Raw genomic sequence first — 144,179 nt, 5'->3', positions numbered from 1 at the left:
TAGTCATGGAGAGTGTGGAGTCGAGGATGACCCCTAGGTTGCGTGCGTGGTCGGTGGGTGTTGGATCGGTTTCCAGTGCTGTCGGCCACCAGGAGTTGTCCCAGGCCAAAGAGGTGGATCCGAGGATGAGGACCTCCGTCTTGTCCGAGGTCAGCTTCAGTCGGCTGTTCCTCTTCCATTCAGAGACGGCCTTCATTCCTTTGTGAAGGTTGGTTTTGGCAGTGTGGGGGGTCCTTGATGAGGGAGAGGATCAGCTGGGTGTCATCGGCATAGGAGATGATGTTGAGGTTGTGCCGACGGGTAACGTGAGTGAGCGGTGCCATGTAGATGTTAAACAGAGTTGGGCTGAGGAATGAGCCCTGGGGTACGCTGCAGATGATCTCAGGGGCTTTAGAGCGGAAGGGTTAAGGCGGGCGCTCTGTGTTCTGCCGGAGAGGAAGGAGGTGGTCCAGTCCAGGGCCTTCTCTTGGATCCCAGAGATGTGGAGGCGTGTTCGTAGTGTGTGGTGGCAGATTGTGTCGAAGGCAGCTGACAGGTCCAGAAGGATGAGTGCCGTTGTTCCTCTGTTGTCCAGCAGGGACTTGATGTCATCAGTGGCGGCGATAAGGGCAGTCTCGGAGCTGTGGTTGCTACGGAACCCGGACTAGGAAGGGTCCAGGATGTTGTTCTCCTCAAGGTAGTGGGTCAGTTGTTCGTTGATGGTCTTCTCGATGACTTTTGACATGAACGGGAGAAGGGAGATGGGCCAGAAGTTCTTGAGGTCCTAGGGGTCCGCCTTGGGTTTCTTGAGTAAGACGTTGATCTCGGCATACTTCCAGCTCTCCAGGAAAGTTGCTGTCTCGAAGGAGGTGTTGAATAAGCATGGGCTTAAAATCCGTTCCGTGCCAGGAATTTGCGGATTTTCTGCAATTTCGCGGTCCGCGAATCCCGCGGAATTGCAGAAAAATCCACGAAATCGCGTGCGGGACGGATTTTCAAAAACGGAAGTACATGAAGCACTAACAGGGTTACAGCAGGTGCCCAAGTTGAAGCTAATTTCTTTTTAACCATTTACAAAATGGTTACAAAGAAATTAACTTCAACTTGGGCTCCTGCTGTAACCCTGTAAGTGCTTCCTGAGTGGCGCCTCCAGAGTTGTTGCCTACTTGCAACTATTCTCTGACCCTGCTCTGACCCTCGAAGCAGGGTAAGAGAATAGTTAAAAGTATGGCACAATGCTCCAGGCTGTCACAATATTTAAACCACAACAGGAAGCACTTACAGATAAGGAAGCAGGAGCCGGACTTTAAGCTCAAATTCAGTGACACATTAACCAGCCCCCGGTTGAGGCTGGGCAGGTGTGCTTTCTCCCCATAATCTACAGTTGTGAACCAGAGGGTGCTGTGATGAACCAGAGGGTGACAGTGGTGAACCAGAGGGTGGAAGTGGTGAACCAGAGGGTGCTGTGATGAACCAGAAGGGGCAGTTGAGAATCAGAGGGTGCTGTGATGAACCAGAGGGTGGCAGTGGTGAACCAGAGGGTGGCAGTGGTGAAACAGAGGGTGCTGTGATGAACCAGAGGGTGTCAGTGATCAACCAGAGGGTGCCAGTGATGAACCAGAGGGTAACAGTAATGAACCAGAGGGTGACAGAGGTGAACCAGAGGGTTGCAGTGATGAACCAGAGGGTGGCAGTGATGAACCGGAGGGTGACAGTGATGAACCAGAGGGTGGCAGTGATGAACCAGATGGTGGCAGGGGTGAACCAGAGGGTGGTAGTGGTGAACCAGAGGGTGCTGCGATGAACCAGAGGGTGGCAGTAGTGAACCAGAGGGTGGCAGTGGTGAACCAGAGGGTGGCAGTGATGAACCAGAGGGTGGCAGTGATGAACCAGAGGGTGGCAGTGGTGAACCAGAGGGTGGCAGTGGTGAACCAGAGAGTGGCAGTGATGAAGCAGAGGGTGGCAGTGATGAACCAGAGGGTGACAGTGGTGAACCAGAGGGTGACAGTGGTGAACCAGAAGGTGTTGTGATGAACCGGATGGTTGCAGGGGTGAAACAGAGGATGGCAGTGGTGAACCAGAGGGTGGCAGTGGTGAACCAGAGGGTGCTGTGGTGAACCAGAGGGTGGCAGTAGTGAACCAGAGGGTGGCAGTGGTGAACCAGAGGGTGGCAGTGATGAACCAGAGGGTGGCAGTGATTAACCAGAGGGTGGCAGGGGGGAACCAGAGGGTGGCAGTGAACAACCAAAGGGTGGCAGTGGTGAACCAGAGGGTGGCAGTGATGAACCAGAGGGTGGCAGTGGTGAACCAGAGGGTGGCAGTATTGAACCAGATGGTGGCAGTGGTGAACCAGAGGGTGGCAGTGATTAACTAGAGTGTGGCAGTGATGAACCAGAGGGTGCTGTGATGAACCAGAGGGTGCTGTGATGAACCAGAGGGTGACAGTGATGAACCAGAGGGTGGCAGTGGTGAACCAGAGGGTGCTGTGGTGAACCAGAGGGTGGCAGTGATGAATTAGAGGGTGACAGTGATGAACCAGCGGGTGACAGTGGTGAACCAGAAGGTGGCAGTGGTGAACCAGAGGGTGCTGTGATGAACCAGCGGGTGGCAGTGGTGAACCAGATGGTGACAGTGGTGAACCAGCGGGTGGCAGTGATGAACCAGAGGGTGGCAGTGATGAACCAGAGGGTGGCAGGGGTGAACTAGAGGGTGCTGTGATGAACCAGAGGGTGGCAGTGATGAACCAGAGGGTGGCAGTGATGAACCAGAGGGTGACAGTGATGATCCAGATGGTGGCAGTGGTGAACTAGAGGGTGGCAGTGATTAACTAGAGGGTGGCAGTGATGAACCAGAGGGTGGCAGTGATGAACCAGAGGGTAGCAGTGATGAACCAGAGGATGGCGCTGGTGTACCAGAGGGTGGCAGTGATGAACCAGAGGGTGGCAGTGATGAACCAGAGGGTGGCGCAGCTAAACTGCCTGGGAGCCCTGTGGGTGTGAGCCCCTGCGCTGCAGAGCTGCCCAGGGGTTGTGAGACCACGCTCTACTGAACTGCCCGGGGCCCAGTGGGTGTGAGTCCCGTGCTGCTGAACTGCCCCAGAGCCCTCTCAGTGTGAAAATCATTTGTGCTCAATTGCCTGGAGCCCTCCTGGTGTGAGCACACATATTGCTAAGTGACCCGCTGCACCCAGTACATATATACCCATACCGCACAGCACCATTATGCTCTTGCACCATGAAGTATGGTGCCTGGATGTTCCTGATCCGTGTAAGTGGTACCACCGTCTGGTGCAGTCAAAATGTAAAGTCATAACTTGCTACACAGCACCAATAAACACGTGTCCCCCCCTGGCACCGGTATGCGCATGTACCAGACGTGGAGCACCCGCATGCCACTGCACTCTACTGCCCTGCGCCAGCATATGCTGTACGGGGCAGTTTAGTATGAGATGGGACATTGTCCAGCAGCTGCATGCGCCTGAACCCACTGAGCAGGATCAGAATGGCTTTGTTCTAACACGCGCAGCAGATCTATCTTGAACATCTGAAGGATTTTGGGGTCCTGTGCCAAATGTATTTTTGCATCCATGAGTTTCCCGAGCGCCATCCCCGTGTAGCTCATGTGACCAGGAGGCTGCTTTCTCCTCATCTGCTGCTCTGCTCGGTCTCTGACCCTTTATAAACAAGATGCCTGTGAACTCGCATAGAAGCCCCGCCTGTTTAGCCCCGTCCACCACACACTAGCGGTATGAAACGTCTTCCCTCCCGTCCCCACTATAATGGCCAGCTCACTCAAGGGACCTCGGCGCCTTTTGACGCGCTGGCAACGTTACAGGCACACGTGGTCACATATTTGTGCAAATGGCACAAAAATCCGGAAGTTCACAGGAAAATTCACGAACTCACTGATTTTTTTTGCCATTTCGCACAAATTCGCAGACCGCGAATTCGCAAATTTCACCCATACTTAGTGTTGATGACTTTCCGGAGATGGGGTGCGATGACTGTGCTGTTTTTTTTTGAAGATGTTGTGTGGGCATGGGTATGACGGAGATCCGGAGTGGATGGTGTTCATGATCTTGAAGGTGTAGTCGTCATTGATGTTGGTCCAGCAGAGCAGGCGTATGGTGCGGATGGTAGTCGTGGGGGCGGAGGTGTCAGTGGTTGTCGGGCAGTCATGGGGTTGAAGCTGTAGTGGATGTCTTCGATCTTGCGGTGGAAGAAGGTGGCCAGAAAGTCGCACAGGTTTTGCGAGGGTGGGACGTCGTTGGTGTTCGAGCTGGGGTTGGAGAGTTCTTTCATGATGTTGAAGAGCTCGTTGCTGTTGTGCAAATTGTTGTCTAGGCAGTCTTTGAAAGAGGCATTTTTTGCGGATCTGATGAGGTGATGGTGTCTACGGGTGGCGTTCTTTTGGGTTCCGTGGCAGTCCGGTGTTCGTCCCTGAAGCCAGATCTTCTCTAGCTTTCGGCAGGTTTGTTTGGAGGCCCTGAGGTCTTCAGTGAACCAGCTGGTTTTCTTGTTGGGCTGACTGTTGGAGGGTTTCTTGATCGGGGCGAGGGTGTTGGCGCAGTCGTTGATCCACTGTCTGAGGTTGCGGGCGGCTGTGTCAGGGTCGGTGGGGTTGGCGGGTGGGCTATGGGCGATGGTGGTGGTTAGCTGGTCTGAGATGGTTTTGCTCCAGCAGCGGTGAGGCATCTGTTGGGTGCGGTGGTACGTGGTGAGTTTCTTGAAGGTGAAGTGGATGCAGCAATGGTTGGTCCTGTGGAGTTCGGTGGTGTGGTTGAAGGAGAGGTGGGGGCTTGCAGAGAAGATGGGGTCAAGCGTGAGACCGGCGGAGTGGGTGGGTATTGTGATGAGTTGTCTGAGCCCGAGGTTGGCTAGGTTGTCGATCAGGGTGGTGGAGTTGGTGGCGTTGTTGTTCTCGAGGTGGAAGTTCAGGTCCCCAAGGAGGATGTAGCCCGTGGATGCGAGGGCGTGTGTGCTGACAAAGTCGGCGATGGAGTTGCTGAACTGTGTCAGGGTCAAGGGGTCTGTAGATGAGGGTTCCTCTGAAGGTGGTGTTGGGGTCAGTGTGGATCTGGTAATACAGGTGTTTGGCGATGCTGAGGGCGTCGTCGGTGTTGGTCAAGACTCTGAGAGTGTTCCTGTGGACAATGGCGATTCCTCCTCCTGCTCCTTTAGTGCGGACCCTGCTCTATGGCTATGTCGGGTGCCGAGGCGAGGTTCAGCCAGGTCTCCGTCAGGAAGCCGACATCTGGGGAGGTTGAGACGAGTAGGTCCCAGAGTTCAATGGCGTGTTTGCGGGCGGAGCAGGTGTTGAGAAGGATGCATCTGAGGTGGTTGGGTTCTTTCCTAGTCGGCAGCAGGTTGGGTCGGATGCTTGTGAAGCTGCCGTTCCGGCAGATGAAAGCTCCATGGGTGTGCTTCGGGGCAGCCAGGAAGCAGGTGTGTGAACGTCCGGTGTTGAGTGCGTGGAAGGTTCGGGCATCGTAGCGGTGTCGGGCGTTGTGGCGTTCACGGGGTCCAGGGGTCCTGGCGCCAGGTGCGGTCCAGTCGTGGACGGGCGCAGGCGGGCTTGCCTTAGGCGCGCCTTCAGCGCGCCAGCGGCACACCTGCTGCGTGTGTCCACTGTGGGGCCTTCATATGAGGGTATGTGAGAGGGAGGAGCAGCTGGGAGGCGGTGGCGGGAACGGGCACCGTATGGGATTGCAGGTCGCGGGACGCAGCGGCGGGAAAAACAGGCAGGGGCCATGGGAGAACTGGGCACAGGAAGGAAAAACAAGTTTAGGCAAGAAAACAAGTACAGGCTTAGAGGAATAAAAACAAGTCTGGGAAAGAAAGCAAGTTAGGCACAGAGGAATAAAAACAAGTCTGAGCAATAAAGCAAGTACAGGCACAGAGGAATAAAAACAAGTCTGGGCACGAAAGCAAGAACAGGCACAGAGGAATAAAAACAAGTCTTGGCAAGAAAGCAAGTACAGGCACAGAGGAATAAAAACAAGTCTGGGCACGAAAGCAAGTTAGGCATAGGGGAATAAAAACAAGTCTGGGCAAGAAAGCAAGTTAGGCACAGAGGAATAAAAACAAGTCTGGGCACGAAAGCAAGTTAGGCATAGGGGAATAAAAACAAGTCTGGGCAAGAAAGCAAGTTAGGCACAGGGGAAAAATACAAGATTAGGCAAAATCAATGCAGGCAGAGCCGTGCAGCAGCGTGGGGAGCGACCTGCCTGCGAGCATGGTCAGAGGTAGGTACTTACCCCCTCAAATAATAAACCAATTTCCTACAATAACCCATTCACAGAAGTGAAGGAGGTCCCTTTAAATGCCCTCCCCTTTGTGAAAAAAAAGTTTCATGGTCGTGAGCACTATCAAATCTCAAACAAACGTTTGAATAAGAATAAAGTATATTTTTTAAACACATCGTTTCTTTTAGGGAAAATGGGCTTCATTTTGATTTTTAAAAACGTAAAAGAGATGACAAACATGGTGCTCTGCTAACCATTTCAGGGCACCATCCTTGAGATGTCTTCTGTTGTGACTTAATTGTTGCAGGTAGCCGAGAACTAAGGAGAGAATGCATGAGGTCTAATTCAAGATATAACAGCCTCCATTAATAGATGCCCGCAATTTGCAACCTAGATCATTAATATCCATGAGGCAGGTCAGATTACGACCCATTGCAATTATGAACCAAGATGCAAGAGGCCCCACCCCCAGGCCAACAGACCATTGGCTATTCAGCTACCAGGCAAGCCTGAGCCCTCCTCTCACATCTGCCCAGGCCCCTGAAGGCCTTGCTGGGTGAACCCCAAATCAGTCTCCTCCATCTTGTGAGTTGCAGCCCACATGTGCCCCAGATTGCTTTGAGCAGAGTCCAGGAAGTGGTAAGGAGACAGACTAGTGCTGTCTCTTCCCAAGACAAAAAGTTATTTAAAAAACGATTTTCACTTTCTGTGTTTACTGTCTATGCCTGTGGTTGTTACAGTTAAAAATTGTAGTTTTAGCCTGCCTGTAATTGCATATTTTATCACCTGTGTTGTGTTTTAAATGTGTGGTTTTCCCTGCCCATGATTGCCTTCATTTAGTGTGTTGAATTGTGGGATTTGCAGTCCAATTTCTGTAGTTTGTCCCTCTCATTCCTTGGTGACAAATCTGTTTTCCCTCCAAATTTCTCCTTTGCTCTGTGCTTAGGCCTGTGTGCTGAAACAGTGCAGCCCCAGCCACCATTTTGTGTTCACAAGCCAGTGAGGCCAGCCCCCCTGCCCCCCCTCCCCCAGCAACAGGGATTTTCTACATCAGAGGGTGCTTCTGTGAGCTGTTGAAACTGTATTTACTGGGGCCTGTGCACTTCGTTTTTTGGCCAGCAGGGGGAGTAAAGCTTTATTCAAACAGTATTGTTAGATTTCGAGTTAGTGAAGCCTTTACCTGCTGAAGTCCAAAGTTGTGGATTGAGCCTGTCTGTCTCCTAGGAGATTCTGAACAGGAGCAAGCAGCTGCCCAGGCCCCACCCCCAGGCCAACAGACCATTGGCTATTCAGCTACCAGGCAAGCCTGAGCCCTCCTCTCACATCTGCCCAGGCCCCTGAAGGCCTTGCTGGGTGAACCCCAAATCAGTCTCCTCCATCTTGTGAGTTGCAGCCCACATGTGCCCCAGATTGCTTTGAGCAGAGTCCAGGAAGTGGTAAGGAGACAGACTAGTGCTGTCTCTTCCCAAGACAAAAAGTTATTTAAAAAACGATTTTCACTTTCTGTGTTTACTGTCTATGCCTGTGGTTGTTACAGTTAAAAATTGTAGTTTTAGCCTGCCTGTAATTGCATATTTTATCACCTGTGTTGTGTTTTAAATGTGTGGTTTTCCCTGCCCATGATTACCTTCATTTAGTGTGTTGAATTGTGGGATTTGCAGTCCAATTTCTGTAGTTTGTCCCTCTCATTCCTTGGTGACAAATCTGTTTTCCCTCCAAATTTCTCCTTTGCTCTGTGCTTAGGCCTGTGTGCTGAAACAGTGCAGCCCCAGCCACCATTTTGTGTTCACAAGCCAGTGAGGCCAGCCCCCCTGCCCCCCCTCCCCCAGCAACAGGGATTTTCTACATCAGAGGGTGCTTCTGTGAGCTGTTGAAACTGTATTTACTGGGGCCTGTGCACTTCGTTTTTTGGCCAGCAGGGGGAGTAAAGCTTTATTCAAACAGTATTGTTAGATTTCGAGTTAGTGAAGCCTTTACCTGCTGAAGTCCAAAGTTGTGGATTGAGCCTGTCTGTCTCCTAGGAGATTCTGAACAGGAGCAAGCAGCTTCCAACTCCCTGACCAGCAAACCTTGTCTGAGGTTGCTGGGACCTTATATAGTGTGCTGATGGTTGGCACATATGTACACTGATTGGTGGTTGTATCTGGTGTTTCTATTGGGTTAGGGTAATGTCCTCATTGCCTGGGTATTTGAGGGTTCTGATTGGTTTCTCGGTCTGTGATTCAATCATTGCAGGGTTGGGACTAGGGCTAGGGTTCGGATTTCTATAGGAAGTAGGGACTAGGGCTTCCAAAGTTATTGGTTGTTGGGAGTAGGGTGGGACTAGGGCTACGGTTAGACCTTTAATGGAAAGTAGCGATTTAGTGCTTCTGGTGTGATTGGTTTTTGGACCAGTTGTGGGACTAAGAGTAGGGTTAGGCTTTCTATTGGAAGTAGGGACTAGGGCTACTTGTACCATTGGCTGTTAGGGCTAGTGTTGTGATTGGATAGTGTTAGGGCTAGGGTTCCCATTGGCTGAAGGGGTCACCTGATTATTAGGGCTACAAAAAGGGCCAGGCTTAGGGCGTCTCAGCCCGGGCGTCAAGGCTAAGGGTGGAGAGGACAAGGGTAGTTGCCTGTTTGGGCCTGTTCGAGACTGGTCGGGACTAGGGCCTGAAATGCTGCCCTTTTTCTCTTAAAAAAAAAAAATCCTTCACTCTTTTATCCCTCCACTATCCTTTTTCTATCAAAATTAACAGACTAACATGTTCACTTCTCAAATTCCATGTTCCATATTCAACTATACTAATATACTGCCCAAATAACTGAATAACATATCTACTACTCAAATTAATTCATATTCATACTATACTAATTTTCAACACTAATCCTTTATGGGTTCCGGAGTGGCGTGCTACTCGCCAAAAAAGCGCTTCAACACCCATCAGGGGTAACATGTGCTATATGAATGCAAATCTTTCTTCCCTTTTATCCATCCTCTATCCTTCTCACGCCAAGTAACACACTAATATCCACCACTGAATTTACCTCATATTTCACCATATTAATTCACCACTAATCCTTTATAGGCTCCCTGAATAGCATGCGTCAACAAGCGAGCGATAAATAAATACTAACCTTTGTCCTACTCTATCCTTCTGCTATCATTCCAAATCCAAATAACTGACTAACATATCCACCACTTAAAATGTACTTGCATGTTTCACTATACTAATTCAAAACTAATCCTCTGTGGGTCCCGGAGTAGCGTGCTACCCGCCGAAAAAGCGCTTCGACGCCTCGTCAGGGGTAGTAAGCGCTATATAAATGCAATTACAATACAATACAATACAATGGTTTGTTCATAAAATTCTTGCCACCAGCATTTCACGAGTTTCTAGTACATGGGGCCTTATAATCAACCTCACTGACTACACTGGCTTGTGGGATTTCAAATACCAAGGAACAGTACTAAATTACCTTGGCTTGTCAGAGACGTTCTACTGTTTACTTCACAACGCATTTGTTTTATGAATATTTCTCAGGAGAATCTAATTACTCACTTGTTCTCGAGAGCGTGCGTCGCTTCTGCCAATAGCGGTTCGCCTTTTGTTTCCCTCAAGGACTGAAAGCACAAACGTATTCATACGAGCCCCTCTCACGTACCCCCTGTATCTTCCATTCAATGGGGGAGAGTGTTCGCTCCGGGTAAATTGCTCGCACATTGTGTTTGCAAGAAAACAGGAGGTTTTCAAAGTGGAATCAATATCTCCGAGGGACAGCCAGTTGACGAGGGAACCGAAGGCATTGTACACTCATTTACAAGCCGATGGCCACCCGGGACCCATTTCAAGACGGCATTTAGACATGGTGTCTATCCGAGCAACATGCTCTCTTTCATGTTACTCACACTGCTTCGATGGAGCATCAAATGTGATGTCAAACATTTTAGAAATCTTTGACAGAGGGAACAAGACAGAATACGTATGACGAACGTTGTGTAAATATAATTGAGCACAATCCCTTTCTGTCACCACTGGTTTGAGTTACACTTGACACAACATAAATATCTCCTTACGAACTGTGATGTTTAAATTTGGTATGACAAGGTAGTTATTTTTTTTTTTGTATTGGTTGGATGTATTCCGTGTGACCTTTCCGAGGAGCTGTATCGTAGTACACTCGGCTCAACGTATGTGTGTTCGCACTAATATTTAATATGTAAAATCTTGATTTTAACAGATCAGTGTTACAATATGTTTAACAGTTTTTTTCCCCCAAAAAAGTACATTGGAAAATAAATATGAAGCATAATATCTGCAGATCAATTAAAAACGTCTGAGAGTTTAATCAATTATGGCAATGTATTAATGTATAATCCAGTGCTGCACATGGTGCGTCAATCCTCTGGCAGTTAAATCTTCTGGAAACTGTAGTATTTGCCTGAGATTATTGTACGTGGCTACGTTGATAACATGGCTCAGTGAGTTCATCACTTGTAGGGTGCTGATTGCTGGTGTGACTGCAGGTTATGGTTTAAATCCCAGTAGGTCCAAGTCAGAATTTTCTCAACTTCCACAGTTGACAAAATGCTTCATGAAAACTAAGTAATTGTAATATTAATAAAGGGAGAGGCTATGATATACAGTATTGTCCTTGTCTTTGTCCTGGGGTATTGTGGACTTTGAGAGGGGATCAGAAGTCACCTCAGGCCCCTGGGCCTTTTGCTTCGAAGAGGGTCCGCTTTTGGCATCTGCGCCCAGCACCGGATGCCAGGAGTGTGCACAGCACGTGGACCTTCAGTAGTACAGGCTGCAAACCAATAGTTACAGGTAAGTAACATTTTATTAAACTTTTCTTACCCTTAGAGTAAACAGATAGATGCAGCCTAGTTCGATGCCTGCTTTGCAGTGTGGAATGCAGTGTTGCAATTCCCTTTCAAACTCTCAGATTGCATTCTATCTCAAAATGCCTTCTCCCACTTCATTCTTAAAACCCTGCATGAAAATTGACATCGACTCAAAATTTTAAATTATTCTCCCTTCTTTATTTCTTTCAAATGAGCCTCCCCTTACTACCCATCTTCTACACGCCTCCTCACTCTATGAGCCTACCTCCCTTAGGGGCCCGATGTAGGTAAATCTAATTTACCACTTCTAAAATACCGAATCATACCGATTAGGTATTTAAGAAGTGGTAAATTAGAGGGGGGCAAATGTAGGTAATTCTGATTCGGTAAATACCGAATCTGTAAGATTCGGTATTTACCGTTTCTGTAAATACCGAATCGGTATCCCCATTGATTCCTATGGGCCTTGAAGCCCATAGGAATCAATGTGGAATACCGAATCGGTATTTACCGATTTGGTAATTACCTATTCTTGCAAGGGTGCAGGGGGTGTCACTTTGACACCCTCTAGCACCCCAATTACAGGCTTGTGTGCCATGTGGCACACATACATGCCCTAAGGGCATGTCTGTGTGTCACATGGCACAGGTGTGCATGCACAGATGTGCATGCACACCTGGATTCGGTATTTTACCACCCAATTGGATTAGGTGGTAAAATACCGACTCTTTAAGGCCTGTGGCACTCTTCAGAGTGCCACCTACATCTCTATTTACCGATTCTGTACATTTACCGATTTGGTATTTTACCGAATCGGTAAATGTACAGAATCGGTAAAATTACCGAATCTGTACTTATGTAGCCCCCTACATAAGAAAAATGTAATACCGGTCGGAAACGGCCGAATTCGGACGTTTCCGACCGGTACTAGTGCCTACATCGGGCCCTTAATCTCTTATATTGTCTGTCTGCAAGTTGCCCACTGCAGTCATAAAACCGAAAAATTTCTAATCTCCTCTAGCCTATTTATCCACCCAACAAATCTTTTTCATTAAATCATGTATCTCCCACTAAGGATCCTACCTAACTCCTTTAATTTTGTTTATGACAAAGAAATTAGAGTAAATGCATGCAGTGGATTCCTTGAGAACATAAGACTATTCCTAATAATCAGTGCTTAATTCAAGCCAGTGGTTGCCTGTGGAGGCCACTGACCCTTACTTTGGGTGCCGGCACATATTTATCCAAATCAGGGGAAAAACAAACAAATCTGGAAGAAGGAGGATGAGAAAGGTGGCAAAATTGTCATAAAAGCAAGGACGTGCAACAGTGGGATGGGGACAGAGAGCATCTGGCAGTGGATTAAAGAGGCATGAGGTTAATTTAAGACTACTAAACTTTGCTTAAGGTGTGACAAAATTGCTGTGGCCATGGCTTATGAGCAGAACTCCGGTCATTGGCACTCTTACTTGTACAAATTAAGCATTGCCAATGACCAGAAATAACCACTGGACTAACTCCTATTTTGGTTTTCAGAGTAACGTTCAACTTGCCATAAAGCACTTTAACACCCCATCAAGGTGGTTAGTGCTATATAAATGCAGTTACAATATAATTACAATACATTATGTAAACGCTTGACATTCGTATATATTTTCATATATTTGTTAGTAGTTCAATACTATCCTATGTGTAGGAGGTGTGTTGGAAATTCTTTTACTAATTGAGGGGGTTGAAACCCTACTTAAGCAGAAACCACCATCCTTATCGTGGTGAAGTCACAAGCAAACCACAAACCAACCTATTTTTAAAACTCTGGTAGTTTGCCACTGAAGCAGGACGGTTTAACATAGAGGCAATCTGTAAAGTATTTATGCAGCACTTCACACAGTCATAAAGTGAAACGCCAAACAAGAAAAATCCCATGCCAATGTAGAAGAATAGAGTAAAATGTAATCAGAAAAACTGGAGGTATGAAATGTTAAAGTTTTAAGAGAAAATAGCGCCAAAAAGGACAAAAGGCCAACTCTGGTTCTCTGGTCGACCCAGATTAAAGCAATAAGTTCAGGCCAACGATGATGGAGCGCAGGTTGGCTACAGGGACCCGTTAGGCCCGCATATACCATAAATCCCGGTTGCAGAGTGATGCTGTGTCCTGTATTGAGAATGCGATGTTCAGCAGCAGTTCATGGGAGCTGTGAGGCTACTATGCGAGATCCTGAGTCGTCATCAAGGATGCTGTTGACAAGGGACTTGCGATGCAAAGTTCTTTATAGAAGATGTGCAGCGCACCAACTAGTAACAAAGAAGCTGGGGGGCTTGTGATGCGGCGTCCTTCATTGTTGTCGAGGATGCTGTTGATGAGGGACTTGCAATGCGTAGGCCTATTTCAAGGATGGGATGCAGGTGGAGATGCAAAGTGCTGCGCCCGGAATGCATCATGCAACAGTCTCAAAGCAGAGTTTGGTGGGGCGATGTACCCTGCAGTGGCTCTAATTCAGAGCTTTAGGGAGGGTGCAGGCACCAAAGGGTTAGGGCAAGAAAATGTCAATAGTCTAAAAGCAAAATAAAGAAAAATACTGCAAGGATGCACTCAATTAAACAAATATTGAACCAATGTGATCAATTTCTCAAAGTTGAACTAAAAGGGCGGTGTGCAGCCGGTAGGGGGCTCTGTCAGCCTCCTTGTACTAAAGTAGACTAAGAAACCTGGATAATATCCAAGGACTCCAGATGCACTACACGAAAGTCACTTCATCCTAAGTGTACATAAAGTCATGGGTAAATTCCATGTACATTCACATCAGCAACAATCTTAAAGTTTATATACTTTCCATTTAACATGGGAACAAATCTTTTACAAAATGTTATCAGACATGAATAATGACTGAAAAAACTGCTTTAATTAGGTTGATAGCAGATATTCTTCAGATGAAATAAAACACGAAGATACTTCTTCTCAGAAATGCCAATCAGCAGAAACAAATTTCCCAATGCATTTTGGGCTATAGAAAGCCCTTCATCAGGGGAATCTAGAACATTAATAATCATTATGAGTGATGCTGTGAAGCTGACTCTGACATTAAACAAAAGTTAATGAAGAGCTCATACAAGTGTAAGGTCTTGAAAAGCTCAAGAAGGTCACAAAAGAATACTAGGTAAAAGGTGAATAAAGAGTTAAATCATAGCCGTAACAGAGAAAACCATGAATGTAAAAGTCACCCAACAAACAGTGCTGTGCTCAAACAAAGTGACGTGATTCCCTTAAAAATACGACAGAAGCAAAAAGAATCCTATACCAAGAAGTGCTACAATTAAAAACACAAAATTCATACCTGCAAGATCAATACCAAAAACTCAACACTAACTGGAGTGTCCAAACGACCCACAACTGAAAAAATCATAAACAAAAATTATGTCAAACAAATCCGTAAATACATGGTGTGCAAAAACCTGTGTCTACCATTAAAACAAATGTGCATACCTCTGGTAATAAGCTGAAAGCCGTCAGGGGTGCGGCACAACCGGGAACATTTTCCTCTCGTCAAACAATATGAGCGGCTCCATATGGAGCTGTATAAGAATCACAGGATCGAAGCCCTGTCAATAAACATGAGGTCATGAAACTCAGATAATGTTTAACACATTGACACCACTTGAAAATGAGAGCAATTCATAACACAAACCTTACCAGCACTAGCTGTTGTATCCTAATGAAAATGTAAAGTGGTAACTCCGTTGAGAAAACGGCCTCTAACCATACTGCCGGTCACACCGGGTGTTAGACCTGGCATCTTCGGCGTAGTTTCCCCTGACTTTTTGCCTCTACCTCCTGTATTTTTGACACTGTGCTGGATTCCGTTTTTGCTGGTTTAGATGCTTTGGACACTTTGCCACTGCTGATTGGTGTCAAAGTGCAAGTGCTACCTGAGTAAATTGTTATTGTGATTGATCAGCCATGATTGGCATATTTGTTTACCAGTAAGGCCCTAGTAAAGTGCACTGAGTGTGCCAAGGCTGGTGATTCAAATGCTACTAGTGGGCCTTCAGCACTGGTTGTGCCACCCACACAAGTAGCTATAAAATGGTGTCTCAGGCCTGCCACCGCAGTGCCTGTGGGTAGGTGCTAACTGCCATGCTGACCTGGCCATTGTCCACAGTGGCCAGACCTAACCCTTCCCTTTCTGTACACATTGGACACCCCTATGGAAGGCCCAAGGTACCCCCCTGGGCAGGGTGCAGTGTATTTCAAAGGTAGGGCATGTCCTGATGTAGGTCAATTTTGTTTTTCACTATTGAGAGGGCTATCTTGCCCATGGGCTATAATGGGTCATGCTGTGTATAATGTTTACCTGCATTTCTTCCCATAGGAGCAAGATAAAAAATTAAAGTCTGGTATCGCTGAACTCAGAATTTAATGACCTATCTTTTCGGAAGGATGTTTTTTAAATCGAGTGTTTGAGAACAACACTTTTAGAAAGTAAGTGTTCTCTTCTCTGTGCCTTGGCCTGTTTGTGAATTGACTGCCTGGTTTGTGAGTGACAGGGGATGGGAGCCCCCAGAAGGAAAGATGAGTCAGCCCCAGGCTGAATAGCTGCATCTTGAGTGGTGGGAGGGGATAGCACTTGGGCCTGAGGTAGGTGACATGCCCTAAAGGAGAAATGCTGTCAATTTTGTTTTTCACTATTGAGCGGGCTATCTTGCCCATGGGCTATAATGGGGAATGCTGTGGATAATGTTAACCTGCATTTCTTCCCATAGGACAAGATAGAAAATTAAAGTATGGTATCCCTGAACTCAGAATGTAATAACCTATCTTTTAGGAAGGATGTTTTTTTAAATCCTGTGTTTAAGAACAACACTTTTAGAAAGTGTATGTTCTCTTGTCTGACTTTTCTCTGTGCCCTGGCCTGTTTGTGAATTGACTGTCTGGTTTATGAGTGACAGGGGCTGGGAGCCCCCAGAAGGATGGATGAGTCAGCCCTAGGCTGAATAGCTGCATCTGCATCTTGAGTGGTGGGAGGGGATAGCACGTGGGCCTGAATAGGGCTGTGCCTGCCTTCCACAATCCTGGCTCCTCCTCCTGCTGAGCGGTTGACGACCCTGCCCCTCTCTCTGAAAGGAAAGAAGAAGTCAGGAAAACAAAGTGCTCCAGAACTGACCAGAACTGGTTCTGACTAAGCCAAGGTCTCTCTGCCTCCGGAGAACAAAGGAAAGACTGGTATAAAAAGGGCTACCCAGACTTCAGAAAATGAGATCATTCTGGAATCAAGAAGGAACCTCTGCCAAGGAGAAAGCTGGAAGACTGTAGAGGAAGGACTGTCCTGCTGTGTGTTTGTGGGCTGACCTGCAATTGCTTTGCTGCCAACAGGAGGGGAAGGACTTTGTTGCTGCTTTGTCCCCTTGATTGAAAAGATCTCCAAGGACCTGAAGAGAGCTGGCCTCCAGTTAAGAAGTCCCAGGAACAAAAGGACTTCACCCCAGCTTCCCCCTGAACTCTGCTGTATGTGTTCTGCCCTTCCTAGAGTGCTTGATCTAATTGAGGGGCCTCTGGAAGTTGTGCCTGCTGTTTGGAGACCTGGACAAGAAGAAACAAAGAAGATCTGCAATTTTCATACATTGCTCGCTTGCGGAGCGCATCCCTTACAGTGCCGCCGCTAAGACTGAGATCATCGCAGCGCCTGTTGGTGCTGCAAGAACCGATGCATCGTTCGCTTGCGGAACTGTATCGCCCCAATGCGGGAAGATTCCTGTTGCTGCGAGTATCGTCGCAGAGGCTATCGTCCCTGGGTAAGATCGTCACACTGCTTGATTGCGGACGGCATCACGTCGCTGCGAACATCGTCGCAAAAGCCATCGCAGCGAGGGGCCGCAAGAGGAGAAGATCGACGCTGAGCATCGTTGCCGTACCTGAGATCATTGCCGTCCCAAAGATCGTTGCATCATGCCTGTGTGAGACGCTTCCTACCAAACCTGCGCACCGGAATCCCTACAAGGTATCGCATCCCTCCCCATACAGACCGGATTCATCGCAACACGCCCGCTGCATCCAGCGGGGCTGTCGTATACCCTCCCCAGGGTCTCAGGAGTGGGGCTTTGCTTGTTTTTAAACGCTGCAGCTTCCATTTGAAACTTTTGGCGCATATATAGGTACTTTGGGGTAAACGTGACGCAACTGTGGATTATTTTGACGCTAACCCTAGAACTGTTTTAAAATCATATTCTTGAACTGTGTATGTTGGATTTTTATCGTTTTGGTCTTGTGTAGTTTAGATAAAGATACTTTATTTTTCTAAACTGGTGTGGAGTCAATTTGTAGTGTTTTCACTGATTTACAGTGAGTGTTGGTACAAATACTTTACACATTGCCTTTGATAAGCCTGTCTGGCAAGCTACCAAGGGGGTGAGCAGGGGTTATCTAAAGAGTGTATCCCCCTTACCCTGACTAGAAGCAAGGATCCCTATTTGGACAGTGGTACCTAACTCTGCCAATTAGAGACCCCCAGATCTATCACCTGGCTTTAAAACAAAACACAAGATAACGTGATGTACGTCAACGGAAAGTAAAAAAAAGGACTAGCCCAAAGGAAACAACTACGCAATGACCTGCACAACTATAGTGAACAAAAACAAAAGACTGACCCAAGGAAGAAACACATAAAAGCGTCCACGTCAAAGTGTGAATATACTAGAAACCCAAAATACTAATAACGTAATAAAGATGAGATTCTCAAGGAGTAAAAATATATAACTCCACGAAAGTAAACTACACAAAAGACTTACCCAAACTCATGAAGAGGAAACACTTCATGTTACCCACCTCTACATGTGATTGACGTAGAACCATCAGTAGAAAGAAAAAAAGAACTACAAAAAGAAGAAAGAACAAATGAAATATGAAAAAAGTTGTAAACAACAGTATAAACACCTGCCTATACAAAACTAACCTAAGTGCCTGCCTATACAAAACCTTTGAAAGATACAATTGGTAATGTAATATCACCAGAGAATCACACAACATCAACACAGTGAAAACATGGCTTCAGTACTTTCATGATTAAAAGTGAGATGAGAAAAACGTATACATGTGACCAATCAAAAAAATATATTAATAACAGTGATTCATTATTAGAAAAAATAGAGCATCAATGTCATTAAATACGTTGATACAAGCTAGTTACAGGAAACACGACAATTCAAATTTATCATTCAACCCTTTCGGGTAAAGTGTCTTCAAACGCCATATCCAATAGGTTTCGCGCGGCAACAGAAGTCTAGACAATTCTTTCTCTAGTGTTGGATTAACAGTTTCTATCACACTAAATCTAAGTTGCGCTATAGTGTGCTTGCTGTCAACCCAATGAGATGCCAAAGGTAATGTCAAGGCAAGATCTTAACACTTAAATTCACAGCCAATTGCAATAGTTCACATGTCATATACATAATAAAATGTTCTTGTGCTTTCTGTAATGTTGTAAAACTGAGAGGTCCCTACGCACCAGGATTACCAAGAACAAGAGTAGAATACGAACTAAAACCTTGACATCACCTTTGGCATCTCATTGGGTTGACAACAAGCACACTATAGTGCAACTTAGATTTAATGTGATAGAAACTGTTAATCTGACACCAGAGAAAGATGTGTCTAGACTTCTGTTTTTTCATATTTCATTTGTTCTTTCTTTTTTTTCATCCTTTTCTTCTTTCTACTAATGGCTTCTATGTTAATCAAATGTAGAGTTGGGTAACATGAAGTGTTTTCTCTTCATGATTTTGGGTAAAACGTGTGTGTAGTTTACTTTCCATTGAGTTATATATTTTTACTCCTTGAGATTCTCATCTTTATTACTTTATTAGTATTTTGGGTTTCTAGCATATACCCACTTTGGGGTGGACGCTATAATGTGTTTCTTCCTTGGTTCAGTCTTTTGTTTATTTTCACTATTGTTGTGCAAGTCATTGCATAGTTGTTTCCTTTGGGCTAGTCCTTTTTAACTTTCCGTTGACGTACATCACGTTATCTCGAGTCTTGATTTAAAAACTGCTTTGACCGGCAGTATGGTTAGAGGCTGTTTTCTCACCGGAGTTACCGCTTCACATTTTCATTAATATACAACTGTTAATGCCGATAAGGTTTGTGTTATGAATTGCTCTCATTTTCAAGCGGTGTCAATGTGTTAAAGATTATCAGAGTTTCATGACCTCATGTTTGTTGACAGGGCTTTGATCCTGTGATTATTAAACAGCTCTATGCGGTGTCGCTCATATTATATGATGAGAGGAACATTTTCCTGGTTGTGCAGTGCCCCTGGCGGCTTTCAGCTTAATACCAGAGGTATTTACAATTGTTTTAATGGTAGACACAGGTTTTTGCACACCATGTATTTACCGATTTTTTTGACATTATTTTTGTTTATTTATGGTTTCAATGGTGGGGACCGTTTGCTGCGTTTGGACATTCTAGTTAGTGTTGAGTTTTTGGTATTGATCGTGCAGGTATGAATCTTGTGTTATGTATCTGAGGCACTACCAGGGGGATGCACACTTTTTTTAATGGTCGACATGGGTCTTTGCACACCACTTGTTTGACAGAGTTTCTTTGTTTATTCCTACAGTTGTGGGGGTGGTTTGTTGTGTTTAGACACTCTTGTGAGTGTTGAGTGTTTGGCATTTATCTTGTAGGTATTAATTTTGTGTATTTAATTGTAGCACTTCTTGGTATATTATTTTTTTTGTTGCCGTCGTATTTTTGAGGGAGTCACGTCAATTTGTATGAGCACAGCACTGTTTGTTGGGTGACTTTTACATTCATGGCTTTCTCTGTTACTGCTATGATTTAACTCTTTATTCAACTTTTACCAAGTAATTTGTTGTGACCTTCTCGAGCTTTTCCAGACCTTACACTCCTTTGAGCTGTTCATTAACTTTTGTTAAATGTCAGAGTCGGCTTCACAGCATCACTCATAATGATTATTAATGTTATAGATTCCCTTGATGAAGGACGTTCTACAGCCCGAAATGCATTGGGAAATTTGTTTCTGCTGATTGGCATTTCTGAGAAGAAGTATCTTGTTGTTTTAGTTCATCCGAAGAATATCTGCTAATACCCTAATTAAAGCAGTTTTTTTCCGTCACTATTCATGTCTGATAACATTTTGTTAAAGATTTGTTCCCATGTTGAATGGAAAGTATATTTAGTTTAAGATTGTTGCTGATGTGAATTTACATGGAATTAACCCATAACTTTATGTACACTTAGGATGAAGTGACTTTCGTGTAGTGCATCTGGAGTCCTTGAATAGACTAAAAGCGGCATTTTCAGAGTTTTGACCTAACATTCCACTTTACAATTAAAAAGGGCTTTCAATTATAATTATTTGGGCACCATTCTGGGCCTGTCTATCTGCTCCCAATTATAAGTTATTATAATTACATGAAAATAATTCTACGGGAGATGTAGGCTTTCCAATGGTGAAAAATGAATTTAAGAGATTTTCACTACCAGGAAACATAATACTTAAAAGTACATGTAGAACTTTTTAAATACACTAGATTGTACCCTATGGGCTACTTGAGGTATACACTAGGAGTGACATCTACATAATAAAAGGAAGGCTTATGCCTGGCAATATGCTTATTTAAAAAAAAAAAATGTTTAGCCTGCACACTATGTAAAAAAACTTCAGAGATTCAACAATGTATTCCGTTGTGTGCTGCTTTGTGAAAGGACCTGCTCTTGTCCTTGTGTTGATATTTGTAGAAAGGTGCACAGAAACTGTGCACCCAAAACAATGCGCACAACTCTAATCCCTTACAGTTTAAACAATCATATATACATGTAATCAAACTTTTACATTGCACGATTATTTCTTTTGATCTTCCCTTGAGCATGAGTTAGTTATGGCATGGTTATGGCATTTGGTCTATTTTGTAAGCATTCCGGGTTGGCATTAAAATGTGTTTATACATTTAATTTCCCCAGTTTGCATTGTTGTTTACAACAAGCCTTCTACGAAGGTCGATCACTTAATATTGTGACTGAAAAGCAAGTTAAAAGTAATTTTGATCGGATTTCGAGTTGAAATAAAATGTCAGATTAAATTGTTTGATGAAATGTATATATGATTGTTTAAACCGTAAGGGTTTAGAGTTGTGCGCATCGTGTTTGGTGCACAGTTTCTGTGCACCTTTCTACAAGAGGCCTATTTTGCCAGGTTGGAATGGCAGTTTAAAACTGCACACATAGGATGCAAGGCAGGTCTGAGACATGTTTAAAAACGCTACTTAAGAGGGTGGCACAATCAGTAATGGGGGCCTACTAGTAGCATGTAATTTAGAGGCTGTGAGTAAATGTAGTTCCACTTTGCTAAGGATTTGCAGGTAAAGTATATATGCAATTGGGTGTAAGCCAATGTTACCATGTTTAAAGAAGAGAGCACATGCACTTTTGCACTGGTTAGCAGTGGTAAAGTGTGCAGAGCCCCAAGCCCTGCAAGAACACAGTCAGCAAAAACAGGAGGCTGGAAGGCAAAAGGTTTGGGGATGACCCAGCTGAAAGGGCCAAGTCTGGTAAGATGGGTTTTAGGGCTAGTAGCAGGGAATCAGGGTGGTTCAAAGCCACTAGGTGGAGGAGCATGGTATCCCAGTGAGAGTGCAGAATGCTAGACTGATATAATCATTAAAATGGTATGTTGAGATATTTTCTGAGGTTGTGATATTGAAAGGTGAGAAAGCAAAATGAGAGGCTGAAAGCATATTTTTAGTTAATTTATTTATAAGCAGTTTTCTATAGTGCAGACTATACCTAGAAGGGTGATACAGCACTTCACAAAAAAACTATTTGCAGGTGAGTCGGACCTATCAGCAGATTCACACTGGAGGACAAAGACATGGCAAGAGAACACAACCACAAAACAATGAAAATAAAATAGATATTCAACCATATGAGATAAAGTCATTGAAAATTGTTTTCTCATCCCAATTGATCTGATATTAGTAGGGATCCAGTTCCAGAACCTCCAAGCATTGCTTTAGTAGGATTGTTTTGATATATATATTTTTTTAAATAATGGGATTTCAAGAAGAAGCAGGTCTGCATTTACACTTGCTGCTCTTAATTTGAAACATAACATTTCTATTACAGATGTGGTGGGTAGACAGCATACAGACACAATAGGTCATCAATGTACTGGACTAGGACTGAGTGATTTGGCATCACCAAGGGTAAACGTAGTTTAAAACTCAGTGTTTACACCGCACAACCTTTACCACGCTGCCATTACCACGCTAGTCGTTACTACGACTTGCACTGGATGGCGCTGTTGGTTAAGGAATATTGTAATTTTATATTCCAACACCTTCCCTACTGTTATGTGGACTGGTGTTGGAATATAAAATTATAATATCGTTGTAACGACTTGCGTTGTAAAATCCACAATGTAAAGTACCGCGATCAAAATGATCGCGTTGCACTGACATACATCCTCACCAAGGAATTTAAATTCTTTTTGAGTATCTGATTAAAGATTTAGAGGCTCTCCATACACCCTAGTGTGACTCGGCACCATACCAAGACACAGCTTCCGAAATGGAAAGTGAAGAGAAACTGGCTATCAATATGCAATGGTATAGAAAAGAAAGCTTGACACAAATTCATGACAGAGAACCACTTGACCTCACATGGAATCTGAAACAAAATCACATTGCGATTTGGTACCACAAGACAACGAGAAACAACAATTGAATTAACACTTCTCAAATCCTGCACTATGCAGTACTTTTGGTTGGACTTCTGCAAACCTATGATGGGTGAGTTACATGTACTCCCCATCATCTCCTTCAGCATACATTGCTCAATCATTGAGTGACTTACAAGAGTAATCCCAGCAACAGTTTCAGAAGTCAAATTATTTTGTGGGATCCCCGGGTACTTGGCATTTTTCTTCACTGTAATGCTAACTGGCTGAACACCTTTGAGTTCAATGTCTTCCCCTGAAAAGTCCCACACCCAGGTAACACTGTGTCTCTCAAATCGCAGGGTAGATTATCCTTTGTTAGCATGGGGTACAGTTCAAATTCAGATCTCTGTCTAACAAGTTTAAAGGCAATATCTTCATCATAAGTCTGAAACACGATTCTGCTTGGGGTCCAGTAAATGAAACAATTTAGCTTTCCTAAAAGATCTCATCTAAGCAGATTTACAGGACTCCACACACCACAAATTGGTGATTCTTCTCAACGGGCCCTATTTTGATAGGTACTGTTTGTGAAACTGGGCGAGTCATTTGTTTATTTCCAACTCCTACAACTTGGATTCTTTTTACCAAGAAGGGGTCGGTTAAGAACCTCTGCTGTTCTCACAATAAAGCAGATAGCACCAGTGTCAATGAGGAATGAAGCGGGATTCCCATTCACCTCAACATCCACGTATTGGCCACTCTGGTCCGCCTCTAAGGCTTCACCAAGCATGCAATCCTCTTCCCCTCTCAGGCCCAGTCATTGTGCTCTGGGCTTTGACGCTTTGCTCCATACAATTCAGAAAAGGGGGTGGTGATGAACAGAGTGTCACATCTGAGTATACCCTTCCACGCACGTGAGCTAAATAACTGGGTATGAGTGTTCTGTTTAATTCAGATACTCTGTCCATCACCACCCCCTTTTCTGAATTGTTTTGTCCACCATAAGCGTGGAAGGGTATACTCAGATGTGTCCCTTGCTCATTGCACCATCAGGATTCAAGCAAGCCGGGCCGAAGACGGCTGTAATGCCAGAAACCGGTGTCCGGAAGCATGTTTCCTTCCCAGTATAAGAATTGGCTTGGTAGTTTGGTCTGCCCTGTTCCCCTGATGCACTGGGCCAGGGACAGACTAATTTGCATGTAGCCAGGTTCTGAGCTGGGATGGTGCAGTGAGCTAAAAAACGGTGATGGATCAAGCCCTGATCTGTTGACTGGGTATGAGTGTTCTGTTTAATTCAGATACTCTGTCCATCACCACCCCCTTTTCTGAATTGCTCCATACAAGGTACTTTTTCAGTGGACCCTGCATGGGTTCTGTAGCCAGCCTGCCCTCCATTGTGGCCAGACTGAATTTTAGATTTGTACCAGTGCCTCGCAACCTCAAGTAACCTTTTGACCGCTAGTGACTGCTAGTGACTACTAAGCACTTTTTTTGCATTTGCTCTTTAGAAATTCACATCACAACTTCTACTTATTGGATTTTTGTTGGGTTTGTCATGTTTACTCAGGTAAATATTTTCTATTTTTGTAAACTGGTGTGGAGAGTTTTTGTTGTGTTTTCACTGTTACTGTAATTTAAGTGTTGCACAAACACTTTACATATTGTCCCTTAAGTTAAGTTGTACTGCTCTGTGCCAAGCTAGCAGAGGGTGAGCACAGGCTAATTTAGGTTGCATATCTGACTTACCCTGACTAGGAGATTGGTTCTTACTTGGAAAGTGTGCATACCTTTGCCAACTGGAGACCCAATTTCTGACAGGAGGATTGTATGACGTTACAACTCATACATTCACAACGCATACCATTACAACAAAACTTTTACAACGCAGGATCCATTACAACGCATGCCATTATAACGCTTGCCATTACAACGTAAGTATGGGTTAAGTATTTTTTTTTAATTAATGGGAATGTAATAGTAGAGTAAATATTGGATAGTGTAGGGGTTAAAATTACTATTATAACTCCAGGTGGTGTAATAGTAGGGTAAGTGTTGGATAGTGTAGGGGTTAAAATTACTATTCTAACTCCAGGGGGTGTAATAGTAGGGTAAGTGTTGGATGGTGTAGGGGTTAAAATTAAATTAAATGCTTACCCATACTTACGTTATAATGGCATGCGTTGTAACAGCAGCTGCGTTATATTGGCATGTGTTGTAATGGCATGCGTTGTAATGGATACTGAGTTGTAAAAGTTTTGTTGTAATGGTAGTGCGTTGTGAAAGTTGCGTTGAAATGGCTATTTCCAGACAGGAGGCAAAATATAGCCCACTGCTAATCTACTGGACTCAGAGAGTTATTTAGATCTTAATGAAAAGATGACAGTTTGAGAGGTATGCTGTAAACCATTGCATGGATGTGCTTTTTCAGCAGGGTAGGGTCTGTATAGTTTTGAGGTCATCTGAGAAATAGCTGAGGAAAACTATGATTTCTTCTATCAGATTGCATATAAATGGACGTAGTTCATGATGGATAATTGTGTGAAGTTATGTTGGCATGGTAGGTCGAGGCCTTGAGCCAATATAGAACCTCAATCAGTTCTGTGTGCTAAAGGAGGAAAAGTATGGCTACTTTAGGTCATGCTAAAAGGAACTGGAGGCAGTGTGGACCGCAGTTGCCAATGTGAGTGCAGATTTTATCTGTACTCTAGATGAGAAAATTATTTATGGTGCAGCACAAGTTGAATGATTATGAGATTGGAAGGTTTAGGACAGAACTGATGCAGAGTGAAAATGCTTTGAAAACCAATTTGCTTGTAATGATTGATTCAGTCATGTGAAAACATAAACAATAATGAATTTAATTTGATTGGTTCCCAAGATTATTTATATTCCAAATAAATATGCAAACCAAATTGAATCTTTATCTACCATTGTAGATAACCATGAAGCTGGGACGAATACGAGATTCCCATTGGCATATCTGCTTCACAAAGGGCCAAATGTCAAAGCACCAATTTGCAAATCAAGATGTTAAATTTACGATGTCACCTATATAATATAATAAGTTCAATTGCAAATTGTCCATTTGCAGAGTTGTGAAATAACCATCCTTTAGCCACACTAGATGATAGTGGTGTTCTAGTTATATGCAAAATGTAATTTCTGATATCTCACACTTTTTTTTTCACCTGAGCACTCACCTCGCATAACAAAGTCTCATGTATTACTGGCCGGATACTGGTTTGAATATAAACCATCTCTCAGAAAGATTTTTTCTGTGCACACCAGTTTCCTGCTGGTACCTTGCAAGACTTTTTGGCGCAATGAGTTCCTACCTTCCTGCTTTCTGACTTGTTTTGCAAGTCCACATTATGTCTATAACATTTTCTAGCTAGCTTTCGTCTCAAATGTTTTTCTCATTTCCTTGATATCAATATCACTCCGAGCAAATGATCCAGCGATAACTGCCCGTCCAAGCCCATGCCCTCTTCATGGTCATCTGCGAAGCCGTTATATGCGCTTCGCCATGCTGGATAGTAGTCAACCAAACCATCTCAGGCAGACAATACAACACAAGAAGCCACAACAATACTGAACTTGAAATCAAGACTTGCAAAGGCTGCCGACCAGAAACACCCATTCTCAAACTGTAAGTCAGAACTTAAAAGACAATTGGAACAAATTATGCTTCCTCCTTCTTTTAAGCACTTCAGGAATAAACGCATAAGTCTTTAATGTCCACCTCACTTTTGATCAATAATTAACTTTCTCATCCTGATCCCAACTACATATGACTCCTGACTCCCTCCATTTTCCGCAATCCCCACAGTGCCAGATCACTGCTCTCACTCCTTTTATATTGTGTACAGTGCAGCCCTGGCCTCTAGGTAGTCCGGTGCTTCATAAATACTAACTACCTAAGAGTACATTTCTCCGTCTTAAAATTCAGAGCTCTTTCATTAAATATAAAGAGACCTGCTGAGCAGTGTAGATGCTTTCCTTTTAAATTAAAGAAATACTGATTCTCAAAGCATAGCAGCGCCTGCACATTTTTATTTTAAGCACATCAGCTTCTTGTTTGAAATTGCTCACAATATCTCCTAATAAACTGTGCTATTGTTGACAGAATGGAAAGGGGCGACCATTCGGTCCCCCCGAACGTATGGTGGAGTACCACGATCCCCCCGGGAAGCCATCTTGGGCGGGGGGCGTGTCTCGGCTGGTATGCCCGAAGCGGCGTAGCCGGGGCGCGCCTTTTTCCCGCCCTAGAGTGGGCTGGCCTAGACACCAACGCGGCCGGCCACGCCCTCGGAGGCAGGCGGGGGCGGGTTTACGCCCACCCTGAAGACGGATAAAAGGAGCAGAAGCCAAGAAAGCATCCTCTTGTTCCTGTGCTCTGAAGCTGCACCTCCCCGCTGCACGTGAGCTCGAGACGGAACGAAGAGCCAATTTTGAGCGTTGTAATCCCTCTTTTTGTCTTACAGATATCCCGTCTAAAATCCGGCCTGTGGCGGTAAGGTCATGATCGGTGAGCAGTAATTGGAAGATCCCTATGAGGGGGCGTCACCCATTACGGATGGGAGCGCGTGGGGGAGGTGGCCAATTGGCCCCTCAACGGGGAGGCGGTCCTGTCTAAGGAGAGGCCGCCGGAAGGAAAGGAAAGGTGGTCAAGGCCCCTTCCTGGATAGGAGGGGCTACGGCCCCTCCTGGAGAATTTCCCGGGGCCAGGACATCTGCGACGGCAGATGGGTAAGTTGTGTGGGGTGCGGGAGGGGGTTTACGCTACCTTTTAGACACCTCACACGAGTCCTCGAACGACCGTTAAATGGCGTCGAGTCTATTGGGGCCCCCGTCAAGTACAAAGGGAAATTGGTAGATGCACTTGAGGTACGCCTCGGTGCGGTCGCTCCTCTCACAAGTGAGGGGGGTATGTCTGGGTTAGGGATCTGACACCGGTTACGACCTTGCCGTTGACCCTTAACGTTAGGATGTACAATTTCAAGTCAAATGTTTTGTAGGATGTTAGTTCGGCTAGGAGAACCTCTGTATTAGAGATCTGTTAAGGTTAGCCAAACATCGTAATGTGGAAATGAAATTGTACATAATATGAAACTGTTATTTTAATGTTTTAATTTTGTTTCATATTTTAATAAATACGGCCGGGAAGGGTTTACTCCCTTCCCGCCTTCCAAAAATTCAAGAACTGTTTCCGGTTTCCCAATTCTTGGGGATTGTGTTGAGAGGGGGTGGCGGGTATCTCGGCCATATGCAGCTGCGCTGTAGCTTGTTACTTGATACAAGACTGGTACCCCTATGTTATATGAGCAGCAGTGCTCATTTCATGCAATGTAAAAGATTTCGAACACCCCCACACTCAGTGAGCGGTCCATCAATAATAAATGTGTATTATGGTCAACTGTGGGCCCTGCATTTTCATTACACCAGTCAGCGGTAGATTAAGTGCAGACAGCAGGGCAATAGTCAAGCCAAAGACATTTCAAAAAAATAAAATGTATCATTTCCAAAATGTAACCGGCTTGACACAGGCGTCTTTATCACATTGTACTTTGGTAAAAATTATATTTATATAGAACCGTGCCATAAGTTTTATTTAGCCCCAGTAAATAGAATATTGGGGCATATTATCAAGGGTGACGATAGTGAATTATCGCCGCTAAGCAGCGATAATTCTATCGCCCTATTAGCAAGCTGTCGCTAACAGCAGTTAGCGACAGCTTGTAAGCGATAGCGAGCGGTTTTGGGCCCGCTTTGCATGTCAGCGATATTTATCCCAAATGACATGCAAAGTGGGCGTTCCGAACCTGTTAGCGACTGAAAGCAGTAGCTAACATCGCTATCTCCTATTACCAACACAGGCGTAGCGTTGGAAATATTCGCGCTAAGCGCGAATATCTCCAATAACTAACGCCTGCTCAGACCAGTTCTTAGCCATGTTATCCAATCGGATGTGGATAACATGGCTAAGAGCATTTCGTCGCTAATGCGTGAATATCGCTGTATTCTCAGCGATATTCACGCATTTTGCCGCTATCACCGGAAAATTTATCGTTTTGGAGATAAACGTTGCCAATAGCACGTTTACTTAGCGATAAATTCCGGTGATGCTCAGTGATAAAAAAATCGTCGGTAAGCCTATGTAGCGATAAATATTGCTACTTGTTGGTAATATGCCGCTTAGTGTTATATTACGATATAAGTTTATTTGTATAGAATTTTCTATCGTCATCTCAGCGTCACAGTGTTTTATCAATCCGGGCAACCTTTTTGTGGGGTTATGGAATTTCCACCGGGCATTCGTTTTGTGGGGTTATGGGATTTCCACCTATCAGTTGTTTTTTTTGTTGTTGTTTTTTGAAGTTTTTTATCAAAGTCATTTGCAGTCTTTGAAAACAAATACAAAAGAAAGATATAATTTGTCACAACTATACATACGCATTCTTAATAGAGTAACATAAATATGTATAGAATTACTCAAAAAACTGTCCCTAGATCTTTTCAAACTTTTTTTGCCCCCCAACTCGTTTTGCATACAATTGTTCGCATTTCCTAACCCTTTTCATTTTGTCATGCCATTCCCGAACCACTGGAACTTGTGATGTCCGCCAGTTTTGCAGTAAAAGTGATCTAGCAACAGCCATTGCAATAGATACAAATTTTGCCAGATATTCCGAAAGTTTGCAATCAGGATCAAAACCAAACAGTAATAATTTAACGTTACAAACAATTGGAATTGCGTAATAAATTTGAAGAAAATCAACTATTGCATCCCAAAAAGGCTTAATTTTTGGACAGTATGCTATAATATGAGACCAGTTAGCTGGATCACATTGAAAACATCTAAAACAATTTGCAGACGTATTATCATACATTTTGACAATAATAGCAGGAGTGCGATACAAAAGCCATTTGCTAAAGAATAACATTCTACGCCAGTTGGCGCCACGTAACAAACCGAAATTAAACTTATTAATAGTTTTCCATGTATCGATAGATAACACTAGATTTTCGTGAATATGCCATTTACGTATTGCTTTTGAGCACAACTCCTCCTCCCGACTCTGTGTCAAGTAATTTTTCCAATCCCCTGTTTTTTTTATTAAAGCGTTTATAAAAAGATCTTCAAACAATGGTGATGAGATACTAATATGACTTAGATCTAGTAGAGTCAAAGTTTTAAAAATCTCAATATATGACCTAATTATCAAAAAGTTACTTGGAATCAGACGTTGCATGGCGTCAACAGTTAGCCGGGACCCATTGTCCACAAAATCAGCTAACGTTCTAAACCCGGCATGCTCCCAGTTCACTGTAATTGTCAATTTGATTTTGATGTTTAGAAAAGAAAAAAACCCAAATAGGGGAGTTGATAAATTAAAGAAAGGGAGGGAATATCTTTTATGCATGGCATTGTGTTGTTTAAAAAAACAGTTCAGGGTCTTATATCGTACGAATTTTGGTGATTTAGGTACAAGGAGGGGAGATGAGATCTGAGTTTCAGAACATTTTAACTGGAAAAAAAAATTTACAAATACATTTGCTCCTGACGATACATTTTTAATTCGATCTAAATAGTATGCAAAATATGCATGATAGTATTCTTTTAAATTTGGTAGTGAGAGGCCGCCATATTCAGTTCTTTCATATAAAGTGCGTATATCGATACGCAGAGGTTTTTTTTCCAGACAAATGCAGAAAACATAGATTCGACTCTAGAGTAAAAAGAACCAGGCAGAACAATTGGAATAGTGGAAATAAAAAATTAAAAAGGGGAAGTATTGACATTTTAATCAGTGCTTTTCTACCAAGAAGTGATATCGGTAGTGGATCCCACCATGCAAACATTGAACGAACCTTTTGAATTAACGGGACAAAATTAAGTGTGTATAAGTCCTGAATTGTAGGAGAAAAAAAAATTCCCAAATATCTTTTAGGTTTTGAGCTAAAACAACCATGAAAATCTGGATGTAGAACAGGGTCTGCACCCCCACATACCAAGATTTCTGTCTTTTTTTTATTAATTCGGTAGCCCCCTACAGCCTCGAATTCTTCAAAAATCTTAATAGTCTGTGTTTATGATCGAAGATCGGGCTTGATTAATAACATAATGTCATCCGCGTATAATTTGATCTTGGCCATTGAGATGACCGGGGGAACAATCTGTACGCAATTCCTAATAGCTACGACAAGTGGTTCGATAAAGTAAGCAAAAAGAACAGGGGACAGGGGACACCCTTACCTAGTTCCCCATAGAACTGAAATTGAGCCCGCTACCAGTTTATTAATAATTATATTAGCTGTAGCACCAGTGTACAAATTCTGTATTAAAATGATAATTTGTTGTGGAATCCCAAAATGTTTCAAAATAATAAAAAGTGTATCCCAAACCACCAAATCAAAAGCTTTTTCTGCATCTAATAATAAAACCAAAGCCTGTAATCCCCGTGACTCAAAAAAATCAAAAGCCTCTATTAAAAAATGGGTATTTGTAAATAACTGTCTGCCCATAATGAACCCAATTTGATCAGGATGGATTAAATCTGCTGAAATAGTATTAAAACGAAGTGACAATAATTTGGTGGCAATTTTATAATCCGAATTTAAGAGTGTAATCCGTCTGTATGAATTAGGGTCTTTAGAGTCTTTTTTTTTTAAAACTAACTATCGTTCCATCATGAAAAGATGCGGGAACTTACCTGCTTTCGAGCATAGAATTTAATAATAACAAAAACAAATCACCGAATGAACTAAAGAAAACTTTTAAAAAACTCTGCAGGAAAGCCATCGGGGCCACAGGCCTTACCCAATGGAAGGTCCTTTACAATCGAATCAACTTCTGCCCTAGAGAATGGACGTCGCATATTTAGTTGGTCATCTAAAGATAGGCATGGAAGTACATGTCTCCCCAAAAAATTAGACAACTTTTGATGGTCAATGGAATGCTGTGCACTATAAATATTATGGTAGTCGGAGAGAATTATTGAGCTTATTTCAGCCTGATTAGATGTCTCAATATGTGTGACTGTATTTTTCAAAGAATGTATCATATTTGAGGCAGCTTGTGCTTTGACCTGCCAGGCTAGAAATTTTCCCGTGAAGTTACTATCTTCTAAACTTTTTGAGATTGTTTACGAAAGACCTCTTCACTCTGTAAATAGTAATAGGCATTCAGTTCACACTTTGCTTCGTTAAGTTGATCCTGGACTTTGCAAGTTGGGTTAAGATGTTGTTGTTTTATTAAATCGTGAATTTTTTGTGAAAGAGAATTCCTGATATTTTTAATGGCTAGCCACTCAGCTGTGTGTTTACTTATAATTATACCCCGAATGAAAACCTTCAGATAATCCTAGATTATATGTAGAGGAGCTGATCCTAAATTTCGAGATATAAAATCGAAAATCTCTGATTTGAGTACCGCCAGCCAATTTATATCTTGTAAGTAAGCTTTATTGAAAATCCAACGTTTAGGTATTTTAGTATTATTGTTACCCAAAACAAAATTAATAGCCAGCATTGCATGATCTGAAAAACCATTATGAAAAATTTTCTGTGAGAAAAACTTCAGCTGTTTAGATGCCAAAAAAAAATCAATTCAGGAGGATGTTTTAAACCTACCCGACCAAAAGGTAAAATCTCTTTTCTGTGGATTTTTCACACGCCATGGATCACATAAATCGAATGCTGTCATATTATTTAGCATAGTCCGAAGGGTTTTAGCTTTAGACTGTCTTTTAGAAGATGAAGTGGAATCTAACTTCGGGTTCATAAGTATATTAAAATCGCCACCTATGACAATATCCCCTCCTAACAATAACAAGGACTGAAACATTGTATCATAAATCTGGGAGTTATCCTCTATAGGGGCTTAAAAGCCAACCAAGGTAATAGGTCTTTGTTAATTTTTGAAACAGCATGATACCCAACACCAGCGACCTAGGCCATCCTGATCCGTCTGAGTAATTTCAACGTCCAGATTTTTTATTCAAAAAGAGGGCCACACCTAGTTGTGAACTAATAGCGCATGAAAAGCCCCGAAACAAAGCCCATGTTTTAAACATCGGAAAATCCTCCTTTTTAGTAGTAGAAAGATGGGTTTCCTGTAACAGTATGACAGCCGGATTCTCAGTCCGAATCCATTATTCTATGGCACGCATTTTTTTCCTGTTATTAAGACCATTCACATTGAACAAAATTAATTTCAATCCCCCATTAGCAGACATAATGGAATTTTTTTACTTGTATTGATCAAACATTGCGACATCAAAAATAACACAGTGCCTGTGAGAAACCTTTTCATCAAACACCATCCGACTGCAAAAAACATTTTACCCCACCCACTAACCCCTCCCCAAACTTCACCCGTGGCCATCCTCCTACTACTCTCGCCCACGCCTGCCACTGGGTCTTAACCCCTACCATAGAGGTGCCTTGTAATGACACCCCATAACCTCCCAGACCTTCCCTCTCACACTCCTCCGCCCCCCACCATATCCATGTCCATTATATAACTGTCGTCTGGAAAAATAAGAGAAAAAAATAATAAAAGAGAAATAACACAAAAGAAACCAAACATCTAACCAGGAGACATTTTGCTAAGCAGATCATTAGCCTCGTCGACATCCGTCAACAGGTAGGCCTTGGAAGCCTTGGAAGCCTGAGTGCGGTGGAGTTCCACGCCTCCATCACGTAGCACTTGAGCGTCCTGCTCCCGTTCTCTCGTTCCTCCCACCATGAGTGCGATAGCGTCTGTCTGCAGGTTGCTGTAGCTGCACTGGCGGCTTCTCTGTGTTGCTGTTCTGCTGAACTTTTCTTCGAGGTATCCGAGATATTCACGCGACATCCTGCGATGCGGCGGCACCTATGGAGGTGACAGATTCGGTGGTTTCGACGAGTGATGCTGACGGGAATGTTTAACTCTGAAAACGGCGTTCCTCCCCATAACAATGGCAGCATGCTTTTCACGACCTAAGGAACTCGGGCTCCTTTTCTGATATCGCAGCGCTCCGCACCTCAGCGCATTTGGTCTGGACACTCATTACTCTCTCCTGACACCGATCTTTGAGATTAGCATCTTTCACTGGTAATAATAAAAGCTGTTTGTGGTAACCGCAGTGCAGAGTGGACTACATCTCCCATCTCCCCTTGCTGCTTGCTTTGCTTTATCCCTGCTCCCTGTGCTAAAGTGTGGAAAGAAAAGGAAGAAAAGGAAGTTTGTCGGTGAATGGGCTTATGTGCTATTCTTGCGGACTGGCCTCCTCTAGTGGCAACTTCCCTCCGTTACTTACTTCTTTGATTTCTACCCACTTTCTAACTCTTGATGGGCAAATTAAATGGCGTGCGTGCTAAGGCGAGAGCCCGACGCCTTCAGGCTAAAGAAGAGGCTACAGCAGCAAAATTAGTGGGTCAGCAGGAAGACAGGAGAGAGATTTCCTCTGTGAGTTCTGAGGGGGAGATTGAGGTGATGATAGAATCTCCAGCAGCGACTTTAGGGGATATCTTTCCATGTGTGACAATGCAGGCGGTCACTACTCGATAAGACTCTGTGCCTGCGACAGATGCTGGTACACAGCGGAAGGTGATGGCTACTAATAAGCCTTTAAAACTGTTTCCCCTGTTTGAGCCAAAAAGTAATTTGTCTGCGTCTGCCTTAAACCTCATCACTGACCCCAGTACAGCTTCAATATCGGTTCCTAATGCAGGGGTCACTCCAGCAATAGCAGCAGTCACCATTCAAAACAATGGAGTTGCTAATCAGGTGAATCCAGTTACTCATTATAAAGCGTCTGGGGGAGTGGAGCAAATGGACATATCGAGCCCTACCTTGTCCTTGGACACTGAGACTATTCAGACTGCAGGTACAGGTACGCTGCAATTAACTGTCAAAGACATGCTAAATCTAATCTTAGATGAGATTTGTGAAGTCAAACAGTTCCAGAGGGCAGAGCTTGTTGGAATTAAAAATTGTTTGGATTAAATTGAGGACATTGTATCCACATTTCCTCCACGACTTCAGGAAGCTGAAACCAGAATTTCAAATCTAGAGGATGAGTTGCCCAAGCTCAAAAAGGACGTCAAGGATGTTTCCAAATCGTCAAAGGCTCTGGAAGTCAAGCTGGACGAATTGGAGAATTGTAATCGTAGATCAAATCTCAGAATAGTAGGGGTTCCGGAGAAAATCGAGGGGTCAGATATGGTCCAATGGGTCACTTCTTTTCTGCTCCACGAAGTCATCCTGGAATATAAAGGAGATTTGACAATCACCCGAGCTCATCGGGTGCGTCCTCAACCATTCCCAAAATCCTCTCTTACCCGTAATATTCTGTTAAATTTTGCAGATATTCGTATTAAAGAAACAAACTTGTCAAGAGCCTTTAAACAGGGTAAATTTGCAGCAAATGCCACAAAAAAATGTCGGATTTCTCCGACATGTCTGCTGCGGCTGCCCGGCGCAGAAAGGAGTTCGTGAAAATCTTGCACCTGTTCAAAGCTAAGGGGGCGCAAGCCTCCATAGCGCAGCAGTCAAAACTAAAGGTGCTGATTAACGACACCTATCAGTTGTGTGTAGGTGCTTGCTTGTCTATGGTTAGTAGATTTGTTAAAGTATATCTGTTACAGCAATTTATAAAGTGCATGGCTGCCCCCAGCTGGGCTTCTAAGCTCTGAGAGACCAGACTACTCCTGTAAATGAAAACCTTAAACAAGACTTTACCTTACTGTGTGTGCCACAAACTGAAAAGAATGGCCTCCCAGGCTAAATCAAATAATCCGAACTGCTAAGGCCTGTCTCAAATTGAAAGAGCATAGTCAGCCCTCAGCTCGGCAGCATTCCAAAATGCCCGGTAGTCAGTCTGGCCCTGATTCTGGGACGAAAATGTGGCTGAATGAGTTGATTTTGATAAACCTTCACCAGAGATCTATATTTTATGCAGAGAGATTTAAAGCCCATCTACTCTCTCTGAGTACCAATGCCGTTGGAGTATGGCCCATGGTTAGGGACAGTGTGCGGACCCAGGTTGTCCGGCCACCATTAGATTAGGCTGGTTGCCAACATCTGTAGTTTAATAACGGTTAATATTAGTAAGTATGAAAGTAAAATTAGTTTGATCCTGACAATCATTTTTACTGTGTAATACGTGCGTACATAGCAGTAGCAAATCTCTTTGCCTTTTTTAGAGCAGGGAAGAACTGCTGAGTTTCAAAGAGTTCCGCTATCGGGCTGAATTTGGCACGTCCTGTTGCAAGGAGCTATTCCATGCTGTAAAATCAGTACAAACAGCACCACACAGGATGCCAGAGGGTATTGCTTCTTTCTGCTGCTTGAGTAGATTTTCTACTCCAGCAACGCCGAGCATATTTTTAGTTGCAGTTCCACCGCCCATTACATGGCGGTAAGCCCACCATGAAATGGGTGGCAGGGATGCACCCAAAGGGGGCCTTAAGAGGGCCACCTGCCACTTCTGGGCCAAGGGATGCATGTGAGGGGGGCACATGTTGTGCCCCTCTGGAATACACCCATGTTCCTGCATGGTGTGGCATGCAAGATATGGTGCAGGCCACACTTTGCAGAAACGTGCTGCAGGCGCTGCCACAGCGGCGGTCTGCTGTTAAAGCTCTCCTATGAGCCTAACACAGCTGGCAAAATGAGACCGCCTCAGTACCGCCCGCCCTGGATTTCATTATTTTTTTTTTAAATTAATCATCATCAATTCATTATTTGATCACTTCCTTATTACACAAAATAGATAAAGTAATCCATATACTTTCATTTTTAGAATACAGAGAAAAGAAATATAAGCACAAGCCAATTTTCGCTATATACATATCCTTGCGACTTTGTACCCCTGTCAAGTAACTTCTTCTAGCTTCATAATGTACAGAGCCCCCGTACACCATGACCTTGTTGCCGTTGATAAATCCTATCGATCCACCCTTCAAACAGTTTTTCTCCCCTCAAATATGATGCTCCCAGGTCCTCCCCGCTAGTTTCCCTCCATCCTTTCCTTCCATTCTGTAACTGGAGCCCAAATTTGTTTCCTAGCCGCTTTGCCTTCAATCCTTTCTTCTCATATAATGCCTTCTCCAGATTGTACATAGCCAGTAACCATGACATCCATTGTTGAAACGTTGCAGGGTTTGGATCTTTCCATAGCGATGTTATACATATCCTGCTTATAGTCATAGCCAGAAATATAAATTCCTGGTGAGCTTTCGGGACCCCTTCTTTCTTCACCCCCAATACCATCACTTCATAAGTTAAATTTAAATGAATCCCCATTGCTCTGCCGAAAAACTGTTCTATTGAACTTTTGAATGGGTCTAGAATGGGGTATGAAGCAAACATATGAATCGTATCTGCTTCCATGCTTTGGCTTCGCGGGCAGCTTATACCACTTGTTTCCCCTCAAAGAGCTATTCTATGCGGTATGTAGTGCAGTTCAAATAAGGTTTTGTAGTGTTGCGCCTGGAGGTTCGCTACCTTTAATACTGTATTTGCCAATTTAAGCGAGGTTTCTAACACAGTCCCGACTACATTCAGTTTCGTTCTCCATTTGTCTGATACTTTCCCCAATCATCTTCCTTGTAGTGGCTCAGTTCTTCATATATATGTGAGATTGAGCATCTCACCTCGCTTTGTAATCGCTCCATAACTTCTTCTCTTTTAAATACCTTATTGCCTCCTTGCTTCTTTAGCAAGGCTGACCTAATCTGTAGGTATTTGTAAAAGTCTCTACGCTCTAAGTTAAATAGATGTTGCGCCTTATCGAAAGTGATTATACCTGTTGAATCTGTAAAATCCCCAATGGTCTTTACACCACGCTCATCCCATCGTCTCATTACATTGTCATGGAAAACCTCCGGTAACGAGGGGTTCCTAAATAAGGGGGTGTAGTAATTCATTCTTCCCAGCCCCAACTTTTCCTGACCAAGGTACAGACCGATATTGCAGCCCCTAGTGTCTTGAACTTTACTTTCTTATAATATTTTTCTTCCCTAAATGTTAAAAGCCATTTGCTGGTCTCCGTGATTATAAGTTCATACATATCTGGGATACCCTCACTACCCCTCCATTTATCTAAAGTAGTACCCCCTAATAGCCCTCTGGTATATTGGAGGACTGACCCCCAATAGTATGCCCTAAAATCAGGTACTGTCAAGCCTCCCCGATCCCTTGCCAGGGACATGAACTTAATGACCCTCCGCGTTCTGCCTTGAGCCCAAATGAAACGGTTAGCAACTCCCTCGATCTCTTTGAACCAATTGCTATTGAATTTTAGTGGAATCGTCCTCAATAGGTATAGGATTTTAGGGAGGAATATCATTTTTATATGTTACAGCGACCGACTATCGTCAATGCAGATTTTTTTCCACGATCCTCGTTAAGTCCGAGGTTATTGTTATTCCAAGATACACAGCTGAATCTGTTACTCTTTGGTCCGCCAGTGTAATTTTATTATTGATCACCATTTGCGTCTTGCCTTGGTTCAATTTGTAACCAGACAATGCCCTGTAAATATCTGCCTCTCTTTCTATTTACGCCAGAGCCAATACAGGTTCTGGCGATGTGATTGCAAGGTCGTCTGCGTACCCTAGAATTTTGGTTTCATACCCGTTCAATATTATTGGCAGGATGTTACTATTTAATTCTATTCTCCTAATAAAGAAGTTGATATAAAAGGAAAAAAGTAGCAGGGAACAAGGACACCCTTGTCGGGTTCCCTGTCCAACGTTAATTACTACACTCGCCTCACCCATTGCTTGGAGTCTAATCCTGGGCTTTATGTATAGTGCCTGTAAAAAAATTATTATAGAATTCTAGTGGGATGAGATCGGGCCTAACTGCCTTCCCGGTGGGGAGATCATTGATTGCCCCCTGGAATTCCTCAGGGGCAAAGCAAGCCTCCAATGCTGCTGTGTCCTCCATTACTAGTCTCTCAATTGAAGCAGAATGTTAGGTACTGGTCTATTTCCTCTGTACCCATCCCCATATCTGAGTTATATAATTTTTGATAGAAATCCTGGAATATCATGCAGATTTCCTTAGGAGTGGTGGCAATTACGCCCTGGATTTCAATTCAGAAACCGGTAGGCAGATGCACCCTTTGAATGGCAATCATCCTGCAAGTGCAGCGGTGGCGCTGCTGCAGGTGGACCACAAAACTCATATTAAAGTCCTAATTCTTTGAGCCAGAGCAAAATCAGGGCATCTGGTCTCAAGAGAGTTGAAAGGAGTTCCAAACTATCTCAGCAATAAACAAAGAAACCATACAATTCTCGACAAGATGCAACACTCTTCATGGTTCTCATGGGAGAGAAAACCAATCAGTATCTAACATTCCTCGATAAGGTGGTTGCACCCTTCTTCCCAGCCATCACACAATGGAGGGTTTCAGCTGCACAACCTTTAGGAGGTATCTCGTAGTTGGATGATTCATCATGGTCAGCTTATTGTCCTCCAGACACAGGTGTGGAAATGGACTATTCACTGTCTATAGCAACCAAACATGTTGTAGCTTTCTAATTAACTCAAACTACTGCTGCTTTGTTCCTGAAACAAGAGAAGGAACAAAACAGAGAAAAGTTAGTGTGAGTCATTCAAACTGAGACCCACATATACTATGGCTAACTTTATGTAGATATCACGCTTTAAACATGTGTATATGACGTGCAGATTAATATATAATGTAAGCAAAATTAACAATAGTGACAGAGTGTCCACGGTGCCACCCTGGTTGGAGGGGCATTGGCACGATGTATATTAACACCAAAAGAGCGTCATCCCAGTAGAGTCAATAAGTGAATTCGAATCATTCATAGAGGCTATGCAATATTTCAAAGGAATAAATATTGCAAACGAACAAGAGAGCAGCTGAAGCAGACATCAAAGCAAAGCTGATAAGATGAGCAGAGACTATGAAAAATCGTAAAGGCATGGGTCATACCTACATTTTCCCTAATGAACAACATAACCAGAAGGGAAATCAGTTTTTCACCAAAGCAGAGCTTAAACAACCTTTTAAAGACGCATATTTCACTTGCTCCTACTAACAAGAAGGTGATATATTTTGTTCAGGGATTTGAGCCCAAAGCCCCTCTCATGCTCTCGAAGACTCCTACAGGTGGACAATCTTTATCCAGACAAGCCCTAGTCTCATCTTGCCTCTTTATCCAGACACGCCCTAGTCTCATCTTGCCTCAAACCCTAACCTCGTTGTCACTGTGCACATTCAAGAGTGTATCGCACTATGCTTGGTAGGATGCTGTCCATGCAAGACTGATCAGAACACTCATGTTACCGTATTCCCTGCATGCAACCAAATAGTTTCTTTTATGTACAAGAGACCATTGTTCATTCTCATTTAAATGTGATGAAGTCCTCCTGCCCTCCTAAAAGGTACTGTCAAAGGTTTTGACTTTCATTTTTAGCAGGAATGACATGCAAGGGTGTAAAGATAAACAGTTAAAACAATGGACAAGCAATGCTTCCGGTCAGAGATTTACTCTCCTTCCATTTGTTTGGCTGTGACCCCAGCGCCACAGACATTTGGTGTGACAGTAATGTTTTTAAATCCTAGTCTAGCTGTTTGCTGAAAGAATAAACTGAAAGGCTAACAATAAATCCCTTTCATATTCTCAGAAGGGTATTGATCCCCTAACTCCTTCCTCACCTGCCTCTGAGTATTTAATTTCATTCCTCTCATTTCCTCAAAATTCATCACTTAAAAGTTCTCTATCACAGTACACAAGACTGTTGATTCAGACAAAAGTATCCAGACATTGCTGCCAAAATGTAATATCCTGTTCTAGAAATCTCCTGGTTTGCATCTCTGGAGACAGACTCTAGCTATCAAATGTTTGAGGACACAGTGTACTGCAGCTTGTGTTGATATGGCATGGTATGTCATGGTATGGTAGCAAGTATTATATTAGATTTCTTTGCAATGTTATCAGTTTTTGTACTTTCTATCTTTAGCATAGGACTGCAGTTGCTTCTTCACATATGCAATGTGTCTTTACGGTTCTCGGGTTTCTGTTCGTCTGGTACATGTTTGTTTGATTCTATTTAGTGTTATGCAAACGTTCCAACAGTAACCTATGTACAAATAAAATCAGGGCATTTTCATGGTAGTGACATGGTGAAAGATATTTTTGAAAATGTGCATGAACAAAGAGATCCTATCATTTTCAGAAGACATTTTTCACCATTGCCATTAAATATAATCCATATCCAAATAACTGCAATAGAAATCAATTTGTAAATCTTATTTCAGTGAATTAAAAAAACGACCAGGCACAGGAACTAAAGAAATAGAAAGAGAGGTAGGTAGCATATATGACTACTTTAACAAGGTGAAAATTGAGGAGAATGAGAAGATTTTGGTAGGCATAGACCACTGTTTCATTGGCTCCTCTTTAACATAATGTGCCAGTGCATAATCTTACTTATGACGACACAGCTGTATTATTCTCAGCTTTGGCACTCAATCTGCAAAGGTTCATCCCTACATTTTCATTGGCGCTGGACACAAGTAATACCCAGTATTCACAAGATTAGATACATTTTTTAGTTTCAAATGTCTTTTATTAAATTTTCCAACAAAAGCTTTGGTAGGCATCGTGAAAAAATATAAAGGCATTCGGCATATACAGCTGGCGGGACAGACAAGCATGTCTTCCCTGAGGACGAAATGAAAAGTGAGGTACATATGGCAAAAAGGGAGAACGATGTCAAGGAAGCAGATGTTGATCGTTGCAATAAGGCAGAACAATAAAACCAACAACCAAACCCCCCCACCCAACCCCAATGCAACCCCCCTCCCCCACCCCAACCAGTGTGCCACGTGCCAGCAGGAAATCGACGAGTAGGCCAGTACTGAATGATGTAAGTAGCCAAATGTTTACCGAGAGTCATGCAAAGCGTCAGTGTGGCGTAAAACACACAGATATTTAGGGCATGTGACTTCATTGGATTTCTTGGATAGGAGGGATAGCAATGGAAGCCATAGTTTTTGGAAAGTATTGGTGGATTTCGTGAGTGTGGCCTGTATGCGTTCCAATCCAAGGGTGAACCAGAGCTTGTGTAACCACCCTGTGTGTGTGGGCTTAGTTGTCGAGCCCCACAATGATAAGATGTGTTGTGTGGCTGCCTGCATGGCGATCCCCATTTGATACCCCGCATTGATTACAAATGAAAGGTGAGTGCGTTGGGGAGGCTCAGTATAGCGTAGGCCAGGAACCTTGGGATGTCGGTGTCAAAGGTGGAATTAATGTCGTCTAGGACCGTTTCCCAGTAATTCCGGATTTCTGGACAGTCCCAGAGGAGATGGGTTAATGTGCCCCATTCCCCGCAGCCCCTCCAGCACAGTGCACTGCGTGTCGGGTTCCCTTTGTGAAGTCGGACTGGGGTGAGATGCCATTACATTGCCAGCTTCACCGCGGCCTCCCTGGCCGCCGTATTGCGTGTTGTGTGTGAGGCCCTGTAATACACATAACTCCATTCCTTAGGTGTTAATGTCCTACCTAGTTCAGCCTCCCAGCGCCTTTGACCTGGTGTTTTATCTGGAGTGGGTGGTGGCGTGAGCATCTTGTAAATGTCTGAAATGAGATGTTTGTCTGTTTCCTTTGTCAGTAACCACTTCTGAAAGGTTGTCATTGGGCGCCATACCATGGTGGCAGTGGCCGGGTTGTTGAGCCAGTGTTGGAGTTGGAAATATTGGAAAAGGTGGGGGTTGTCTATCTTGTACCCTTGTTTGATATCTGAGAGGGGGAGAAAGCCCCGTAAGTCAAAAAAATCACCGGCAGAACGACACGTGGTGCCGCACCATTGTAAGAACGCATGTGGGTCATTGCCCGGAGGGAATTCTGGGTTGTCCAATATGGGGGTGAATGTGGGGGGTAAGGTTGTCAAGCCCCTCTTGAGAGCAACTCTATCCCAGATCTGCATAGTTGTGCGGGTAATAGGTGATTTCAATAGATAACGTGGCCGGTGTTGCCTGGCGATGAACGGAATTCTCCAGAGTGGAGTCTGAGCCATGGCTCTATCCTGAGAGAGCCATCTCTTTTCTCATTCTGGCCTGTACCATTCCACTAAATAGCAGAGTTGAGAGGCCTGGAAGTATTGCAACAAATTAGGAATGCCAAGCCCTCCATCATCCATACTTTTATATGCCAACTGTTTATGGATACGGTCGTGTTGCCCTTTCCAGATGAAGTGGTGGAGAGCGGGCTGCAGGTCCTTTAAGGTGCCCACGGGAGGCACAACCGGGAGGGTCTGAAAGAGATAAAGGATCCTAGGCAAAACTGACATTTTCACCGCCGCGACCCTCCCTGGTAGAGAAAGAGGTTGCTTTGACCAGCGCGTGAGATCCGTCCGGATCTGGGTAGTTAGGGACTTATAATTAGTAATGATTGTCGACTCCGTTGAGGAGGTGAGGGTGATTCCCAGGTATGGGATTTGTGTGGAAAGCTGAAGACCGCTATCCTGACCAATGGCAGGGTCGTTGGACTGCGCGTTCTTGCCCAGCGGTAGTATCGGAGACTTCCCTCTGTTAATGCGGAATCCCGAGACGGAACCGAATGAGTCAAGCTCCTCCATAAAGGCTGGTATAGAGCGGTCAGGATGGTCGAGGTCTCTATGACATCATCGGCATAGAGGCTTATCGTGTGGGGTTCATGACCAAAAGTAATGCCTCGGATTTCAGGGTTATCCCGGACCTTCTGTGCCGGAGGTTCTATGTACAGGGCAAACAGGAGGGGGGAGAGAGGGCACCCCTGTCTTGTGCCTCACTGGATTTCAAATGGGTCAGAGCGAAAGCCGCCCAGCCGGACCCGAGCTTGAAGGTGGTGGTAGCAACAGGCAATCCAAGATCGAAAGTGGTCACCTAACCCAAAGCGCCTCAGGACTCGTTGTAAGTAGGTCCATTCTACGCGGTCAAACGCTTTTTCAGCATCGATGGCAAGTAGTGCGGAGTCCGAGGCTTGAAAGTGGGCTTTGTCAATCAGATGGAGTACCCGCTTAGTGTTATCACTACAATGTCGATTGGGCACAAAACCCGATTGGTCTGGTTCCAAAATCCCCGGTAGGCAGGGGCCAAGACGCGCTGCAAGAACACCAGTGAAGAGCTTCAGGTCGAGGTTCAGTAGTGAAGTAGGGCGGAAAGCGGAGCAGTGCGTGGGTTTCTTACCCGTTTTGGGCAGTACTACCACCTCGGCAGCCAACATATCTGGAGGGATGGAACCGGGGCCCTCAAAGGAATTGAAGAGTCGGGTAAGCACCGGAGCTGTCAGCTGCCTAAAGGTCTTATAGAATCCTGCTGAGAAGCCGTCCGGCCCGGGGACTTAAGCGGGCGTAAACGGGATATGGCTGCCAACACCTCATCCTGGCGGATGGGGGCAACCAAGGCGTCTGTGTTTGCCTGGGAGAGTTCGGTGACCACCGTTGTATTCAAGTACGCATCTATCTCCTCGGGGGATGTCACCTCAGCTCCATATAGCGAAGCATAATAAGATTGGAACGCTTCGGCAACCTGAGTATCTTCCGTGAGAACAACGCCGGTGTCGTCCGTGAGGCCTGTGATCTTGGAAGGCTGGGTTTTGGCCTTCAAGGCGCTGACTAGTAAACGGCCAGTTCTGTTGCCCCCGACATAATAGGTATGTCGAAGGCGGAGTGCGGCGAATTCCGCTCTATCAGTATCCAGGCTGGCTAGTTGGGCCCTGACTGCTTTTAGCTGTCTCCAAACACGTGGAGCGCAGGTGCGACTGTGGACCCTCTCCAATTCTGAGACCTGCGCGGCGAGGTCATCTCGCTTAGCTTTGCGGTCCTTGGCCTCAGCTGCGGCTATGGCAATAAGTTTGCCGCGGGTGACTGACTTCAGAGCCCCCCAAAGAGCCGTCATGGATATCCTCGGTGTGTCGTTGGTGGCTAGATAGTCAGTAATGCATTCGCTGATTCTTTTAGTAACCTCCGGTCGCTGCAACAGGGTTTCGCGCAGGTGCCACGAGCCTCTATGGTGAGGGGACGCATGGATTTTGAGCGACAGTGCCACCGTGTCATGATCCGAAATGGCCGCAGGTACTATGCTAACCTCCTCTAGGGTTGTGAGCAGCTCTGAGGAGCCCAAGAAGTAATCGAGCCTAGCATACGTGCGGTGTACGTGTGAAAAAAAAGTTAAAACTGTAACGCCTTTGGGTGTTTAGTTCTCCAGAGGTCTACCATACCTCTCTCCTTTAGCCACTCGAGCCCTGTCGCCGAAATCGCACCTGTCTCCCATTATCGGTGCCCTGACCTATCTGCATGTGTGTCTATGACTATGTTAAGGTCCCCACCCAAAAGTGAGAGTGAAGCAGAGGTTTGAAGTGACTCCGAGATAGCGCCCTTCAGGAATGTCTCTTGTCCCGTGTTCGGGGCGTAGATAGAACCCATTGCAAGATATGTGTCGCCAATCCGAAATGTGTATGCCAAAAGGTGGCCCTTAATGTCCCCTACCCTGTCCCCCACCCGTCCCTTAAAGTGTTTAGATATTAGAACTGCCACTCCTGCAGTCTTCGTGGGGAGAGAGGAGAATTGTTGTGGGAAGGCATGGGAGCGCATTCTATGCCAGTCTTTTGGCAAGAGATGGGTCTCCTGCAATAAACAAATATTGGCCCCAGAATTTTCAAGGTAGGAGAGGACCGCTCTTCTCTTGATGGGGTTGTTAAGCCCTTTCACATTAAGGGTCCATACTTTTAACGTGGTATCAGCCATGGTAAGGTGAGCTTGTGGTATAGTGTGAGATTAGAGTCATGTGTATGTGGTGCACAGGGATGCAAGAAGCAAGCCAGCATATGTATGCCCCAGAAACCTCGGCCCCTGGGGGGGAGCACACTCGTGGTTTCACACAGCGAGAGGACGGCTCACCAAGCGGGCGAGAAGGAGACCTCACTGGGAAGAGGCATTAAGAGCAGGGAGAAAAAATGTGAAGTGCAGCTGATCCATCCTGGGAACCCTCCCTGTAGCATCGCAGACCTCCCATGTCTTCCCCGTGGGCTGTAATCGGCTCTGTTCGGAACTGGTAAATGAGAGGCATGGCTAAGCTGTCATTGACAAAACCTTTTTGGCACACTGGTTCCGACCCTCGGTCCCTCCCGCACTCCCCAAACCCCCCCCAAACATCCCAACTGTTAAACTCTTCGTTCAAGTTCAGACCTGAGTGGTTATCCCCCTCCCACCACCCACCCCCCAATCCCCAAACCAAGAGAAGACATAGTCCCAGTCCTGTTGGTCCACAGAGTGCTGTGGTGAAGTTTCTTGTACGGGTCATATCCGATGGCGGTCCTTCTGGCCCCCCGCCCAACTCCCCCCATCGCACGGGCAGGATAAGTGCTATAGGTAATCTCCCTGACAAGAGTACAGATCACTCAGAGGAGGAGGTCTCTTTGGCCACCACCGCCACCGCTGTTGCCTGCTCCTGTGTAATGACAGAGGCGTCCGGTTTCAAACGGTGCGCTGGAGACCCCCTGCGTTTCACTGTTTGCCATTCCCCCCTGGACGGCCCCTGCGATGCTCTCGTTATGGGCTCATCATCTTCCTGGTCAAGTCCCAGGAGGGCGCAGGTGTCTTTGAGCAATCGTAGTTGGTGTAACCGTCTGTTCCATTTGAATATTAGTCTGAACGGGTGGCCCCACGAGTAGGGGATTTCTTGTTGTCGCAAGAAGTCCGTCGCTCTCTTGAATTCCCTATGTTTTTGCAGAGTAATGGTTGATAAGTCTTGATATAGGGCTATGGGGTTACCCTGAAATTGAAGGGGCTGTGCTCGCCGGGACTCTCGGAGAATCCGCTCTTTTAATGGGAAATCAGGGAGGAAGGCTAAAATGTCCGGTGGCAGGGCAGAGGCACATCGAGGCAGCCCAACTCTGTGTGCTCTGTCGATACGAATGGCAAAGTCCGCTGGCTCCCCCAGAACGTTCCTGAACAGGGCTTGCAGGTATCCAGTGACATCAATCCCCTCTGCTTTCTGAGGGACCCCCCGGACCCGTATGTTATTTCGACGGGAACGATTTTCAAGGTCCTCTGCTTGGGCCTGAAGGTCCAGCTGCTGGTCCGTGAGCCGAAGGACCTCTTGTTGGAGCTGCTCGATTCCATTACTTCTGGTTTGGTCCGCGTCTTCAATAGCAACCACCCGCTCTCCAAGGCCCTCTATGTCACGCCGGAGCTCTCTGACATCACCCGCCACATCCTGTTTGAGGGATTTGAAGTCTTCTCTGAGTGAGTTAAATAATGTCTCTAGGAAAGATCTGGTGATGGGTATCTGGTCATCTGCGGGCGCTGACAGGGTTTTCGTGGCCACTGGGGAGGGTGGGTCCTTGCTGGGCTTGGGCTGGGACTTAGCCAGCATTTCAGGAAGTATCTAAGGCCCTTTTTTCCCCCTCTGTCCCGCCATGCCGTGAGCAGCTTCGGAGACAAATAGTAGGTAGGCCTCAATGGCTTGTGGCCAGTGCAGAAGACCGGGGCGGTAAATTTAGGGCAAATCGTGCAAACTCAGATCAGCTCGCCCCCGGGGGTCAAGACGGCAGACACGGGCCGCCGCGTCGCCGCTGGTTTCGCTGAGCCCAACGTCCGCAGGGCAGGTCCACGCCGTCGGCCAGCGATATGGCAACAGAGTCAACCATTCAGCCCTTAGGCCCCCCTTGCAAACCCCCCCACGGGAGCTAGATCGTGCCCCCCGAGTCTTCTGTGGCGCCCACCTCCTCTCTCCTCAACTTCGTGCTTGGCAGCTGGAGGACAGCCTTCCACCTTTGTTTTGGCCTCCCCGCACCGCTCTGCCCCTCTCCACTTGTCCTCCTGAGATCGGCCGCCCCGCCGCCCTCACTCACACACTCGGCGGGGGCAGAAGATGCCGCAGGCAGGCAGCGGTGGGCTCCGCTGATGTTGCTTCACCCCACGGCACTCCGACGTTTCTGTTGATACAGGTGGGCTTCGCTGGCCTTCCCGTGTTCGGAACACTTCGCGCAGCGGCTCACGTCTTACCACAGGGTCCTCACCCGCCACGCGGGCGTGCTCCGCTCAGCTTGTTCACTGCGGGTGGGCTCCGCTTCACCACACTCATGCCCCGCCGCTCTCACCTCGCCTCGGGCGCTTCCTCACATCACCCTCATCCCGCCGCCGCAGCTCCACCACTCACATACTGCGTGGAGGGGAATCAGTGTGGGCCTCGGCCGGGTGCCGTGAGGTGGGTCCTTGTTTCCACACGCTGCGGGCGCTAAGGGGCACTCTCCAGGCCCGGTTCACCACGGGGGCGCAGCGCCGTGCCGTGCGCAGCCAGCGGGGTCCGCTACTTCCTCGCAGGGGCACGCCGGCATGCCGCGCCACAGACCGCCAACGTCGGGGCGAAAGGCCCAAAGCCGGGGCCTCGATTTTTGCGACCTCCGGTCTGTTCTCGCCTGGTCACCGGCTGGGCCGCGGGGGTGATGATGTGCCGCGGTCCGGGTCCACTGCTCCTGGGTCAGCAGCGAGGGCCCAATCCAGCAAGCTCCGCACTCGGTACACTGGGTTCGCCCCCAGAGATGTCGGGGCAGTGGGTGCCCGGGTTGATCAGATCTCCGGAGCGGCCGCCATTACAGGGTTACGGTCTAGTGTCTCCCGGGTCCGGGGCCCTCCACGATGCGTGCTGGTCAAGAGGCCTGATTCTGGGGCTGCCGCTGCGTTGCGTCGTTGCCTCTGATGTTTTCCTGTGCTCTCAGGGAGATTAGGCGATGTTTGTAGGTGCTTTAGGCGGGATCGGGCAGGAGCCTCGGAGACCTGCGTCCGATCACGCCGCCATTTTGGAAACCTAGATACATTTTTTAATCAATCAATCAATCAATCAATCAATCAATCAATCAATCAATCAATCAATCAGGGGTTTTTTAAAGTGCACTACTCACCCATTAGGGTCTCAAGACACTGGGAGGGGTGCAACTCAGTTGAGGTAATTCGAAAAGCCAGCTCTTGGGTTTCGCCAGAGGTGAGATTGTTTCCGGTCTTGGCTGCGAAGTATGAGAAGGACCTTCCACCCGGTCTGTTCCTGTAGAAGCATGGTATGCTGGTTAGGGCGAGGTCAGCTGAGCGGAGGTTTTACTTGGGGGTATGGAAGGAAAGGTGGTTGTTGAGGTTTTGTGGTCCAATGTTGTGAAGGGCCTTGTAGGCATGCGTGAGCAGCTTGAAAGTTATTCTTCTTTCAACGGGGATCCAGTAGAGGTAGAAGAGGTGTTGGGTGATGTGGTTGTGCCGTGTGATATTGAGGATTAGTCTGGCTGCGGCATTCTGAACAATCTAGAGTTTGCAGGGTAGTTTTTTGTTAAGGGTGTTGTCATAGTCCAATCTGCTGGTGATGAGGGTGCGAGTGACCGTTTTCTTGGATTAGGAGGGTATCCATTTCAAGGTTTTACGCAGTATGCCAAAGGTTTTGAAGCATGTGGAGGAGACGGTAATGATCTGGCGATTCATAGTGAGCGATGAGTCCAGTATGATGTTGAGGTTACGTGCATGGTCTGTCGGGGTGGGTGAGTTTCTGAGGGTGGGGGGCCACCAGGTCTCCTCCCATGTGGAGGGGCTGAAGCTGAGGATGAGGATGAGGACTACTGTTTTCTATGAGTTGAGTTTCAGGCAGCTGTTCTTCGTCCAGGTTGTGACTGCTTTCAGCCCTTCTTGGAAGTTGTGTCTGGTGACGTCAGGTTCCTTGGTGAGGGAGAGGGGGAGTTGGGTTCCATTGGCGTAAGAGATGACGTAGAGCCAATGGTTTCTGACGATAGTTGTGAGGAGGGCCATGTAGACATTGAATAGGGTGGGGCTGAGGGAGTTTCCTTGGCGTACTCCCCATCTGGTCTCTGTCGCTTCTGAGAGGAAGGGCTTGAGTCTAATTCTCTATGTTCTGCCCATGAGGAATGAGCATATCCAGTCTAGGACCTTTCCTTGGGCACCAGCATCATGGAGTCTGATGGTTAGTGTGTGGTAGGAGACGGTGTCAAAGGCTGCTGATAGGTCCAGGAGAATGAGGGCTACAGTTTGTCCGTGGTCGAGGAGGGCACGGATGTCATCTGTGGGGGCGAGGAGGGTGGTCTTAGTGATATGGTTGCTGCGGAATCTGGATTGGGAGGTGTCTAGGATGTTATTGGCTTTGATGAAGTATACTATCTGGGTGGCGATGGCTTTTTCAATCACCTTGGCTGCGAAATGAAGCAGCAAGATGGTCTGGAAGTTCTTGAGGTCTGTTGGGTCTGCTGAGGGTTTCTTTGTTCAGAATTGGAGCTAAAGTATTTGATGTTGCTAAAACTTCCATTGAAGGACAATGATATTAACATTTGAAGTAAAGTCACACTAATCAGAAATTTTCACAAAGGGTTACGGAACATAAACCTCACATGTAGAAGATAATAAGAATAGGGTGTACTTAAATTAAAGTTAAATGAACAATACATGAATTCATAAAAAAAAGAACAATTGATTAGATTTATTTTACATGTCCTGGACGTGACAAACTCTCGAAATCGTTTTACATTGTAAAGGTTATCTTTTCCATAGACTAACACTAGGTTATCGTATGACAATTAATAAGTCATAACTTCAATTTGGACAAGTTAAAGAAATAATTCTTACATTTATTTACATTGCAATTTAAAGTCCTCTTTAAAGGTAAAATCAAGTTACTATTGTGAGAAAATGGCACTTTTGGAAAATTAGCAAACTATATAGTGTGAGGTGCACTCAATAAAACCTTCTTGGTTCCTTTTTAGGTGGTGCTGAGGCTTACAAGGGCTGTCACCCCTTGTCCATTTATTAAACCCAACTCACTGAATTGCTCTTCGTCGCAGAACTTTGCTGCTGCTTATTGTGGAGGACTTGGAGACCAACAGGCTGTGCTGTCGCTGGGGCTGAGGAAGGACGATAGTAGCGCCGCACTCGCTTTCCCAGAGTGCTACTGCCTGCTACTTCACCGCTGCAGGATTGCGAGGCTTTGAATCAGCTGTTGCCTCTTCCCGCAGCGGCCCCGCCCCCCTACCAGCTGAGCAGATAACTTTTTGTGGCACCCGCTTTGCGGGTGCCACTCACTGAATTGCACTTCGTTGCAGAACTTTGCTGCTGCTTACTGTGGAGGACTTGGAGAACAACAGGCTGTGCTGTCGCTGGGGCTGAGGAAGGACGATAGTAGCGCCGCACTCGCTTTCCCAGAGTGCTACTGCCTGCTACTTCACCGCTGCAGGATTGCGAGGCTTTGAATCAGCTGTTGCCTCTTCCCGCAGCGGCCCCGCCCCCCTACCAGCTGAGCAGATAACTTTTGTGGCACCCGCTTTGCGGGTGCCACTCACTGAATTGCACTTCGTTGCAGAACTTTGCTGCTGCTTACTGTGGAGGACTTGGAGACCAACAGGCTGTGCTGTCGCTGGGGCTGAGGAAGGACGATACTAGCGCCGCACTCGCTTTCCCAGAGTGCTACTGCCTGCTACTTCACCTCTGCGGGATTGCGAGGCTTTGAATCAGCTGTTGCCTCTTCCCGCAGCGGCCCCGCCCCCCTACCAGCTGAGCAGATAACTTTTCGCGGCACCCACTTCGCGGGTGCCACTCACTGAATTGCTCTTCGTGGCAGAACTTTGCTGCTGCTTACTGTGGAGGACTTGGAGACCAACAGGCTGTGCTGTCGCTGGGGCTGAGGAAGGACGATAGTAGCGCCGCACTCGCTTTCCCAGAGTGCTACTGCCTGCTACTTCACCGCTGCGGGATTGCGAGGCTTTGAATCAGCTGTTGCCTCTTCCCACAGCGGCCCCGCCCCCCTACCAGCTGAGCAGATAAGTTTTCGCGGCACCCGCTTCGCGGGTGCCACTCACTGAATTGCTCTTCGTCGTAGAACTTTGCTGCTGCTTACTGTGGAGGACTTGGAGACCAACAGGCTGTGCTGTCGCTGGGACTGAGGAAGGACGATAGTAGCGCCGCACTCGCTTTCCCAGAGTGCTACTGCCTGCTACTTCACCGCTGCGGGATTGCGAGGCTTTGAATCAGCTGTTGCCTCTTCCCGCAGCGGCCCGCCCCCTCATTTACTGAAAGCCTCATAAGCAGTTAGGGCACCACGCGAAGCGGGACGCGAGCGGGACGAGTCCCGGACGAAGCCCGGACAAAGGGTGGACCCCCTGAGGCCCTCAGAGGCCGAGGAAGGCTGGAGCTGGGCTTACCCCCTAACTTTTTGACCGCGTTAAATAATTGTGTGGTCAGTCATATTAAATAATTACTGTTGAAAGCTTCTTTAGGTGATATTGCTCCTAAGAGTTACCAGGTTCACGTCTAAAGATGACCGTTAAGAAACTAAGGTCCGGGAGAATCTTGCTGGGCAGAGTATGTTCCAAAACTAAATCTAACCCTCTTAGAAATAAGGGTGGTCTTACAAAACTCTTAAAGGGAAACTGCCAGCTATTTAGTCTGTGGGAACGGGGTTCGAATAAAGCTGCAATGGCAAAACCGCATTTGGTGGATAAGGCCGAAATCAGTAAGGATATGATAGATCCATTCCATGTAAAGGACCTTTTCGTTCCTGAGAGATCATCAGGGTCAAATACAAAAGAAGAGATCAAATCTTTAACAAATGATGTAGTTGAAATTGCCTCACTGCCCTCAAACCTTTTTTGTACCCCTGTGAATAATCTCAAAAGTGTAAGTGTGAAGGCCTTAGTTCATAACCCCCTCCCCAATTCCATTGTGCATCTTCCTAAACATCGCCCTAGCGGGTCTATTCAAAAATCCTCCTCTAGCTTATTTATTTATTTATTTAGAGAAGATGAGAATATTAAATCCGTATCCTCTGAAACGTTTTCATGAGTTCGAAAAATTGGAATTAATCCAATCTTCGGATATAGACCTGATTTTTATTTGTAAAACTGATAGCAGATTTCTAACGAGGGCTAAATTCCATTCTAAGCTCATTGTAAATTTGATTCTTCAGTGTTCTGAGAGCTTTCAGAGTAGGGGGATTGATGTCACACCTTTTTGGGGGAATAATTTGAAGGATAGATTATCTAAATCCCCTAGGGGATTATGTTCTACTACCCCTCTTTTCCCTTCAGCTCTGGGCAGGAAAGAACGTTTTGACGCTTACAATGACTTAAAAATCTTCTTTTCTAAGGATATTCGCTGCGTATCCGAAATTAATCCTCCTCTTCTTTCTGTGCGCAATAGAAATGAAGACGAGAGCGCCCGTTGGAATTGGCTGCCGGGCGTTCTTGCGAAGAAACCCATAATGAGTCAGGAAAGGCGATCTGATCTTTAGCAGTAATTTAAAAATCCTGTCTTGGAATGCAGCTGGCGTAAAGAATAATTCTGAAAAAATCGAGTTCCTTCTTTCTTCTGGGGCCAGTGTGATCTGTCTCCAAGAGACACAGCGCACTGAAAATCTTATTGTGGGAAGTGATTACATTATTTTGGAGGGTAAAGCCTCCGCTTCTTTAAGTGGCCATGCAAGAGGGGGTATTGCTTGTTGCCTAGCAAATCGGATAAAATGGAACTTCTCACATTTTTTGGATCCCAGTAACCTGTTTCAGGCCGTAACAATATTCTGTCTTGATAATGTGGAAATTCCTTCCCCACTGGTTTTTATTAATGTGTATATTCCTCCCGATGAGTATTTTAATCCAATTTTGAAGAAAGTTTTTTCCTATGCTAAGAAAGTGCGTGAGAATACTCCATCTGCTCATATAATCTTGGTTGGAGATTTTAATTGCAAAATTTCTAACTCAAGTCTGTCTTTATTCAGAAATAAATATAGGGAAGAATCTCTGCACATATCCCAAGCTGTTTTGCCTGGGAATATTAAAACTAATAAGAGAGGGAAAATTCTTTTGGAAGAGGTACTCGAGCTGGATGGGATCGTGGTCAATGGACGACTTCCGTCTGATTGCCCGGCAAATTTCACTCATGAATCATACCAGGGAGAATCAATATTGGATTATGTTATAGCTGATAACTCTACTTTTGTTTTATTGAATGATCTGGTGATTTCTAAAACGTGTCTCAGCGACCATTCTACCTTGGAGATCTCTTTAAACATTCTTCCCCCCATGTCTGACCGTTGGTCGCTAAATAGGGACTTGGTCAGTTTCGGAAGCGCATCAGGGAGATGTCATTGGGATAGAAAGGCCCTTAGTGGGCTGGAGAACATCCTTGATGAAGCAATCTCCGATTTGGTCAACTGGGATGGAGCTGAAATTGTACGTTTTTCAGCTCTATTGATGAAAGTGACTTCTTTAGCTAGACATCCCAAAAGAGATAGGCCCCCGATCCCTCCTCCTAGTTCCCTTCGCTTGTTGAATAAAGAAATAAATAAATTGGTAAGGGACCAATATTTGAAAAATCTCGATGTATAGCCCTGTTAAAAAGAAGAAGGAAAAGGTTAAAATTCAGATTACGTAAAGATAGGGAGGACCAACTTTGGATACAACTGAGGGAGGCAACTTTCCATGGCCAAGCAAGAATGTTCTGGTCCTTAATAGGTAGGGGTTGTGGTGCAAGGACGATTCCCTCACCCATCCCTATCGAGGAACGTATCTGGGTTGACCATATAAAAAATCTTTATGCAAGTAATGGCGTTTCTGTTCCTGTTGGAAGTTTCAAGGCAGTTCCTTGCGCCGTAGAGGAATCTCCGTCTGAAAAGTCTATAGAACAGGCAATAATGGAAATGCGCTCATCTGGAGCTATGGGTCCAGACGAGCTGCCTATTTCTGCTCTAAAGCAGAGCAGTTTAAAATGGAGTAAAATTCTTTTTCCTGTATTTGAATACTGCTTTTTAAGCAGGTCGGTCCTTCCTATGTGGAAAGGGAGTATTTTGGTCCCCCTTTTCAAGAAGGGCGATCGACTTTCTCCCCAAAACTACCGCCAGATTGCTCTCTTGGACGCCATCAGCAAAGTTTTTGCTAAATGCCTGTTGAGATTATTGACTGAGTGGGTGGATCGATGTGACATTCTTCCTTTTGAGCAAACAGGCTTCCTTAAAGGCCACGGCACCCTGGATAATCTAACAGCTTTACAAGTGATTATGGATAAATATATCACGGTCCGAGGGGGAAAAGTATATGCAGCCTTCATAGATTTCTCCACAGCTTTCGATAAAGTAGACCGTCCCTTGCTGTGGAGGAAACTATCGGACTTAGGCATGTCACCTATACTGTTGGATTTAATACAGGACCTCCATACGGATACCTGGTGCCGAATAATGATGGGAGGGGAAAAAGGTTTGTCACACTCCATTCCCTCTGCCAATGGTCTTAAACAGGGATGCTTACTGGCCCCCTTATTATTCTCCCTTTATGTTTATGATCTTCCTCACGCTCTGTCTCTGAGTAGTGGTATTGCCCCTGTTTTGGGAGATAAAACTATTGCATGTTTAATGTATGCTGACGATATATTGTTATTAGATCTGACACCGAAAGGTTTGAACAATTGTCTCCATGCATTACATGTGTTCGAAGAGTTGAACTTTTTACAGATTAACATCTCCAAAAGCAAGGTTATGTGTTTAACCGGAAAGAAAAGATACTCTCATGGGAATTTCACATGGTCAATAGGCGGCCAAAAGTTAGAAATTGTGAAATCCTATACGTTTTTAGGGAAAATAATATGTGGTAATATGAGAAATAAGGCCCATATTGAGAATAACATGCGCAAGGCTCTGATGCAGGGTAAGGCCTACTTGCACTCTATAAAGCCACAGGACAACGGCATTTTCCCTTTCTGCTCGAAGCTTTCCGTGCAAAAATCCCGGCTTCCCTGCTCTATGGCACTGAACTTATTGATGTGAGTAGCTGGGGATTTCTTCACACTATTGAAGGTAGACTCCTGCGTCAACTAACCTCTGTTAATTCCGCCTGCTCTGCAGCCTCTCTTAGGCTTGAGTATAGCATGAAAAGTAGTTGGGTTCAGGGCTTAGCTGGGATAGTAATATGGATTTTTCACCTAGCTAAATGTGAACCAGCCTCATTAAGACACCTTATCCAAAAGGAATTATTAGGTCCTTTAAAGGAGTTTTCCCCAATTGTAAAAAACTTCAGAAAGGCGGTCACGTTATTGCAATTGGAGGAATCTACCCTTTTTTCTTTATCCCTTTACCAGTTAAAAGCTTCCTTAAAATCAGCAACGTGGAAGCTAAGTTTCTCGTTGGATAGAGACCAGATAAGGACAAAGAAAGGTGATCTGCCGGTGATTAATTCCTTTAATCTTAAAACTATGCAACTCTACGCTACTTGGAATCTCCCACGCGGCATTCGTCGTTTCTGGTTTTTATTAAGGCAAGATATGTTACCACTGAATAACCTTTTAGCCAAGTGGAATGGTTCCTCTAACAAATGTACCTTGTGTAACATCTCGATCCAAGATCTCACCCACGTCTTGTTCATATGTCCGGCTTTGATAAAATCTCGTCGTAAAGGGGTGAGACCAATTTGCTTACAACTTGGAATCTGATCTGCTAGTGCCTTTTCAGATGCTATTCTTAAACCCCCCAATGAAATGTTTTGTTCTAGAATTTTTTACTTTTTTAAATGCTTTTTAGATCTGTATTAATTATGTGTGTTGTCTCCTCTTTTTGTGTACTATTGGAGTGTTATTGTGTATGTAAATTTTATGTGGACCTCTCACGAGTTCCAAAACATAAATAAAAACTTACTTACTTACTTACTTAAACCCAACTAAATACAAACCGTGTAGTTTGTTAAAGTCGCACACTGTTCACATGGTGTGTTTACCATTGACTGTAGACAAAATAATCACAATGTTTAGTTTCACACTGTTATATTGTGTACATTTATATTTGACAAAGTAAAAAACATGTTTTCAATAGTGTTGACATCAGTACATTGTCTATATGTGCATCATTCACTGTTATACATCTTCCAATATACAATACATAAACGAATTTCAATTCATTAAAGTTCCATGTACATTGCCCAATGCATTTCGGAACCTAATGGTTCCTTCATCAGGGGCTGTTCTGCAATGAAAAACATCATAATACACTGTTAGCGACCATGGGGATCAATAAAAAAACAAGTTTATATGTGTTTAAACTCACATTAACCCCTTCACTGTGGCGGCTAATCTACTGCAGTGCTAAGGAGGCGGGGGGCCGCGCGGCGGTCCTGTGCTGGTGACGGAACCGCTCCGTCACCAGACGTGGTTGCGCTGTGCTCATGACGGAGCGGTTCCGTCACGGCCCCGCCCGCTCAATAGAACGCTCAGCGCAGGCGCGGGATCCGTCGGACTTATCATAGTTAAAATATGATACGAAGTATAACCACATGTAGTCATAGTGCTCAATTCTTTTTTTAGAAAAGAGGAGTTCTTCCCTTGGTACTTTACACTACATAGATAGAAGGTAGGCTTTCACCTTAACCCCTCCCCTGCTGTTGACGGAACCACTCCGTCATCAGCCGCGGTCGCGCTGTGCTGATGACGGAGCGGTTCTGTCACAACCCGAAATTAAATAGACATTGCCGTTAGCTGGTGAGATTCCCTGCCTTTATTTGCACCCGCAATTTGGCGATGTGTTGCCAAACATGAAGAACAGTAAAACTTTGCGACTTCACTCGATAAGAACAAAATGGAGAAAGGACTATGCCTAGCGGGAAGTGAACACACCTCTATCACTAGAGTTGTGAACATAGAGAAGGGACAAAAATGTCAACAAGATTTTGATGTTGTACATATGTCTCAGTAACCCAATGATTAAAAAGGCAAAAACTGCAAGGCATGACATTGCGTTCCCAGAAGATATAAATATGGACAATATAAAAATTATTTGGGGCATCGATGTCCCAAATATCCCTTTATCTCCTGTCTGTTGCTAAATGAAAAACCTCATCAATGTGGGTATAACGCTGTGGCACAGTGTACATTTTAAATCAAATAGTGTGTGCCCAAAATAAACAGAATATTGCAATGTGTGTGTGATTATGTGTTCTCTCAGTCCATAAACAAGATTAAAGAAAAACTAGACATTTTCAAAACTGGATCTAAAATGAATGTACTAAATAAAACATGAACAATCTATCCTATCATTTAACCCCATTGGTGTCATGGTATTTAGAAATCTGATCCAGTAGATCTCTTGTTGAAGCAATATTTTGGGATTATCAACCCCACTTTTGAGGGGTACTTTCTCAATGACAATGATACGGAGTTGTGAAATTGTGTGTTTCCATTCGAGCCAATGGACTGCCAGAGGAGAGTTGATACTCTGAGTCCGTATCCGACTCTTGTGTTCGGTTATTCTCACTTTCAACTTCTGTGCCGTTTTCCCAACATACATTTTGCCACACGGGCACTTAATGCCATATATGATATTTTGTGAATTGCAATCCGTTGTGTGTCTGAGACCTATAGTGGCTCCTGTCGTTGGATGATTGAAAGTATTGCCAACTGCTATGTTGTTACAGTGAGTGCAATTATGGCATTTTAAAGTTCCCTTGAACTGTTGTGTGTTGCTTTGTTCTGTAGGTCTTGATAAAAGATGTCATCAGTGATGTCATCAGTGATGTCACTGACCATGTCATGAATGATGTAATATGTGACATGATCAGCAGTGGATGGCGGGTGCGCGATATATAGTTAGTGCAACTAACTATATATGCCAATTTCAATGGTTTTGTGTGAGTAAAATAAGGTTTTGTAAATGCTAATTCCTAACTATATATGGTCTATAACCTATGGTTTTTTCAGTGAATATATATTTATATATATATATATATATATACATATTTTTTTTTAACTAAGCTCAGGACAGGGGACTTAGTCCTCAAGTTGTGTAATGACTGATTCCAGCAATTTTCTTAATGTTGCAGGGAGTCAAGTTCAAGTTCAAAAAGCTTTTATTCGATTTGTACATACAAATCATACAAGCAAAACACAATTAAAATATTAAAAATCACAAATAATCTTTCCTGAAAAAAGGGGAAAAAGCTGAAGTGCAGCAAGTAGGAAATAAATAAACGTGCCTCGATAGGTCGACATGATCTTATAAAATACACGACATTCTTACATAGACTACCTAGGAGTCAATAGAAATTACTTACTAGGCCTTTACTGGGAACTGTATATTAAAAACTTGTTAAATAATCATTCAATACTGCGGAACACTGTATGAATACCTTAATACAGACATTGATATAAAATTCAAGGAGAAGTAAAACATATATATACAGACAGGGATAATAACATTAATTTCATCATAAATAAACCCTGGCAGCTGTATAGCATAAGTACAGACAGGTCAGTAAACAATTTTTAAAATACAATACTTTTCCTGGCAGCTGTACATTTTAAAATAAAAGTAGCCAAGAAAAAACAAATCTCCTCGTTCACTAGTAAGGATAGAATTAACAATGCTGTTTGCGTGGTACAGATGTTGTATTTGATAAAAATTGGTTTAAGGTATTTAAGCCTAAAATACTGGTAAAATTTACAAAAAAGTAAAAAATGGCAACTACTCTGACGCGAAGTACCATCACATGGACAGGGTGTGTTTGAACTAGTCTTTGTGTTTGGAAAAGCAACCAAGTGGTGTACAATACCCAATCTGACCCGTGTTAAAACATACTGGTGAGAAGGGCGGGTCACAAACACAAGATAGGATTGCAATCCAGGAGCTAAATTTAAATCTTTGTATAATTTCAAAGTAGCAAGATTTCCAACAGCTTTGTCTCGCTCAGCCTTACGAAATTTAAGGAACGTTATCTTTATTTCTTTTTTTGTAATAGATACAACCTTTTCCGGCTCACGAAACACATTAATGTTAAACAAAAGTAGATACCAATGGTGGATGTATTTTAACCATAATACCCGTGAGGAATGATCCAAACCTATACAGTCAAGGATAATATCCTGAGTGAATCGAGTCTCTGACTTAGCCCAAATAGATCGCCACAATAAAAGTGGCCGAACTGCTGCTAAGTCAGAGATGTACTCGATCCCAACTTCGTCATGGATCAACTGTATGGAGGCGGAGGGAGGAACGCATAATAGCCTCCTTAAGAACTTGTTTTCCTCCTTCTGTAAGGGAATACCCTCACAGTGACCCCACACCCCTGCCCCATACAGAGCAGAGGAAACACAACATACATTATATATGTTCATCATATCGTAGATACTTCGTGAGCCAAGTTTAGAGGCAAAACGAAAAATGCTACTGGTAGACCGTAACATTTTTATTTTTACGGCATCAAATTCCGCATTCCAGGACCCACTGTTACTATATGTTATTCCCAAATAACAAAAAGATTTAACAGAGGTCAGCTTTTCCTTATCTAGGAAGAAAGTATGTTTTACCTGCTTGGCTGCCTGACCACATGACATTACGTATGTCTTAGTTTTATTCACACGAAGCTGCCTAGCTTGTATAAACTGTGTGAAATTATCAATAAGGCGCTGTAAGCCCAACTGTGTTCGAGATAAAAGAACAGCGTCATCCGCATAAAGTAACAGCGGAACAGGTTTACCGCCAATCAAGGGGGCATCTGCTAAAATGTTGATCAGGGATCGGTCTACACCATTAATAAAAAGGGAAAATAAAAGCGGGGCTAAAACACAACCCTGACGAATGCCCCGAGACACTTTAAAAAACGGGGTACATTCGCCAAGGGTGCCATAGCGGACTTTACATGAGAGTTTTTCGTATAGTCTGGCTAAAAAATACACTATTTCCCTTGGTGCCCCTGCATCAAGCAGAACCTCCCAAAGAATACTATGGTTAACCAAATCAAATGCGCTGCTCAAATCAGCAAAACATAAAAAGAGGTTGCCACTTTTGGCCACAGTATATTTACTGATTAAAAGGTCCAGGTTAACGCATTGGTCCAGTGTACCCAGACCTTTGCGGAAACCATATTGGACTTTAGTTAAGATGTTAAAATCAGTTGCCCAGTCTTCAAGCCTCTTTAGCAAAATCCTGCTCATCACTTTTACAGAGGCATCCAATAGTGAAATTGGGCGATAATTAGAAGCCTCTGACTTATCGCCCTTCTTATGTAGAGGGATGATAATCGATTGACCCCAGGTAGAAGGAAATTCATTTTCAGCCGCACAATTAAAAATCCTTGTCAAAATGGGAGCCCATAGCGCTATTTCATCTTTATATAAATCCAGCGGGACCCCATCGGGGCCAGGTGCCTTGCCTCCTTTACTCAAAGAAATTGCTTCCTGACATTCTTCCAATGTTATAGCCAACGAAAGGGGCAACCAAGGATTTGTATCTGGTAGTGATAACTCAGATGTTGGCCCTTCAGGGTTAAATATTTTTGAAAAATGATCAACCCAGTCGCTACATGCCACATATGAGGTCAGTTCTGGAACATTTTCTCTACTGAGGAACGGACTATTTATCGTTTCCCAATAGAGTTCAGCAATTTTCTTAATGTTGCAGGGAGTCAATCAGAGCCTTTCTTAAGCAGGAGCAAGATGGCTCAAGAGCAGAAAAGCCCCCTAGGCCAATAAGAAGGCTACAGTATTTTATATTAGGATCAATGGACTCTAATGAGAATCCATCGAAACTAACTGCCCAGATATACAAATATCTTTGAAATTTGATTTCTCCAAAACTACTGAACGTGTTTCCACCATATCACAAAATGCACACTTTGTGGACCATGATCTAGCTTCCTGCCAAACTTGGTGTTCAGCAAACCTTTTTATAAGTACAGAATGTTAGCACTCCAGTTTTTCTCTACAACGCTATGGGAGGTAGCTGATGGGGCACAGACTCAGACAACCGAGGACACAGGAAAGGGAACAGTAGCAAAGGCAGCCAACCCACTATGCCAGGAAGGTGGGAGACTTAGTGGGGGCAACATTGGCTATGCCGGGCAGGAAAGGGGGCACTGGCAGAACAATGGACAAATAAGCGAGGGGCAAGAGGAAGTGGCAACACAGAGGACTATGGACAGGCAGAAGGCAGGGAGTAGGGGCCCGACTCAGACAACAGATGGTGTAGTGTAGTTCCTATATTCTCAATAGGCTCTGCGCATTGGAATAGTGTATCCTGTAGTTTAGATGTAGGACTGAAGTCGACTAAGGGCCAGATGTAGGTAGGCCAATACCGGTCGGTAAAGGCCGATTTTACCGAATTTCAGCCGTTACCGACCGGTATAGGCATATTGGGATGTAGGGGACAGTAAAGCATCCGAATCGGTAAAATTACCGAATCGGTAACATTACCGATTCGGTAAGGATACCGAATCGGAAAATATACAGATTCGGTAAAAATACCGAATCGGATAATTTACCGATTCTGTAAATATACCGAATCTGAAACATTACCGAATCGGTAAGTTTACCGAATCGGTAAGTGTACCGATTCGGTAAAATTCCCGAATCTGTACAAATAACGAATCGGTAAATAACAAATGTTAAAAATGAGTATTTGAGATGTAGGGAACCTCTGAAATACCGAATTTGGCTTCAATTCGGTATTTAAGAGTCAGTAATTACCATGTATTGCAATCAGGTGGTAAACAGGTGCAAGGTATAAAATAGGCCCAAAATGCAACATTTCCTCAACTATGGCGGCATTCTATGTAATTGCGAGGCGGCTACGCCTACAGGCAGAAGGTGAGAGGGTCTGGAGGAGAGAGGAGCAGGTGTACAGACAGAGGATCACTCTATTCCAGCTAACTGACCCAGAGATCCTGCAGAGGTACAGGCTTGATCCCCAAACCATCCTGGACCTAATCAGGGACCTTCACACACTATTGGAACATCCAACCACAAGGGCCCACGCCATCCCCCCCCCCATGTCCAGGTGCTCTGCAGCCTGCACCTGCTCGCATCTGGTAGTTACCAGAGTGTGGTTGCTGCGGTTGGTGGGGTGTCCCAGAGCGCTCTGTCACGTTTCTTTCAGAACTTCCTTGATGCAATGTTGCAGGTAATGCATTTATACATCCGCTTTCCAGCAACACATGCAGAACTGCTAAGGACAAAGACTGACTTTTACCAGGTGGCGCATTTCCCCCACATCATAGGCTGTATTGATGGTACACACGTACCAATATGCCCTCCAGCTGCCACAGAGTACATCTATCGTAACCGCAAGTCCACCCACACCATCAACGTTCAGGTGATCTGTGATGCCAAATATGTGATCACTGACATAGTGGCCAAATTTCCGGGGAGTACCCACGACTCCTACATATTCCAGAACAGTGGGATCTATGCACGCCTGACTGCGGGGGAGTTTGGTGAAGGATACTTGCTAGGTGAGACACTGTGTGGTAATCAGTAGAATCATGTAACAGGTGGATGTGTTAGAGCATGTGAATAATGTCCTTTTCTCATTCCTAATAGGGGACAGTGCATATGCCCTCCGGTCCTTCATCCTCACACCCTACCTCAATCCAACAACACCAAGTCAGAGGCAATACAACCGGGCACACAAAACAACTAGGAACATCGTGGAGCGCACCTTTGGCATGTGGAAAAGCCGCTTTCGCTGCCTCCATAAAAGCGGAGAGGCCCGCCAGTACATACCTATCACCTGCTGCAAAATTATTGCAGCCTGTGCAATGCTGCACAACCTGGCGGTCAAGAAGGGGACAGAAGTGGAACTCTCAGATCTTGAGGACCATGACGATGAGTATGCTGTCCCTGACCGACACACATCTGGTGGAGCAACAGCAACTGATGGCAGACACAGACGGGAAGAGGTTGCACGCAACTATTTTTAAGTAAGTAAGCCATAAACACAGCCATGGGATGCTAGAACACAGGTTTAATTCACAAATCACTTTTGTTATCACAGCACAAAAGTTTAAATTAAACACTTTTCACGCCAATGCTCTGCGTGATGTACAAGATCACCTTTAACTGTGTGAGTCATTTCCTAGATCCCTTCCCTGAAACACTAGGGGGTTGTTCAACCTGCTCATTGTCTTGTTGTCCTGCGGCCTCAGCATGGCGCCTGCTCCTCCTGGTTTCTGTCACAGGGATGCTTCCCATGCTGCTCCTGCTTGTGCTCTCCTCACTGATAGGCACTTCCATTGCAGCTGTGTGCGCAGTTTGGGCGTTCAACAGTGCCTCCAGGGCACTGGTCACCCTGCCCATGCCCCTAGTGACCTCATTAGTATTTAGCATCATGGCCTCCTGCATGTTGGAGCTCCTCCTGCATAACAGGGAAGCGGCAGAGGCCATGCGGTAGAGGGCACTGCTATGGACATGTGCACGACGCCTTTCCCTGTCCCTTAAAGCAAAGTCATTATCCAGTTTGGTGCATAGTCGCTGCACCGAGTTGTGTATTCCTCGCATCCCTGCAGCCGTCTCCCTGTTAACCATCACCAATTTTTTGTTGGCCTGCACCATTTCCTTGTTGTCCTGTACCATCTGACTGATGCCCTTTCCTATCTCCCCTATGTTGCTATTCAGGGAACTCAGCTGTCGTTGGCATGCTTGGATGGCTCTCCCCTGCATCCGCTGTTTCCGGACCATGCTCCCCTCCAGACCTAGGAACACACTTCCACCCTCAACTGGTGCATCTCCTGGCCTTTCCTGCACTCTGCGGAGTCTTCCACTACTATCGCCCATCGCTGCACTGGAGCGTGTTGTGCCAGGGCCCGCTGGCACTTGCAGGTTCAGTTGTTCCTCACCCTCAATGTCAGCTGCCACGGACTCAAAATCTGGGAGTGGACCCACGACATGCCTCCTGCCTGGCTGTGTTGGAGGTATCACGTCATGTTGTGATGCAGCCATCTCTGGTGATGAGAGCAGGAGTGGGGACTGTGATCCGCTAGGGGTTGCCTGCAATTCCTGGGCCATTTCTGTGTCCTGGCCAGGTGGATGGCTACTTGATGCAGCTTCCTCAGGTGGTACGTTGGGTCTACTGACTCCTGCATCCTGACTTTCCTCCCCCTCAGGTTGTGTCCCTTCAGCCTCCTGCGTTTGCCTACGTGATGTTTCACCTGTGGACATATATGAGCGTACATTAGATAGGCGCTACTGTCTAACATTCACTACAATAAAAATTTACACTTAGCCCATGTTCTGTATGCAGTCATTACATCTACTAGTTGTTTGGTGTGCTGTATGACATGGCCTAACATTTCCTGTCTACATCTTGCATCATGCATTGGCCCAGTGTATTGCTAGCAGTACTGTAATTGGGTTTACTTGCCCACTAAGGGTACAGGTAAGGGGAATGGTATTGGGGGAATACTGTGCATGTCTCTTACCTTTTTTCCTTGCTGCTCTGGCCGAGCTGTCTACGTCTCCCAGTCCGCAGACGCTCTCCCTTTCAAGGGTTGAGGACACCATCTCCTCCAGGTCAGTCAGGGGGGGTGCTGGGTTCTTGCCTCCGCCAGTTTTCCCAGCCTGCCTGTGTATTTCTGCCATTTTTCTTTTAGTTAGGCTCCTCAGGTCATAAAAGCGTTTTTTGAGGTCCTCAGTATCCCTGGTGGTGACCCCCACAGCATTCACCTTCTCCATGATGTCCAGCCATATTTTTCGTTTGGCTGATTCTGGCACAGTCAGGGACTGCCTCCCAAACTATTTGTGGTGCACCCTGACCACCTCCTCCACTAGCACCTGCAGCTCCATGCTGCTGAATTTTAATTTCCTTTTCCTCTCAGGCTGCTCTTTCTCTTGGCTGCTTGCCATTTTACACTTTTAAAAGTGTTCCAAACCCTTTCTGCTGCTTGTGCACTCTGCTCTGCTCCAACTGCCTTTTCCAGGAGGTTCTGATTACTTGCAGCTGCCTGTGTGGCCACTTCCTGCTAGGGAGGGGGAGGGTGCTGGCACATGATTGGCTGCCTACCTGGTTTCACTTTAGTAACGTTACCGATTCGGTAAATACCGAATCGGTATTTACCGATTCTGTAAATACCGATTCGGTATCCCCCATTCATTCCTATGGGCCAAAAGGCCCATAGGAATGAATGGGGGATACCGATTCGGTATTTACAGAATCGGTAAATACCGATTCGGTATTTACCGATTGTCTGCTACCGAACTTTACCGAATCGGTATTTTTTACCGATTTTTTTCCTGCATCTCATTTTCCGATCTGAAAATACAGATTCTGTAAAATTCGGTATTTTCAGATCGGTAAAATCGCTTTACCTACATCTAGGCCTAGGTCTCTACCGAATATACTAGACAATTGTGTGTGTGCCACCTAGCTCAGAGGTCACTAGAAACTTTCTCGAATGAACAAGAAGGGATTCGTTTCTGACAACCGCTTAAAACATGACAACTTTGTTTCCCAAGAGTAAGAAATATATCTCTAGAGTCGCGGAAACATTAGATAGTTATTTCACTCAGTCAATCGTGCATGCTTCGTTTCACCAGAGGTGCAGAGAAAAATAGAGAGACGGGCATTTTCAATAAAAGGTTTTTATTGAACAGTCTTCTTTCTCAAGCATAAGAAATTAACTGCTGCAATCGGAATACTTGTGGTAAAGTACAAAGCGTACAGCACGAAGAGTATTATAAACTAATATTGTAAAAGCATGCTATGGTTTCATAGCCATAAAATACCTAGGATGCATAAAATGCATACAGTGATAAATAATGAATAAAAGTACTCAACTGGTGCTTCTAAAATACGCCAACCCCGGTGTACCTAAACTAGGTCTAGTACAAGGGAAGAAGTAAGATGTAGCCTAGTTCTAGTATTCTTTTGCCAAGAATCTATTCCAAGAATTCTCTTAGGGTCTAATCAGCTCCGTACCTTGGTTTTAGAATGAAGGAGGTCTTGTATCTCTCTCTCAGGACTCGATTTCCCAGCAACCCACAAGGGTAGCCTGGAAACACTGGAGCTGAATTTCTCGGCTGGAGAAAGTACAGCGTCTCTCAGTGCATCAGCTGGAGGGTCGGCTTCCTTCGGCACTTGCAGCAGCAGGGCTCGTCGGCAAGTAGATAGTAGGACTGCTCCAAACCACTGTGTGTTTGTTTGGACAAGTTTGGCCATATTTATACCTTGAAGGTGCGGAGTTTGACGTAAGATTGGACATAATACCGTCATTAGACACTTGATTCTCTGAAAACTCCATGAGTTCTTGGATAAATTAATATTCATGCAGGGGAAAGTCCCTGAACGCTGAAGGTGGGTTTTTCCAAGAAATCGTTGTAGATTTTCAGAACTAGTGGAAGTAGCCAAGCCGTATTAGGACTACTTGAGCTGTGTCTTAATATGGTCGCGATTTCTATGCCTATATTAGGATACAATATGTTATACCCATATAAGGGCATGAATCTGGAAAATTACACTTGGGTCCTAAAACACTATACAACAATGGCAGGGGTAAGGGGCTTTTGCAGGAATTCTACAACATCACAGAAATATACCTGGGACCATAGAATCTTACTAGGCAGGGACTGAGTCATCCCCCCACCGAAGTACCCATGAGCCCAAGACTAACTAGCTGTAGTGTCTTACTTGCCCTCCTACTCACTCACAGAGGAACAAGGAATTCAACACACCAGAACACAACACTCTCGACCCTCTCAGGAAGTGCGATGACAGGACACACCCTTATGCTCTCACACTCATACTTGTCCACACCAAGATCTGACAGAGACACAAGGAAAGTTTAAAATATTTATTTTAACTGTTGTGCTCTAGTATGCAGTATACATACCACAATAAATAAGAAGAAGCCTACCAGATAAAAGATCAGCATAGTAAATAATCCATAAATTATAAAAGGAGCTGCCATGGTATTTTACAGGGTAAACTAACCCCCCTCCTCTTCTACAGAAGCAAAGTGATTATACATCAAAAGATCTCTGAATGTTTTGCAGTGAACCCCATACCTCAGCTTGCACAGATGAAAGTTCAATATCTCAGGTGCAATTGTGATCTCTTCTGTGTAAAATCTCTCTCCAAGTGGGTATTTGCATGTCCGTGCCTAACTTTATGACAAAGAGTATGTGGTCTCAAACAACAGCTGCATTTGTGTTTTTTGTCTATGTCCTAGAGGCTGACCAAAACAGAATAATAAGAGACATTGTTGTTTCATATTATCCATGGGGTTCAGACTAAATTCCTGGAAAGATCAGTTCTGTGTGAAAGTACAGCATGGCATAAATCAAAATATATGTGCATAGTATTGTGTACAAAGCAGTGTGATGACTGCGGCACCTCATGCTAACATAGGGAAAATGACAATAGGCCTGCATGGGTGGTGCAGTGAGCTGCCCACACAGGTTGGGTAGGAGGGGCAGTGGAAGAACAACCGACCATACAGGGCTGGAGTGAGGAGACAGGGGCATGGCCTTGTGCAACAGAGGGCAGATTGAGGGAGATAGAGAGAGGTACAAGGGATAGGGGAGATATACAACAAGCTAACCACAGAGGGTAAGTGGGAGGGGAAATGGTAGCACATTAAAAATTGCAATGCAGGAAAGAGCGGGTAGGGGCATGAACTCATACAACAGATGACAGGAAGGAGGTGGGTAGGGGCTGCAAGCTAAGCATGAATGGCAAGTGAGGGACATTGACAAGTCAAAAGACCATGCAGAGCAGGAGGGAGGGAGCAGGTTACGAACTCGGACAATGGAAGACAGGGAGGAAAGGGACAGGAGCAGCAACCTAACCACGAAAGAAATGCCTGTATGTCATCAATGACGTAATTTGAGATGCCATCCATGATTTCATCAATGGTATCATTCAGCATGCCTTAAGTGATGTCATATACTAGCTCATAAGCAGTGCTTGGAGGGAGCGCATATTATAGTAGCGTACCGAACTATAATTAGCAAAATTCAATTTTTTTAAAGTATTAGTTTTTAACCCATTTCAACATATAACTATAACGTTACTTTAACTTTTGTTTTTTACCAGCCAATTTCAGTTTTTTAATGAAAGGGAAGATCATATTACCATAACTAATTATAACGTCTCTAAATATTGGTGTTGTCAGTGAATGTCTGGTTTTTGATGATATTCAACCACCATCCCACTTTATATCACACTTCAGCACTAATATATGCTAGGGGTGGGCGGAATTTGCGTAGTCGCGCTACGCAAAGCTCAGCGAAACGCTAAAAAATCTCTGCGAGCACACAGAATTGCTTATTCCGCCCATTTGTGATGCATTTTCCCTGTTCGCGAACGCTGTTTGCGTGCTCGGGGGAAAATATCTCACGAACACGCATTTTGAAAGTGTGAACAAGCAAAAAATTCTGCGAAGGCGTGGATCGCGGAATTTTGGGGTTCACTGTGGAACGCAAAATTACCCAATTCCCGCAAATTCCGCGAGCAGACCAGAATTTACTGCCCAGGCCTAATATATACATTAATCAGAAGTTTTTCCTGACCAAATATGGTTTCCAAACACTGAGAAAGCTATAATCAAATATTTTCAGAAAACAAAATGAGGTCCATTCTAAGTGTCACCTTACATTGCCAATGGACTAAAACAGTTTAACTAGTGGAGACCTCTCCATTTGAGTCAATGTAAAGGTTTATTATTATTTTTATTCAAACTTTTTTTGCACTAGAATAGCTGCCAAATTTACTTGAAACAATTTGAGTCAATCTTTTACTTACGGTCCACAACCACAGCTATGTCACATATAAGGACATCACTAAATGGTCTCCCCTACACCACCATCCACACCTTAACTCAATAGGAGGCAACTTAGCACAAGCAGACTGACAAGGACGGCACTATGAACAAACGCCACAAGGTATAACTATTCTCTTTGTCTCTCCCTACATAAAAAGTTCAAACCCAACTTTCTGGATCTCAGATTGCCCACTTTAAAACCAGACTGTTGCCCTTTTACTTTTTTTTCCCCATACAGCCACTGTTCAGAATCCCAGTTTTTGAACATACAGATATTTTAATTTGCATGAACCTGTGTTCACATCATATCATGCAAAAAGAACAATTGATGGACAGAATGCAGAACAATGTCATACATTCACCCCAGTACAGAGATCTGGGCCTAAATCCATCGTTTTTTTGCTCACCGTGCCATTCCAGTTCGGACCCCACCATATGCAATTCAGTCTTGACCCTGCGCCCAATGGGAACAGTGCAGCATGAACTGCCAGGCCAGGTCCTCCCTGAACTGGAAACAGCATCTTAGGACAGTGGCATGGAGAACACGGGATCCACATCTGGTCATACCCGTCCCACTGGGGGTACAAATGCAAAAACAACAATTGATGGACAGAATGCAAAACAATGTCATACATTCACCCCAGTTTGGACCCAGACATATGCAAATCAGTCTTGCCCCTGCGCCCAATGGGAACAGTTCAGCCCGAACTGCCAGGCCAGGTCCTCCCTGGACTGGAAAAAAGCATCCTAGGACCGGTTTGGGGGTTTTACCCCTCATCAGCCAGGATAGCTTCACTCCAGTGGCATGGAGAGCACGGGCCCACGTCTGGTCATAGCTGTCCCACTCGGGTGACAAATGCAAAAACAACAATTGATGGACAGAATGCAAAACAATGTCATACATTAGCCGCAATACATAGATCTGGGAGTAAATCCATAACTTTTTTGCTCAACTTGCCATTCCAGTTTGGACCCAGCCATATGTAAATCAGTCTTGCCGTTACACCCAATGGGAACAGTCCAGCCCAAACTGCCAGGCCAGGTCCTCCCTGGACTGGAAACAAGCATCCTAGTACTGGTTTTGTAGTTCACCCCTCATCAGCCAGGATACCTTGACTCCAGTGGCATGGAGAGCATGGAACCCACGCCTGGGCATACCAGTCCCACTCGGGATAGCAAATGCAAAAAGAACAATTGTTGGACAAGTGCAGAACAATGTCATACATTCACCCCAGCACAGAGATCTGGGTCTAAATCCATTGTTTTTTGCTCACCATGCCATTCCAGTTTGGACCCAGCCATATGCAAGTCAGTCTTGACCCTATTCCTTATGGGAACAGTCCAGCTCAAACTACCAAGCCAGGTCCTCCCTGGGCCGGAAACCAGCATTCTGGGACCGGTTTCAGGGCATCACCCTTCATCTGCCAGGCTAGCTTGAATCCAGTAGTGCAGTGAGCATGGGACCCACGTCTGGGCATACCCTTCCCACTTAGGGCGACAAATGCAAAAGAAACAATTGATGGATGGAATGCTGGACAATGCAAACATTCACCCCAAGTCACAAACATCAGGGTTTAATCCATTGTTCTTTTGCTCACCACACCACCCAGTTTGGACCCAGCCATATGCAAATCAGTCTTGATCCTGTTCTTTATGGGAACAGTCCAGCCCGAACTGCCAAACCAGGTCTTCCCCAGGCTGGAAACACACATCCTGGTACCAGTTTCAGGGCATCACCGTTCATCAGCCAGGCTAGCTTGAATCCAGTGGTGCAGTGAGCATGGGACCCACGTCTGGGCATACCCTTCCCACTTAGGGCGAAAAATGCAAAAGAAACAATTGATGGACGGAATGCTGGACAATGCAAACATTCACCTCCAGTCACAAAGATCATGGTTTAATCCATCATTCTTTTGCTCATCACACCACCCCAGTTTGGACCCAGCCATATGCAAGAGGCCAGCAAACTTGCCCTTGAAGTCACTTTGGGTTTCAACAGGGTTCAATGGGTGCAGGCCTAATCTTCTCACACAGACAAGTGGGCAGCAGGCAGCAGCATAGTACAGCAGGGCAGCAGTCTTTCAGAACAGCAGTCTAGGAGAATGGCAGTCATTTGCAGCATATCAGTCCTTCTTCTTGGCATAGTAACCACAGGCCCACAAATTTACTAAGTAGTTGGTGTCTGAGGTCAATTGTTTCCAGATTCTGCCTTTGAAGTTAAAGAATCTTTTATTGGTATCCCTTTAAAGTCCACAGGCATCTGTCTTCCCTATACCGGCTACAGCCTAACTACAAGGGGTATGCAGCCCTTTATGTGGAGGCAGGACACAGCCTATTCAAGAGTAAGGAGGGCAGTGCCCAGCTCCTTCTTCCCATCCTGCCAGCGATGGCCCATCCAAGCACAACTAAGCTCTCTATTGTGTGTGATTGTTTAGGAGGAATACACAAAACCCAACTGTCATCTACAACCCGTAATGTGATGGAGAGAGAGGATTTCGTCCTTTGTAGTTCAATGCCTAGCTGAAGTCCCTCCGTGGTGGTTGGATCAGGAGGTCTTGATGGTCCTTTTCTGCCAGAGGTGAGGGGAAACATTTCTTGTAGCCATGAGGCTGCTGGCAGTAGGCAGCACTAAAATAGATAGTGCTTCCCAGAAAAAGCCTCTATCAGAGTAAAAAAAAAAAACAGTGGGTAAAAAACCTTCAAGGATGGCAGTTAAATCAAGGAGTGGGCAAAGGGTTACTGGAGCAGGAAAGGACTCCAGGGAGCAGGCAAGCAACAAGGAGCAGACTGGAAAGCAAACAGAAATATAAGGACAATGAAATATCAAACTGGAACCAGGAATTATTGGAAACAAGCTTTGAGAAGAGGCTAATGACAAGACTGTCAAAGCGCTGTGACACAACAGAAAGAATTCTGAGTTCCTCTTATACCCTAAAACTCTGAAAATTACATCGGGGAGGATGGTTTCATGAAGGATTGGGAAAACTGAGTAATAGTCTATGGGCAGCTGCCATCTTTAATTGGGATGCTACATCCCATAAACGCTCAATAGAGGATTTGGGGAAGAAAATTGTCTCTGGTGATGGAGACATGAGAGGAGCCTCCATGCCACTACCCTCTCAGGAAAAGAATGGAGATGCATGGGATTATATTGGTGTGCAGCTGACACAAGGTAAATGCCTGAGAGGAGCGAGGCAGCCCTGCAGTATTCCCTGCTCCTCTCCTGTCTTCCGAACACAGTGCACCCTGCCCATTGGAGAAGGTCTTGGGAATCAGGGGCATGCGCAGCAACTGCACAACACAGGTTACAGACACTAAATGGCTAAGGCAGGAAAATGCCAACTTTTAAACGTACTCTACTGGGGCATGTAAAACATAAAATTAAATTTCCAACTTTTTAAATACACTGCACCCTGCCCTCTCAGATGTACAGGGCTAACTCTAGTGATGACTTATATGTATTAGAAAGGAAAGCTTGGGACTGGCAAAATGTTTACTTTGTCAGGTCGAAGTTTAAAGCTGAACACACGTGCTGTATTGGCAGGCCTGAGACATGTGGCACTTAAGTGGGGAGCACAATAAGTGCTTAAGACCCATGAGTAACATTTAATTTACAAGCCCCGGGTAAATGCAGTAAGAGAGAGCACACGCACTTCAGCACTGGTTAGCAGTGGTAAAGTGCACAGAGTCTTAAGGCCAACAAAAAGGGGCACAGAAAACAGGATGGGTGAGGGCAAACAGTTTGGTGATAACCCTGCCGGGAGGGCCAAGTCCAAAAAGGTTACTATATTTTAAAATAACAAAATAAGTAATTTGTAATTAGGTGTAGTTTGTCAACTTTAATATAGCATTATACATGTAGTTATAAAATTTAAATGTTCAAATATTAATTTACATTAGTAATTCCATTTCCCTTCCTCTATTGCCATCTATGAGGCTGCACTGCAGTACATGCAAGCGGTCATTTACGGTGTTTGACTTATTCAAAGGCTGGAGTGGAGTACATTTACACCTGTTTTGACACCTTTACGGCTTTAATAACTTAAGTGTAGTTTAAGTGTAGTTTGTGAATTGCAACAGTTCTACTTCTTGTGTGTGTTTGTATTAACATATCGCTTCTGAAACCCCTCCTTACATTTCCGCAAAATGCTTCCATTTAGTAGTACTTATTCCCCTTTTTCCATCCATTTCCCCATGACTCTACGCATTTACTATATAAACATATGCCTATGTGTGCAGCGATTCCTGCACATTAAAGATAGCTGAGATGGAGGTTTGTGAATAACATTTTGCAACATTTGGGTAGTAGTATTGTTGTACTACTTGATCTACTTTACATACTACAAAATGCAATTTGGGAATAGAAAGTGCATTAAAACGCTCCTTACTTCACAGGGCTGTAGGTAACAGGGTGTATCTGTTCCAGACATTCTGAGTCCACACTACATCAATGATTAAATTCGGCTTTCAACCACACATTGATCGACATCTCTCTACCTTGCTATACCTTGGAGGATGTATAAACCCATTCAAAGTAGACATTTTGCAAGTCAATGGAGGCGATAATAATTTGCTTCTTATCAATTGCGATGCTAGATCTGTTACCGAACACAGTGATGCACATGCTAATCAGTCCTGGCCATAATTTAATAAGTTGCTAATTAAATGATTGTATGCGGGTGAGGAAATTGCTTTAATTAAGAATGTGCAGCCGCATATATGGGCAGCAAAACCTACCTAGTTTAAGATGTCGGAAATAACGTTGGATACGATACATTTGTAAATAATAAAGGTATATTTGCATGTATAATGAAATAGGAAAAATCAAATGTTCAGTAGGAGTACCATTAACTTATTTCTTAAAATGGCAAACAATGGCAGCTCAGCATACTACAATATACATTAGAGTGATTAGAGTGTAGATTTCACCGACAGTTTCTGCAAATAATATTCATTGCAGTGTAAATGTTACTTTTAATGCATTGGCCATTAGTTTGGAGTACTGGAGAAATACCGTTGAGCCTGCGACCCAAAATTACCAGGCAAAGCTGTGTATAACATTGTAATATAATTAAAGTTGGAGTTATAAATGTGCAGATGAATAATTGATAAAGTGCACTCATATCAAGTAGTGTAGGGAGTCACTTCTTAACAGCTGATGGACTTTTGGTAAATACTTTGTCAAGATACACATTTAAAAGTAATTAGACAAAGGTCAAGAAAATTAAAGGCGACGTGGGAAGCGAGCTGCGCGGGCCGTCACTTTCTTTGGATCTTGCGGTGTGTTCTCTGAGCCTGTTGGCGTCTTTCGGGCTGCATCGGAGGAAGGAAGGCTGAGGCAGCGTCAGCTGCAGGCTGCCTGGGGTCAGAAACGTGTCGACTCTGTCGAGGGCGGGGATTTACTGAAACCCTCTTAATTAAGGCACAAGTCGAAAAACAAGCATTGGCAATGCCAATCGGTCTCGCCATATTGATGAGTTTAGTGGTGTCGTTCCTATTAAATATTACACTGCAGCACACCTTTTTAATAAAACATTTCAATTACAAATGTACCACGACACCAGTTAACACAGAGGTGTTTACTTTTTGGTGCTGTGGTCCCAATACCACCTCATCTCATTCAGATCCGCTTTGTGGTGTTAACAAATGCAACAAGGACCCGGCAGTGACTACGTTTAGAGGATCCGGGGGTGGCGACTTGCCTAGTGTTTACTGGCAAGGAGCCATCCGTTATATGACCGTGATTGGTGCTTGAGGCAGAATGTCTGGATTTCCTTACGGTGCCTGGGTCAACCAGAGTGGCGCACCATGTGATTCACCCGCGACTCTAGGTGCTGCTTAATGTTGCAGATGAGGACGCGCTCTGGCTGTTAGGCAACCTTTCGGGTCTTGTGGATGACTGTGAGTAAACACAACTGTACTCACTTTCTGCCCTCTATGTTTGTTAGCGCTCATACATACTTTTGTTTGATGAAGGCTGTTCCACTCATGGAAAATACATTCTTAAATTAAGAGCAGGAGAATCAGTCCACACTCCCCCCCTGCCTGTCCACCGTTTGCACTTGGTTTCATTTGCTTCTGGGCTATCACACAAAGCTTTGACGTGTTGCTTTGCGTCACACTGATCTGACTTTGTGTGGTTTCCTACGGTTTTGCACTATCGGCCTTTTACGCCCACTTTCATGAACTATTGAGATTTCACTTTTATTAACTTCTAGCGCAAAACTCATTTTGAATGTGAAGAGTGATCATCTGCACAGCTGATTGCACCTCCCACCCCCTTTTTGGCATGAGCCAACACTATTAAAGTAAGCCTGGCCTAGAGAGTCATGCATGAATCTTGGAAGTATCTCTCACAAGCACAGGAGAGTGTCACAGGACCATGCACAGCAGCATCACCTCCCCACTAACTGATGGTGCACTCTTTGCTGTGCACACATTGCAGGGTCTCCACATCAGCACTGTTTTTTCCCAACAACAGATGCTTTTGCTGTCCAGTCACAACCATAGGGGTCCAGGCTCCAAGACCAGACACTATAAGTAGCTGGTCTTATTTCCTTCATGGGCTCAAGCTCTAGGTTGCTGGGTTGCCTTACACCCCGTTGCTCTCCGAATACACCTTTGCTGTATAAGGAAATACATCTGAAAGCATCTATCAGTGAAAATAGAAAACAATTATTTTCCCAATGATAACTAGTTTTACAGGTTGCATAGCTAATTTCTGATATTTGTGTACCCTCGTCTTCATTGCTTGATTTTGCTCAAGAGACAGCGTCACTCATTGTTGTGGAAATGGCGCTCACAATTACGCTGAAATTAAAAAAAAGTCACACATGGCAATCTGAAACCTTGGCAGATATGTCCACGTTACGAAGATGCACCACCAAAATCATGTGGCTGTGCGTATTTATATGCGAGTGCCTCACAATAGAACCGGTAATGTAAGTAAAACTCCTGGCAGCCCCACTCTTACCTTGCCAGTGTGCAGGGCTCAAGTCGGGGTACCACGTGGGTGGACGATGTCCCCCACTTTTTTTACCGGGGGGGGGGGGGGGGGGACGCCATCCCCCTGCCAAACAGCTGGATTAACTCTTTGGCCTCTCAGGGACGAGGAGCTCGGCACCTTTTGTGACGTCACTTCCTGTTGTGACGTCACTTCTGGTGACAGCGTCCCCCCACTTCTTTTTTTACGACTTGTGCCCTGCCAGTGTGCTTGCACATGTGCGTATTCAGTTTCCACGGTAATGGTAAACAAAGATGCTGCTCCGCTTTGCACCACAAAAGCCCTACATGAGAATTAAGATAAAGCGGTGCTCTTAAAAATCATGCCCGGCACAATAAGCCCTAAAAAACCCAGCTGGAAGCAAGAAGAGAATATATTGCTTACTGCTGCGGTGATGTGTAGTCCCTCAAGTGCAACTTTGTGGTTAGCCTGTGAGGTGCTGCTGCTGCACGTTAGCATGTGTGCTTCCATGCTGGTTCACTAGTGCTGTTGCACTAAGCAGTCAATCAGTCAGCTCTTTGCACTGTGACCTCCCTGCAAGCTGTGGACTCAGGAGAGGGGGATCGATGTTCGAGCCTCAGTGTCGGCTCAAAAATGCAGTAATGTAATAATAAAAAAAATTTAAAACGGTGATCGCAACTGTAGATGTACAAATATAATTACAAAAAATTCCCAGGCTGATCCTCGAGCATGCGAAGAGTCATTCACATTGTGATACAGCACCACACAGCCAGAGACCTCGGTTGCACTCTCTTCCTGGGAGATGTAGTCCGTCAGAAAGGTTTTGCTGAAGAGTACCAGCTTACAGTAAACTACAGCCCTCAGGGGCCAAAGCGTGCCAACACCGGACCCTCCCTTTCCCAAGGTACTACTTCTGCCCCCGACCATTCCAATGGAAACACGTGGGATGTTAATGTCATTCTGTATTCACTGTTTTTCACCAATAGCACACAGGTCAAGTGTGGAAAGGGAGGAGTCTAGGTGCAATCAGGCCCCCACGTGGGGACAGTACCACCTCCTTCCAACTTCTACAACAGATGATAGCCTATCAGCATGTTGGAACACAGTGCGAATCAGTGACGTTGGTGGCTCTGGGGCATCAGAACAGAGGACTACTTTAACAAACAAGCATTTACAATGCAATACGATTCGCATTTACGCAAGATGTTTTGCATTACAAATAGGAGCTTCCACGTTTCAGAAGACATGTACAGGAGTGGGTGGGGTTGGGGGGGACAAAAAATCTGCAAACTGCGGGAGGGGGCGGGGGGACCCAGGGCAGCAAATAGTGTTCGAGTAAAAGGGCTGATAACCTCGGAAGGAGCAAAATGACGACGTAGGCTTCAGGAGGTGGGACTAACAAGTTAAACACTAATCACAATGCAGATGTTAAGGGTAAAGCCATTCAAAAAGATGGGCGGAAAATGGGTGGAGCTTCCCCCTCTAAAGTGTATATAGCATCTCTTGACGAGACAGCGCATGCGCTGTCTAGGCGAGACTTAAAAAGAAATGGGGGGCTAACCTAGTTAGGCAGTATGCAAGTGACATCACGGCGCGTGACACCACGCGTTCAACATCACGGCGCATGACATTATGAAGCATGACATCATGGTGCATGCCATCACGGCGCATGACATCACACATGGCATCTCAGGAATTGACATCATAGAAATTGACATAATAGAAAGTGGCTTCACAAGCCACGACTTCACAGGAAGTGGCATCACAGGAAGTGACATCAGATCTAAAGCCCTCACATATATGTTTCGCATGTCTATCATGTGTACGTTTCATCACATTGCGAGGATAATAGCACAGTGAGCTATGGAAGATATGTGACTTCTACACCCTGCAATCCCCCAGTTTTATGTAACACATCATGTCCCTTAATTTACAAACTTATATAATTTATTGTATATGTAATATGCACGTGTTGATGTAAAGCACTCGACACCATGCATTGGAATGAGTAGGGCTATATAATAAAAAATAGTGGTACTTAAATTATTTCAAGGCCTCCTCATGGGAAGTAAGTTCTGTATAAATGCAATTTGCATTGTGTAAATACTGGGAAATACCAAAACATCTGATATTCTTACAGTGCAATGCATATCTCCTAAACAGGGACTAAACAACGTGAAAAGCTGCCTGTCTGAAGTATGTTTAAAATGCTAACAAGGTATGAGCCTTTGTTTTCCTATGCTTCATTTGCATCAAGTGTGAGGCTCCTGAATGCTCCCAGCAAAGAGCCTCAAACAAAAAGAGGCCTGATGCCCCCTCAAATTCGGCCTTTGTTATGGGCACTGCAGGAGTCTTAAATAAGAAAGCCCTGTCCCCGCCTGCAAGTTGTTGCTTGTTGCAGAAGGAAAGCAGACAATGTGCAGGAGCTACTGAAAGTGTCCTGATGTTTGGAAATTACACTGGGACGAGTTTAGCACATTATTTAGTGGGGCCCAAATTCTTTGCAGGTTGGATAGCATTCACCCTGTGAAAAAAGAGGCTGGACGCCATCGACCCGCATGTACCACCGACTCGTGCGCTGCCCTTAAAGCAGAATCAGTGCGGTAGCACTCGGACTGCATGGGCTGCGACGATACATTAGAACATGAGCAATATCCCGTGGCACAACAAAAAAAACTGGGGCGGCTGTGCTTACAAAGCATGTAAGGACTCTTGTATGAACCCCCTGGCAGGGTTGGATTGGCAAGGCGGGCAATCGACCGGTGCCCGAGGGGCCTATGGCAGAAGAGAGTTAGTGGGCCGTATTTATTCTGTCTGTGGCTAAAGCAGCCCCACATACCTGGGCTGATTTTTATAGGCAATTGACTGCTGCAGCTTCAGTTGAGAGACGGTCTGAGCAAGCCATAAATTTAGACCATTAATTGTTATTTGCAGAATGACATCTGGGAGGCCTAGGACACAGATCATGTGGTGCACCTCTTTTCATCCCCTGCCTCAAAAGATATTAGTGAGCCTTTGAGGGAGGTGTGTCACTTGAGCAACACAATTAACACGTCTTCAGTGTGGGGGAGATGCTTTTGTCCTCCACGGCAGTTCACAACAATTTGACATAGAAGCTGCAGGTGCCTGCTGCTAGTTTTCTGAGATTGGTATTTTCATTCAATTACTGTGCAATGGAATGAGAGGAAGAAAACACACTAATAACCACAAAAGTTTTTTAAAAACTTCAAAATTATTTTTAAAAAAATGAATAGAAGCGGAATAAAGGAAAACACTATTTTTTGGCAATGTTGACGATAACATAAAAAAGAGAACATTCATCCTCCATCCTGGGAGAAATGGGGAGGGAAAAATGAGGCATAAGGGTCAGGTGGATTAGTGCCTCATACACTCTCCTTAGTTCTCTGATGGTCCAGTAGTCTATTGCTTGATCTAGAAGTTGGCAGACACCGAGAGGAAGCACTGAATCCACTTCCCCGAATAGCCTTTGGAAGACTGCAGAAATCAAAGTACCAACAAAGACTGAAATGCATTGAATTCTATTGAGAATTGTGGTCTTCTGAAGATGTCAGGTTTGCTAAAGCAGACAGCTACTGCCTACATGATGCATTGGTGCAGTCAGGAGCCTTTAAGTCCTGAGAGTGAGCAAGACTTTGGATAACTGAAAGTGAGTATGAACCCCAGGAAGCTGAAGTTGAGCTGCAGGCTCAAGCGCATAAATGAAGCCTTACCCCTGAAAGAAATATCACCCCCACTAATGCCCAATTAAAGTAAATAGGAGCTTTAGACATATGGTGGTAACTGTGTGCAAAGCAGCAAGGGAACTACACAGAAATATATGCTTTGCAAAATCTCCTGGTGAACAGGGTTTCAGTAAACTGAGGGTATCCTGAAGCTTTTAGGTATGAGTGAGCAAGAGGTACTGAGCCTGGCGGGAAATAGGGAAATCAGCTTACTAGAAGATGAGCTGGAATGCAAAGGCTCCAGAGAGTGAGTTGAAAAGATCTGAGCCTGAGCAGGATCCTCACGGGGACAAAGAGTGGAAATGAGCGCAAGGGTCCTAATGGTAAGTGGGTAGTTTAGGGACCAACTGATAGAGAGTATGAGCATAATGTACTTAGGATTTGCAGAAGCCATGGTTCCTAGAGGTGAACGGAAGCCAACAGACTTGAGGATAATTGTGAACCTCTGGGACCATAATGGATAGAAGTGACTGAAAATCCCTAAAGATAACCAGGAGTTTAAGGTCCTGACAGGGGATCCAGAGATCTGGGGGTGAGCAAGGCTTGGGATCTAAGAGAGAGAGAGAGCAATGCGTTCAGAGACCTGATGGTTAAGAGCTTTATTGACCTGAAGGTATGTGTCAGAAGACGTCAGTGATCTGTAATGGAATAACAGTGTTTCCAGCCTTGAATAATGCTGCTGGCCTTTGAAACCTAAAAAACATGATTTAACCGAAGATTCTCCCCAAAATAAGCCTGTAATGCTAACCACACAATGATTTTTGAAAGGTTGCAATCCGCAAATGTGGGACTTTTTTTTGGGGCGCCTAGGCCAATTTTTTGCCCCAATCCGGCCCTGCCCACTGGACAGTACTAGTAGTACAAGAACCACATTGAAGGCATGCCGGTAGGTCACGGAAGTAAACTGAATATTAGGGTACTGACTATTTTGTGAAGGTGATGGCCATGGGCAATCATCAATTGTTTTTTACAACCATTAGAGTTAATACCAGTGACAGATAATGTTTTAACACCTGCTTCCTAGATCCATGCTATCCCCTATTTAGACCTGTCAGTCTTAGAATGGTCTCCCCCAAACTCTTTGCCTTCACCGCTCTTATTCTGCTGAGATTGTTTTTGTTGACCATAGGGCTCTATATGATTTGCCACTGCTAATCAGTGCTAAAATGCACGTGCTCACTCCCTAAAACATGGTAACATTGGCTTACACCTGATTGGCATATTTAATGTACTTATAAGTTCTTAGTAAAGTGGTATACCATATACTCAGTGCCTGTAAAGTAAATGCTTATTGTGGGGATGCAGCACCTATTGTACCACACATTTACGTAGCCCTTTAAAACATGTCTACGCGTGCCATTGCAACCTGCTAGCGGTTTTAAACTGCCAATTAGACTTGGCCAAATGAACCACTTGCCAAGCCTAAAGCACCCATTTTAATACATGTAAGTCACCCGTAAGGTAGGTCTAAGCAGACCTTAGGGCAGGGTGGATTGTAATGAAAACGTGGGGCATGTACTTTTACGTTTTACATGTCCTGGTTGTGAAAAAACCCCGAATGAGTTTTTCACTACTGTGAGACCTACCTCTCCCACAGCAGAATAACATTGGGTTACCTTAGTATATTTAATAAGTGTTAATGAGTGCTAACCTTTGATTGGGAGCAGTTAGGGAATTTATGTTTGGGGTCTGAGAAATTGTAATTTGAAATCCTCTTTAATGCAAAAGTTGGATTTTAAGACACAATTTTGTAAATACCACTTTTAGGAAAGTTGGCATTTTCCAGTGCTATTTAGTGCCGGCAGCCTGATCCTGGGTCGCATGGCTAGGTGTGTGTGGCAGTTGGTATTTGCATATTCCCCCTAGACAGCCACACAATAGAGGGATTAGGCTTGCCTGGAGGGGCCATCCCACACAGGATGAGGGACAGAGCTAGGCACAGCCCCCGTGCAATTCAGTAGGCTGCACCTTGCTCATGCACTAAGGATTTCACACTAAGATATTGTTATTGTAATTTGACATTTGTCAAGCGCATATATCACCCTTAGGTCTCATAGCACTGCATACTAGCAATCACAGTAAGTCACAGAGAGGACGAACTGAGGGTAAGGGGAGTTAGAATAATAGGGTTTTGAGGGACCTACGAAATATCTTATGATCGCTTTCGGTTCTGAGGTGTAAGGGCAGTGTGTTCCAGATTGTAGGGGCGATTTTGGAGAATGACCTGCTGCCATGTTTGACGGTACGAGACTTTGGTATGGTTAGGAGATGTTTGCTGGCTGAGTGAAGTGTTCTTGTGGGTTTATATGTGATTAGTTTCTGCACTAGGTAGCGGGTCCCTTTCTATTTAGGGTGTTATGTACGAGACAGCATATTTTAAAGGTGATCTGTTTTTTAATGGGCAGTCAGTGCAGGGACTTCAGATTGGGGGCAGAGGTTGAACGGGGGAAAGTTTAATGACCAGTCTGGCTGCAGTATTATGTAGGACCTGGAGCTTTGTTAGGTGAGTTTTATTAATGGATGCCAATGAGGCGTTGATTAATCCAGGCACTAATGGCATACATGAGGAGAGTGGTATCCATTTGAAGATTTTTCTCAGGCTACACATAAGTCCATAGCATGTGTGCACTACCTGGTTGACGTGGTCAGACATAGAGAAATTGGTGTCGCCAAGATTACGTGCTGCCTTTTTTGGGGGAGGGCAGGGACCTAGAGCAGAGGGCCACCAGTTGTCAGTCCACAGCTGTTGGGCCTTTTCCAAAGAGCAGGATCCCCATTTTTCCTGCATTGAGTTGTAGGTGGTTGATGGTCATCCAATCCTTGATGTCTGTCATGCATTGTTTAAATTTGAGTTTCGTAGAGGTGGGGTCTGGACCAAGGGTAATTAATAATTGGGGGTTGTCAGCCTACAACACTGTATCAAAGCCGTACGCTTTGAATATTTTAGCCAGGGGGGATGGGTACAAGTTAAAGAGGGTAGGGCTAAGTATAGAGCCCTGGGGAACACCCTTATCTATAGGCTGGCTGCTGGAGGTGAAGGCTCCAGTTTGAACTTTAGATTTGCATTCAGTGAGGTAGTTCCTAAACCAGTTCGGCGCAGTGCCTTCGACACCAAGCTCCCATAGGCAGCCCAGGAGGATGCTATGGCAGATGGTGTCAAAGGCTGCAGACAGGTCCAGCAGCACCAGGATGGCAGGTTGTTTGGCATCGAGGGCAAGTTTGATGTTATCTACCATCTCAACCAGTGCTGTTTCGGTGCTGTTGAAGGCCCGGAAACTGGACTGGGAGGGGTCAAGCAGGTTGTTATTCTCAAAATATTTAGACTATTCATTCCAGGACTTTCCCAAAGGGAGATAGAAGGGAGATGGGTTGTGTGCTTGGGGTTGGAGTTGGGCTTTTTTAGGATGGTTTTCACTATGGCCTCTTTAATGATGGAAGGTACCGTGGATAGGGACAGTGAGTTATAGAGTAGCTTGGTCAGTCTGGGTCTAAGGGCTGGTCCGATTTTGGATATAATTTGGGCAGAGGCTGGGTCTGTGGGGGAGCCAGACTTGGTCCTAGAAAGGGTAGATGGGACTTCTTCCTCGATTGTAGGGTGGAATTCTCTGAGGGGGTTGAGATGTGGTCTGAGGAGATCGGGGTGTTCCTTCTGACTGTGGGAAGGAGCTATGGATGACATTGATTGTATTCACGAAGAAGACTGAGAGGGAGTCAGCCCACTGTTGTGAGGAGGTTTGAATTGTTTGACAGTAGGGAGGGTTGGTGAATTCTTTCAGGATCTTGTAGAGCTCTTTTTGTGAGTTGGATGCTCAGTTGGAGAGTTGTGAGGGCATTTAGTTTGTTTGACCAGGGTGATTTTGTCGAGGGTGGATGTGATGGCCAGCTCGAGTGATATGGCTGCATTAGGGAGCTCTGGTTTGGGTGGTGAGAGGCAGGCAAATTGAGTGTAGAAAGAGTGTAGGTTTATTTTGTTCCAAGGCCTGCTAGGACGTGATTCTATCGATGGATTTGGTTGGGGTGCTATACCCCGTATTTGGAACTTAAGGACATGATGGTCAGACCACTAAACAGGGACTGGTTGATCGACCTTTACTAGGGAAGAGTTAGTAAATAGGAGGTCTAACGTATGACCTGCTGTGTGGGTAGGGCCCTTTACCAGTTGGTCAAGGCCGAGAGTGTTCAGGTTTGTGGCATGATCATCTGAATGGGGGTCAGATGGTAGTTCAGTGTGGTAATTAAAATCCCCCAGGAGGAAGAAGTTGTCTGCAGCAAGGACTTGCGGTGCAATTGCCTCCATTAAATGGCTGGTAAAGAGACTTTTGTTGCCAGGAGGGCGATAGAGTAAGGCCCCTCTCCATGATTCTTTTTTAATGCTGTTCATTTTAAATATGCAGATTTCTCCCCAAGACGATTGGACAGAGTCAATAATTTGTATTCCAACGTTGGCCTTAAAAGCAATCCCTATGCCCCCTCTTACCTTTCCTGTCCACCCTGGTCAGCTGATAATCAGGAGGGAGGCTATGGAAATATCAGTTTGGGAGGCCTCATGGATCCATGTCTCTGTGATGAAAAATAGTTCTGGTTTCTCTGAATCTAGAAGGCACCAAATTTTGCGAGCCTATTTGGTGAGTGAGCCGGCGTTGCAGTATAGCCCTGTCCAGATACTTTGAGTTGGGGATACTGGACGTGGGCCTGGTGCTGAGGTGAAGTCAGCTTCCTGGGGGGGCTGTCTGTTGATAGCGTGGAGTTCTTGGTTGGAGTATTTTATTATGGCCATTGGCAGGCGGGGGGGGGTGGATGGTGGGATAACGGGCAGGGTGTCTGGCGTCTGGCATCGATCTGTAGCCAGGCTGAAGCCAGGGCAGGGAGGCAGGAAAATCCAAGCACTTCTGAAAGAGGGACTTCCAGAAACTTCTCCTACTTCAAAAAAGGCACCAGGCATACAAAAAAGTTATTTCTGCCTTTTTATGTTCCTGGGTCAGGAGTGACACCCTCCAACTCACTCTTCAGTTCACTTTCTGGACCTGAAGAAGGGCTCTCAGAACACCGCCTCCTGCTGTGACCTGCTATGTACTTCCAGAATGCTGAGTTGCACAAAGAAGGATTGCTGTGCTGCCTGAAGCCTGTTTTGCACCAGAGTGGTCTGCCCTGCTACTTGAGCCCTGTACATCAACCTTAATTCAGAACTTCCAGAATGATTCCAAGGGCTAGTTGACTGGCCTCCTGATCAGAGCCTAAAAGACAGAAACACCTGAAACCATCTTGAAACTCCACCTGGACCCAGACTGAGTGTGTACCAACTATCCAAGTGTTGCATCTCCATTCCTGCACCCTTGGAAGTGGGGCTAAAGGTATCCAGATTGCCCAAATCTAAAACTTGGGATTTATCAATTTTTTGACCAAAACATTGCTATGAGAACTGAGAAAAGACTAGACCTGCTTGTTGATCCGCCTAAGGTGCATCGTTGGTCAGCCTTACTTAGCAGCAGCTCCTGCCACATTCTTCTTCTGAGCAACAAGTGCTGTTCAGTAGCTACTCGCACAATGGGTATCTGACTTTGTGACGCCCCTTGTCAGCTACAGTATGTAGCTTCACTCTGCTGGAGAATTTCAACTTAAAAAAAGGAGACCAAGTCAGAATGAAGAGTTTTTCACTGTGACTTTGGCCATCGGATGCCCAATGATGACTCCTCCTCTTTGGAAAGCTGGCTTTCCCAACAGAACTTTACCATCTCAGACAATTTTCCACATAATTTCTTCAAAGTATTAAGCTAACCAGACCCAATCCATTCCTTTTATCTGACCCACACTTAATCGCTGATAGCCGTAACCTTTTGACTTTGTCCCTCTCTTTGTGCGACTAGAGGTCCGCAGTTGCCACTTTGATCTTTTATGCACCAGATTTAACTTTAAACTTAAAGAATTCAAAACTACAATACTACTGATTGGATTTTTGTCTTTTTGGTGTCAAATAATTTAGTAAGATTTAAGATTTATTTCTTTTTTTGAAATTGGTGTGAAATTTTCTCATCTTGTGTATTTACTTTATTATCGATTGTGTGCTGCTTAAGTACTTTGCACGTTGCTCTTATTTTTTAAGTCTGACCCCCCTCAGGCAGCAACTCCATCTCTCACAACCCTCATCGCCAACCGTGAGCAGTCGAGATGTGCTTCTAAAAATGCAATTATGGTCCTACCTAATTAAATTTTCTTAGGGTGGGGGACTCAGGAGAGAAGGAGAGAAACATGGACAGAATCCCCTCAATCAAGGTAGAAGGTCTCCTCTGGGGGGGTTCTCAAAAATCAGAAAGGCTGTCAAGCATCAGGGTGGCAACATCTACAGCTATAAATGAGCATGTCCAAGATAACACAAGGATGGTGTTGATGGAAGTCTAAGGGAAAGAAACAGGCTGGGGCATTGGCAGGGCACTAAGTACACTGATCATGAACAACCAACTGCTGCTAGAAATGTAGATAAAATGCACCCCTACTTGATCTTTTACTGGCATGCCTGCAGTATTGAATACCGGAGCATTCCCATCCCCTCTTTGATAAAGGCATAACTGATACAATCTCTAACTGTAAGGCCCCTTATTCAGAGGCTACTTATGATTGTTTCAACAGCAGTAAATGTCATTGTGCCTATTTCTACAGCAGACACCCTGGTGGCTAGTGTGAGTGATTATAATACACCAACGCCCAGCTCTTCATGTTGACTCACAGCAAACACTCTGTTACATTACGGGGCCCGCTGCAACCCTCCCCTAAACTCAAATGATATTACAACCTCTACTTTAGTTACAGATCCCTTTCTTAGTCTAGATATAATGAAGACAGGTACACAGCAGGAAATTCCCAAGTGATGAGACAGTATGTTATTATGGTGGATGATATTGCAAATATTCTACAATCATGATGGCTAAGTTTGAAGTATCTGGCAAATATCAGAGGGAGATTAAAGCTTTTTGCTTTAGGTTAGCAAAGAAGTTAGATGATTAGAATCACAAAAGTTAAATAGAGGTTTGAGAAGAATTAAAGTCTGTAATTGAACAACAGATATTTGTCTGAATGAATTGAAGCGCTCATAAGTCAGAATACATATAACAATACACAATGAATTTTGGAAGCTATTGAGAGATAGTATGTTCCAAGATGATTCCAGTTACCTGTTCGATAAAATCCAAAGGTTGCATAGAGATCCATTTAAAATGAATCCTAATATGTAAAAACAGATTAAGAATATCCTGAATTTCACAAAAAACACAATAAAGGAAAGTATCCTCTCTGATTCCATGAAAGCTGTTTCTGCATGTGCATAGTTTAACTTTTATAAGACAATCAGAGATGCAAAGAAGAACCACTCACAGTAGGCCCTGGGAGCATGGAAAAGGGACTGAAGAGTTGACTATTTTCGGGGATTACCTACAGTTAGAATTTCCAGGCCTTTTGAAAGTTAAGTGGCGAAGTCAGGTGTATAAATATAAAAAAGCCATAAAGGTGGTAACTTGATTAAAAGGATTGGGGAAGAGGTGGTAAGGGATTCTATATAATTAAGAGATGCCTTGGGTAGGGCAGGGCTCAATCAGTGCCTTCTGGTGGTACAAAAAGAAGTGGAGGGTTCCTTTGAGAGAATCGATGGAAAGCATCAGTAGTTGGTGGGGAGATTTCCAAAAGAAAACTATAAAAAATGTCATAGATATGATAGGTTAGACTGCTGTTTGGAATTTAGGTGCTTCAAAAGGGACATCTAGTGCTTCTGGGAAGATTACATTCCAATGACATGGGACATAATTACGATGCTGGGCGGTTAGACCACTGGCAGTCCGTCAGGGGCAGTCCTGCTGCTGACAGCCCTTCGGTCCGACCGTTGTATTATGATACTGGCAGTTGAAACCACAGCTGTCGGAAGCAAGACCACCGGCTCTGCCAGGATCATAGATCCTTATGAGATGGCAGTCGGAGGAGCACTCCAGAACGGCAGTAATGCTGAGGAAGGCACTGCTGTAGTGATTATGGTATCCCTTACTGACATCCTTTTCGAAATGGTTGTCGGAAGAGAATTGGGGGCCTCAAACTGGGCCCTCGGCCATTGTAGGCCACTGAAAAGTGGCACACAGTGCACGGATGTGTAGTAGGTGCTGCACGGCAGACGCATGTGCTGCAGCACTTTTCCACAGCCACAACATGCCCCGCCATTGTGACGACAACTTTGCGACTGCCAGCCCGGTTGGGCAGTCTCCCAGCTTTCACAATAGCGGGCAGCAGTCCAACTGCCCGGCATTGTAATGATGCCCATGGTATTTACAGAGATAGAAAAAGTAAACACTGTGTTGCCCTCATTAAATGTTAATAGTCTGAGTGGCATAGCGAAAATATATAAACTAATGGCATATGTATCATCCAGATTGGCTTTCTAAAGTAGTCACATTTAGAAGGAATAGAATGAGAAAATGTTCAAAAGGATCCCAAATTCAAGTTAATATTTAGCTCTACTCAATCACACAGCACTAGGGGAATCATTGCAATGATTGGCAGTCAGACCGCCAGCCTCTGTTGCAGTCGTAGTGAGACCCCCCAACAAACATGTCTAACCACCACGTGCCATGCACTATGTCATGCATAGCACATGGTGTACTGAGGTGAATGGGAGCTCTACATGTACCCCCAGGGGCCTATGACTGCCGGAGGCCATGTTTGCGGACTCCTAATCACTTTCAAACAACCTTTTCATGGCAAGGTTCATGCCATTAGAAGACAGTTAGCAAGGAATATTGTAATCCCAATGGAGGCGCCTGCCTCAGCACTGCCACCATTCTGGAACGCTCCTCTCACCGCCGCCCTGTCAGGATCCATGACCCTAGCAGAGCCATCGATCTTGCATCCGACTGCAGTGGCTGGACTGCCAGTATCATAATACAGCAGTCAGATCTAAGGATGTTGGTGGCCAGACGACCAACGACAGGCTGCTAGTGGTCCAATTCCCTGAGATCATAATGATGCCCTAGGTGAGTAAAACTTTTGATTAGAAATGAGTCTAGAGTAGAAGGGTTGAAGTTTAGGACTGATGATACAGAGAAATGGATTATAGGAAAAAGCAAACTAAAGGAAAATATGATTGCTATAGCATCCTTTTATAGCCTGAAATGTGTAACCTCAGTTATGAAGCTTACCACTACACTAGCCAAGTTTCCCCCTCCACATATTCTAGGTGGGAATTTTAATATCATTGTACATACTATATTTGTAGCTTAATAAAACTCACGTTTTCCCAAGTATGAGACATGATTTTAATTTGGTTGATATCTGGAGGGAGAGTGTAACACTGCTGTAATGGTACTCTTTCAATTAAAAATATGGCCATTTTCACGAACAGATTTTTGGTCACTGATGTTGTTGTAAACTGGACATATGAAGTTCATCATTTCCCAACATGTTTGCCCGACCAAGCAGGAGTTGAATAATTATTGTGCTTCCCATACTTGTCCAAGAAATTCATTGGTGGGTGCTGGAGAGCAAAATACTTTTTGATGCAGCTAGATTATTTAAAAAAAAGAAGGATTTTTACAGTAGATCCTTGTAGTGCCAACCTATATGTGCTCTGGAATTCATTTTTGAAGGATATTTAAGGGTATGTTTTACACAAAGAGCAGTCAAAATGCACTAGCTGAAAAGGAAAGCAGCCAATATTTAGATATGGCTTTTAAAACATTTGAGAGCAGGCCCGGAATATAAACCTCATAGATGGACAACGACAAACAGGTTTTTCTGATCTAGAAACATCGCAGACAGAATATAAGGCGTTGTTAGATGACATCTGCTGTAGGAAGTTGATTGTTAGCAAGTTTCAGCTCTTCAAGTATGCAAAGCAAGTGGAGCCTGACTAGTAGCCTCAAAGATCGGAAAGGTCAAAGGCCCCTTAATCTAACCATAACTGTGCAAAACCAAGATACATACCTGGAAGCGTCTAGGTTAGAGGAGTTTCTGAAATTCTTTGAGAGAATCTCTAAAGAAGATTTAGCACACAATTAAGCAGATATAAATCTCTGGCTGAAGTAATTAGGGCTTCCAACTCTTGTTCCCACCGAGAAGCAGTCTTAAAATTGTTCAAATGCAGGGGAGAAAATTAGAGTGCCATAGACAAACTAAAACAAGGGCAATGTGATGGCCCAGATGGGCTCCCAGGAGAAGTATTTAAAGCCTTGGAAGACTTGCATTAATCGATATGGTTGAATTTGTTTGATAGTATTGTTAAAGGCAATGAAAATCTTGATTCCTGGCAAAACGCATATATTTCTTCATTGTTAACACTAAACTAAGATCCCAAAGACTATCATTAATATGGACTTACTGAATTGTGATAGGGTTTTCACAGGTATCCTAGTTTCTAGACTTAATAAATGCATAGCTACCTTAATACATGTTGACCAAAGATGGCTTAAACCTATTTATCCCTATTACACACTTTGATATGATCAATATATTTGGCTATAGCAGTAGAGGCGGTCCAGGCTCTATGTACATTTTATGCTGCTTCCGTTTTTCATCTCGTCAACCAGTTACTCCTGAAGGATTTGTGCTTTGGCTAGCATTCCTGACAGTAGTACAAGCCTCTTATACATGTCTGGTAGTTAGACTTAAAGGGCCCGATGTAGGTCGGTCGGTAACGGACGAGATCGGTATTTTCGGCCGTTACCGATCGGTAAACAGGTGAATGGCATGTAGGGGGCATTATTTTACCGAATCGGTAAAATTACCGATTCGGTCATTTTACCGATTCGGTAAAATAAAAAATCAGTAAATTTACCGATTCGGAGCCACCCATATGTAGGTGAGACTCTTCAGAGTCCCAGGAGCCTTAACGAATCGGTATTTTACCATCAAATCCAATTTGATGGTAAAATACCGATTCCGGTGTGCATGCACATGTGTGCATGCACATCTATGCCATGTGACAGGCAGACCTGCCCTTAGGGCAGGTATGCCTGTCACATGGCACCCGTGCCTGTTTTGGGGGTGCCAGAGGGTGTCAAAGTGACACCCCCTGCACCCTTGTGAAATTCGGTATTTACCAATTCGGTAAATACCGATTCGGTAATGCCCATTCATTCCTATGGGCTTCAAAGCCCATAGGAATGAATGGGCATTACCGATTCGGTATTTACCGAATCGGTAAATTCCGAATTCATCCGATTCGGTATTCCAGCACATCTGGAATACCTACATGTCGGACCCATTGATTTACCGATTTTAAATTACCGAATCAGTAAAATTCGGTAATTTAAATTCGGTAAATCGTTCCTACCTACATCTAGCCCTTAGTGAATCGAAAACTTTTTTTTTCTTCTTTTTTTATATTTTATTTATTTTTGCAAAAATACATGAGTCAGCTGGAATAAACACTTTTACACTAGAAATATATAGTTGCAGCCGCACTACTCAACAAAAGAAATAAAAGTATAAACAATCAAACCACAGTTAATAATAGTAAGACATACGTAATACGGAAAAACAGGCTGAAGCAACACAATTAGCAGAAATAAATGTGTTAATTACAATGAGGAGCAGTGAGAATGAAGCATTAAAAAGAAAGAATTTTTTTTTAAAAAGTGCAAACAATTAAGGACCCAAACAGGGCCAGGGTTCAGATTTCGGGCTCCAGGTAACGCGTAACACTACCCCATATTTGCTCACCAAGCTTCTTTTTTCGATGACCTTTAAGGGCATATAAGCTATACTCCATATTGTATACTTCAAAAAAAACGTGCCCTCCATATTTCAAAGGAAGGCGGTTCCTGCTGCAACCAAAAGGAGGCTATACTAAGCCTATATACAGCTGTAGCTAAAAATATTAAGTTAACATGTTGCCTTATTATATCGTTCTCCACTGATGCCATTTCTACACCTAAGAGAATCTGCATGGCGGTCGCTCGAGGCTTCTGGTGTCTCCCCTAGTCGGGTCCGTCCGTGCGAGCAGACCCGCCATCTTGGGGGTAGTTGGGCCACGGTCTAGTGGTTGGGGCTGCACGCTCTGAGCTCCATAAAAAGATTGCAGAAGCGAGTATGCAGACCCTACCTGGCTCAGAAGGCACTCAACGTATTTGGCAGGGCTCTGCCAGCACTGTCGGTCATTTTAGAGGCTACCTGATTTTATTCTCATAATTATTTTTAAAAAATGAGCGAGGCTAAAACGAATCAGATTGTGTTTTTAAAATTGTATCTGTGTCACATGCTGCTACCCTGTGCAGGACTGGAGTGGTCGCTCGAGGCTTCTGGTGTCTCCCCCGGTCGGGTCCGTCCGTGCGAGCGGACTCGCCATCTTGGGGGAAGTTGGGCTACTGTCTAGTGGTCGGGGCTGCACGCTCTGGGCTCCATAAAAACAACACTGGAGCGAACGAGCAGCGGGCGAGGGCAGCGGGCGTGCCGGCGGCGCGCCGAATGCGGGCCAATGGCAAGCCGTCTGCGCCCGTCCGCGCCAAGGAAGCGCCCAGCGCCAGTTATGCTGCCTGTTTTGGCCCCCAAGACATTAGCCTACAACTTCCCGGCCCCCCTTATTCGAGAGAGACGCTCTTACAGATTGGTAAGCTTCATGCAGACAAGGGAATACTCAGACTACTGCCTACGGCCCAGCCACGAGCAGATTTTCTTGCTCACAATCTTTTGAGATGTGGGCTTTTGAATGTTAGGTCCTTGCCAAAGCATAGCGTAGAGATCCAGCTGATGATTGAGACACATGAGTTGGACGTTCTGTTTATGACAGAAACGTGGCCTATTGGAAGGGGTGGGGGGTAGGAGTTATTTATAAAGCAACTTGTAAAATTGACATTATTGATCTGGACCCCGCGGTGGGAACGGAGCTGCTGGGTTTATTTATCCAGACTTGCTCTGGGATTGTTTGCACTGGTGTGTTATGTTATAGACCGCCAGGGGCTTTCAGCATTTTACAACAACAAGCGCTTTTAGCCAACCTGACTAATATTGCAGCGTCCCACCATAAGTTGGTCATTCTAGGGGATTTTAATCTTTGGCGCAAAGGCTCCCTTGATTTGGGTCTTCTTAATTTACTTCAATCTTGCGAAAGCTTTGGCCTTTCTCAGCAAGTCACTGGAGCCACTCACAAGGCGGGAAACATCCTAGATCTGGTGTTTGCGGTCCCTGATCTGTTGGCCATGGGGGAAACCTTGCCCATGGACTGGTCAGACCATTTTTTTGTCAAATTCTTCATAAACACTAAGGGTGCTTACACTAGGGCTCCACCGGCTATTAAGGAATTTCGGTGCAGAGACTGGAAGGCGCTTGCTAGTTTGAAACCCTCGGATGGGGTATTCAATGTGAGTAAGTCCTTTGGCTTGGATAAGCAAATTGAGCAGAATTATACCTCACTCTGTTCGGAGATCATGGCAGTGTTGGATGCTGATGCTCCCTTAACAACACGTTGTTGTAAAAGGAATGTCTCTGCCCCATGGTTCAACGATACGCTGAAAAATTTGAAGCAGGGTTGTAAACAGGCAGAGAGACGATGGAGGCGGGAATATGGGGAAGCATCAAGGATGCTATGGAAAAGCAAAGTTTGGAATATAAAAGTTTGATTAAGAAATCCAAGGCGGATTATTACTCCTCCGTGATTTGCACGGCTGCTAATAGCTCCAGGAGTATCTTTAACATATTAAATAGTCTGACCAGCCCTGAATACTCTAAGAATGCCATTGTCCCGTCTCAAGAACTCTGTGAGAACTTGGCCAAATTCTTTAAGGAGAAAATTGAGCAAATTATTGTGGATTTGGAGGCTCCCCCTGACACCTGCCACCCTAATGACATCGAATTTAGGGCAACAGTAAACAGGGATGACGAATCAGCCTGGGGGGTGGGAGAACCACTACTTGAATTCCCACTCCTTACGGAAGATGTATTTTGTGGGTTGGCTAGGGGGATCTCTTCCGGGTCTCCTCTGGACCCTGTGCCTTGCAAAATCTGGAAGGAGTTTGAGGACGAATTATTTCCCATACTCCGCCTAATTTGTAACCAATCCCTGCTACTGGTATTGTTCCAGCTCAATGGAAACGGGCGGTGATTTCTCCCTTGCTGAAAAAGCCCTCTCTAGACCTGGACTGTTCCAAAAATTACAGGCCCATTTCCCTGCTGCCTTTTCCAGCTAAGGTGGTTGAGCGCCTGGTCAGTGCAACCCTCTCTAAACATCTGGAACAGCATCATCTACTAGAGAATGATCAATTTGGTTTCCGGCCAGCTCACGGGACCGAAACGGCTCTGGTGACCGCCGTGGATGAGCTTCAGAGGCGTGCAGACAGGGGACAGACAGCGTTTCTGATCCTGTTAGACATGTCTGCCGCCTTTGATACGGTTAATCATAAGATTTGGCTCAACCGTCTATTTGAGGCTGGGGTGAGAGGTAGTGCCTTGGTGTGGTTTCGACCTTTTTTGCAGGATAGGCAGCAGGCGGTGTCTCTGCCCCCTTTTCAATCGGTGTTCAATCAGGTGCCTCACGGAGTCCCTCAGGGCTCAGCAATTAGTCCCATACTTTTTAATCTTTATCTAAAACCTTTGATCTCGCTTATTAAAACCTATAACATCAAGACTATGAACTATGCTGATGATACGCAGATGATCCTCTCCTTTGAGGGAGAGGACTCAACATCTGTGGAAGTTTTCCACAACTGTCTGCGGGATACGTCACGGTGGCTAAAGGACAACTCTCTTCAGTTTAATGCTGATAAGACGGAGGTGCTTCTTAGCGCTGGGAATAAGATCTCCCGCCCGTTTCCAGAAAACCTTTGGCCTCCTGAATCAGTGACTAATGTACGGCCTGTGGCTTCAGTCTGTAATTTAGGGGTCATGCTTGATCAAAAGCTCAGTATGGAGACTCATGTAAAAAAAACGACCGCCTGTTGCTTTGCTATCCTTCGATCTCTGAGGAAAGCTCTGCCACTTTTACCATTCCAGGCACGTGCTCAAGTGGCAAGATGTACAATCCTCAGCAGATTGGATTATTGCAACGCCCTTCTGCTGGGCTCCCCTGAGTTTCTGTTGGATAGGCTTCAAAGGAAGCAATCAGCAGCTGCTAGGCTGGCTCTGGGGCTTCCTAGAAGAGCACATGGGCCGGCTGCCCTTGCGAAGCTGCACTGGCTACCTCTGCATCAGACGATACAATTCAAAGTCCTTTGTCTGGTGTTTAGGGCCCTTCATGGAATTGGTCCTGCTTCACTGCAATCGAAATTTACTTGGTACACACCGGCCAGGCCTCTCCGGTCTTCAGCGGCCAGGCTGGTGAAAGTACCTAGGTTTAAGAAGGTGGCAGATCCTTCGAGGTGGCCGCTGCTAAATTATGGAATCTGCTTCCATTTAAAATAAGGCAAACCACGGAACTTCTCCCATTTAGAAGAAAGATTAAAACCTGGCTGTTTCCTAAGTGACATATTGTGTGGTTCTGCCCTGTCTGACACCTGTCTGCCCGTGAGTCAGTTAGCGCCAGGATACCTGCAAGGTGACAGTGCGCTCTATAAATAAATTAAAAAAAATAAAATAAATGGAGTACCTGTAATATCTGATAGACATTTCTCCTCCTGTGTTAATAAACATGCCAACGATGGACATCCCAAAAAAATATGGAGATCATCTGCAGATGGATATCCACAGCGGAAGCATTTCCCAATTACATTCCCGACCATTTTGAGACCTTATCTGGTGTGTAGTATAAGTTAAAAAGTGATTTGCTTTGCAGAGAGGAACACATTTTTAGCCATTTCCAAAGATGTTTCTATCTGTATGTCCTGCCTACCCAACTTGATCCCCCATTTAGTATTTTGTTGATCAATATCATTGACCTTCATGCTTAGCATATGACCATATAACACACCAATCCTTACTGCTTCATATTATCTTCTATCAGGGGATTAACCTGAAAAATGCCTCCACTATTCAACAAATGACTCCTTATCTGTAAATACTTAGCAAAATGCTCCTGAGGCATCTGATACTGTTCCCGCAATTGTTCAAAGGATTTAAAACAGCCTTCGCTGTACAGGTCACCCACCACCCTTATTCCCTTCAACCTCCAATTATACACAACCCAATCCCATAAATCGATTGGCAAAATATTGAGGATACAAGTGGGGTGTACCAAGAAATATGCTCAAAGCCAAACATGTCCTTACTATTCGCCAAACCTTATATGCAGCCTCCAAAACCTTAAATCTTGTGAGCTTGTAGTAGCTCCACTCAAGGTACAAAAACAAACAATTTTTAGCTTTCACCCCCAGAAGCATCTGGTATATGGCTGCACATTCCGCAAAATCCGGGGGGGTGGCCCCTATTAACAAAATGTTCATACCTTGTATCATACAGAATACAGCATAAAATCTGGTACCGACCAGCCGTCTAATTTTCTTGGTAGAGTCATGCATCGCCCAGCACGACGGGCCTTGCCCCTGGACCACATAAAGCACATACAAATAGCTTGGAGCTGTATCAAACTGGCCTTAGGGATTTCTAGAGGGACACATCTAAAAAAAGAAAGTATTTTCGGGAGTATCATCATTTTTAGTAAACTGCATCGCCCCATTAGGGAGAGATGCAAGCATTCCGCCTGGTCCAACTGTTTCCTTACCCCTGATAAGAGACCCTCCCAATTTGATTTAACCAAGGCAGTTGTAGAAATCCTTAGCTTGATCTCCAAATAGGTGGCCTCTTGGCATACCCTTGGGTCAATATACTTCCGCATATTGGCGCATAACAACTGGGTTTTGGCAGATTCAACTTATAGCCAGAATCCACGCCAAATTTTGTAGCTAGGTGTTCAATCTCCTGCATGGCAATAGTTGGACTCAGCGTAATGACAGCAACATCATCCGCGTAGGCGAGGACCTTGAACTGAAAGGTTTGTATGGCCACAGGTTGTATCCTAGTACTAAATGCCAACATTCCTTAAAACGGCTCAAAATATAGTGAAAATAAGAGGGGAGAACAGGGGCAGCCTTGCCTAGTGCCCCTCTGTATTTGAACCACAGCCGACTTGAGTCCCATGGTGCTAATGCGGGCTACAGGTTGACAGTACAGTGTCTGCAACGATGTTATAAACTCTCGCCCAAAGCCCTGACGCCTCATGACATCCCACAGAAATCACCATGAGACCCGGTCAAAGGCCTTCTCCACATCTAATAAAATTAAGCATAATGTTTCCCGAGTTACATTAACATAATCAAACAAAGTTATTACACGGCCAACATGATTCGCCATTCCTCGATGTGGGATGAACCCATGTTGTATGGTGGAAACTAATACAGAAATAACAGAAGACAACCTGTTGGCCAAAATCTTAGAATAGATCTTCCCATCCACATAGTGAATGGAGATCTTACACAAAACTGTAAGGTACAGAAGGTACTGACAAGGCTGCCCCCTGTCTCTAATGCTTTTTGATCAGTTTATACCGCCACTGAGTTGTAATGGCTAAATAATTAAGATTGCCTTATATGCTGATGATTTGTTAATGTATACTACAGACCCACGGACATTACCACCTATGCACCTAGTTAGTCTTGTCAGGATGACTTGTTATAATGTAAACAACTCTGAATGAAAATTACTTCTTTGAATACATCATATTCGTCTCCCCAGCTTTGTAAAGAGAAGACAAAACTTAGCATCTTAATTAAGAAAAATACATGATGATCATGCGACCAAGAAAGTAATCCTCTAATAAAAAAGTAACCGGGATTGCTGTTAATCTTAAATGGACTGGTTATTATATTCAAAATATCAATTCTACCACAATGCATTTTGTTTTTGACACCATCTAACATTATCTGGAAAATAAACAAATTAACATAGTAGAAGGACTGTTCAAGTATTTAGTGTGGGCATGCAAAGAGGCAAGAGGTGCTTTGTAAATGCTTCACAGAACTATAAAAAAACAGCCTGTTACTTCCCCACTTACGGTTTTATTGTTGAGCTTTCCAGCTAAATACACCTTAGCACTTTGGTAAATTGTCCTGATGTGTCATGATGGGGTTAACTTTTGAAACAACACTAAAAAAATATTTTTTAAGATTTGCTTGAACGTTTTAAGGAACACAACAAACATCTGGTATAACTTCAGGAGAATGATGAATATCCCTTACCAGGTACTCATTTGGGACTGGATAGAAACCACAGCTTGTCTTTTGGATGGTATGGCAAAACGACTTTGGGCATCGGGTATGGATATCTCTGAAGATTGTTGGGCATATTATCAAGGGGGTTTATCTCCGCTTTTTTGGCTTTAAAAGCCAAGAAAGCGGAGATAAAATTATCTCCCTATTACCTAGCTGTCGCTAACACCAGTTAGCGACAGCTAGTAGGAGATAGCGACCATCTTGGGCCCCACTTTGCATGTCAGAGAAATTTATCACTAATGACATGCAAAGTGGGCGTGCCAAGATGTTAGCGACTGGAAACAGTCGCTAACATCGCTATCTCCTATTACCAACTTTTGTAGATATTCGCCCTAAGCTCGAATATCTCCAAAAGCTAACACCGGCCCTGAGAAGTTCTTAGCCGTGTTATCCAAAGGGAGGGGGATAACATGGCTAAGAGCATTAGCTCGGTAATGCCTGAATATCGCTGATTTGTGATAAACCTTGGTAATACCAAGGTTTATCTGCGATAAAAATCGCCGTAACTCGGCGATAAATTTTTCATGCTAACCAAGCAATAGTGATAATTATCGCTATTGCTTGGTAATAAGCCCCTGTGTCAGATAGTCAAGTTAGTTATAGGACAATATTATTCTTGCTACAGCTGGAAATAAAATTAATGTTGATATTTGTCCAATTAGTATCCGGGGCTGCAGATACCTATTTGAAAAGAAATCCTACAGGGCAGCCAGATTTAAGGAAGATCTCAGAATTTCTCCTATTCAGGACTTGGACGTAGTGAAATAGTATGAATGAATGGAAATGTGAGCGCACACCTAATTTATGTTATTTTCTACAAAATAATGTATTTCTAATCTTGTTTGCGTGCACACCAGTTTGGGTTGCCAACCATGACGAAATACAAAAATAAACAAGTGAATCTTCACCCGGTACCTGGATGCATTGCGTGAACTTAACTATTCACATCATCCAATAAACAAACAATTGCTGCAAGTTACTTCAAAAATGTACTTCAAACATTTAACTTTCTTCACAAATTTCTTGTCTGTATGTACTCTAATTTTTAATTTTCAATTATTTGTTATGAATACGCATTTATGCATGTCAATATCCCAATCCATAAATACAATGAAAAAGTTAATATGATAAAAATCAGAAAACAGCCATTCAAACAAAAATTAAACTTCGCCCAATGCATTTCGGTATTACATCATCCCCTCTTCAGGGGCTTCTGAAATATAATAACAAATACCAGTTACTTTTGAACGAATATGGGCCAACATACAGGGGTGTCGGAAGAAGCACCCAGAAAACATATAGGCATGGCAATGGTGCTCCCAATAAGTGCCACAATGTGCACATATAGCAACCAAGAGACAACAAACCAGATAAACCACTATGGCAAACTAGAACAGAAACCTTAACCCACAAAACACCAAGAAACAGCAATAGAAGTGCTCTGAAATAGGATGTGAATTAAGTGATCATGCAGTGAAACACTTTAAGCCACCACCAACATTCTCCACATAAAGGGCCACTTACAGAATAGCTCGTGTCTGCTGTCTGCAAATGTTGTACGAACCAAAGGGCTTCCTCCAATATACTCTGTAAATAATCCAAAGAAGTAACAAGGCTCGTGTAAAGATGAGTAGTCCACTCTCGCCATAACTAGTATCAATCTTATGGATTCTCTCTTACCAATTGGCAATGATATGCGGTGCAATATATCTCCCCAGATCAAAGTCGTTCAAACTATGGGCCATATTATCAAGAAAGGGCGATACAATATCGCTGCTTTTATCGGCAGGAAACTGCCACTAAAGCGGCAATAATGGGCTTAATAATGTGCCCTTGTGAATTCCCATAGAAGCCCAGGTTAACACCAGAACCTTGGCTTCTATGGGAATTCACAAGGGCGTATTATCAAGCCCATTATCGCTGCTTCAGCGGCAGTTTCCTGCTGATAAAAGCAGCGATAATGTATCGCCCTTTCTTGATAACATGGCCCTATATTCATGGAATAACGCTGATATATGTCCTTAATCTGTATAACAACCAACCACGAAAACTTAATGAGTCGTTGTGCGTAACATTCAGCTATGTACATACTCAAAAGGATCAAAGACTTACCTCTGTATACCAGCGTGAATGCATGATTTTGGACCTGATTCAAATCTTGGTGGATGGGTTACTCTCTCACAAACGGTGATGGGTATGCTGCCCACCAAAGTATTAATCCCATAGGATATAATGGGATTTATATTTTGGAGGACAGGATATCCATCACCATTGTGCGAGAGTAACATGTACGCCAAGTTCTAAATCAGGTCCTTAGTGTCAAATGTTCAACTGAATTATTTTAATTAAGTAATATTGGAAATGTGTCTATCTTTCACTTAGGTTCAGTGACTTATCACTTACAAACTATTGAATGCAATTAGTTGGTACACAGACTGAATATCAGTTGTGATTGTAATATAATGTGGAACCTATAATTGGGAAACAGTACTGTAGGTTTGCGTTCTCAATATTGTGTCACTTTGAGTAGAATAGCATACATACAATTGGCTGATGTAACATTATGGTCACTAGTTTTGTATATTTGTATGTACCCAGGATTTGTGAATCATTCCGGATCTAACTCTTGGGTGCAGCATTGACTGTTATAATGCTTTAAATGGCAGTAAATTAATTATGAATTCACCTTTGGGTAAGACTGAGGAGCCAGCCGTAGTGGATCGTTTATTCTGCACCTTTCACTTTGGCACTTTGGCCGGGTTTACGTTAGCTCTGCAGAATTGAGCAATGAAGTAAATGCAATCAATAGTTTTTTACATTAATGGGTCCAACGCATTAAGTCCTAAAAAATGAGACATACTCTGCTTTACCTCTAATGCCCAAGAGTGAAGCTGTGGCCGATACATTGTCCCTATTAATCGTTTTCTTTGAGTCTTTCTTCTCGTTGTTCAATTACACTTCATTTCTGAATCTGCCTAAAAATGGCAGCTTGTAAATGAGGTTGCACTAATCTCATAGTCTAGAATCTCTGACAGCAGCAGTGATTACAACTCAAATATAATTGTAGATGTTTATTTGCAAATTCTATCGTTTTTTCCCCATACATTATCTTTCTGTTTTATGACATGACACACATTTTCCAATCAATTGCAAGCTTTTCTTTCATTTTGGAAACATATACTCAGTTCGCTACAATGAAAACTTACAGCTTGTCATTATAAAAGACCATAAATATCCTGAAATCAGAGCTTTTTATTCTTAATAAATACATATTTTATGCCCAGTGATCAGATGGACATGTTCATTAACTACTCATATTTACTGATATCACATATGGATAGATTTAGCCTTGCATGCCTTTGCATCACCACATCATGCAATGGTGCCCAAAGCATGCCAATAATTTGATCACCACACGTATGCCAGTATCTGCATTAAAGCAGGGGTGAGAATCATATTGCAATTGATGACAGCAATATTCCAGATATGCTACAAGTATGCCAGTGTGAGCATTCAAACAAAAGTGAGTACCATCATGATTAATGTGACCAGTATGTCAGAGCTAATTATGATAGTGTCATACTCAGCATTAAACCAGCGATGGACCTCTTCCTACCATTGAATTATCACTGGTATGCCAGAGACAAATTAAGACCAGGACTCACCAGCTTCTTACCATGGTCCAAAAATACTATCACCACAATGCAATGGTTAACATAGATGCATATTTTATGGCTTGCATTACTACCATTATTGCATGCCCAAGAATTCAGTGGGCTCGGGCACCTCAAAAAGTCTTGCAAACACACGCACACACTCCCAACATTTAAGGATTGTTCTATACTTATCTTGGGGCAGGTCTAATTATGCTTGCTATAAAAACCTCACCTCGATCTGCTATTGGCTCCTGTTTCTTTCTTGTATTTAGGAGCCGTTATGGTCTGTATGCACAACCTAACAGCTTACTGTGTGTAAACAGATTGATACAGTTTTAGGTCCTACACTGTCAATCGTTCTGTGTGTGTGTGATGCTGAGCACCCCATTGGGTTTGAGGCTCTGATGTACAGCACTCTAAAGGAAACTTGTGGAACACAGTTCAAAATCAACAGTCCTAGTGCACACACTCCAAAGAGTACAAATTGTGCTTGTGAGAAGGACCAAACTTGGCCGCTGGTTCGTTTCATTCAAGTGCAGTTTGTATTTCTTGCCAGTATGAAGATACAGAGTGGCATCACACAGCTTTATTTCTCCTTAGTTACAGTGTAGAATGATTTTGGGGCACAGCTTGAAGGTGCATGTGATTACGCTACCCCCATCGCCGAGGATTGCCCCATCTCCCTAATGAAAATCACCTCACTGTGCCCCCCAAACTTCCATTGGTAGAGCATGACACAAATGAACATTGATAAGAAACTTATGTGGGATCAGACCTCAACACATAAATTGGAGAAATTGTGAAGGCATAATTCTTTTATCTGAAACTACTCCAAATATACCCTTTAATTCATAACACCACCCAATCATCATCTGTAAAATAAATGAATAGTCAGTGCTTTCATTAATGGTATAGCTAATGACGAAAATGAAATGAAAGTCTAAAATGCGCCCAGTTATTGCCACCATTATACCAGGACCGGAAAGATACTAATGATGGACATCAATATTTACTTGTTTTTCATAGCTATCTAGCAAAGCACTGGTTGTCACCTCGCATTCATTCTGTAGCTTGTTTTGTACAAACATCAAACTTACAGCAAAACAATAAACAGATAGTGGGCCATGAGACTTCAGATAGTTGAGATGAAAACCATCAGCCCTCATTTTTGGATGCCCAGAAGAATGAACAAAAGCTAATACATTCTTAAAGTGTACAGTTGTAAAAAGAATTCCTGAACCTAGCTTCCAAACATTTATGTAAGGCTGCTGTCAAGAACTGCAGCCAAATCCATTTTTTTTTTAGCATACACCAAAGGTTCAGCTCTGACATGTAGGGTCAGCGCGATCCACAAATATGGGCTCAAGTTCTCCTATGGGTTAGCTGACGAAAAATTCTATTGCTCCAGTTTACTTTTGGCACTGTGAGCGTAGTGCCAAGGTAAAAGGCATTGGTGGTGCGTCCAGTGTAGGAAGAGCGGTACAAAAGAGGCCTACTAAGGCTCGAGTAGCCGCCCTTATGTCTTAGTTAGACAAATTCTGGATAAACGTGTAGAAAACGGCCAGGTAATGTCAAATCAGAATAATAAGTTGTATATTGGCGCAGTGTAGCGCAGTCTATCCGTATCCGGCTGGCAACCAAGCCTCCCATCGCCTTGAAGAAGCCCCTGTGTGTGTGAAACGCGTTGGCTGTCTAAACTGATGCAAATTGGTCACACTTGAAACAAAGATTCCAAGATTGCTCTCAACGTCTCTTTTGCATCTACGTGTATATCTTACATCGTACTGCATGCTTATATTGCCTCTCATCCTTCCTTGTTTGAATATTGGTACACACTGTTAACATTCTGTTGCTTCTGTTTGTCCACCTTTTGTCTCATTTCCTTCAGGTGGCTTTATTGTGCTGCATCCATTCTGGTGCAGCCCTATTTAACAAGAGTGACTATCTCTCATTAGAAGGGAGGTCCCTTGCCCCTACAGGGGCTCTTAGTCACACAATTCTTTTTGAGTCTTGATGAAGTGCCACAAAATCCCTGGCTCGTTAGGCACGAAACATGTTGACCTCACCCTGCTAGCTGCCATCTTGGTACATCATGATCTCACAATAGCTTTACTGTTTTTACTTAGAGCTATTACCCTCCCGCTATTAAACTTGTTTTAGGATTAATAGACGCTATTTTAGATACCCTTCACTCTACACCTAAAATTCTTCTCAAATTGCCTCCCTCATGCATTCTCCTTCATGGCGTTACCTGATCAAAAGATCTCTGATAAAAAGCCCCCAGGCCCGTCAGGCATTGCGGCGCTGGCCAGACGAGGAGTGCCCAATGATGAAGCATGCCACCCTAACAGCTGTGTGAGGGCATTAGGATCTGAGTGTCAGATCTCCCAGAGACAGAAGCACTGGCTACGTGGTCCCACCTTGGTGACCATGTGGCTGACAAGGAACTACTCCTACCTTTGATTACTATTAAAAGTCCAGAAGATTAGGCACATTGTGGTAGATCAGAATTGGAGGCTTTACCATCCTTGTGCTATACATGTCCAAGATATGCATAGAATTTCCACCATTATGTCAGGGCGCGGCATTGCCCTAGGTGGGTGTACGTTCATGCCATGGATATCGAGTGGTTGCAGCAAATGCCACCAATATGTCAGAGCTAGTATTATAAGATGAGAAGACACTATGGCATATTGTTGCCAAACATTATGCAATATTTCAAATAAGCATGCAAGAGCCAGCGATTTATCAGGCAAGGGTAACAGCATGCTATGGATGCCACTTGTATCAGGTTACTTAATGACTGGCTGTGCACTGCCAGCCACAATGTAGTATGATAAAGACCTGCCATATTTTTGGAGCACAGATATACAGCACTCAGAAGGAGCATTGAAGGTCACAATCCCAGTCTCCATTTCTATAAAGGCACACTAATTAATCAGCACTGATAATATGATATGTTGTGCATGTGTAATATGCTAAGTGTGGAGCATCAAACCTTCATACATTCTGTTTTTCCTTGTCAATCTGAAAGTCTGGAGATTTGCAGGGGGGATGGTGATACACAACTTCAGACCATCACAGTGACAGGATATGTAAGTAGGGTACCTCACAAAACCAGAAAGGATTGAGCCAGCTCTACCTTCAATGCCTAGAACAATGCACTTTCTTCGATAGAATGCAAGCATTGTGGACCCTTCAGTTTCTTAGTCAGAACAGAACTACAAGAGCCTATGCGAGAACTCTCAGTGCCACGGAGGCGGAAAACCTCAACCTCGCACACAAACATTTGAGTTATGGTGAAAGATGCATTTTTTTCAGTGGAATCTCATAAAAATGACCCTGACATTTATGCTGTCAAAGAATCTTCTCAAATGATCATTCAGGGCTCCCATTCTTGACCCTCAATGTGTCTGTCTTTATATGGCCACCAGGTATTGCCCCCATAGACCATGTATGAAATGACTGATCATAAAATGCTATGTAAACCTTGTAAAGGCCATAATTAAACATGATATGTATAACATCCTACCAACTCACCATGTAAAAACTATGGTTACAAAGTCCTGGTCAGGATGTATCTCTCTTCACTTCATGCATCCCGCGTTCCTCTCTTCGAAATGCTTCATAGCAATTTAATTTAAAAGTGTGTGCTAAACAAAACAATGAACTTAATATATTTGAACTTTCTTTTTATGATGGTCTACTGTGAGGTCCTCTCAGAGTCTGCTATTTAACGCTTAAAATATAAGAGGTCCGGAATCTCAGCAGATCACTTCAGCTTGCGGGACACAAACTCTCCTGCCACATTTTCTATTTCAGGATCATTATGCCTCACTAGTTCTGCAGCTCCTGAAAGCCTGCATTATTGGTATGGACTAATCAGCAAACAGGGTACACTGTAAAATAGATTCCACAGATGAGCAAGAGGTACATGAAATGCCAAAAATTGAGACTTCCACTGCACGTGCATGTTAGGTGGTACACGTTAGCATTGTGTTTTAAATAGATGCATCAGAATAAACGATTCCGAAAGTACTTAGCTTTTCTAGGGTATTTTGCTAAATTACGTGGTATTTTTAATGCTGTCTTCTCCATTTGGACTGCTCGCCTTTAGGTCTTAAAAGCACACATTTTAGCATATACTGCGATCAGCCGTTTAGAAAAGTTTCCATTTAGAGCGAATTATTTGCAAATAGTTTAGTTATGCATTATTGATCAGTAGTTATTGCAAGAAGAGTCAGATCCCAGTACACCTGTAAAACACAAACATGCACTTAGGCTGCGTGTAGCGTGTTTCACTATTAATGACGTTCTGACAGGAGCGTTTCATGGCAGCTGAAGTGTGCCCTTGGCAATGATTGTGCCTCAGCACCCTGTAGGACGCTCATTCTGTCGACACACATCGCATCGTGATAGAGCACGAACACTGTCATGTTTGTGAGGATGCTGGGGGCTGCGATGGTGTCACTGTCCTGTGACATGCCTCGTGCGTGTTATCTCTCAATTGCAATGACGTTGGCTTTTCATGTAAGATGCTGAATGCACAGCGTGTTCATTGGTTTAATGCATGTATAATAAATGGAGGACCAGGACATATTTTCTTTGATTATTAAAACGCATCTCAATATTTTTTGTGACATTTCGGGGAAACAGAATTTACAACAATTTAGTGTTTTTGCCGAAAAGGAAACTAATTCAGCCCTTGAATATTCATAGCATGTGCATCAAATCTGCTTGTGTGTTCCGTGTACTAATGTGAATGGAGTTGCTGCGAACTGACACACAGATATTATAACTCCAGGTTAGACACCGAGCTGTGCACAGTCTTTTGGGGGTGCAAGGGTACGCACCCTCAATCTGCAACAGACACACTCAGTGCAAATGAGTCCAGTCACATGCCAGTGCTGTGTGCTTCGTAATCTCAATACAATGACTCAGAGGCAGACAGTGGCGTACTATCAATAGTGTAGAAAGTGCAGTGGCACCGAACCAAAGAGGATAAGAGGACCTCTGCTCCGAATTATGGGTGCATTTCGACACCAAACCAAGGAAGGGGAGGGTTGTTTGCCTTGCTTGCATTAGGGCATATCGAACCATTGCTACACCACCTTACACAGTGTAAGGGGCTTATTTACAAGCCCCTTGTGCAGCAGGTGCGTCACTTTTAATATGGGAAAAAGTGATGTAACGGCTGCGCAAGGGGCTTGTAAATAAGCCCCTTAGTTGAAAAGCGTTCAGGATTAGGAATAACTGCGATAATATCTAATTCCATCAGTTTAAGGTCCAGCTATGACAACTACAGCTTGGGAGGCTGACCACTGTCCAGCTTCAGACTGATGGCGTCCAGTCATCGATAAACGTGACCCAATGGATTTAGGGGCATATTAGCAAGAACCTCATTAAAATTATCGCTGTTTTAGTGGCAGGAAACTGCCGCTAAAACGGCGATAATGGGCTTGCTAATATGCGTTATACAATTCCAATAGAAGCCCAGGTTAGATGTCCTGCACCTGGGATTCTATTGGAATTCTGTAACGCATATTAGAACATTGGAATGTGGTCAGAATCAACAATCCTGATAATCTCTGCATTTTGTCCCTTTCAAACCCGACACAATGGCTGACACTAAAACCAAAAATGTGCTTTATAACATAAGGCTATTGAAATAATTGTACCACTCTCCCAGGCTAGCCAAGCTGTAACTGCGAGGTGGTGGTATTGTAACAAGAGACACACTGATTTGGTAAGATCTGAAGTATATGACAGAATGCTAAGTAAAGGATGAGATCATATTATTTAGAATTACACGATGCACATAACAAGGTAAGTCTTTGACCTACAGACTTTAGTAAAAAAATAATACAGAGCCAAGTGATAACATCAAATGCAGGGCGTAAGCAATCTGCCTATTTAAAGGAAGCATAGGACCTAAGAAGTTAAGACTGTCTACTCATGTGTTGTCTAGAAGAAGATGTGTGTGTGGAGTCTACCAACAATTATAAAATTAGCTGCCACTGAAGCACAATTTCTGCCTGAGCTCAACCAAATCTGGTCATCTAAGAACATTTCCTGTAGGTAAAATGCAAGTGAGATTAAGGCATGCTATAACTTGCACCTGCCAGGCTGTCCAATTACTGCATATGTTTTTGTTGGCCAATTGATAAAGCCAATAAAATCCAGTGTCTGCAATATTTCTATAATAAAAACAACACTGGTATTACGTGTTTCTTCAAGTCTAAGAAGCTTCTTAGTGAGGTCCATCTTGTAACCATGATTAAAGGGTTCCTTTGCTAGATATCCTTATGTGAAGCTATGTTTCCGTGGGCGTCACTGAGGGAGCAAGCTGTGCAGAAGAGGTATGTGTGTGTTGAGCATTCAGGGGAGGATGTGATTGCGCCGAGATGGAAGAGAATGAAATAAGTAAGCATGGGCGGAAAATCCGTTCCGCTCGCGGATTTTGTGGATTTTCGGTAAATTCGCAATCCGCGAACGCTCGCGAATTTACAGAAAATCCGCAAATTCGCACGCAGCGGATTTTATTTTCTTGGTGATACAATTTTGCGGCGCGCGGCGTTCACTTACCGTCATTCAGCGTTTGCCGAGTTGTTTTTCTCGATATTTTGCGAGTGCTGCGCCATTTTGGATCTTGCTGCGGGATCCCACGGGAGTTTGGCGACCGCGATTTCGTCATCGCGGCTTGCCACCTTGCACAGCGAGAGTTTGTCAATGCGAGTACGCCGTGATCACGTATCGCGGGAGTTCGCAATTACGAACACGTAGATGCGGCGGGCAGCAACAATCTCGCAGTCGCGAAAATACAAAATTTGCAATTCTGCACAAGAAATCCACCAGCAAGCAGCACAAACCTTCTGGAAATGATGATTTTTATCAGAATAACTTCTCAGGTTGACATTTGCCTGCACTTTTTTTTGCAAGGAGTCCATTTTGGGGGGGAGGGAGGAAGGAAGTGCCCCACAGTCTCCAACTTCCTGTTCCTGTCCAGCAGGCTCCTCCCAGTGCTTTCTTCATGTGCTGGTCACTTTCATTCGGATTCTTCACCTGGAAGGATTACTTTTTGTGGATGCTGCTGGATATTTGGATTTGAGGCCTTTTTCACTTTCTTTTGATCACTTTTGGATTAGAAATTTCACAAGTAAGTTTGTTTGGGGCATTACAGTTGCTGCAACTACAATTTTGGAATTTTCAATTTTTGGGCTGTTGTTGGGGCCTTTTGCCCAGGGGTACTCAGTGGTGGGTGGACTGAGTCTTTCTGTGGGGTCTCTTTAATAAAAACATCATGGAGGGCCTGGATGGCTTGGGATTGTGCTGATTTTTCTGTGATTTTCGTTTTTTTGGGCTGTTGTTGTGGCCTTTTCACCAGGGGTAGTGAGTGGTGCATGGGCCTAGTCTTTCTGTGGGGTGATTTGAATTTAAACATCATGGAGGGCCTGGATGGCTTGGGATTGTGCTGATTTTTCTGTGATTTTCGTTTTTTTGGGATGTTGTTGTGGCCTTTTCACCAGGGGTAGTGAGTGGTGCATGGGCCTAGTCTTTCTGTGGGGTGTCTTGTACTTAAACATCATGGAGTGCATGGATGGCATGGGATTGTGCTGATTCTTCTGTTTTTTTTCGATTTTTTGGGGTGTTCATGGGGACAGGCCATGTGGGTGGGGGCCATTTTGAGTGCTGCTACAGGCAGGCCCTGGCCATGTGCTGGGAGGCAGGGGGCCATTTTGAATGAGGGCAGTGTTCTTAGGTCTGCAACCATTTTGCCTAGCTTTCAACCTTTTTTACCCAGGGGTAGTGAGTGGTGCATGGGCCTAGTCTTTCTGTGGGGTGTCTTGAATTTAAACATTATGGAGGGCCAGGATGGTTTGGGATTGTGCTGATTTTTCTGTGATTTTTGGGCTGTTGTTGTGGCCTTTTCACCAGGGGTAGTGAGTGGTGCATGGGCCTAGTCTTTCTGTGGGGTGTCTTGAATTTAAACATCATGGAGGGCATGGATGGCATGGGATTGTGCTGATTTTTCAGTGTTTTTCGATTTTTTGGGGTGTTTATGGGGACAGGCCATGTGGGTGGGGGCCATTTTGAGTGCTGCTACAGGCAGGCCCTGGCCATGTGCTGGGAGGTAGGGGGCCATTTTGATTGCAGGCAGTGTTCTTAGGTCTGCAACCATTTTGCCAGGCTTTCAACCTTTATGCCCAGGGGTAGTGAGTGGTGCATGGGCCTAGTCTTTCTGTGGGGTGTCTTGCATGTGTTTGGGTGGGGGGCTTTCGAGTCTTGGAGCGATGCTGGCTATGGATACTTTTGCTTGCTTGCAAGTGGTTGAATACAATCCACGGTGGGTAAGGGAGTATTTGGGCCTACTTTTACTTTCAAAGTGCGTTTTGTCACCAGTTTTCTGCTAGGCCTCGTTTTTTGAGATCTGATTGGGGGTCTTCTACATTTTTGCGACTGGCTTTAGTAAGGGTCTGGGTGGGAGCACTGCTGGGAAGGTCTAATTTTGTTCTAAAACACAGTTTACAGTACACCTAGCTTGAGGGGAAAGATCCGCTAAATTAATTTGCCCATACTTATTTATCCTTCAAAAGGAGACTCAGACAGAGTACGCACTTTCAAAAATATTGTACTGTCTATTAGGAAACCCAAAGTGTGACTTTTTGCACTACACAGCGTACATACCTCATATTTATTTATCAGTGGTGTTGTAATATCACTTCCTGTTTTTCGTTTAATAATTACAGGCCGGGTTTCCGTCTGTGCAATGGGGAAAAAAGGATGGAGTCAGGCTTCACATTAGCGAGCCGCAATTCAGCCTCCGCCAGGCAGGCAGTGGACAGGGTGTCTTCGGGTCACCAACATTGATGGACGAAGCGTCAGCTGGAATGGAGGAGTGCCGCTAATAAGAGGAATGGTTTGCTGCATGCAACTTACTTACCAAATTCAACAGGACAACTACAACAACATACAGATACAGTATCCATTGTTTTCTTCTATGAGTGTGACAGCATTTCTTGGATCTCTCTCTGCTTCTAAATTGATCCTTACAGCCATTCTATAGGTTTTACTTCGGCTATTTTTTAAACCTAATTTAATGTAGCCCTGTACTGTCGCATTCTGTCATTCACGGTTGTCGAAAGTACTACTTACTTTTCAGTAACAATGCATTCAGTAGTGCATGCACTTCCTTTATGTCACGTAAAAGATTTATGGTTAGCTTTGTACCCAAAGATTTCTTTATGTTCAATTATTATTTGTCCATGCTGTGCTTTTTTTGTTTTTCTCTCAACAAAACCTACCCAAAAAGAAACCCCCATTCCCATCCATTTTCCAAACCCTAACCCTCTTCCCCCGGGCTGTGTGGTTTTGATTGATGTGTGACTAAATGACATCAATAATTCCACACACTTGCTGGGGAGGATAAGGTCATCGCAACAGGCTGGTGAAGGAATCCGAGGAATATTCTAGACTTACTCAGCTTCAGTACTATTTCTTGTAGTAGTAGCCAATGTCAAAGAAATTCAACGCAAGTACTAGTTAAACTTTCAATACTTTACCATTTGTTAGGCTACATTGTGGCACTGTTCTAGTGTACTGTCACCTGCTTTATTCTCTATCGTACAGTTGTAATGCTACAGTAAGGACAAACCAGGTTTCATTTTCTTTTTTTCCATAGGCATGCAACTGCCACTGTGTCACACCACTAGTACCGCCGCAATGAGGACATTTCATCTGCCCAGTATTGCCAACCTTAATCGCCATTTCCCGTGGAACCAGCCCTGGGCCTAGCCCTACTTTCAAACACAAATTACAGGTAAGATAAGCGTTTGGTGGGAGGTAGTATAATGGAGTATTAGTAGAGACGAGAGATTGACGGTAGTACTTCTAAAGTCCTAGCACTCTTGAATTCACATACTCTGTGAGAGGCACTTAGTTTTGAAAACATTTGGGCAATTAATTACACAACTTGAATCAAGATGCCACTTAAGTGTCACCAAAACAAAGTTACTGTTAAACCCCCACCCACCAACTTCAAAAGCAGTAAAAAAAACGTATGCTAAGATAGAGTTTAAAGTATATTTATATCCCTGACAAAAATAATCTCCCACAAGACCCAACCCACCCCCACTCCCTAACCCCAACAAATGTCAGTGAAAAGTCCAAAAAAGTGAAAAAACCCAACTCCCAATTCCCACCCCCCAGAAGTCTTTAAAAGTGGGGCAAGGGACAGTCTCCTCCTACTGCTGGCTGCTGCTGTTGAATTTCCGGGCCAGGTCGGAATGCTCCTTGCGGAGGGTCTCGAGCAGGGTTTTGGCGTTGAGCAGCTCCTGCTCGAGGTAGGAAACCCTCAGGGAAAGGCGGTGCATACGTTTCTTCCAACTGCTGTGGGGGGCAGCTGATTTCTTCGCTCGGCGTGGTGGGTGGCTGTGGTACCCCGGCTCCGTACCGCTGGAGACCTGCGCCGTCTGGTTGGCCCAGGGAGCACGGAGGAGGATGCAGAAGTCCCTGTAGATGTAGTGGTAGACTGCGTGCCCCCCTCCTCCTGGGCCACCAGCCGCCGATATTCAGCGACAGTGGCCTCCAGCCTCCGTTGCCGGGCCCGTGTAGCCAGCTCCTTCCGGGTTGGTTTGGAAGGAGCATCTATATGAAGAAAGAAAGACATAGTCTGTTACCAATGCTCTTTAAGATTAACAAAAAATGATTCAGCAGAAAGTTGTGTCACAGTAGAACTAGCAACTTGCAAGTGCAGTACATAACTATTGTGGCCAGTATCTATCTAACCTCCCACTTCTTCACCCTTGCTCTAACATTAGTGGGAGTTTAAGGAATCAATTCTACGAGCACTATGGACTCACTCCATTAGAGTCGACTATGACAGTACACCAGTCTTATTCTTCTTCTTCTCTCTTGTTTAGCAAAATTGGTACGTTAACTTCTGCAAGCCGGCATCATGTCAGCGCAGTCAACTTGTACCCGAGGAAAACAAACGCCCGCCATGATGAGTGAGACAGACTTGCATTACTGTACCAGTCCAGTACATACAGGTGGTGATGCTGTTACTTTACTATTACGAGTGGCACTGAGAATACACTGTTACAAGGGCTACTGCTTAATTAATTTAAGTTTCACCCTACAGTGCCAATGAATACTAGAAAAGGAAAATGAAGAAGATAAATAATCTGATTATCTATCACTGCACATGGTATGTATTTACTTACATATGGGATGACTTTAGGTGCTTTGCATTTTATTGAGTGAACAGTGATACATCCACACATGAATGACCGAGTTCTACTAAACTTATTAACAGAGGTAGTGAGTGGCCATCGTAATAGCCGGATATATGCTGTGCTTGCAATACAAACTACTGCTACTATGCATGGTAGTATTCGGACAAAATTACAACTTCTTTTCCTTGCCTTTCCTACACTGGGACGGACGTACGGGTGCGGTGTTACATGCTCTTCAAAGTAACACTTAGTTCATCCAGTGACCGTCTACTCTCTCTAGATACACATATGCTATCTAAGACTCAGATAGTACCATGATCCAGGCATCCATCCATTCAAACTATGGGGCAGATTAGGAATGCGGATTTCCCGCATCCTCCGGGCCGGCGGAATCCACTGCCGGCCCGGAAGATGCGGGAAATCCGCAGCTGACTGAAAAAGACCCCCCGCCAGATTAGGATGGCTGGGGGATCGTTTTTCAGTCCGCAGCTTTTCCGCAGCGGTCGCCTCCCGTCCGCGGCGGAAAAGCACTAACATGGCTGGCGGTGTCTATCAGACACCGCCAGCCATATTAGGATGTCTGGAGGAACACATGCCTTTACACGGCGGCATTTCCGACATGCAAAGGCATACGGATATTTGTTTGGGGGCCCGTTGCAGGCCCCCAGAGGTGAAGGGGGGGGTGGGGGGTGCACATGGGGGGTACCTATGGTACCCCCCTGCATTTGCCTGCACAAAGCGGCAGGCACCACGCGGTGCCTGCCGCTTTGTGCATGCAAATGCACAACTTACATTTTTATCATTGCGGCGGGTGCTGCTTCAAGCAGCACCCGCCACAATGATAAAAATACAGGATGTGACCGCCAGGGTGGCAGTCACATCCTAATTACCATGGAGGGACCGCCACTGCACCTGCGGACGGTCCCTCCTACTCTATGGTGGCGGACGGACTCAGGTCCGTCCGCCATCATAATAGGCCCCTAAATGTCAATCATTCTTCCTCATGTCTCTCATCTGGACAAACCTTACGTTTTCTCATGGGGAGCAGCACACTATGCAGTCTGCAATCTCAATAAGTAAGGAATATAAGAGCTTGCCACTGCCCGCCACTACCGTGGCAACCCGCACAGCAGTTTGGTCCGGCTCCGGCACTTGCAACGCCTCCTCCCCAGAGCTTCCCTCCTCCACCTCCGCGCTGGGCCCAGCACCAGATGTTCCACCTACAAAGTACATTTAAGAATGTTAGATGTCATAGGCATACACCACTCACTAGCATTTTGTCTAGGAATGAAGAAATGTGAATACAGAAACCAATCTAATAATTTGTGACTGTCTACTCTAAAGTAAAATTTTCCAGTGAAGGGTCTTGTCTTGCTGCACTTTTTGGCACAACTGATGAATGCTTGCTTTTTAACACGCACCATTTTTCTCATAACAGACAGAAGCTTCACTTCTAAGAAAAAATCATCTTCATCGACACTAGGACAGAGGGACCAACGATACATCACCAAAAAGAAAAATGAAAGTTCAAACCAGGTGAGGGCTCGGCTCGCCCACAATAAATGTGTGAAATAAATCACTATTAGCACTTTTCCATTTTTAATCAACCGTTTCTGTTTTATGACAAGCTTGATTTTAATAAATATTTTTACTTTTAATAAAGCTTTAAAACTTAAATAGACTCTGTGGTTTTTGGTCATGAGTGAATGAGCAAAAGGTTTTGCAATTTGCAAGCATGAGCCCGTGCCTCTGATACTTCTGGACTCTGACTCCGTACTCTTGTCCTGCGTAGGATATTCATCATTGGGGATCAATCATCAATTAATTCGGGAGCGAAATGACTCTGCCACACTATCTAGTCAGTGAGGAGATTGGGGCTTCTTCAAAGTCTGATATCACTGAGGTATGTGGAAAGTCTACCTGCGCCTATTATAATTGATAAACAATGCACTAGTTAGTGTCCATAGTTCTGTTTGTGCAGATTTGTCCCTGCAACAGTATTAGAATGGATTGTCCTCCTATCCAAACCAAAAGTAAAGTAGTATCTTATTCATTCTTGGTAGTAATTCACCTTTTTATTGTTGGCAATTGTCAAAGCATAAACATTTAGAAGACTTGAAAAGACATTATGGACAATCCCAGAGGACTGCACTCAGTGCATAGAGCTATTGCTGACTAGAATGGGAGTCCAATGGAATTGCCAAATGTGCAATCTTACTTAGCTACACAGACAGACTAATAAGAATAATCTAGTAATACCACAGGAAGTCATAGTCGAGGCAGGATAAGAATTTAGATACAGTCTACAAGAAGATCAAAGACCATTTAGAAAAAATCTAATGAGGAACGCTAGGAAAAAATAGGTACTCTATATTAAAATTAAAACTTACCGGGGCCAGCAAAGGAGCCCTCGCCTGACCGATCCTGTTCAGCAGCAGCAGCAGCCTCCTCCAATGCCCTCTTGCCCCTGGGGGGAAGCTGATGTACAACATGAAAGAAAGAAAGACCAGAAAACATGGATGAGATTTGTCAACCAAATCAAACACTTCAAAAGAACAATAACAAAATATTTTGGCGAAATAGCAAATAGACAACTATTCCACGGGATATATTGACCGATCTCATGTGGTCTACTACGTTATTAGTATTGCTTGATTTGCGGACCGTCGACTTGGAAAGTTCTTATGTAACTCACTAAACAAAGTACTAAAAAGGTTTGCCTAGGACTGGCAGGCAGCAGCACGCGAAGTGACAGACAAAGTCCATTGTGATTGCAGATCAGCGACAACACTAAAGTTTCCTACTACATTAACCAGTCATTAAAATACTCAAACTATCAATCCACCACCACTATTTCTTCTTATCGCCATGTGTACAAAGGAAGGACTGGACTTGAGTCTGTAGGGGCTGATTTAGAAGCCCCTTGCGGCTCTTTTGCTCCATTGTTGCGTGACTTTTGTGATGCAGCGGCAGAACAAAAGAGGCGCCATTGTGCGGCGTATATTAACAACGTGACGCATATGGGAGATGCATCATGTTGTAAAGCCCTGCGCCATCAGGGGGCGTTCCTGCACAAGGGAGGGCGTTCCTGCGCAGGAACGCATTGTAAAAAGTGGCTGAGGGAAATCTACAAGATTTCACTCAGTCACTTTGAGGACAATGATGCGTGACTTAAACCCTGCGCCTGCTTGAAGCAGACGTACGGCTTGACGCAGCATTGGGGAGATAGGGCAACCCAGAGCATTGCTGGAGCTGCGCCATCGTTGCGACGCAACTCCAGCAATGCGCTGCCTTTACGGCACAGATGCGTAACGCTTTGGTGTTGTTTTGGGCCCATGGTGGGCCGCATTGTAAATACGGCACACCATGGGTGGTGGTGGCGTGGCGCACAATTACTGGCGCATCCCTGCTACTTTGCAGGGATGCGCCGGTAATTAAAAATCTGACCCTTAGTGTCTAGCATTAGGCAGTTCTTTAAACTACACTCATGCATAATTTCACAGGCCAATGAAATGAGCACAAAATCGAAAACAAATAAGCATAGTGGCAGCGCTACTGAGAAGGAGAGCAGTGCACCTGAAATGCACAGAAGATTTTGAAATATAATTTACCTACAATGTAATCAGCAGCATTATTGCTCTTGGTAAAAAAACAAAAATTTGCAAGATAATAACACACAGAGCAGGAGAAAACATAGTAAAGAAATAGCTACTACTACTCACCAAGCCCGGGGATCTCAAGGCCGAGCAGGTCGAGCAGATCGCGTTCCCGGTCCAGGACATCCGTCCAGCGGTGGGTGGCCTGGTTGTAGGTGCGCCGGACCCGAGTGTGGTGGTACATGGCCCGGCACACCTTCTCCCACCGCTTCCGGCACTCCTGGATCCCGTACCCGCTAGCGATCTTGCCGCCTGCCATGATGGTCCTGGGGAGGCGGCGCTGAACATAAAGAATTAGTGCAGCCACCTCCTCCGGGCTGAAGATCTCCCGGGGTGCGACCTGCTCCCCCCTCAAACGCCCGCACGGGAGCCGGGCACGGGGTGCGGGACCCTTCCCCTTCTCTGGATGCTTCCCGGCTCCCTTTACCATGGTCTGGGCAGAAATGAAGCTAAATAATAAATAAAATAGAATAGGGAAGAGAAGAAAAGAAAAGAGTTTAAAAAAGTAGTTTAAAATTAACCAAAAGTAGCAGAAAACACAAAAATATAGAGCTAGAAAAATAGAGGGATAGATAATAAGTAAAATAGATTAAAAAAAACTTCAAACAAGCAAAGGATGGCAGAGATTCAGAGAGGATAGAAAAAGCATGCCCAGAACCATAACAATGAATGAGAAACAAGATGGCCGCGCCCGTTCACAACCGCGTGGGTAAGTTCGCGCGAGATTTTCCTCGCGAACACTTGCAAAATTGTACTAGCGAGCCGCACACTTTGCAAGATTACACATCGCGCCCGGAAATGGAAATACGTCATGCAAACAAGATGGCCGCGCCCGTGAACGACCGCGAGGGTAACTTTGCGCCGTTGCGCTACAAGCGGCTCACTAAAACGCACAAAACCTTGCAAACTAACACGCCGCAAAAAAACAAATCGCATATTCGCACGAATTTGTGGCTTCAGAATTCGATCTCGCGCAAGTTCGCGCCCCGCGAATCCCGCGAAATTGCAGAAAAATGAGTTTTGCAAAACTGAAAGCATCAGCAGCAGGTGCAAAAGTTCAAACTCATCATTAGTAACCATTCCCTGTAGTGCTTCCTGACTGGGGCCCCTCCAGAGTTCAGTTGCTAGTTGCAACAATTGTATGACCCTGCTCTGACTCTCACAGCAGGCTCATAGAATAGCTACAAGTAGGCCACAAAGGTCCTGGAAAAAAAAATGCACTGCAACAGAAAGCAAATTACTGATAAGGAAGCAGGTGCCAGACTGGAATTTTAAAACAGTGACACATTAATAAACCAACCCCAAATTAATTCATGTCAGTTGAAGCAGGGCAGGTGTGCTTGCTTTTCCCCCCCATAATCTACAGTGATGATAATCCAGAGGGTGGCATTGATGTACCAGAGGGTGGCATGGGTGAAACAGAGGGTGGCAGTGGTGAAACAGAGGGTGCTGGGAACCTGTGATGATGAACCAGACATAGAAACAACATAGTCGCGACCGTTGCGAGCCGACAAGTAAGTTCGCAATTGCGAACTGGTACCAAACCCTCGCGAACTGGCAGAAACCCTTGTGAACACAAAAAAAAAATCTGCAAATTTGCGAGAGTTCGCGGATTGCGAGTACGCGAATACGCAAATTCGCGAACGCCAGATTCGCAAAATTCACCCATGCTTAGAAATAAGTTATCTTGAAAAATATGGATATGTATATGAAACAAACTGATGTCAAAATAGGCTTCTCTTCCTTTAATGGGACTCAGTATCTGACTGAAAAATCCAGATATGATTAGAGGAAGGAAAATATTGATTTTGGGAGCCTTGCAGTTCGGCAGCTCTATGCTTGCACCCCCATCCATTAAAAGGGACCGAACATGCCACATTTTATATTCGTCCCTCAGGTATGGCTATGACTAAATGCATGGCCAACATGTACAATAAGTACAGTAAAGCAGATGGCTGATTAAAGATGGGCTTACACCCCTAAACTGGCACCAAGTATTCAAATAGACGTACGAAAGATAAGCTGGCCTTATGATAGGGGTCCAAATGCCGAACTTGAGGAACTATAAAAATGCTGCCCTTGAGAAAGCTGTAAGCTATATTCAAGTTGTAAATTTTCAAAGGATTTAAGGAGTCCCCCAGACAGAAAATGTTGTTTATTTCAATGCCCACTATTGACCAATCAGCCCAGAAAACTAAACCTCCTATTTTAAAATTAGTATTCCTCCACAACATTAATCAGACTTGTAAGTGAGAGTTTACCTTCAGCAGCTTGTATATGTACTTGTAGAATGGAGTGTAAAATAGGATTGTGGAACCCTTCATTTAATGGGTGTTGGCACATAAAGTGTCCATCCCATCCCTCACAGATAGCATGTGCTTTTCAATCTTTAACCAAGCTGAGACATGAACTGTATTATAAAAACAATGTGCAGGTGTGCAAGTCTATGTGACATGTAACAAAAGCACATATGAAGTAATAGTTGGCTGCTATATTTGATTGTGATGTTCTGTTTTGACAACAAATAACAACACATTGTTCTCTTTGTTATTATTTTGTTTTGTTTACTGCCTTACCCTCATGTTATTTACACACACACATACAATGTATCCAAAATATAAGTCTTATCTTTAGCAAAGATATCTCCTTTTTATTGAAAAAATTATGTTGCATAATAATTAAAAGCGTGTTGAAAAGCATCACCAATGATTAAATAAACTCTTGCAAAAGAGACCTCAAACAATGTTATTTTAAAATAACTTACATATGTATAACAATCCTTTACCTACAATCCAATTGTGGTTTGCTACACCTTTGACAATCCTTTATAGGCAGAGTGACTGCATTTCAATTTTATTTACTGCTACAGTAGCATTGGACAATCATACATCAAAATATAGGGTTCAAATGTGAAAACATACATATCATTTCTATGAAAAGGCATATAAACAACACATATAAACAACACAATACAAAACAGTTGTAGACACAGGGTTTCAGTAGAGATAAACTGGTTGACACCACCTTCCTCAGGACAATTTTAGATTATAAACAGTATTGTTCACTCTGGTAATAAAAACAATAAAAACATAAACATTAAATAAGGAAGAACTATCTATATATGCTAAAAAAAAGTCAGTTAGACACATTACACATTTATACATATCACTAACAACCATTATTTATTAATATTCAAATCCATGAATATCAGTCAACTATGGTGCTTCTCATAAACATCAAAATATATTCCCAAGAATTCTGAGATAAACACTCTGCTAGTTTAACCTTGAAGAATAGGTTTTTCTAAATAAATGATGAACCAATAGTAATAATCAACCTGTCTTAGCCTGTTACCAGCAATTTTTAGACAGGCATACCAATTTAAAGGGAATATAATATGAATGATTTGATTTGTAGTGTTTATTTATTTTATATATAAAGAAGAAAATGAGACATAATGACACCCTTTATGTCTTGAATTTTGAATTGGGGGATTTTTTTCATTGATGTTATTATGACCTGAATAATATAAATATCTTAATATGACTAATCGAAAAGTTAGCATTGTGGAGGAGGTTGTTTCTCCCCTCTTTTACATATATCACATGTGTATCAAAGAAGGATAAGGTGCCCTAATAACACTCTCAAGCCTTCAATTTAGTAAAGGGGACACTTTATTAATCATTTTTTTAGATGAAGTATTTATTTAGATTACAAAAAAATACCATGAAATCAAGCATTAAATTCAATTTTGTAAGGGTTGGTAGTTCAGGTTTAGCACGTTAACGATGATACCCTAGGAGGGCTGCTACCAAAATGCAGAGAGATAGCAGGGGTTTAAGTTTAAGAACTTATGGAATTTTTGCAAGAAAATGGTATGATAAAATATTTTTTCATGTAACCAAAATTATAAACTATCGAAATGGAATGAATATCTGCAGGAGGCATGTTTTGGTATTCGTAGGCAATGCTGATTGTAAGATAAATAACACTCCAGGATGGCCGCTCTGCAAACCGCCAGGGGGGACTGTTTCATGACTACATGACCCCGGAAGAATCCGAGACATGAGGCAGAATAAAAGAGAGAGAAGGGTATAAGCTAAATTAACGTGCAACACCAAGCCTTTATATTCGGATGTAGCCCGACCGCAAATCATCTGTATGCAGGGAATTTTTCATTTTTAAGGGCACATTAAACTGAGCGTGGTGAGTAATTTCTGTAACACGCTCTCTTTTAAGAGACTTCAGGGCATGAGCACTATATCTAATAGGGTGTAACATTGATCCAAAAGCTCTGTGTAAGATTGGAGAGGTATAAGTGCAACCCTTTCATTAATCATTATTAGTTGCCTCACAGAACTATAGGGATAGCAACTGGCATAACTGAGGATAAATAATTGTGTATTTTCAATTAACTCTGGCACATTATTTTGGCATGAGGAAAATGCACTTACTCAAGAGAAGTGAGATAATTGATGAGCCTCTTTGCCATTTGGAGTGCATAGTTTAGCATGGTCAAAAAAGAAGGCATGTTGGAAAAATAGGATTTGATTGGTTAAACTATCCCTTTCAGAACAACACGATTCCCTCACAAATATGGAAAAACTATGTTTCATGAATATATTAGACTTTCTACTAGAGTTGCCCTGAACCCAGTGTTTTATTGAATTTTCTTTTTTAATACCATAGAGACTCCGAGGCTGAGGATCACACTAAAAGTATTAAGTGGCCTTTGAAACAGGGCAGATATAAGGGTTAGGAAACCAAAAGGAGGTCTATGCCAAAATCCTTGAATTTTGAAAAAGATTGCAGCCAAAAATAGCATTTTGAAAAATGAGCCCAGTACTATCCTAAATTGAAGGGTGAGCAAGTAATTATATTAACAATCATTAATAAGAAATTAAAACAATACAGGGAAATTATTCAAAGAATAATTAATTTAATATATACCTTGCAGATTATCGGTAGGAAAAGAAAGGAAACCCCTATTGAGTATCAAACTAAATTTTAAGGAATTGAATTATTCCATGAGATGAATTTCTCCATAATCAATCAAATATAATGATAGTAAGTAACTGCCCAAAAGGAGTGATGAATGATTGCTTACTGATTGGGAGGATATTTTGATGTTTATGAGAAGCACCATAGTTGACATATTTTCATAGATTTGAATATTAATAAATAATGGTTGTTAGTGAGATGTATAAATGTGTAATGTGTCTAACTGACTTATAGCCTGTTTTTAGTATATATAGATAGTCCTCCCTTATTAAATGTTTATGTATTTATTGTTTTTATTTCTAGAGCTTACAATACTGTTTTTAGTCTGAAATTGTCCTGAAGAAGGTGGTGTCAACCAGTTTACGTCCACTAAAATGCTGTGTCGACAACTGTTTTGTATTTTATTGTGTTATATGCTTTTTTTAAATAAAAAAATGATATGTATGTTTTCACATTGGAGAACTATAGTTTGAAGTCCTATAGTTTGATGTATGATTGTCCAATACTACTGTAGCAGTAAATAAAATTGAAATGTGGTCACTGCCTAAAAAGGAATGTCAAAAGGGTAGCAAACCACAATTGGAGTGTGGCTAAAGGATTGTTATACATATGTAAGTTAATTCAACATAACATTGTTTGAGGTCTCTTGCAAGATAATTTCTTTTAATCATTTATGAATTGTGATGCGTTTTAACAAACATTTAATGTATTACACAAAATAAGTTTTTCAATAAAAATGTAGATATCTTTGCTAATGATAAGGCTTATAGTTTGAATAACTTGTATGTGAGTGTGTGAATAGCATTAGGGTAAGGCAATAAAAAAAAATAATAACACAGGGAGCAATACTTTGTTATTGGTTGTCTTAACCCAGTTTCCTTGGAGGCTAAAGGTTTGCTCTTAAACTTGTTTTTTGATATTCAGTTTTGATACAGTGCTCCATGGCGTAGCCCCATTCCAAATGAAGTTTTCATCTCAGAAGTTATCTCCAGCATTAAGGACCTAGCGATAACCTATGCCAGCATGTCAAAGGTGTAAATAAATCTGGGCACAACATTCATTTTTATCACTTGTGTTCTATCTACTGCTTGGCACCTCGCATCACTGAAGAATATCCATGGACCATTCAGCTGCCGCAACTGCCCCTCCGCCTTCGCCTCCCTTTGCACACCAGATATGCCAGCTGCACAACCCTCAAGAACCGTCCTCTCCCACCTCAGTTGCATCTTACTCAACACCTTCTCCCTCAAAATACACGTTGTGGAGATCTGAGACCTGCTCGACTACACCCCTCGCTGACGTTGCCTTCTTCACAGAAACCTGGATGTACCACTCCACAGCCCCGGACATCACAAACTCCATCCCCGATGACTACAAATCATCCACAAGGACTGCGTCAACCGACTGGTGGGAGGTATCATCATTGTACACAGAAACACCCTCCGCCTCACAACCAGCTCCAACGACCACTCACTGTACATGGAACACCTCCACTTCCAGATCCAGACTAACCCAAACACCACCCACCATTGCACCCTCATGTAAATACCTCCCGGACCCCCCCTTCCACGAAGGTAAAGCCGACTTTGTTGCTCAACACGCTCTCTCCTGAATGGACTACAGCCTCCTCAGCATCCTCAATAGCCACCTGGACAACCTCAACTACCACAACCTGACCACCATCAGACTCAAACAACTGGTCTCATCTCCATTCCACTCAGCAGTACACACGCTCAACCCAATCTTACCCCGCAAAGAACAATATATCCATCAGCCACACCTCCAAGCCACATTGGACTGGCCAACACTGGATCCAATTCTCCCTCACTTAAACCATTGTATGCCACCAAGCCCACACCATCCTCGCAGAAGCTGGAACAAGGTCATTGAAGACAAACTCACCACCTCCCTCAGCAAAGCCCCATTACCAACATCCACGGATGCCAACAACACTGCATAACCTCCAATGCTGGATCTCCAACTGTGCTAACTTACTGGGTCCCCTCAGGAAACCCTCCAACAAGCAGCCAGCCAGGAAAGCCAGATGGTTCTCCCCTGCCCTCCAAAAGTCCAGGAGCACCTGCAGACGACTTGAGAAAAAATGGAAGAGCAACAAGATCATGGGAGACCATGCAACCTTCAAAACCGCCATCACCTCATACCACCACCTCATCAAAACAACAAGGAAAGATGCCATATAGGAATGCATCAATGCCAATGCACACAGCAGCAAAGAAGTTTTCACTGTGGTCTAAGAATTTGCAAAACCCAGCACAGAAACAGCAGAAATTCCCCCCTCTCAAGACCTCAGTGTTAACCTCGCTACCTTCTTCCACAGCAAGATCAAGGATATCTACAGCAGCTTCACATCCCAAGACTCACCCAGCCCAACTACAAATCTCACACCCAAAGATTCCAGACCCCAACAGACCCTGCCCAACTGGGCCAACTCACCTCTCACAACACCCTCCGGAGCCCTCATCACATCTTTAACAGAGCCTGCACCTCCATCCCACCTGAACTCTGCTGCACCATCAACTGCTCCATCAAGTCCACCACCTTCCCTGATAGGCAACTCCTCTCCTATGATAAGCTGGCAATGATCACACTCTACCCCCATGCCAGTTCCTTGTGTACCAACAACTTCACAACACCTGTCATACCCTTTGTGGTGCTCTAAAAGTAGAGCTGGCCACTCACCAGGTACTGCGGGCCATACTTACGACAGGCGCTGGTCACCACCTCATCACTTGCCTATAAGGCTATCCACAAACCCATGAATATTCCTCTCACAATGCTGAGGAATAGATGGGAAGAAGACTTTGAGAGAGCACTACATGACAAGGAATGAAAGCAGGCACTAGAATACCACCAGAAGTCTCTTGGAACTCCAGATTCAAAAATATTAATTTTTTTTTGCTGCCCAGAGTTGAACTCACCCCCTACCAACTGAACCATTACTGTCCAGATGCACACACTAGCTTCCCTTGCATTCACATCCCAGAAGCTGACCTCAAGCATATACTATGCTACTGCACAATTTCACAATTTTACAAAACTACTGGCATGCAATACATACTGCGCTGCAAGAAGTCACAAAACTTACTGACTTGCACACTTGACAGGCATGTGCCTTAGGCATCTTTAGGTAATTGTAATTGTAATTGTAAAAGTACTTGTTGAGCGCGGTTGCTGCCCGAAAGCGTCCAAGCGCTGAGTAGAAGCAGGGAGTGAACTGAAGGGGAACTAGGAGGAGTCGGATTTGGCAAACAGTAGGGTCTTTAGATTTTTACGAAATGAGAGGAGGTCTGGGTTGGACCGGAGTGAGATGGGGAGAGCATTCCAGAGCCTAGCGGTGTTCAAAGAGAACAACCTGCCCCCAGATCTGGTTCGCTTCACTCTTGGAACAACAGCGAGGAACGCCTCCGTTGACCAAAGGTTCCTGTTAGGTTGGTAAGAAATGATAAGGTCGGAGTTGATGGCTGGGGCTGTTTTCCAGAAGGCGCGGTGCGCCAAGCACAGCGCCTTGAAGGTCACTCTCTGCCTCACTGGCAGCCAGTGGAGAGTTTTTAGAGCAGGTCTGGCTGAGTGAGTGCGCGGGATTTCCAGCAAGGTGCGGGCTGCACAGTTTTGAACGACCTGCAGTTTTCGGAGGGTCATCTCCGGTGCCCCTACATATAAGGCATTGTTCGAATCCAGACGAGACTGGATGAGGCCTTGTACCGCCACCTTTTTGGCCTCTAGGGGGAGTAGCGGGAGGACCTTCCTCAAGATTCTAAGTAGGCCAAAGCAGGTGGAGGACAGTTTTTTGGCCTGAGTGGAGAAGGAGAGTTTGTTATCCAGCCACACCCCCAGGCTTTTGACACTGTCCTTAGGGGTGGGGGGGGGGCAGGGCACTAGGCCACAGGGAAGTGAAGGGTACGGGAGAGGTGGGGCCTAGGAGCATGAGCTCCGTCTTATCACCGTTTAGTTTTAGGGAGGAGTTGGTCATCCATCCCTTGACGTCCACTAGGCAATTTAGGAGGTCGGCTGCGGAATGCCTGTTGTTCTTCGTGGCCAACGAGACCGCAAGCTGGGTGTCGTCGGCATATGACACGATTTTAATGCCATATGGTTCGACAACACCCGCCAGCGGCCTCATGTATACGTTGAACAGTACAGGGCTCAAGGAAGAGCCCTGTGGTACTCAGCAGCTCAGGGTTTTACTCGAGGACACCATCTCTCCGTCGAAGATCTGAAACGACCTCCCAGACAGAAAGGAATCAAACCACCTTAGAGCGTCACCTGACACTCCGATGTTATGGAGACGGTCCAGCAAGGTGGTATAGCTGACCGTATCGAAGGCGGCACTTAGATCAAGGAGGATCACTGCCACTGATCCTCCCTGGTCCAGTATCCTTCGAGTTTCATTGGTGACAGCTAGCAAGGCGGTTTCAGTGCCATGCTTTGGTCTGAAGCCTGTCTGGGATGTATGTAGTAGAGAGTGGTCCTCCAGGAACTGGACCAGCTGCACGTTTATATGCTTCTCTAACACCTTGCTGGCCCAAGGGAGAAGTGAGATGGGGCGGTAGCTGGAATAGTCGTCTGGGTCCAGGCTGGGCTTCTTCAGCAGCGCCCGTACCATGGCCTGCTTCCAAGCTGTGGGGACTGAGCATGCAGATATAGAGGTATTTAGAAGATCCCGGATGACAGGGAAAGTGGCTGTGCTTGCCTGCATTAGGACTTCTGGAGGAGCGGGATCACGGGGGGAGCCAGATTTTACTTGTCGTGCCACCTTGCTTAAAGTGTCAAGGTCCAGAGGAGAAAAGTGCTCGAGGGAAGGCTGATCTGGGTGCCGAGGTGATTTAGGAGGGGGAGAGTGGGATGTATCCAAAGTTGTGGCTGAGATGGGGAAGGTGGAGTAAATTTTTGTGACTTTATTATAGAAGAAATCCGCAAGCTCGTTGCATTGTTCCTTGGTTTTAATGGGTGGAGGTGCCGTGTTGGCGATGGAACAATGCTTTATGATCTGGAAAATTTCTTTAGGTTTCGATTTAGCTTCTAAAATTTTCTCAGAATAATAATTTGGTGAAGGAAGAAACACACTAGGCATATCTGCTTTGCAGACCTGGCACTCCTCCTTGATAAATGCTCACTCACATTCCACTGGTGTTCACCAGGGCCCGGCCAGTGCCGGTATGGCACGGGGAGATGCGTAAATAGGGAAACGTTGGAGAAAAAGTTCTCCTCTATGAGGTGATTTGATACCTTTGTAAGTACCCCATCTCCCCTCAATGGGCCACCGCCCTTCTTGTAGATTTCTTGCAGGGTGTGGGCAGTGACAACCACCCTCCATGAGCTTACTCATAATGTATGTGCTGCCCACAACCTCCACTTTGCCAACATCCGTGGCATGAGACTACTCCTTAAGGGTTTCACCCCTTTTATTTCTTCTCACCTGCCCACTCTCCCTTTCACCTCCCCTTTTCTGCCCCTATGGCCACCCCCAAATAACCAACATCCTATCTCATATTATGCCAATGTCTGTATGTACACAACAATCCATGAACGCACCGCCCTTAAGGAACTTCTCCTGCTGCCATCTCCTCGGTGCTCTACCCCTTTTCCTTCCCAGTTTCATAATCCTCTATCAGTTAAGAACATTGTGGTGCGGCAATACCAGACCTCTTCAGCCTCCTAAACCTCAATCCGCATCTATGGAACCTTTATTATACTTCATCAACTGCTATTTGCTGTTGGTATGCTTATGTTTATCTTTGTGAAGTGTGTCTTGTCATTGCACATGAGAATGGTATGCCCTACAGCAACTGCTGTACATGTTATCAACCAAATAAAAATATATTTTTTTAAATTATGGATATCAGTGTAGGAACTGAGGAGTGGTTCAGTAATACATGAAAACAATCATCTGCATGCAGAGAGAGCTTTTTCGGGGCAGCTGTTGTCCTTTTTCCCTCTACCCCATCGTTCTGATGAATGGCTGCTGCCAGCGGCTCTAAAGCTACTAGAAAAAGCAGTGGTGTCTATACCTCACCTGATAAGAGTTGGATGAGAAAAAACACAGTTAATTCTAACCACCAGTTCTTCATATAGCCACCAATCCTTCTTCATAAATTCTGGCCCTGTACAGCCCCTTCTGATAGCACAGTAGAAGTACCCCGATTCTACACAATCAAGCGCCTTCTTGGCGTCCAGGGAGAGGACGATCTATTTTGGATCCACATCTTTACATACCTGTAAGAGAACGTGAGAGGAGGTCCTCATATAGCCAGCGGAGAATCGCACATGAACAAAGCTTACCTGAGAGGGTAGTAATAGATTTGGTATAACAATCTTTAATTTGCTAATCAGGATTTTTGCCAAAGCCATAATGTTTAGCGTTCAATAGAGAGGTTGTGCTGTAGCATGGGCAATGCAAGTGATGTTTCCCAAAGTTAACATGTGTATATTTAACTCCACTAAGTATTGGGTGTAAAGTTCCTATTAAGTCCGCATCCCTAAACATGACATCTAATACCATGGCATGACAGCTCTTTTTAATCTTATAAATGTCAATTGGTAAACTGTCCTCTCCAGGTAACTTCCCAGCAAAGAGTCAATTGATGGCTGGCTGTATTTGCTCCTCTATCATAATACCCTCCAAATCCTTCCTCATGCCAGAGGTTATGTTAACGTTTGCTAATACAAAAAAACTTGCATCTATGGTCCAAATTTACAGCGGCATCGAGTTATAGAGGCATCTGATGTAAGAGACAAACTCAGCAGTAATGTCATATGACAGTGTAAACAAGGCACCATCTTCCCTTCTGATTGCTGCAATAGCAGACAATAATTCACAATGACAAAGCTGGATTGCAAGCAGGCCATCAGTATTCTCGCCATGCTCATTGTACCTCCGTTTTATCTGCATCTATACACGTTAAGCATATATTGTGAAAAAAGGATAGATTTCTTTCCCAAACCATTCCTTCCTTAGCTTATCAGACTCACTATGAGAACCATGTGTGCTCCAATGGGGTCTACTAATTCAATACATCTGGAGTGTTTGCTTTTGGAACACCATGTTTTGGACTTCTAACTGTGGGTGAGTGTCACTACTTTACCCACAGTAGTCACATGGAAAAGGGGCTGAATATGTTTACCACCAGTATCTGCCTTTTAAGATGAGGCTGCTGCAAAGCAGCTAGGTTAAGGGGTACTTTGATGGCTACATGTGAACATGTGTGCACACATGTGAGGGCTGCACGTGTGATACTACTGTTGTGCGCATATTCCCCCACAAAGATATGAGGTACCATTACAAGAGATAAATATATATTGGAGTTTCAAGTAACATGGCTGTACCCAAAACATGCCCACTGTTACCAGATTCTCTGTATCAGTCATAGCATAGCAATAGCTTTGGACTGGCCTTGTGGGCAATTGGTCCCTGCCAGAAATGCTAGCTTGAAAGGGCCAAAGTGTAGGCTATATTTTATCTTTGTAGAACCAAAACAACCAGCCCACTCTCTGGCCCTTTCAAGTTAGCCAATTTGGCAGTGCCAGACTGTCTGAAAAGCCAGACAAACACTCCATAGAGACCACAACATCAGGGAAGATCTCCGCTTGTCATTTCTTATTTGAGATTCTGACATCCTCTCCTAGTCCATCCAGTATCTAGTGACACATGTTAGTCGTATTCTCTCATCACTCATTTTAGTGAAACAACCTTTATAACGCAACTTTTACAATGCACTACCATTACAACAAAACCTTTACAACGCAACATCCATTGCAATGCATGCCATTACAGCGCAACCATTACAACACATGATACTACAACGCATACCACTACAATGCATGTCATTGCTACTCAGTCATTGCAACGCATACCATTACAACGCATACCATCACAACGCATAGTACCCTTACACTGTAAACACTTACTCTACTGTTGCACCCTCTGGAGTTAGAATAGTAATTTTAACCACTACACTATCCAACACTTACCCTACTGTTGCACCCCCCTCGAGTTAGAATAGTAATTTTTACCCCTACACTATCCAATACTTATCATACATGCAATGTAATGGTATGCGTTGTTATGGTATGCGTTGTAAAGGTAGTATGCGTTGTAATGGAATGTGTTGTAAAGTTAGTTTTTAAAAATCCGTTGTAATGGCATGCGTTGTAATGGAATGCGTTGTAATGGATGTAGGATTGTAAAGAATGTGTTGTAAAGGTATGCGTTGTAAAAGTATGCGTTGTAACGTCATACATTCCTCATTTTAACCAGCTTCTAGTTTCAACAGCCCATATCTGATGTCATACTTCTTGAGCTATGCAAGTAGAGTTCAGAATCCCTTACATTTTAGGTTGGTCTGTTATGAGAAATCCGCTCACATACAAATCGTGTGGCTTCACGATATCAAGGGCCCATTGTCTTTCACCGGGAGCAAAAAATAATTTCCTAGTTGAAGAAAATTGCTTCTGCAATGTAAATGATGGATTTTGTTTCTGTGAGACAATCTATGCACAGTAATGAGGTGATGGTGTTACATTACAACAGTGCTCCATGAGTTTATGAACACATTTATCGGTATTCACAAACTCATCTAAGATGCTTTCTCATCATGGAAAAGATTTGAAATTGTCCTCTTACCGAGGGTAGGAATGAATCACTTTCCAGGGTGGAGAGAAGAAAGGAAAAGATCAAAGGGTTCTGGAGTGCACAAAAAGGGGTTTGCATGAGAATATCATATTCATAACAGATTGAAGGGAGTACGTTTGGTCCCCAGCATATGTAACTTTAGTAGATTCTAAAAAGGAGTCCTGCAAAAGCCATGCAAGGGCATAAGCTTATAGGTGCAGATTTCTGATTTTTTGAATCATGGTGATTGCATTTTGCATCCTTTGGTGCAACTCACTTTGAGGGTCGTATTGTGAAAAGCACACAGCACAACCTATTTTCTAGAAGATTTGTTTGTTACTCCACCTGTTTGTGTAATTATCATGTACTGTTGTTATTCACATTTTAAGTCGAAGGTGCAGTAAGAAATCGCCATATATTTTGGGTGACAGCATACAGAAAGTCACGGAGTCATGAGCTTCTTGGTGGTTATAATTGCATTTCATTGATTTGAGCTTGAGGGTACAACTCAGAGTGAGGTCTATCATCCATTCGTTTGTGTGAAAATCCATGCTGAGCAAGGATGCACTTCTTCCACTCTCTGATGATCAATTCTGGTTATATTCCCAGTTTCACAACTTATCTAAGACAAACTCATTTCCTACTGTATAGATCATCATAAGGCTCAATTGATTCAGCTGCAGGTAGCTCATTCTGTGATTTTGAGAACTTGCAGCACAGCTTTTGATTTATTTGCTGATTAGTATGGCTGTTCTTGGCTCTCCTTGTTATCCCCAAAGTCTTAATAAATAAACACAGCAGGCATTTTCACAGACAAAAAGTTTAGTTAAGAGCTTTATTTTTAAATTAGGCACTAGAAATGATTTGTTACTCCAGTTCAATTGTTAGAAATTGGGTCTCCAATTGGCCGAGGCATGCACCCTGACATAGGAGAAATACAATCCTAGGCAGAGGAATTCCGATGCACACCCTAAATTAACATGTGCTCAAACTTGGGTAGCTTGGCACAGAGCAGTCAGGCTTAATTTAAGAGGCAAAGTGTAAAGTATTTGTGCAACATGTGATACAGTAAAACAGTAAAATCACCACACACAAATCATCCACACCAGGTTTGAAAAACAGAGTACAGTTTAATTAACAAAACAAGACCAAAATGACAAAAATTAATTTTTAAAAATGAAATTGAAATATTGTGCTGAAAAGCATAAAGCGCCAACCAGGGACATCTTGTCGCGCTTGACCTGGGTAAATCCAAAAACTCACGCCAACTGCGATAAAGCGTGATCAAATAGAGGGACCAGCTTTGGCACACTGCAGACAATACCTTGTGAGTAGCATGTGTCAATGTCGAGGATCTGTAGCGGGGAGCCGAGGAGGAAATTGGTCGTTATTAATCCAACTGGATGAAGGGGATGCATCAGTTCCGAGCAACGCGACCTGAGATGCCTCATCTGAGGCTTCCTTGCGAGGAAGAGGATGTGTCATCATGGAGCTGCACAGCTAGTGTTGCGATGTACTTGGCAGGTGATACATTAGTGCTGGCGACGATGTGTCGGTTTCGACTGGCACAGCATTGGCAAAGCTTGATTTGTTATGCCAAACTTCAGAAAATCCACTTCCGAGGGCCAGAACTGGATTGGCACCACTTGGCAGAGTAAACCCACACTTAGCAAAGAACCACAGGTTGAGGAAAGTCATTGATATCCCAGAGGCTTCAAAACAGGAGGGAAGCCAGCAAGCCCTTTGAGTCCGGTAAGTTTTTGTGGATGTAGAGATGCAAGTTTAATCTTTCTCACTCCAAGGCATGGAAGGGCAGCAGGGCAGGCACAGTAGAGCAGGAGTCCAGCAAATTCCTTCACCATTCAGAAGAGTGACAGTCCTTTCAGCAGCACAGCAGTCCTTCTCCTGGCAGAATGTTCTCAGGATCAGAAGTGTACTGAGTTGGTGGTGTTGGGGGCCGGTACTTATACCCGATTGTGCCTTTGCAGTGGGGGAGACTTCAAATGGAGGCATTTGAAGTGCACAAAGTGCTTCCATTACCTGGTCTGGCTCCAGACTCACTACAGGGGATTAAGCAGCTCCGGGTGTGGGGACAAACACAGCCCATTCAGGTGCAAGTGTCAGCTCCTCCCTCCCATCCTGCTGAGGATGACCCAACAGGATCTTAATGAGCCATCAGGATGTGGATGGCCCTTCGGGCACACCTAAGCTCTGTTTTTCTGTTGCTGATTAGAGGGAATGCACAAAGCCCAACTTTCTCCCACCCCAGGTGTGTATTCAGAGACAGGGAGAGGCACAGAATGGTTAAAGTAAGAAAATGCTAACTTTCTAAAAGACTCAAATCACGGGGGAGCCAAATTAGGTTCCACCAAGCTGCACAGCCATTTTCATTGAATCCAATGAATATAATTCCCATAATTTTTCATCTACTATTATCCTCTCTTTTTCACCATATATTTTATAATTCTTGCTTAACTGTATGTTCAATTAATTTTATTCATATCTCCAAATAACGCAGATGTTCTTAAAAACTCAAGCGCAGAAGTAGGTTCCAATTGTCATGAATTTATTTTGCAACAACCCAATGCATTTCGGGTAAAGAATTCCCTTCGTCAGGGGCATCTAAAAAAATACAAGTACATGTATTTTACCATATTTATATTTATATCGACATGGATAATGTACAACATTCAAATAATTAATTTCATATGTTATACGAACAAATAAATTAAAAAAATATTCCCGATGAGCTAAACCATGAACTGTGAATAAAACATCAGTACTCTATCTGGCATATTCCCAAAATAATTACTCCAGTGGCATATTGCTATCTCTCCCTTTTTCAGTGCAAACAGACTACCTCCTGTCCCCTGTATTAATCTCAAAGGTTAAATGAAACACATTAACATTAAAGACCCTCTCGCCTCTTTTAACCAAACACTAGATATCACCTCTTAGTTAACCCAGAAACTTCCTTAAAAACATGCCCGCTTACCATGACACCCTAAAGGACAAACACCATATCATAAGGTTCCACCTCCTTTTAAGACAGAATGCCAAGTTCTTCCTCTTCTTAGCGTGCCGAGGCAAGCATATCTCGTTTAAATACTAACTGAGTCCCTCAATGCAATCCGCTGTTAAATGCATCTCCTCCCTAGTTAACTGCCGTCAGGTGGTTAATTGCGTATAGCGAGTTCTACACTAAGTTAAAAAATGGGTTGATTCATTTCTTTTCACCCTCCCTCTTTGTTTAGATAATAGTCGCTGCAATTACATATCCCATAATGCAACATGTCTCACCCATATTTCCATCTACTTAATGTTTTTCGTGTGATCATAGACACAATTTCATAACTGCATTTGAAATGTTTCTTATATTCCATAAAAACAGTCCATTATTACAACAGCATAAATCATTTCTCTTTCAATGAACATCTTATTGTTTTGCCATTATCCGTCATGACACGTAACCAACTCCTGTGTCAATCGGTTTAATTTGTTATACCTTCTTTCTTCACTTAATTTCTCTTGCTTACAACGTATTCCATTTTCCTGTTTATCAAGGTTGCAACCTCTAAACTATTGAGACAGTTCATGCAATGAAAAAAATGAGGGTGAGAGATGCGCAACAAATTCATCAAGTTTCATCCATGTTTCCTCCATTCCTGGTCTGGCTCCAAACTCACTACAGGGGAGAATGTGTGCAGACAGTCACAGCCCAGTCAGGTGCAAGTGTCAGCTCCTCCCTCCCATCCTGCTGAGGATGACCCAACAGATTCTTAATGAGCCATCAGGATGTGGATGGCACTTTAGGCACACCTAAGCTCTGTTTCTGTGTTGCTGATTAGAGGGAATGCACAAAGGCCTACTGTCACCCAACCCAGGTGTGTAGTCAGAGACAGGGAGAGGCACAGAATAGCTAAAGTAAGAAAATGCCAACTTTCGAAAAGTGGCATATTCAGACCTAAAACCTAAAATCTGACTTTACCATGAGTTGTGATTTCAGATTGTGAGTACAGAGACACCAAACTCGAAAAAACTATATTTTTCCAATTGGAAATTACACTTATAAAATGTAATAAGCTAATCCCAATTTTAACCTATGTGAGAGATATGCCTTGAAGTAGTGAGAAACAAAGTTAATAGTGTTTCACTACCAGAACATATAAAACTTAAAATTACAAGTCCTACTTTTTAGATACACAGCACCCGGCCCCTAGGGCTGTCTAGGACCTACCTTAGGAGTGACTTATATGTAAAAAAAAAGAAGGTTTGTCCCTGCAAGAGGGTTTCCTTGCCAGGTTGACATGACAGTTTAAAACGCACACACAGGCTCTGCAGTGGTAGGCCTGAAACATGTTATAAAGGCTACTGAAGTGAGTGGCACTATCAGTTCTGAAGGCCTACTACTAGCATTTAATTTACAGGCTCTGGGCACATGTAGTGCACTTTAGTAAGGGCTTGTAAGTAAATTAAATATGCCAATTGTGAATAAGCCAAATGTTACTATGTTTTAGGAAAAGAGCATGTGCACTTTAGCACTGGATAGCAGTGGTAAAGTGCCCGGAGTTCTAAAGCTAGCAAAAATTAAGTGATAAAAATAGGAGATTAGAGGGCAAAAAGTCAGCGTAAACCACACCAAGGATGGCAGGTCTAACAGTAATCTAGCATAATGTTGGTAATTTCACATTGGTCTTCTTACATGAAAGAATATGAGAGGGTAAAGGTACCTTCAAGAGATTTTGTTGGTATAGTTTATAACATTTAGTTATAGATGCTAATTTAAGACCCAAATGAATGTTGGTCTACTGCGCAATTAAGCAGCGATTGTTATTAATTGATTTTACAGTTGTCACACAGTGATCTAAGTATAAAGAGCGAAGTAGCCGGGTGTATGTAAAAAAGAGTTTGTATTTAATTCGATTTAAGAATCAAAAACAAGGGTACAGAAAGTATATATAAACAATGTTACAAGAAGCATATATTATTACAAATAAAGACACTTCATTGAAAACATTGTCTGTGCTTTTCTTCCCTAATACAATTAATGTGATGAATTTAGCGTAGGTCGACGTTTCGGTTTCTTATAAACTGATTGTTGAGACCATCTTCAGGACAATAATGATATATCTGACGACCCCTTAGTTAGTATTAATCAGCTCGCCATACAGGTTGTAGCTATTGGCAAGAAGATAGGCACCTCAATTGGAGAGAACATAGATAGTATTCAAATTTTCCTTTAATTCCGAAAACCGATCTCTCATTATGATTAGTTTGAAACAGCTTTCCACAAGAGTCCTGGCTGTTCAGACAGATGAGTCGCCTCAATTAAATATGCTCAAAACTGTCGCCAATGTCAAGAGAGATCATAAGTCCTAATGCCTAGTGTAAGGAAGGTAGCGTAATTACTTGCAGTCCTTGGCTAGCAAAATGGCAATTTTGCGAGCCAAGGACTGCAAGTAATTATCAAACTAATCGTAACGAGAGATCGTTTTTCGGAATTAAAGGAAAATTGAATACCATCTATGTTCTCTCCAATTGAGGTGCCTATCTTCTTGCCAATAGCTACAACCTGTATGGCGAGCTGAATAATATTAACTATGGGGTCTTCAGATACATCATTACTGTCCTGAAGATGGTCTCAACAATCAGTTTATAAGAGACCGAAACGTCGACCTACGCTTTTTTCTTCATTAAATTCATCACATCAATTGTATTAAGGAAGAAAAGCGCAGACAATGTTTTCAATGAAGTGTCTTTATTTGTAATAATATATGCTTCTTGTAAAATTGTTTATATATACTTTCTGTACCCTTGCTTTTGATTCTTAAATCGTAATAAATACAAACTCTTTTTTATATACACCCGGCTACTCCGCTCTTTATACTTAGATCACTGTGTGACAACTGTAAAATCAATTAATAACTATCGCTGCTTAATTGCCCAGTAGACCAACATTCATTTGGGTCTTAAAGTAGCATCTATAACTAAATGATATAAACTATACCAACCAAATTCCTTGAAGGTACCTTTACCCTCTCATATTCTTTGCCCAAACCCTCAAGGGTATATTGGGTTGCTCGCTTCTCTACAGTTGTTATGTGAAAGGCACAAAAATATGCAATTATTCCTTGTCACATAGTTACGCACCATTCATTGTAAATATTTACAATGAACAACCAGAAATAATGAGAACAGAACCGGAGTGGCTCTTGGTCCAGAGCTCTTCTGTTTCCAATATTTTTTTGTGTTAAAATACAGAGTTAAATGGCAGCTTTGCATTTCATGTAATTATGCTGAATTTAATATCATTTTCCCAAAATGTTGTGGAATTACAGATGAGCAAATCATGCAAGTTTTGCATACCCCTACTTTAAATCTCTTTTTCTTTTACTGCCTTGTCAGACTCACTTTTCAATGAGATTCCCCACCCCTACATTTTCCCTGCTCCTTTTCACATCCACATAGGCAAAACCTTAGTATGAACTAGAGCCTAATTTGAAAAAAGAATAAGCGCCTGCTCAAAATTGTTCTCAGAAGGTCTGCCAGTGCCAAGAGTGAATGTCAAAGTTGCCGAATACCAAGTCTGTCGAGTCCTTATTTCACCTCACCTCATGCTTCTTCCATCCAGCAATATTCTATCACAGCCCCTAACTTTGTATGCTCCTTTTCCTCCCTACTGTCTTCCTTTGCCTCTGTTTTCCGTCTTTCTCTACCTTTTCCTTTCCTCCTTTCCTGCTTTTCTCTCTCTTGTTCAGGGTCAAAGTCTGATGATTAAAAATAAGTCCTGGTCCACAAAAAAGACTGCTGTTGACTCTCATTGGCAAAAACAGCTCAAATTAAGCACCGATATGAACTCACTTTTCGTTGATATCTATTGCTTGGACATTCAATATATGTTAGACCAAGGGCCCGATGTAGGTAAATCTACATTTACCACTTCATAAATACCGAATCATACCGAATCGGTATTTATGAAGTGGTAAATTAGAGGGGGGGAGATGCAGGTATTTCAGATTCGGTAAATACCGAATCTGTAAGATTCGGTATTTACCGATTCTGTAAATACTGATTCGGTATCCCCCATCGCTTCCTATGGGCCTTGAAGCCCATAGGAATCAATGGGCATTACCGAATCGGTAATTACCGATTCGGTAATTACCGATTTGTGCAAGGGTGCAGGGGGTGTCACTTTGACACCCTCTAACACCTCCAAAACAGGCATGTGAGCCATGTGGCACACAGACATGCCCTAAGGGCATGTCTGTCTGTCACATGGCATAGGTGTGCATGCACACATGTGCATGCACACCTGGATTCGGTATTTTAACACCCAATTGGATTGGGTGGTAAAATACCGAATCTGAAGGGCCTGTGGGACTGAAAGTAGTCCCACCTACATCCCAAATTAAAAAAATCGGTAAAATTACCGATTCGGTATTTTTGCGATTCGGTAATTTTACCGAATCGGTAAAATACAGAATCGGACATAAAAAGGTCCCCTACATCTCAGTAGGCCAAATACCGGTCGGAAACGGCCGAAATCGGCCGTTTCCGACCGGTATTTGGTACCTACATCGGGCCCCAAGTGCGGCATTTTTTTAGACATAGAGAAAAGTACATACAGGCAAACAGCATTCTGGGTTATTATCCAACCTCTAGCTGTTTCTCGTGACACTTGGTAAATGGAACTGCAGGCAGCATCTACACTGCAGTTTCTCATTCTTCAGGTGCCAGAGACTGAAGTGATGGGAATTCTGAATTGCTTGTTAGAAATCTACAATAGGAAAGCCAATCTATTTTTTGACCCCTTTCAGACACAAACTCGCGATGTGAATGAGGTTGTTCCAGAACATGTATTTTTCTTTCCTTACATCGAAATCTTCAAACATCTCTGGCCACTTATTCTTTATATGTCCGAACAGTTCCAAAATTACAGGGCAGCAAAAGGGCACAACAAGTGATTTTAACTTTCTGCACACCGAGATATAAAAGAATCCCAGAAGATGGTTACATGTTTTAATGGAAAAGCGACCGTCTTTCGATGTTTGCTAAGAAACGTGGGCATCCCTCTTTTCATCACAACATTTTTTTTCATTCCTACAAGCATTATGTCAGAGGCAAAATAAATGTCCTTTATCTTTAAGAAGCTGCTGAAAACGTGGCTTTTCACCCAACCCCGCGAGCTCTCCTATTTTTTAACCTCCAGGTCAACTGTGTTCTCCTAGCACCGGGACACCTCCTAGCGAGGTAGCTGTTCGCGCTTTATAAAATGCAGTATTATTTATTATTATTATTTCAGAAAATGAAAAGAATTAGCGCTTTATAAAATGCAGTATTATTATTATTATTATTTCAGAAAATGAAAAGAATTATTTATGCGTATCAGTACCGAATGTAGGATTCTGTTGCAATCTATTTTAGGATTTCATTGACGCTTTCAAGCTGAGGATCAGTGCGTATTGTTCAGTTTCAAGCCGAGCATGGCGACAAAGTAATGCAAAATCCAAGTTTTATCAATATGTGCAAGTCGATGAAAACTATGACATACTTAATGTGCATGCAACACAGTGTATGCCAGCACTAACATTTAAAAGATATATGGGCCATTCAAAAATGTATGCCCGTTGTTATACTCTATTTACTAATTGTGCAAATTCATGAGAGTAACTGTACTTGGTGAAAAAGAGGCTATTCCGTCTTTTTCTACAGTAAAACTGTTTACATTTCCATCTCTGGAAAGTTATGTATCAACCTTTCTAAATGGCAACAATCTTTTATAAATCTTCAAGGCAAACCTCATTGCTGTCCATTCCGTTCTGCTTGAGTATTCTAGGGCTAGATGTAGGTAGAATAGATTTACCGATTTTAAATTACCGAATTTTACCGATTCGGTTATTGAAAATCAGTAAATCTATGGTGTCGACATGTAGGTATTCCAGATGTACTGGAATACCGAATCGTATGATTTCGGTATTTACCGATTCGGTAAATACAGAATCGGTAATGCCCATTCATTCCTATGGGCTTTGAAGCCCATAAGAATGAATGGGCATTACCGGTAAATACTGATTTTCACAAGGGTGCAGGGGGTGTCACTTTGACACCCTCTGGCAGCCCCAAAACGGGCTTGGGTGCCATGTGGCAGGCATACATGCCCTAAGGGCAGGTCTGCCTGTCACATGGCATAGGTGTGCATGCACACATGTGCATGCACACCGGAAATTGGATTTGATGGTAAAATACCGATTCGGTAAGGCTCCTGGGACTCTGAAGAGTCCCACCTATATATGGGTGGCTCAGAATCGGTAAATTTACAGATTTTTTATTTTACAGAATCTGTAAAATTACCGAATCGGTAATTTTACCGATTCTGTAAAATAATGCCCCCTACATGCCTATCACCTATTTACCGATCGGTAACGGCCAAAAATACCGATTTTCGGCTGTTACCGACCGACCTACATCGTGCCCCTAATCTTTTCTCTCTTGGGGGCAAATCATCAACGGCCAGCGATAATTATCGCAGGCTATCTCTGGAATTTATCGCCCTGGTAGCGCGTTATTAACAACGTGTTTCTCCAGGGCGATGAAAATTCAAAAGATAGCGAGGTTATCACAGCTTTGCAGGGAACATCACTGGTTTTCCAGCGATGTTCCCTGCAAAACAGCGATAACTTTGCTGATACGACCCACAGGGTCGTATCAGCATAATCCACCTCAATGTTAGGGATAGGTAGTTCTGCATTTTAGCAGACGTTAGTGTGCTAAAATGCTGGGGCAGCCTTGTAAATATCGCGAGGTTAACATCAGCGATATTTGCAAGGTAGTCCATCCGGGGTACGCCCAGTAACGCTCACTTTGCATCTCATTAGAGATGCAAAGGGAGGCATTGGGAAAAAGGGTGCTAACATTATGCATGTTAGCACCCTCTTGTAAATAGGGCAATAGTGTTATCTGCGCTTTTTTGGCTTTTTAAGCCAAAAAAGGTGGGTAAATGCCTTGTAAATATGCCCCTAAGTAGTCTTCACCTTCTCTACATTTCTTCTTCTTCCATTCTATGGCCTTCCCTTGCTCTCTTTATGGAATCGTACTACGTGGTTGCGCTGACAAGGAGTATCATTTTATTACGCTGAAGTTAGGCAGTGAGACGGATCAGAACAAATTACCTCTCTAACTATCATTGGCTCATCGCGATCACAAAACAGGCATCGATTCATCCACTCCTCACCCTTTGCGTGGGGTTTGCTAGTGTAACTTTATCCGCACTTATTGGCCAGAAATAATAGCAAAACCATGCAGGATTGCCAGGTATCCTGTGAGCAATGCATTTTCACCGCGTAAATGTACATTTAGGACTGAAAACTGGTTTATGAATCAGGTCCCCAATTTCTGGCCACAAAATATACTACAACTAAAATCACGCAGTAATTACACAGAATGGACATACATTAATCTGATTTCCAAGTTAAGCAATATTAGCTGTCCATAGTAAATTAAAAATTATGCTCATGTCAACTGAAGTTGGATATATTGCTACATGACTCTCATACAAACATGGTTACAAGGAGCTTTAATATACAGTTCAATGACTCCTCTATTGTGCATTCACCTTGAGACAAAAAAGATTGGTTTTACCAGTTTATGCATAAGATTTGAAGTGGGTTCAGGCTGAGAGTGGTTAGCTGCTACCCACCCTTTGGCAATAGGGAATTCAGCCAAGGTCTTGCCAGAAGGGAAAATTATGTGTGTAAAACTGAGCCACCTCTTCCATATGGTGTATTTGAAAACATGTAACCAGATCCAGGAGGTCTTCAGCCTATTCTAAGCAAGAGATATGTTTTGCTTCCACATGCAGTTGCAACGCAAGGCTCCCCGGCCCCACTGAGAGTGAAACTTGGATGACCAGATGACTTATGATCTCTGAGATAAGATTACATAATTTATGGAGCACCTAACGTAATTTCTAAGATTTTTAAGGTGTTGAATATCCATTGCTCTATCAACCTCAATGAGAAACAGTGTTTTATATTCAACTGGGTCAGGAGCAGTAAGATAAGGTATCATGTAGATCAAATATTTTCAGAAAAACTGCTTAAAGTTAGAAAGTTCTCTAAAAATCCGTTTAGCCTTAACACGAGGTGTATGTGAAGAGTGGCAGCTTGTTTGAAATGCATAAAGGGTTTTCTTAGATCGGTAGTGAGTAGTAAGATGGTCTTATTGTTACTGGAGGAAAGAAGGGGAAGAGTTTATTAAGGAGGGCTTGTAAGGGTTGTTTATCCTCTAAAGTGATAAAGGCTGAGCAGTGCTATATAGGCTCTCAAGATAAAACCTCAGCAAAAATGATTGAAAGTTAAAATGACCCAAAATGATCAGCTTTCACTTTGTAACCCCAGAAGAGACAATTAATAATTTGTTGATTTATAAAGTTTTATATAGAGTGAACATGACCCGAGAGGTTATCAGAGCACTTTGCAGATGAAATGAAATAAGAAACAGAACAACCAAAACATGATCACGAGAGGTGCAAACCATGTAAATTCCCAAACTGAGGAGAGTAACCTCCATAGAACAAGTCAACAGGACAACATAGATAATCAAACAAATGAGAAATATTCATGGGTGAAGATCCAGAATCAAAATGTGTGATCTAAAGCAGAAATGTGTTCATAAGAATTTTTTAACTTCTTTTCAAGATGCAGTAGAGGGGATCAGTCTGATTTCAGGTGGAGGAAGTTCCTAATTTTCGGAGCAAAACCCAAAAAGGCTCTGTTGCATGTTTACTTTGTGTGAAATATCTGTGGTTTAAGCAACAAGGTGTTGGTGCTTCTAGAGGATTTGCTTCCACACGATAATTCTAGTTTTTGTGCCTAGTACCCAAGTGTGTTGTAGTGTAAAGCTTTATGAGTCACACAAGCAATTTTTTGTTATATTCTTGCCTCATATGGGAGCCAGTTTAGTGATTTTATTTAGATCCATGGAGATGTGCTTGTTCCTTTGTAGGTCTCACCTACGCAGTGCGCAAGAGCTACTTTGGAGTAACCTTTTGGAATCACTCCGTACTTTTTGTTAAACTCGTGCACTGTTTCCAATCAGTACTTGTGCATGTATAGTATTTCCCTTGCGGGAGCGAGCAGCTGCGCCATCTATTTGCAATTATGGTGCCTGCCGCTGCTCGCTCCCATAAGGTAAATGCTATAGATGGACGGGCTTGTTTTCTTTTGCCGTCTTCACTTGTGAGCAGCTGTGGCTTGCCCTTGCAGGGCAGCTTCGCGCCCTCGCATGTGAAGAGAGGGAAAACAACACCGGCAGTGGCGCTCTTTCCACCATCTGACTTTGATTTGACTTTGAGCCACTATCACGTGCTCCAGCTTAGCATTCAACAATTAACAACCCCCTTCATCTCTCAACCAAGGGGTGCTGCCCATTCCCCTGTACCCCTGCACCGCCATCACCCGCATTCCTGCTAATTTCTCATGTGCATTAGTTTTAGCACTTCACATGGAGACAAGAAAGGGAGTTATAACTTGGAAATCTGAAGATTTACTCAACATGCCTAGTTGTAACTTTGAAAACAAAATTGCCATTTTCCCTGGAATTCTCCCAAACCATTCTCACAGAAATAGGGCCATTCTCTGATCCTGGAAGGTCCCCTTTCGTTAAGCACGCAAAACTGTCCTTAGTGTAACCGAACAAAGAGCGATGTTATTGCGCTGTTAACTATTCGTGGAGTGGCCTGCCTCCGGGCTGAAGCTGCCATGGCATGGTTGGCATTATTGCCCTGCGGCAGGCCCGCACTTCAACCATGACCGCTTACCTTTGCTGTCGATCGGCGCATACGCTAACCCAGGCGAGGCAGGCCCTGCTGCTGGAAGTCTGCTTCTCTTTCCATCATAAAAAGTACCGTTTTCATGGTACAAATATTCCTTGTGCCACATTGTGAGAAGGGGTGTTAAATGGATGTGAACCATTGCAAACACCCAGTAATAGAAGTAGGCAGGATCGGTGGGCGACGTCCTCACATTACAGGGCTCCACCTTTGGCAGCGATAAAGTCAATTCCCAAGCGGGATTGGAAACACAGGGATTTTGAAGTGCGCAATGTCCAGTTGGCGGGGCTGAGTGGCGAACGTGGACCAGGTGTTACAGGTCGTGCAGGGACTCCTGGTTGATTGAGTCCCTGCGGCGTTCAAGGCAGGCCACTTTGTGCCCTTTAGCAGCCCACAGCACAACAACAAGGTCACCAATGGCAGCACCTCCCCACTGTCCTGGGGTGCGAAGCGGCACCCGCGAAGCTAAATGGGAGGCCTTGGTTTTACCATCACACTTGGAAACTTTTCTAGACCTTTTTCTTCTGATAGCACACAACCTTCCAGAGCAGGCCGGATTCAGAGAGGGTTCACCGGATTGACTTACTATGAGACCCGGTCACATTATTGAAGTCTGAAACTCAAGAGTTTTCAGTGGGACGAACGTGCAATCCTGGCTGGGTCACGTTTGAAGGTAGTCGGCTTGACTCTCACTTTCAGGTCGGTCACCTCATGGAGTTTTTCCCAAAAGTTCTCCAGACTTCAGGAGGTGCTTCTTGAAGGTCCCTTTGTAGTTTCAAAGTGTCCAAATTGCCAATCCAAAGCTCCGGAATCTCCTGGATGGTATCTGGGATGTCTGGACAACAATTCCTACAGTGCACGTGGCCAAATCCTTAAAAGTCCACTGGACACACTGCAGGATGAGGACTGTTGGTGGAGATGATACTGGTATTCTCTGTTAACCTGTAGCTTGCAGGAAGCCCATTCCTTAATCCTTCTTGAAGCATGGCACAGTCCTTAGGGCTATAGTACCAAATTGTGTAG

Source organism: Lissotriton vulgaris, chromosome 7, assembly GCF_964263255.1.
Source record: "Lissotriton vulgaris chromosome 7, aLisVul1.2, whole genome shotgun sequence".
Classification (NCBI taxonomy): domain Eukaryota; kingdom Metazoa; phylum Chordata; class Amphibia; order Caudata; family Salamandridae; genus Lissotriton; species Lissotriton vulgaris.
The sequence above is the reverse complement of the archived record's forward strand: the minus strand, read 5'-3'. Positions refer to the sequence as shown.